This window comes from Lampris incognitus, chromosome 1 (assembly GCF_029633865.1).
Source record: "Lampris incognitus isolate fLamInc1 chromosome 1, fLamInc1.hap2, whole genome shotgun sequence".
Taxonomy (NCBI): Eukaryota; Metazoa; Chordata; class Actinopteri; order Lampriformes; family Lampridae; genus Lampris; species Lampris incognitus.
In genome coordinates, this window is record NC_079211.1 from 92255817 (window position 1) to 92374589 (window position 118773).

The window sequence follows — 118773 nt, forward strand, 5'->3', positions numbered from 1 at the left end:
TGCTGGACGTGGTGTCCCCCTGCAAGATTCTTGTACTGGAGAGTGATGTCTCCACCCCGGTTCAGTCGTTCAGCATCTTTGATCGAAGTCTGGTGATAGACATCAAAAACAACATCAATCCTCCCACTCTGTGCTCCCTCATGGAGGACCTGGGTCAAGGCTGACTCTGCCACCTGTGCAAAGGTTTTGTTGTTGCCATTCATTTTTTGGACCAGGCTCATCCCATCAATGATGGAAGTAGATGGGATTGGGATGTCTTCTGCAGGAGATACATTCTTTTCAAGCTCTCTGGCAAGTGCAGCCTTGTTTGTTTTTCGTAAGGACCCATCAGCATTTGCCAGTGCCCATGGTAGTGGGCCCAATGGGTAGGCAAGGACATCCTTCAGATTCACCTTCCTGCTTTCAGCCACCAGGATCATGTGACTGAAAAGGTTTCTATCTGCCTTCAGAACCACATCCTGTGCTTTCTTTCCATGAGCTTGCTTTGTGCTGACATTGGAGAATGTTTTCAGACTTTGCTTGGTCATCTTGTCGTGGAATTTCACAGGTGGTGGGTCTGCATCTAACCTTGTTTGCTGGAATGCTTGGTAGGCCTCTTCTCCTTTCTCAAGAGCTCTCAAGAGATCTATGGTCACATCAGGTGGAGCCATGTTGCCAGTGGAGAGGCTAACCAAATCAATCTCATCAGGGGACATAGGATTGAGCCAGTTATTCTCCATAAGGTCCATGAGAGACTGGACATCTGCTTCATCTCTCTTGATCCTTGGACTCTGTAGATCTGGATGAGACCATTTGCACCTGCCTTGACCTGTCAGGTCTCTCAGCTGTCTGAGGTACATGCTTCTATACTCAGCTGTGAGATAATATTTGGTCACAGCTCCTGGCTTCAAGCTGAATCCCTTTGTCTCTCCAGCTGTTTGGGTGTCTTTGTTCACCGTTTCTTCTATAGCTTGGTCAACAGGGATTCGGCCAAAGGGATTGGTGGAGCCCAGTTGGACTGAGAAGCCTCCTTCCATGAATTCTGTGTACACATCTGGGTGTGTGATGGGCAGCTCAGACATCTGGGCGTAGTAGTAGGGGAGGTAGCGTGCATAATTCATCCTGTCATAAGCAAAGCACCATGGGATCATTGCTCGAATGCTAGCCAAGTGTAGCATCCAGTCTCCCTCTCTGGATGCTCGGATGAGCCCCAACAAGATTTCAACCATGTCCAAATAGGACATCCAGAAGTTCGAGAGGCTGCCGTTTCCACCTCTAAGGAACTCACGGTAGACTTCAAATAGATCCATGATGCGTGTACAAGAGCTGTTCTCGAGGACCTCCTTCAAAGCATGTTGTGAGACTTCTTTCCCAAGGCTGTCAATGGTCTTCAGTGTCTCATTCAGGTGAACCATGTCATTCCTGTGAGTTTCTTCCAACCAGGACAGGAAACCATTCAAGGTCAGTCGCATGAGAGCCTCATACAGGAGCTTGTGTAGTCGCACTGCCCTGTTGTACTTGCGGCCATCCATAACACCAGCAATTGAGCCTTCTGCAATCATGCCAGACTCAAAACAGAGGTCTTTGAGACCAGCATCTTGGAAACGCTTTCCTATTATTGCCAGCAGTGTGCAGATGGTGTGGAATACCCCAAGCCTAACGATGATATCATGGAACTTGTCATGGTGTTTCCATGTGATCTCGACAGCCTTCGCATACAGGGCTTGGTCAAAGACACAGACAATCTTCCTCAGGCCTAAGCACTGCATGATGCTCAGTGACTGGTTAAGCACCTCGTTGACAATAGACATTTGTGTCGCTGGAGCATTGATGGTAGGCAGATAGCCTATATTGTCGGGGATGACCGTCATCTCTCCTCGAGTCAGGATGTTGAAGCCTGTCCAGCTGCTGACTGACTGTTCTTCTTGTTGTGACATGCGTGCTAGGACCCAAAGAAGGTTTTTCTCTCTGGCAAGCTTAGTATTGGCTGCAGTATCGGCATCTGACTTTTTGCTTTGTGGTGGCCCTACCCGTTGTCCAGCATTGTAAGTTGGTAACATTGGTGGGGGTCCATCAATGCTTCTCTTCTTTGTTTTGGGAACAGTGGGCATGGGTTGGACAGGAAGTGGGTTGACTGGCTTTTTTGCTTGCACAGCAATCCCATTGACTCTGTGAGATGTTCCCTCACCACTGACAGTTTCTTCAAGACGGTCGATATTGTCCCAGGCTAAAGTTGTGAATATGCCAGGATGGATGTTAGCTGGAAGGGCAATGCCACTCCCTGATGATGAGAGTTTCTGGAGACACAGGGCAGTGTTGATCTCTTCCATCTGTGAATAGGACACACTGTGACCAAGTCGGTTGAGGATGTTTATCAACTCTACATTTCCTGTCAACGATTTGACACTGAATGGCAGAACAATGTGCTTGGAAGGCTTGGTATTTCCACATGTCACTGCATATACTATGTCATGGCCAAATGACTGCAGAAGGCACTGCACTCTCTGGGATGCATGATCAGGATCATTTGAGCCTGTGAGTAGAGAGTACAGGAAGATAATGAGCGACTCTGGAATGGTAGGACATTCTGCTTCTGGTTTGACTTCAGGCGGACAGGTTTGAGGAATATCTTGACTTTTAATGTCTGCTCTCAATTTGATGGCTGCTTTGGCTATAACATCTTGTGCACTGACACTTTTCAGGGTCTGCAGCTCCCTTTTGAGAGACTGATTTTCTTTGGCAAGTTCCCTCATGGACAAGTTATCGGGATAGAGGAGGAATTTTCCTTTCTCATCAGGGAATATCTGAATGGCTCCAGCAAACTCACTCTCAAGGTTTCGCCTTATGTGCTTCTTGGTTGATTCCTTGACTTGGGCAATGCCTTGGGAGTTCATTGAAGCTACCAGTCTAGAAGAGAGATCAGTCATTGTCATCACTTGAGGATTGCCAAAAAGCTCCATCCTGATGAAGAGGAACAGCTCATTGTATGCCTTATTCACAGCAGCTTCATACTGGGCTGCAGCATCATCATCTTCATTGCTGGCAACCTCTCCTTTGGAAACCTCTTCTTTGGTTTAAGTCTATAGCATGACCTGTGGTAGTGCCCTTCAGCTGCTATAAGGTCTCTACTCACAATGGCAAGGATTCTGCTGTCCCTTTTCTTTGTGGCTGCACTCCTGATCTTTGCATCAGCTCGCAGTTCTCGACACTGCACCAGTACTTCTCTCGTATTCTGTCTCTTGGAATGTTTGCTCTTTTTCTGACAAAATATGCACTCTGCATCATAAGTCCTAGATGTACTTGGAGCATGGCGAGCTACTCTCTTAGATTGTTTCTCTTCAGCAGAGACACAACTTTTCTTTTCTTTTGCAAGGAGGCCATCAAGAATTTGCTTCATAGTGAAGATACTGCGACACTTTCTGTGGTAGTAGATTGCTGGAATCTGTCCCTCAGGAATGTCTTTTGCCAGTTTCAAAACTGGTGCATGATTTCGTATCTGAGCTGCCCTGAGCAGAGTTCTCCATGAGTCGACACTTTGTAGTGAAACCAGCTTATCTGTATCATCAGAACAGTGGATAATGTACTCCACCCGTGGGCGCTTTGGTATTGGGTAAAAACTTGCTTGTTCACCAGTGGCCATATTCAGTCAGTTTTCACCTGCCACATACAAACAAATACATGTAACTTAGGTGTATGAACACTACTAAAACAAAGTTTACTTTGCTTCACCAGCGTCATATTACCATTATTTATCTTACATAGCCACAAATAGATACATTACCTAGTTGCTATGCAACAGCTGTATTTTGTCCACATGAGGCCGCTAAAATCAACACAAGATGAAAGTTCCTCGTAGCCACTTTAACTAATCATATTAACATATACATTAAAAGAACATGCTAACATTATGGGAAATTAGCTTACAATCTTCTCCAGAGTGAGACAAGAAGATAGATACCAGTTTCCTCTATATGTGTTTAGTAGAAAGCTATCTGGCTGCACGTTAGCCTAGCTTAGCACAATGAATGGAAGTACACAGTACTGGTTATCCTTGGTTGTTGGCCAACTAAGAACTGTCCCAGAGTTTAAGCTAGGCTAATCAGTACCAGGGGTGTTGAAATGCTATATTTGTAAAAATCTGGGCAAATACACAATCGTGAGAGGCACAGAAACAGGTTTCTTGAAAGAAAAATGAAATAGCTGCTCATTTGGAAAGGTTATCATGTATTATTTTACCTCTGTTAGTGTACCAAATAAAATGGCACCAGTGAAGTTGTGTCACCTTGGGTGATATCGATATCTGGTCTGACCCATGGACTAACTGACTTTGGTCTAGTTAGTTTCTTAGTAATAATGCCCTTCTAATTTAAGGTTCACAATCACCTCACACAATGAAATAGTATGGGTATATTATACATTTCCTGAATCTTTACAGTCCTGTGAGTATTCCAGTTTTTGTGTTTTGTGTCCCTGATATTCCTAGATGCCACAGGGCTAAAAGAAAGTATATAGTTTAGGCGAACATTGCAGAAAGATGTGTGTTATTGACGGGTTGAAGAGCTCAAGTGACCTCTATATTTGTGAGAAATATCCACAACAGGGCTTGAATGAAAGCTAAGAAGGTCCCCTTTGAAATGATACCAAAGACATTATTATAGAACATTGAAAAATGTCCTGACCATGAGGCTAAACCAGGATATGCACCAGCGTCTAAAATGCAATTTACTTTAGGGGGTGGTTAACTTCATGAGCTGATAACTGTGATACAGCTGCCACTCAGGACTGGTTATCATACCAAAATATCATCTACAGACATGGATCCTTTCAAAAATTATAAGTAAGTTTTGCCACCTTGAGTGTACCGAAATAGGAAATTTTGGGCTCTGGCCCATGGACTATAAGCATTGTAACAATGATTAGAACATTTTAAACTGATATTTAACAATACTTAACACGATTTAAGATAATCTCTTGAGTTTTAGCTAGCTAGCAAGCAAGCACAATTTTGCCATCAAGCTAGCACAATTTTGCTACCAAGCTAGCTACTTAGCTCTATAGCTAGCTAGGTTGCAATATTCATGAGGTGTGTGTGTGTGTGTGTGTGTGTGTGTGTGTGTGTGTGTGTGTGTGTGTGTGTGTGTGTGTGTGTGTGCGTGTTAAGTATTATGTGTTTTGGGATGTGCTTTACAACTTTGTAATATTTCAGATTGACCACATTGATACCATATGCTTACCATGCAAGAGATGCTGCAAGCCAGTTAAGCTATTCCTTTATAAATGTGAGTTACATGTTCCTACACTCACTGTTGTCATCCATGGAAGTGAAAATGATGAAGTAAACATGAATATGAGCATTTTGCCTTTTTTTCTTTTGTAGGACTGAGGGCCTCCTAGAGCTCATGATCTCCCTGACCCAAAAGAGGAGATTCCTTCTGAGGTTTTCCAATTTGTTTTAAACCTTATTTGCGGTGAGAGGAAGCCATAATATCGGGAGGAAAGTCTGGCATCATCCATTTCTCAAGACATCTGCAGAGCAGTTACAGCAGGTCAATGGAAGATGAAGAAACACATCTTACTATATATGACACTACACCATCTCTTCCGATCCAAGAACATCACCATTCTGATAAATAGACTTGGCCACTGTGAGTCCTACACATATTCAATAGAACTTGAAACAGCTCTGGCAAATTCAATAGTGGAAAGAGCTTCCTTAATCAGCAACTCGGATGTTATCAAGAGACAACCTGATGGAGCAGTCTTCCATAGTGACTGGCACAATTTTGATCAGCTAGTATCAGATGTATATGGGGCAGGGTCCATTCATACCACCATAGGGATCTACCTGCAAGATCAAGGGTCTTGTGCAAATGCAGCAGCCCTTACCACATCGCAGCCTACACAAGAGTCTAATCCGAACACTCAACCTCCAAAAAAAACAATGATCATTTAAAAGCCCTGCTCAGGAGTTGCCATCTTACGACAAGCGGAAACAATCCGAACCAGCTAACTTGGAGTCATCCAATTCAAATAACTCATCCACATACCACTCAAAATCATCAGATACTGATCTAGTTTGGGTCATTGCTCGTAAAATCAACTCTGGCGATCAGCACATCCCTGGTCTGTAAGGCTGGGTGTCTGTTACTGGCTGTTCTCCAAAGTGCCTCACTACAATTGGGTATTATCCCATGATTAATGCTCCCATAACTGACTTGACAACCATTCAAGAATGCCTTGGATGCAGCCAAGCTGCGTCTTCTGAAGCTGGACAAGAGTACACCATCAGCACATTTGACCTAGGGGTTTGCATGAAAGCCTGCCCTCTAATATGGAATGAACCTGAAAAATACAAAAAGCACATCATCCTCATTGGTACATTCCATTGTTGTGGAGCTTACTTGAAAGACAGGGGCTGAAGATACTGTCAGGGGGCTGGATGGGTAGAAATGGCTTTGGAAGCAAAACTGATCACCACAGGCTCTGTGGCTGGGGTCACTGATGGAAAGAATTAGGACGGAGCTATGAACACACACAAGTCGATGCTAGAAGGTCTTGAGAGACTCCTCTATGACAAGTATCTGGAAAGTCATGAAGCACTCTCTGCTGAAGGTACCTTTTTTTTCTGGAAAAACATACTCCGAATGAATCTACTCTCACTGAAGTTCTATCATCAGCTGATATAACTCACCACATAGCTGAATATAATTCATTCAGGGAAAGAGGGAGCTGGGAGAAACTGGCCAGTTTTGGATGGAATGCATGGACTGCATCTGGCTTGTCCTATCAATGAATAGCGCAATCAAAATGAATGACTATGATGGGTACAACGCTGCCATAAACATCATGCCAGACCTCTTTTTCTGCTCAGGGCAGCAGAATTATGCTTGATTCCTCACATACTTTGGATGCTTTCTTGAACACGTTGAAGAAACATCCTGCATCCTGGTTCAGAGAAACTTTTGCGCGCTGGAGCAGTCAGTGTAGCCAGATCACATATCCCAGGCAACCGCTGCCACGTTGACAAAACAATAGAGGAGACAGCTGTGAAATGGCTTAAGTCAAACGTGGGTTCTGGAACATACTCAGCTGGAATCTGTGGAATCACCAGCAATTATGAAGCCAGCCAATGTCACATCCTGACTGCCCATGCTAAAGGAGAGTTTGTAGAGGCCATGTGGAATATGATCAGCAGCCAAGGTGAGCATTCAAAGAAGCAGCAAAGAGATCTAAGACCACGTGAAATCAATCGGTCCGAGGAGCAAGTGCAACAAACAACAGAAGCATTTCAGAGTTTCATCAACCCATTTCAGCTTGAGACTTCTCAACCCTTGACAAGTTTGACTTCAGGCGCTGCTATGACAGAAGAGGTGCGCTCTGATGTGATGAATGCTCTGAAAAATGGCCAAACTCAAAAAGAAGAGTTCATCCGTCATCGTCTTCTTAAAAGAAAGTATTTTTTTTATCCTATCAAGAAAAATAAATTCAAGACAATGTCTCCCACAACACCTAAAAGGAAGCTTATGGAATCAGACCAGAAAGTGATCCAGTATAAGGCCACAAGTGGATTTATCTTTCAGATCTTCATGAAATCACAGCTACTAAGATCACAAATCAGCATCCCTGACCTGATGTGCCATCCCGACTCTGACGCTATATTCCATCTCAACAATCGACAGCTTCTTTGCAAAAACCAACAAGACACAAGGGATGAACTACATGATCAAAGATACTGAGAATGCACAACTCCCCTCTCCTAGTCAATGTGCTCTCATTCAAGATGGGAACTCCTCATTCTACATGAATCACGTGCCCCGGATGATGAAGACTATTTGAGAGCTCACCTTCAAATGTCTACCTGCTGCAGCTGAAACAGTATTCAGCACAGACCGTCTTCATTCACCAAAATCAACGGAGAGGGATCGTAGAGTTGTGGGGAACGGTTCATAGTTAGTGGTCTGAATGTTCAGCAACCTGCAGATTGGAAAGCTTTCCTCACAAATGATGAAAACAAGAAATCATTCATTCATTTACTTCTCGAGCACTGGAGCTCTGCAGATATGATGGAAGAGATCCTCAGAAGGCCTGTCATCTTCATAGAGGCTGGTCAAGCTTTCAAATAGAACGTCATGCTGGAGTGATATCAAAAGAACTTCTCCCTGAGATCTGTTCAAACCATGAGGAAACTGATGTGAGGGTGATCATCTACATTAAGTATTTTCAAACCAAAATGCTTCACATCAAAACAGTCAGTCAGAGCAAAACACTGACATTTTCTTCATTCTCCTCTACTATGTCAAATCATTCACAGTTGACACCATCTTTGACATGGGAAATAAGCTGATCAATATCAACCAGCTGGCTGACAATTATTCACAAGAACTTGTTTCAGATCTGCTGGCCTTGTATGCGTTCACTGGTGCTGACTCCATTTCAGCATTCAAAGGCAAAGGAAAGGTGCGACCGATCAAGATTCTGAATCAGAATTCAAAGTTCATTCAGATCTTTGCTTCAGTGGGGAACTCTTGGGATCTTGATGAGCTTGTCCTCACTGGTGCCGAAGAGTTCACCTGTCGCCTCTATGGCTTTGGTCTTCGAGTAAAGCAGGTTGATGTGGCAAGAGAGGTCAAGGTCAAGAAAATATGTGGCTCAAGCTGCGACAAGGTCTCTTTATTGACCTTTCGACCTTTCCACTGTGCAAGAGGGTCCTTTTGCAGCACATAAAGAGAGTGAACTACCAAGTAGGAATCTGGAAAAGGGCTCATGAAAACCATCCAGAAGTCCCATCCCCGTTGGACCATGGGTTTCATGTAAATGATGATGGCAACCTAGAACCTCTGTGGTTTGAGGGTGACATCAACCCCCAGGCCCTCATTGATGTCTTGGAAGAAGAGGGGACAGACGAGGATGACCTTGAGGAAATGCACACTAACATGGATGATGATGAAGAAGAGGAGGAACATGGGGATGATTAAGATGTCAAATCCAATTTTGATTTTATTTTTTAAGATTTTTTTTTAATTTTCAGCTTTATTAGATAGTACAGTTGAAAGAGACATGAGTGGTGAAAGAGAGAAGGGAGGACATGCAGAATATGGACGTGGTCTGTATTCGAACCCATGCCGATGTGTTAGGGACTAGTGATGTGGTACGTGCACTACTCCAGTGAACCACCAATTATGACTTGTTTTATATTATTTTTATTTTTAAGGTGATTTTTGGCTTCTTCTGTTGTTTCTCCCTTTGGCTATATTTTGAGTAGTTTTTTTATTGATGGTTAGCTTCTACTTGAGTGTATTGCTTTGGACAAGCTGTAGGCCTATGAGACACCATTTAAAAGCATTTGTTTTCCTACAAGTACTTTAGTATTCACTTTTCATGTTCACTTCAGATAGCAGTAGTAAGCAGTACATATTGTAGCGAATTCGGGGAACAAGGAACCACAGGAACTGCCGCGGCCGGGAAGCGAACCCGTATCGCCCGCACCGCAGGAGACATCGCTAACCGCTCGACTGAAGGGTCAGACTCGCCAGCCAGCGGCCAGCGTGTCTTCTTATCCATGCACATTACAATATGAACATATTGTTAAATGCAATAGATAGCACTTACCGACATTTGGAAGGTTGGTGCCTAAAAAATTTAAGTTTTCTCTGATTTGAGGTATAGAGAAGACTTTCGGCCACAGCAAGTGTAATCTTTGAAATAGAAGATTACACTTGCTGTGGCGGCAGATGATCTCTCGACGCTGTTCTGCCGACGAGATTATAGCATATAGATTATGACTAATGACTACTGCAAACTGTTTTCGTCTCTCATGTCTTTCCTCTCTCTCTGAATGATGTCTTCTCCTTTCTCTTCTTCTGTGTGTGAATGGTGTCATGTGAGTCTCCCTTGTGGTGCACGTGCAGTCGGTTCTCCTCCCAGGTCTCCGTGGTGATTGATGGTGGTCGCCACTTCGACGCTGCATGCCATTCCCCTCATCACATTTTCTTTTTATAAATCCATATAAATTTTTTTTTTTTACATGGTGATGCTGGTCATGCGGTTTGGGTCCTGGACTGTTCCGGTGGCGTGTGGACGCTGCTTGGCATCTTGAGCATCGTATTCTTCATATATTTTATAGTTCCATTATAATTGTGTTATCCTCTTTCAATGTTGTATTGTGTAAATTGTGTAAACACAACATCATTGCACGCTGTCCGTCTTGGGAGAGAGACCCTCCTCCTCTGTTGCTCTCCCTGAGGTTTCTTCCTGTTTTTTCTCCCTGTTAAAGGGTTTTTTTAGGGAGTTGTTCCTTATCCGATGAGAGGGTCTCAGGACAGGATGTTGTGTTGCTGTTAAGCCCACTGAGGCATTTTTTTTTTAAATTTGTGATTTTGGGCTATACAAATAAAATTGATTTGATTTGATTTGATACAAAGCTCATCTTGGGCTCAAATTGCAGCTTATGAACTAGGGAAGTTTTCTATACACAGGTAAGGCAGAGATATTCACCATAAAGTGGTGAAAAATAATAATGTTGATGAGAATTTGTCAGGCGGACAGTACTTTGTTTTGTCTCTGCGGGATGGTGTGGGTGATATCTTAAAATAGACTTGCAGCAAGCCCCAGAATCTTATTGTCCTGCTTCCCCCTATGTGCCAGGATAGTCTCTGCCAAATTTCATACTTGTATGAGTATTTATGCCATTGTAATACCTTAATATTTGCATTTACATAATTTCGCCAGGAACATGTCCCAAAAATTGGGTGCTTGGCCCCCTGAGGCCAAACGGGGCCCAGTTGGGGGTGCTCGTTATCAACCTGTGATGGCCCGAGGCATAGGCTAAGAAGAAATAACAGTGGGGAAAAAGGTATAGCAGGAAAGATCCCGAGGGCTGGTCCTGGCTCCCGGCCTATGCGGCCCATGCCTGTCGCCTTTGTCCTTTCTTGTTTACTTTCGCCTATACGAAGACAGCGAACAATCCCAAAGGACGAGGCCTGTACCCATTCCTATTTAGGGGTACACTGGTGACAGGGTTCGCGCGCTTACGAAGAAAGAGGGGGAAGAAGAAACTCGCGAGCGAGCAGGGCAAAGTTTTGCGAGCAGGGCAGCAGTGGCCGGAGCTGTTCGCTCGGGGTAACGGTCATGCGCAGTGCTCGACCTGGAAGAAAAGAGGTGCCGGTACGGGTTCCCCTTATTCACGCGTTGGTGCGCGTATCGGCCAGTATCCGCCAATCATTCTTACCTTCTGAATGTCTACAGCGAATAAAGGTCCCAGGAGACAGTGCCGACGTTCACAACATACTACATGTACGTATTTAATCAAGGGGCCAACCATTGCAGTGTATAGAGTAACGTTACACAGACTTGCCACCGACAGAGAAAAGCGGGCAAGCGAGAACGGAATCGGGTGAGCGTCACGCAGTGCCCCCCGGGGTAATGCGGTGTACTTAGGGCCATCACGAGTCGCCCGGACGAGCTGCTGTGGAGAGGGCCGGAAAGAGCTCGAGAGACGTGCCGGTTCGCAAGGGCAACACGCGGAACACCAAAGAGGGAAATGTAGAAGTGCTGGTCGGGCACGCACTCCTTCGGATTCTGCTCGCGCTCAAAGCATTGTTCTCTCTTCGCAGGCTACAATTTGGCTCGCGCCAGCAGTGCGCGACTGTTTGGCTTGTGCGCGCAGCTCTTCTATAGCCGCGCGCGCGCGGATCTCATTTGCGCTCGCGGATTTTGGCTCTGATATGCCGGCATGTCTGTCTGTCTGTCTGTCTGTCTCTCTCTCTCACACACACACACGCACGCACGCACGCACACGCACACACACACTCTCAAAATCCGTTGCTCATACGCGCGCACATTCGCGCGCACAGTTCGACATGACCAGTGAACAAACATTTCTCCACCCTGACCTGAACGTATTGATGGAGCGGAGCTGTTGCTAGGCAAGACAGCAGCGGACCGCTCCTAATTAACAGACGACGATTGGTCATTAAAGTCATTAATCGATCAAAGTGACCAATAATTAACAGCCTTCCTTCTCGCAGAAATAGAAAAACGATGTTTTAACTGAACTTAAGCCAAATCAGATTCAATCAATTTCTTATCGAGAGGACGTATTTTTGGTTAATAATGATAACATTAAATAATAATTGATATTGCAGGCGGTCGCAGGTGGTTGGATATCTGATCTCATCCCGTCGTCAATAAATTCCGTTTGTCTGCTGTGGCGACATGGATCGTGCTGCCGAGACACTGCGCTGCACCATGAACAGTGTAGATGGGGGGGGGGGCGTGGAGAACTTGAGGAAAAGTAGGACAGCCATTTAAAGCTGGGATGAACCCTCTGGACTGGATCGGTTCGGCAGGAATTCTAAAAAAAAGGCATTTGGTGTCGCACGTTTCACTCGGCCTGAGTTCTCTCTCTCTCTCTCTCGCTGTGAGTGAGTCTCTCTCTCTCTCTCTCTCTCTCTCGCTGTGAGTGAGTGTCTCTCTCTCTCTCTCTCTCTCTCTCTCTCTCTCTCTCTCTCTCTCTCTCTCTCTCTCTCTCTCTCTCTCTCTCTCACCCCCTCTCTCCCAGATCAGAGCAGGTCAGGCAGGTCTTCAGTCTCTGCGGGTCGGCGCGTCTCTCCAGTCTGTCGGCCGTGCATTTGGACCGAGGCGATGCCGAACAGCAGCGGTCCGGGTAGATAAGCAGACGGAGCAGCCGGTAATAGGAAGCGAGAGTCTGCCAGTCTCGAGGCGATCTGAACGGGGGATGGTGTGTCGGTCTATCTGAGGGAGGGAAGCTGGAAGCTCGCTGTGGCTAAACTGGCTCGGGGAGAAATCTGAGGTTCCTGGATGAAGAGCGACGTGCTCGGGGGACGTTATTTGGACGCATTATTTGGAAATACTATCTGGAGCTGTTATTCGGACAAATAACCAACCGGTCACATTATCTGGAGATACTCGGATCAGTCCCGTCGCTGCGGGTCATTGATGCGCCGGAGGTCGGCTCGGCGGAGCCCGGACTGCAGAGCCCCGGCTGAGGGGTCGGAGACGGAAGGAGCAGAGAAGGTAAATGGGTCGATGAAATTTGTGTCGCCGTCATCTGGAACTAAATCCAGCTTGGGCTTCAAACGGTAATTACGGTAGCGGAGGGAAGAACGCAGCCTGCACCGTGAACATGTCAGCGTAGACATGACAGAGAAATGTCTGAGGGGGAAGGAGGAAGCCAGCGGCGGCTAACTGTTAGCCTGTTAGCATCCCATTGTCAGAGCTCGTTAGCGTGTTAGCTCGCTTGTAGCCTCGGCGAAAAGACGTCCCGGGCTGTGTCATGTAATTTCACACCCAAGTCCTTCTCCCAAGTCGCGTCTTAAGGACGCGGACCCCCGTGGTTGCGAATTCACCTGGCTCCGTTTGGTTATCGTCAGCCGATTTCACGCAGTCGCCCAATTGTCGCGCTAACGCTACTTTAGCCGGAAGCTAGCGAATCCCCCTTTCTCTGCCATTGTAAACACGGTTAGCATCTGGTTAGCTGTTGCCTTGTTAGCAGCAGCTTGTCTTTGGTGGCCATACCACAAGGAATTTCAAAATGTCCTCCCGTGACATGTTGGCCTGCCTGCAGCACACGCCAGGAGCACGGCTCGTATCGCATCATCCGCGCTCTCGAACCTTATTACAAGGCGCGCGTGCATGTGAATCGTGCACGCAGGTGGGGGCACCAGAGGTGGCGGTGGCTTGGAGCCAAGGCAGTTAACACGCTCTTTAAGCTAGACGAGGTGAGCTTTACCTGGCATATTACGGGGAACGGTGTTCAAAATACGTCTCAGGACCCAGAAATTAGGTGCCAAGGATGCCCCCCCCAAACCCCCCAACATCTCGTGCTATTTTGTATGGAAGGATTCCATTCTTGAGCATTTTTAAAAGATCTCATAATTCCCTGCAGTGTCATCAGAGAGGCTGGACTGTGATGAAATGTGAGTAGAAACAAGAGGATTTGTGTTAGTGTGAGTGTTGGTGCAGAAGGGCAGGGAGCTAAACCCAATACAACACCAGTGCTGACCAGCAGCGAGCGGCATTTTATTGAGACTTCAGTTGCCTCACCTGTAAGTCATCGGTTCCCACATAACAGCACTAGTATGATTTAATGAGCTTGGCTCATTTTACTCTTTAAAAACTCACATGACTCTCTCGCTCACTCGCTCTCTCTCGGTCAGATTGTTAACCCGTTACGTCCTAAATCTAAGGGATTTCTCCCCCATTGTAATACTAACAACAAAAACATCACATCTGGTTCACATAAACACCACATTTGTCTGACTCCGTGTCTTCTGTCTTGTTTGTACTTAGTTATGTCAAGGCCAGACAGTTTCTCCCTCAACCTCCCCCTCTCTCTCGATCTCTCGGCACTTTTGTACAGGCTACATTCCTTCACATTAACAGAATAAATTCCAGACAAGTTTCTGGTTCAGGCACCAGTTTCTGGTGTTCTCCTAAGTTATTCTTAAGTGTTACTTTAACACGTTTCGACCATTCACACACCACCAATGCTGCTAAAATCCGCTGTTGATGTATCCCAGAAATTAAAGTCTTGTGACAGAGCTACAGGAGTGTTTGAAAATGGCGGAAGAAGAAGTTTGGTTTAGTGCTTCGGCCTTCTCTCTTCATCCACTCTAAGGTTAAGGAGCTCCTTAATCTCAGAGTCTGTCCAATTTCCCATTTATGACAAACATTACCTAACCTCACATGATGAAATAACCTACTCGCCCCCCCTTTTTTTTCTCCCCAATTGTATCCAGCCAATTACCCCACTCTTCCAAGCCGTCCTGGTTGCTGCTCCACCCCCTCTGCTGATCCGAGGAGGGCTGCAAACTACCACATGTCTCCTCCAATACATGTGGAGTCGCCAGCCGCTGCTTTTCACCTGACAGTGAGGAGTTTTGCCAGGGGGACGTAGTGCATGGGAGGATCACGCTATCCCCCCCCCCCCCGAACAGGACACATACCCACACCCGGATTCCCACCCACAGACACTGCCAATTGCGTCTGTAGGGACGCCCGACCAAGCCGGAGGTAACAAGGGGATTCGAACCGGCGATCCCCGTGTCGTTAGGCAACGGAATAGACCGCTGCCTCACCCGGACGCCCTACCTACTCGTGTTTTGAGAGTGCGTCGTATGAACAAACTCCAAATCTCCCGTGCTACATGTTTTAAACGTTTCACATAGCATGGAATCATTTGGTCCCCTGGGAGCTTTGTGATAGGGTCCATACACGTCGACAAAATAGCGTCATGGGTCAATGTACTTACGTTGTGCGTGCTCATAGTGGTAAAGCCTGGCGTACACTACAGGAGGACTGGGCGGATTTTAGGCCCAATTTGCCACTCTTGAGAACTGGGGTGTGTTATCCTCTCAGATGATCCTGTAGTGTTTAAAGGTAAACAAAAAGGCCCAGTTAATATAGGCAGCAGCCCTGTCTGAGATTGAAAAATTCCAGCATCTGGGGAAAATGTTGGGATGGGCTCCAGATATCCAACCATAGCCCGCAGTTTGTTTTTACCTTTGGGAAAAGCTCAATCTACTCTGGACACCGCTCGAGTTAACAGCAACTGTGGAGGGAAGCGGGAGCGGTAATTATATAAACTAACTATAAAAGCATAGAACGAGGGATGTCAATGATTAATCGATTATTATTGGTTAATTGTCATTAATAAATTAACCGTTTAAATATATATTAACCGATAATGCAGAAGACCAGGGAAAATGTTCTGTAGATTTGCTGTAATACGCGGTTGCGCCACCAATGGAAGCCTGTTACTTTTTAATGAGATTGAATTACAGGTATCAAGGAAAGTTGAATCAGTTCATCTGGACACATTTATTGACAGATACGTTTCATCACTCATTTGACCTCTTCAGTCAAAACTGACTGCAGGCGTCCCCACCCTTATGAACAGTACAGTTGCATAACGAGTGAAACCAACAATCAGTGTCATATGCAAATATGTGCGTGACCATTAAGTAGAGTTTAAATGGCCATGTGTACTACTCACAGAGGATTAGGGAATGTTTGCAATCACAGCATTGTGAGATGGCGACAGATGTACTCTTAGCCCCCCCCCCCCCCCCGTTCAGGGATGGTCGTTCCCTCTTCACATAGATGACCTCTTTGACTCTCCGCCTGTCGCCATCTTACAGTTTTGTGATTGCAAACATTCCCAAATCCTCTGTGAAAGTACACATGGCCACTGAAACTGTAGTTAATGGTAATGCCCGTATTTACACATGAAACTGGTTGTTGATTTTGGTCGTTATGCAACTGTATTGTTTATAAGTGTGGGGCTACCTGCAGTCAGTTTAGACTGAAGAGGTCACTTAGATGAGTTTATCTCTCAATAAACGTTGTATCCAGATGAAGTGATTCAACCTCCTTTGATTTTATTACCTTGATTATTGAGCATGGGTCATGACGAATTACAGGTATGTTTGGTGACCGCCTGTAAGGGCCACACAAACTGTAAAAGAAACACGCCTCCATACCTTCCGAGGAAGAACCAAGTCGTGTTGTGCCTCGATCCGCTCGCTGAGACAGTCGTGATGATGAGCTCTGAAGCTTAACTCTGTGGAATTTCCACAGATTTGTTGTTTGGCAGCTGCCCGGTTTAGCTATCTGAGGCTCATGCTAATGCTAAACTAGCATCTTGACTAGAAGCAGTTGCTCAGTTAATGTATACTTCCAGCAAAATCAAAACAAAAGTGATGAACTTCACGTCACACTCCCTTGCTCTGAGTATAAATTCATTTTAGCAGTGGCAGTAAATGGACTGATAAAGTTGGTGCGACAGTATTTGTGCATCTGTTGCAGCTGAGCAGCTGTTTCCAGCAGCTGGATTAATGTTAGCTACAGGGAACAACACAGATCACTCTATCATTTTGATCAGGTATGCAGATTATTTAGATATTTCTTTCTTTTTCTACCCAATTGTATCCGACCAATGACCCAACTCTACTGAGCCGTCCCAGTCGCTGCTCCGCCCCCTCTGCCAATCCAGGGAGGGCTGCAGACTACCGCATGTCTCCTCCAAGACATGTGACGTCGCCAGCCGCTTCTTTTCACCTGACAGTGAGGAGTTTCACCAGGGGGACGTAGCACGTGGTAGGATCACGCTTTCCTCCCCAGTTCCCCCTCCCCCCCTGAACAGGGGCCCCGAACGACCAGAGGAGGTGCTAGTGTAGCGACCAGGAAACATACCCACATCCGGCTTCCCACCCGCAGACACGGCCAATTGTGTCCATGCCGGAGGTAACACGGGGATTTGAACCAGAGATCCCCGTTTTGGTAGGTAGACAATAGAATAGACAACCACGCCACCTGGCCGCCCCGATTATTTTAGTTTAAACCAGTCAGACTGATATCCATTGTGGGGAGATTGGGGTAACCTGTTTGTTGGACATTTATACAATAACATTATGGGTTATTTATTTTTGAAGGCTGCGGAAATTTGTTAATTAATTATTAGATATATACAACACATCTAGTGTGGTCTAATTAATGTCCTCTAATGGAGTTGGAAGTTGTGCCGCTGTTTGTTGTGTTTAATACTTTGGATTTTGTCAGGCCAGTTGTTGAATAGCGATAGACAGGAGCGCTAGAGTTTTAAATTAAGCCATTATTTATTTATTTATTTTCTCCCGTTTTTCTCCCCAATTGTATCTGGCCAATTAGCCCACTCTTCCAAGCCGTCTCAGTCTCTGCTCCACCTCCTGTGGGAGGGCTGCAGACTACCACATGCGTCCTCCGATACATGTGGAGCTGCCAGCCGCTTCTTTTATCACCTGACAGTGAGGGGTTTTGCCAGGGGAATAGCGTGCGGGAGGATCACGCTATTTCCCCCAGTTCCCCCCCCACCTCGACCGACCAGAGGAGGGGCTAGTGCACCGACCAGGACACATACCCACGTCCGGCTTCCACCCGCAGACACGGCCAATTGTGTCTGTAGGGACGCCTGACCAAGCCGGAGGTAACACAGGGATTCAAACCACCGATCCCTGTGTTGGTAGGCAACTGAATAGACCGCTATGCCACCCGGATACCCCCAAATTAAGTCTTTATTTTTGTTATGTAATTTATCATTTGAGTAACTTGGTGTTTACATGATCTTTTCTTTTAATTTCCTGATGTAGCCTACTCTTATTTTGCATCGAGCATAGGTAATGTCAGCCGTTAACATGGTTTTATTGAGGAAAACGTCCAACATATTTCATAAGTGATTGAATGAATGAATCACAATTTATTTCAAACATGTAATAAGCAGGATATAACATACAGATAATCCACTGCCAATAATGTGACGTGATCAACAAATCCACACATCAACTCAGTGAACGCATCTCCGTATGCATCAGATTATTTGGTACGTGTTGGAAAAGCAGTAGGAGGAAGTGCACACTTATTTATTCCAACCCCTCCCCACCTACTCTTAAGTTAATTCAGCTACTGTACATTACACACTCACTTCCCACTGTACTGTGTAGTTCACACTCAGTACAAGTTGAGCTGCACATTACAAACTCACCCACTGTGAACTATAAGAGAAGTAAAAGAAAAACACATGCTGATGTCATGTAGCAAGAATAATCACATCTCAGTGCTACGCACAACCCAGATATCCACTCACTGCCATAGAAAGAAAAATGAAAACTGTAATAAGAAATGTTTGGAGATAAATAAAACTTAACAGTTAACACAACTCTTCATCATCCCTATATCTCTTGATAATCAGTACTTTGTACTACTGCTTGAACTGTGTAGTGTTTGTAGTTTGTTTGAGTTCCATGCTCACTCTGTTCCACTATTTTACCCCACAGACTGAGATGCCCATGCCCTTCAAAGTTGTACCAACACATAATTTCTTGAAGTTTAGTGTCCCTCTCAAATTATATTCCCCTTCTCTATCTGAGAATATTTTTGTATATTACTGGGTAGTAGTGTGGAGGATGAAAGAAAGGAGACGAGACCACTTCTCCTTTTGACCACACAGCCGTGGGGTTGTTTATTTCCTCCAACTCAAACTAAGTCCGCAGTTCATTCTGCTAAACCTCAACCTCGTGTCTACCCACAATACCCTTTGCTAACCCCCGCCCACTGTCTTAAAGGGGCCGTCTCTAGCCTGCATGGTGAATATGTAACCTGCAAGTAGGTCTCCACACACGCCCCCCCAGAATTCACCATGACAAAAAGAAAAAAAAATTCAATGTGGCAAGGGATGAATAATGCGGCCAAAACGGCTCCTCTTGACGGGTGTAGGGGCAGGGGGCGTCCACGCCGAGGGGGCTGGGCCAGTTGAACCGGCCTGTCCAAGTCCAGGTGAGCCGGCTTGAGGCGGTCCACCGAAACCCACTCCTGCTTACCAACAACATCCACAACGAAGTTTTTAGCCCCCACTGCCAGGATACGGAAGGGGCCATCATAGGGGGGCCTCAGGGTGGTACGGTGGGCGTCATGCCAGATGAAGACGTACCCAGCCGACTGCAGGTCCTTGGGGATGTAAGACTGAGGGAGGCTGTGCTGCGAAGTTGGGACTGGAGTGAAAACGCTGGCAGCGTCCTGGAACACAGCCCATTGGCGGGCAGCAGACCAGGGTGCCGTGCCATCTGGGAGAAATTGCCCCGGGACCCGCAGTGGCTGGCCGTAAACCAGCTCGGCCGATGAGGACTGGAGGTCTTCCTTAGGAACGGTCCACAAGCCAAGCATGACCCATGGGAACCGGTCGACCCAGCTACTGTCTGTGAGGCTGGCCCGACGAGCGGCCTTCATAGAATGATGAAACCGCTCACATAAACTATTGCCCTGCGGGTTGATGCCGTGGTGCAGTGCAGCTTCACCCCTAGGCTTTCAGCGACTGCAGTCCAGAGGTCGGATGTGAACTGCGGGCCCCGGTCAGAAGTGAGGTCAGATGGCGTGCCAAACCGGGCTACCCAGGACCTGATGAACGCCCGGGCCACCTCAGCAGATGTGGTGGTTGACAACGGAATAGCCTCTGGCCACCTAGTGGTCCTGTCCACCATGGTAAAGAGATGAGTGAAACCACAGGAGGAGGGAAGGGGTCCTTCTAGGTCCACACTGACACGGTCGAAACGCCTCCCAGGCACTGGGAACAGCGCCAGGGGTGCCTTGGTGTGGCGGTGACCCTTTGAGCGCTGACACGCCACGCAGGTGCCCACCCAGTCCTTGACATCCTTCCTGAGGCCCTGCCACATGAACTTGGCCCCCACCAACTTCGTTGACGCCTTCACGCCTGGGTGTGAAAGGCCATGGATGGCGTCAAAAACCCGTTGCCACCAGCCAGTGGGCACCATGGGCCGGGGCTGACCCGTGGAGATGTCACAGAGAAGCGTGGCTCCGGTGGCGTCGAACACAACATCCTTCAACTGCACCCTGGTGTCAGCAGTCTGGTAGGCCTGCACTTCTTTGTCAGCAGCCTGGTCTGCAGCCATGGCTGCCTAGTCGAGTCCCAAGTGGATGGCCCCCAACATTGCCCGGGAGAGGCAGTCGGTGACGAAGTTGTCCTTGCCGGCGACGTGCCAGATGTCAGTGGTGAACTCGGAGATGTAAGAGAGCTGGCGCTGTTGGCGCCCAGACCACGGCTCAATGGCTTTGGCCATAGCGAATGTCAGCGGCTTGTGGTCCACAAACACAGAGAACCGGCGGCCTTCCAGCAGGAACCGGAAGCGTCGGATGGCGAGAAATAGGCCAAGAAGCTCCCGATCGGAGGTACTGTATTTCCTCTCACTGCTGCACAGCTGGCGGCTGAAAAAAAGCAAGTGGCTGCCAGGCTCCACCCACCCACTGCTCATACACTGCCCCCATGGCGTAATCTGAAGCATCTGTGGTGAGTGCTACTGAGGCAGTTGGTGATGGGTGTGCCAACAAGGTCAGCCAGCGCAGCCTTAGCGTCCTCAAACGCCCGGTTTCTCTCTTCCGACCAGTCCACTGGGCCCTTGGGGTCCTTACCCTTCAGAGCCTCATACAGGGTGCGCATGAGATGAGCCGCCTGGGGAATGAACCGGTTGTAAAAGTTCACCATGCCCAGGAACTCCTGCAGGGACTTCACCGTGTTCGGGCGTGGGAACCTGGTGATGGCATCCACCTTGTCGGGGAGGGGGGTTGCTCCGTCCTTTGCAACCCGGTGCCCGAGGAAATCAATGGTTGGCAGGCCCAACTGGCACTTTGCCGGGTTGACGATGAGCCCATGCTGGCTGAGCCATTCGAACAGCTGCCGGAGGTGGACCAGGTGCTCCGCTGCGGATGTACTGGCCACAAGAATGTCGTCCAGGTAAACAAACGGGAACGGCATATCTTGCAGCACAGAGTCCATAAGTTGCGGAAAGGTCTGTGCAGCCCACTTGAGCCCAAACGGCATCCTTAGGAACTCGAACAGGCTGAATGGCGTGATTACTGCTGTCTTCGGCACATCCTGTGGGCGGACCGGCACCTGGTGGTATCCGCGCACGAGGTCCACCTTGGAGAAGATGACCGCCCCCGCCAAGTGCACAGAGAAGTCCTGGATGTGCTTTGGCATTGTTGAGGCGGCAGTAATTACTACATGGGTGCCAGCTGCCGTTAGATTTCGTGACCTTATGCAGGGGGGAGGCCCATGGACTGTCGGAGCGTCGCATGATGCCGAGGCGCTCCATGTTGGCGAACTCATCCTTGGCGATGGCGAGCTTGGATGGGTCGAGGTGCTGTGCATGGGCGTAGACTGGGGGGCCTGTGGTGGTGATGTAGTGTTCCACTCCATGCTTGGCGACTGCTGATGAGAAGATGGGCATTGTGAGGTCCGGAAACTCAGCGAGCAGACGCTGAAATTCATCCCCGGTGGCAATCATGTTGGACTAGCTGATGGGACCCGCCTCCCCCCAGCGTACATGGGTAGGAGCAGAATGAGACGGCGTCAATAAATTGGCGGTTTTTAACAGCATCCATAGTGGGGCCGAATCCACTGGCCATCGTGTCCACTGGTGTCGCAGGCAGGATGCGCTGTTGCACGCCCGAATCAACTAGCAACTGCCGGCCAGAGATGGTGTCCTGAATAAACAGCAGCCTGCCTTCCTGGCCAACGCTCAGGGCTACTACTGAATGCTGGCCCTGGCTTTTCCCGCCCTGCTGAAAGTGCATGTTGCATGGCATTGCTTGGCTTTGGTACCAAACCTAGCATGGTAGAAGCACAGTCCCCCTGAGTCCTGCTGCCGACGAGAAACTGCTGCCGCGGTGATGCCTGCAGCCTCAACTGGCAGTGGTGGAAGAGCGTGGGCAGGCAGCAGAGCGGCCGCACACTGCTGTCGGCTGGTGAGAAAAATCCCGTCAGCCTCCGCGGTCAACTCCCGAAAGTTGCTGGTGGTGGACAACTTGGAGATGGCCAAGGCAGCACAGACGTGCAAGGGGAGCTGACGGAGGAACAGCTGGCCGAAAAGGAAGGTAGGGTCGCACGAACCCAGCATACTCATCATCTTGTCCATTAGCTCCGATGGCTTGCCGTCTCCCAGGCCTTGCAGCGAAAATAACCAGTCCGCCCGCTCCACCTCTTGCTAGCTCAAAAGCCTGCAGCAAGTGTCTCTTAATCTTACTGTACTTATCCGTGGGCGGCAGGGCTTGCAGCAGGCCCAATATCTGTGATGCCGTAGATGTTCCGAGTGCCGCCACGACGTAGTAGCACTTGGTCTCATCCACGGTGATGTTCCTAATAGTGAACTGGGCTTCGATGTGAGCGAACCATGCTGCCGCAGCTGTTTCCCAGAAGTCGGGCAGTTTGAGCGTGACGGCGTTAGCCAGTGCCGCTGCACTGGTAGCTTCGTTCGCCATGGCTCACGTCGGGGTCACCAATGTGGAGGATGAAAGAAAGGAGACGAGGCCACTTCTCCTTTTGACCACACAGCCGTGGGGTCGTTTATTTCCTCCAACTAAAACTAAGTCAGTAGTTCATTCTGCTAAACCTCAGCCTCATGTCTACCCACAGTACCCTTTGCTAACCCCCACCCGCTGTCTTAAAGGGACCGTCTCTGGCCCGCATGGTGAATACGTAACCTGCAAGTAGGTCACTACAGTAGATTGTTTCTGGCTTTGAACATCTGTGCTGTGTTAAATTCTACTAAATCCCTGAATTTCAAGACACTTGACTTTAAAAATAGCTGGTTGGTGTGTTCATGATATTCTGCATTATGAACTGTCCTTATGGCTCTTTTTTGTAGTTTACATAATGGTTGTAGGTTGGTGTTGTAGGTGTTACCCCATACCTCCACACAGTAGATCAGATATGGTAAAATAAATTAGGTGGTTGTAAATTAGATTTAAGGATAAATTGTTTTTGTCAAACTGCAGTTTGAATTTTTTCCATTTCTATTGTGGTCACCTCCAAAAGCTGCTGTACATTCTGACCAGAACAAAATATATTTGTGTCATCAGCAAACAGAACACATTTCAATATGTTTGATATCTTGCATATATAATTTAAGTACAGAATGAACAGTTGTGGACCTAAAACCGAGCCCTGTAGTACACCACAAGTAATATCCATGCATGATGAGTTATGTTCACCTGTCTTTACAAACTACTGCCTGTTACTTAAATAGCTTGTTAGACTATTGTGCACCACCCCTCTGATACCACACCTTTCACTTTATCTATTAATCTGTTGTGATCAATAGTATCAAAAGCTTTTTTTTAGAACTTTATATATTCCCACAGCAAACTTTTTTTGGTCTATGCAGTTAGTTATTTCTTAATTTATTCAATGAGTAGCAGAGATGTGGATCTGTTTGGTTGATACCCGTACTGGCTATCGGTCAGCAGATTGTGCTTCTCAATGGATTTGTGTAGTCTGGCAGCAACTAGTTTTTCTAGTATTTTGGAGAATTGTGAGAATAATGAAATCGGTCTGAAGTTTGTAAATTGGTGTCTGTCTCTGGTTTTATATAAGGGTATGACTTTTGCGATTTTCATTTTGCTTGGAACTTTACCAGCGTGAAAGGACATGTTATAGATGTGGGTTAGTGGTTTAGCAATACATTCAGTTACTTTAACTATTGTCATATCAACATCATTCCAGTCAGACTTTTTTGTTCTCAAATTGTTTACAGTGTCCATGATTTCCTTCTCTTCTACCACTCTAAGAAAAATTGAACTTGGATTTCTATCCCCATAATCACCATCATTCCCCTCTGATTGTATGTCATTGATTTTTTTTTCTGCCAGTTTTGGGCCCACCTTTACAAAGAATTTGTTAAAGTCAGTGACCACATCTTCCATGTTATTTATAGTCTTATCATTATCTGTCAAGTACCGAGGGCAGCTTGGGCTTCCAGATCTGCTTCTAATAAAACTATTCAACACATTCCATATATCTCTGGTGTTGTTTTTATTGGTCTCTAACTCTTTGTTGTAGTATTCCTTCTTGCATAGCTTTATAATGTTAGTTAGCTGGTTTTCATATTTTTTATATTTTATTTCTGCTTCAATGGTCTGTGCTTTATGAATTCTCTATAGAGCCTATTTTTTATGACAAGCATTATGTAGTCCCTTTGTGATCAATGGACCATCTTTATATTTCTGTTTACTGTTGAATTGTTTTATTGGGCAATTTTTGTCATATCAGGATTGAAATATGTTATGGATTGAATCGTAAGCTTTCTCAGTGTCTTTTTCATTGTATACTGTAGTCCAGTTATGCGTTAGTAATTCATTTTTGAAAGCATTCATGGATTCCTCTGTTCTTACTCATATATTTAATGTTGTTGGGAACTTTGTTTTCCTGAAATTGCAGTCATAGACAGTAAAAACTGGTCACTGATGTCATTTATTAAAAGCCCGCTCTCAGTGGGTCCTTCTATAATGTTTATGAATATATTGTCTATTAAGATGGCACAGAGTGGCGTGATTCTGTTAGGTCTAGTGATTTTAGGATATAAACCCAAACTATACATTGTATTACTGAACTCTTCTGTCTTATTGTGCTTATTTGGATTTAACAGGTCTATATTGAAATCCCCAGTTATGATTAACAATTGTTAACATGGCCGACTATGGATTAAAGAAATTGCTTAAAATTTGCATCCCTAATTAGAACGACTGAAAAATACTTCGGTTTGTCTCTTTCTATAACTGTCAGTGCGCTCTCTCTCTCTCTCTCTCGCTCTCTCTCTCTCTCTTTCAATACGTCTCTTGCTCAAAAACTCCTCTCCTCAACAGAAGACTCTGAATGTTTTTTATTTATAGTAGGAGGTGGAAGGGCGTACCCGGGGTATTGTGACTTGTATCCCATCACATAGCCAAGCCCATGGCAATCCATGGTTGTAATAACGCAGTTATAACCACAGAAACAGCACTGAAATTCATGGCTTTGCATATAGATTATATAGATTGTGCTAAAATGTCAAGATAAGCACCAGTGTCAACGTCTCTGACTTGGATGTGTCCAACTACATCAGTATTCAGTGAAAATAAGGGGTTTTAGTGTCGCGTAGACCTTTAAGCTATTTAAGATTCAAACTTAAACTTTCCAATCTTCTCACAAGCCAGTTTGCGCATCCCAAAAATATCAAAGATTTTTTATTTTTATGACCGGAAATCCTGTAGTGTAATGGGGAACAGAAACCCACAACAACCAATGAGAACCTAGATGACTGGGAAGCACAATTTTCTGCAGGAAGCTGTCTCCAAACTTCAGAACTCAAAATAACTACTTTTTTATTTTTTAATTTCTGTTTTGTTTTGTTTTTTTGTTTTTTTTTAAACAGTGCACACAAACACCCAATAGATCATCTGCTGGCCTGCATGTTAGTTTTGCTGTAAAGTCTTGTTGGATCACGAATTTCTACGAGTCTTTTCCTCCTTTGTTTTTTTTAATGGTGGTTGGTATCCAAAAAAAAATTTTTTTTTTAAATCAGAGGAGGAAAAGACTTGTAGAAAATCGTGATCCGACAAGACTTTACAGCAAAACTAACGTGGAGTTCAGCAGACCATCTGTTGGGTGTTTGTGTGCACTGTTTTAAGAAAAAAAAATGGTGGTTGGTATCCAGGGCAGCACGGTGGCACAGTAGTTAGCGCGGTCGCCTCACAGCAAGAAGGTCCTGGGTTCAACCCCCAGGGTAGTCCAACCTTGGTTGGTCAACCCAGATCGTCCTCTGTGTGGAGTTTGCATGTTCTCCCCGTGTCTGCGTCGGTTTCCTCCGGGGGCTCCAGTTTCCCCCCACAGTCCAAAGACATGTAGGTCAGGTGAATCGGCCATACTAAATTGTCCCTAAGTAAGAATGTGTGTGTGTGTGTGTGTGTGTGTGTGCGCGCGCCCTGTGATGGCTTGGCGGCCTATCCAGGGTGTCTCCCTGCCTGCCGCCCAATGACTGCTGGAGTAGGTTCCAGCAACCCCGCGACCCTGAGAGCAGGATAAGCGGTTCAGATAATGGATGGATGGATGGCTGGCTGGTTGGATGGATGGATGTATGGTTGGTATCCAAAGTGTTGCATTACACCTACCTGCTGATTTAAAATAAAACAGTTCTGAGTGATTGATAGCTTGTACTGTGATCTGCAGCGAGAGTGGGGTGCAGGTTGAGGAGAGCCTGGAGAGGTGGAGGTATGCACTGGTGAGAAGAGGAATGAAAGTCAGTAGGAGCAAGACAGAATGTGAATGAGAGGGAGGACAGTGGAATGGTGAGGATGCAAGGAGTAGAGGTGACGAAGGCATAAGAGTTTGAATACTTGGGGTCGACTGTCCAAAGTAACGGGAAGTGTGGAAGAGAGGTGAAGAAGAGAGTGCAGGCAGGGTGGAGTGGGTGGAGAAGAGCGTCAGGAGTGATTTGTGACAGAAGGGTACCAGCAAGAGTTAAAGGGAAGGTTTATAAGATGGTAGTGGGACCAGCTGTTATATGGTTTGGGGACAGTGGCGCTGACAAAAATACAGGAGGCGGAGTTGGAGGTAGCAGAGTTGAAGATGCTAAGATTTTCATTGGGAGTGATGAAGAAGGACAGGATTAGGAACGAGTATATTAGAGGGACAGCTCAGGTTGGACGGTTTGGAGACAAAGCAAGAGAGGCAAGATTGAGATGGTTTGGACATGTGTGGAGGAGAGATGCTGGGTATATTGGGCGAAGGATGCTGACTATGGAGCTGTCAGGGAAGAGGAGAAGAGGAAGGCCAAAGAGGAGGTTTATGGATGTGGTGAGGGAGAACAAGCAGGTGGCTGGTATGACATAGGAAGATGCAGAAGACAGGAAGAGATGGAAACGGATGATCCACTGTGGCGCCCCCTAACGGGAGCAGCCGAAAGTAGTAGTAGTGGTTCTGAGTGATTGATAGCTTGTATAACTGTTATGTGCCATCTTTGTTTAATCCTTTTGTATGTGTGAAATCTGTCTTTGTGAAATTGAGTAAACGCAAATCTGTCTTTGCGTTTACTCAATTTCCCCTCGGGGATAAATAAAAGATTCTGATTCTGATTGGAATAGAATAGAATATATCTTTATTGTCCAACAGGGTGGAAATTTGTCTTCGGCTCACCAAACGCAAGAAACGGTTCGTGTCATGGTCTGTGGCTTGCGCTCATCAATCACTTTGTAGAGTTAAGAATATTGATGGCATGTTGGATGAAGGACTTGTTAAATACATTTTTAGTTGTCAGAGGGACTCTTCGGTCTCCTCCATTCTCAACATTGGTTAGGATTTGAAGTCCTCCTGTGTGCACCCATCTTAAAGAAATGCCTTTGCTTACTCATTTACTGGTATTGATTTTTAGTGGTAATATTACAAGGTCTTGAGTTGTCTAACTGCCATTACTGATTCTCTCTGGTAATTCTGCATAATGACCATTTTCCCAAATAAACCTTAACATATATAAAACAGTAGTGGTGGCTGCCAGAGTAAAATCGGTTGGCACAGCGGCCTATTTGATTTTAAATAACTTACCTTTGTATCGGTCTTACTTTGCCAATTAACTTTTCATTTAAAGTTAATCTTGAAAACTGCGTTCATAATAAATTTGCAATGGCATCCTCCTCATTAACAGTAACAGGCTAGCTATCCAGCTAGCTAGTTAATTGATGTTCTTTTTTCACTAGCTTCTGATTGGTGTCCACCCGCAGCGGAAGGAACTTTTCATATAGTGAGAGAAGACTGGCTGCGGAGAAAGTTTGGGAGAGAGTTATGAATGAGATGAATGTAGGGAGGATATGGATGAATCTGAGAGTGAAGTGGGATTGTTGAATGTGAGAATTTAAAAAAAAATTAAAGCACCATAGGGTGTTGAGTAGTACTATGGGCGGCACGGTGGCCTAGTGGTTAGCGCTATCACCTCACAGTAAAAAGGTCCTAGGTTCAAACCCCGAGGTTGTCTAACCTGGGGGTCATCCCAGGGTGTCCTCTGTGTGGAGTTTGCATGTTCTCCCCATGTCTGCGGTGGGTTTTCTCTGGGTACTGCTGTTTCCCCCACCATCAAAAAGACATGCATGTTATGTTTAATACTCCTTTTGGGGCCCCTGACCAAGGCATGGCAAGACGAACTGGAGTTAGTCCCCAGGCTCTGCACAGCGGCTGCCCACTGCTCCTAGCTACACAGCTAGGATGGGTTAAATGCAGAGATGAATTTACCCTCTGGGATTAATAAAGTATATCAAAGGGGAAGATATGATTGGTCAATTTTACTGTCATTTGAGATTATCCTCTCTTCTTCTTCAGCAGTCCATTGAAACGATGATGACTGTGATGCAGTTTAATCTCGGCAAGCATGCCTGTGGGCCCGCATTAGAGCGACAATATCGTCCACATTTGTCACAGACGAATGTTGTTTGACATGGTCTGTTATATCTTGCATGGTGGGCCTTATCATAGGCTTGTCTCTTTTGTTCAAGAGCTGTTCTCGACTGCCTTACTATGGAGCGCCATCTCTGTCTGTCCAGGACCACTGTCTCCCAGCTGGAGTCATCTATGCCGCAGATCTTCATGTGATGCTTGAGTTCATTTTTAAAGCATAGCTTCTGGCCTCCCTGCTTCCCTTTTCCCTGGCACAGCTCCCTGTCTGGCATTCTTCTCATGTGGCCAGCCCATCTGAGCTGGGAGGCTGTTATTAGGGCTTCAACACTGACAGTACCAGCAAGTCCCAATACTTCCACGTCGGGCACCTTGTCTTCCCATCTGATTCGCAGCAGCTTTCGCAGATGACAAAGCTGTATGCTTGTGAGCTTCTTGAATTGCTTGCGATACAGGGTCATGCATTCAGTGGAGTATAGTAGAGACGGGAGAACAGCTGTGTTGTAAATCTTGATCTTTGTTGTCAGCCTGATGTCATGGCAGGACCAAAGTCGTTTGTGGAAGGCACCAAAGGCTTTTGTGGCCACTTGGATTCTTCTGTCCACTTCTAAGTCAGAGGATTTTGTATCTGTCACAGCACCGCCCAGATAGGTAAAGCACTCAGTGGTCTTTAGAGTTGCTTAATCTCATCTCATCTCATCTTCAGCCGCTTTTCCAGGGTCAGGTCACGGTGGCAGCAAGCTAAGTAGGGCACTTCAGACGTCCCTCTCCCCAGCAACGCCCTCCAGCTCCTCCTGGGGGATCCCAAGGCGTTCACAGGCCAGATTGAACATGTAGTCCCTCCAGCGCGTTCTGGGTCTACCCCGGGGTTTCCTCCCAGTTGGCCTTGCCGATTAAACCTCCAAAGTAAGGCGCCCAGGAGGCATCCTAATCAGATGCCCGAACCATCTCAACTGGCTCCATTTGATGCGAAGGAGCAGCGGCTCTACTCCAAGCTCCCTCTGGATGTCAGAGCTCCTCACCCTATCTCATAAGGCTGAGCCCAGACACCCTACGGAGGAAACTCATTTCAGCCGCTTGTATCTGTAATCTCACCCTTTCGGTCACTACCCAAAGCTCATGACCATCTCCACGCTTGATCACCCTAACCTACTGCACATCCTTCCCAGCCCGGTCCCTCTGTCTAGCCAATCGATACAAGTCCTTTTCTCCTTCCTTAGTGTCTAACCTCTCATACAACTCACCATACGCCTTTGCCTTCACCACATCTATCTTCGCTTTACGCTGCATCTCCTTGTACTCCTGTCTACTTTCTTCATCTCTGACTATCCCAATTCTTCTTTGCCAACCTCTTCCTCTGTATACTTTGCTGTACTTCCTCATTCCACTACCAAGTCTCCTTGTCTTCCGTCCTCTGTCCTGATGACATGCCAATACTTCCTAGCCGTGTCCCTCACTATTTCTGCCGTGGTTGCCCAGCCATCCGGCAACTCTTCACTACCACCCAGTGCCTGTCTTAACTCCTCCCTGAACTCCACACAAGTCTTCCTTCTTCAACTTCCACCATTTGATCCTTGGCCCTTTTTATATCTCTTATAAGTCAATATAATTTTGTTATCCTTTTTCAATGTTATATCCTTCTCGCACACAGACGTGCGAGACTTTTTTCAAAAAGAGGTTAATAATAATAAAGTTCGGTTGAGCATAACTTCATGAAAAGAAGGTTGAAAAGAGAAAACTTTACAAAAAGACTTAAAAGGGGACTTGGGAAAAACTTGGAAAACAAGGCTCGGGAAAAACGTAAAGGAGCTTGGAAAAAACCCGTGGGGAAAAAAAAAAAAAAAACCCCGAACAAAGAAGCCGACCTGGTTATTTATCCACCTTGCTCAAGGCGTTCCACAGGCAGGGTAGATTGTTTCCCACCTCCTTATTTGTATTGATTGTGAGTGTAGCGCCCACCCCCTACTCTGTGTCTATAGACGCTGTGAAAGGGAATAAACTAGGTAGGTGGGGCTACGGGTTCGTATACAAATACTATTCTGAATAAGAGTTAACTATACCCAGCAAAATTATGCTTAATGAACTCAACTTATTATTCAGAATGTAATAACTGGACCAGACAACCTCCTTATATAAACAGGTAATGTATTGAATTTAGGAATGTGAATAAAGTAAAGTTGTGACGGCAGCAATGCAAAAAGGCGCACAATTATCAATTATGTCAAATGCCACAAAAAGGGAAATGCAAATATAGAATAATGTGACTCCAGTCAATAGTTGCACAACCAATACCTTGGTGCATCCCAAGTATACCAGTGCTTTTGAGATGAGAAAATTATCTAATATATATATATATATATATATATATATATATATAATTGTAAATGTAAATAGAATAGAGTGGGGAAGAATTTGTATAGAGTGAGACCAGGATTATGATAGTAGTATTATATCTATTTAGTGGACAATATGACACTAGCTGTGAGTATACCCCCAAATAAAGCAAAACACAAAATACTTTTTGCTCAGTATCACAAATGTAACAATAGTGGTGGGCCCACACACTTTATAACACAAATACAATAACCCCAAAAGCCGGCATAAACCAATAAATGTTGCAGGCCTGGTCGTTGCTTGGGTGTGTGGTGACCTGCGGGTCGCCGGGACCTGGGTGTGGGTGTGTGTCCTGGTCGCTGCACTAGCACCTCCTCTGGTCAGTCGGGGCACCTGTTCGGTGGGGAGGGGGAACTGAGGGGAATAGCGTGATCCTCCCATGCGCTACGACCCCCTAGCAAAACTCCTCACTGTCAGGTGAAAAGAAGCAGCTGGCGACTCCACATGTGTCGGAGGAGGCATGTGGTTGTCTGCAGCCCTCCCCGGATTGGCAGAGGTGGAGCAGCGACCAGGACGGCTTGGAAGAGTGGGGTAATTGGCCAAGTACAATTGGGGAGAAAAAGGAGGGAAAATCCTTGAAAAAAACAAAACAAAAGTTAGAATTTCAACTATTGCTTGGCATAATTTACTGTTGAGTGTCACTCTTGAGCACATCATGTGCTGTCAGCACAGGACCAGCAGCTAACTCCCAGTCTTATTGTAAAGATGCAAGCAGAAGCATTGGGAGAGGTGAAAAATCTTTCAACACAGGGAAAAATTTTGTTTTCCTGCAGCTCGGTCTGATCCGGCTTTGAGAGAAGATTCAGGTTCATCAGAGAAGGATGTTGTAACGTCTGAAGCATGTGACATTCTTTAAAAATATAGGGCCCAGACACACCAAACCGACTAGCGGCGACGAAGGCCGACTGTTGTGTCACCTCACGTTGTCTGCCGTCTGTGCCAAAAAGTAGCTCTTGAACACACCATAAAGACTACAACCGACGGCCCTGATTGGCTAGCTTAGCCCTGATTGGCTAAGCTGAACAGCCAATCCGAGTGCTCTCTCTTACCGACGGGCTCTTACCAACGGAGATGAGTTGTTGAACTCATCTCCGTCTGTCTTCTCTCTGCTGTCGCACTCCTTACACATCTCTTGCCACACATCCTGTCAAATCAGCTTGTGTTAGTGTAAAAACTTCATCTCACAACAACTCCTTCTGATCTGAAAAAGCACAATGTCATTTTTACCAACATGCTACTATGATAATGTCCTGTAAAGGGATTTTGTTACTGTATGTCTGCCTGCCTCTCTGTCTGTCTCCAGGCAGCTGTCTGTCCATCTGCAGGTGTGCGTGTGAGGAGCCCGGGCTGCCACCCCTACCAATCCCCCCCACCCTGAATATGAATCCACTGAACCCAATGAAGGCTGGCTTGACCAACAACCCACACAGGTACACACACACACACATTTATATTTCTATCGTTGTGAGGTACCGTCTGTAATGGTATGCTTAATTTTGACAGTGTGAGTGACGGAAAGCATAGCCGTAAAGGGGGTTGGACGTGGGCAGAACGACGACTGTGATACGTGAATGTAGTGCTTGAGTTTTGCTAAGTAAAGGTTAACAAAACAAACATCCTAAGACTGGACATTGGATTATTAAAAAAAAAAACACACCAAAAGCATTTATTGCATGGTGTCAGAAGTGGCGGAGAGGTGATGGCAAAGCTTAATCTACTGGAGAATTTCTGCTTTGAAAAACCAGCGGAGTGGGCCGGCTGGAAGAAACGCTTCATGCGCTATCGGACAGCTACAAAGCTAGATAAAGAGGATGGAAGTGTGCAAGTAAGCACTCTTATCTATGCATTAGGTAGCGAGGCAGAAAATATATTTAGTTCGTTCACTTCTGAGGAAGGTGAGGACACGGACTATGGGGTGGTTATGGTGAAGTTTGACGCCTACTTCATACCGAAGCGTAACATCATTCACGAAAGAGCCTGTTTTTACCAGCGGATGCAGCATGCAGGGGAGAGAGTGGAGACATTAATTCGCACTCTTTATGAGCTTTCGGAACACTGTGATTTCAGAGCTAAACGTGAGGAACACATTAGGGACCGAATCGTGGTTGGAATCTAGGATAAGGAACTGTCTCGCAAACTACAACTCACCCTGAACCGCACCCTGGAGATGATGGTGCAGGAAGCGTGTCAACTGGAGGAGGTGAAAGCCCAGGTTAGCCAGTAAGGTGAGGGGGCATGCGCCATACAGGAGGTAGCGCAGTGGCACGCAAAGCACACAAAATGGCAGAAAAATAATAAAAACAGGGAGAGGGACTTCAAAGACAATGACAGTGGCAAAACGTGCGGTAGATGTTGTAAAGCACAAGAATCAAGATAAATGCCCTGCAGCCAAGTCCACATGCCACAGGTGCAAGAAAACAGGACATTGGGAAAGGATGTGCAAAAGCAAACTGGTGAGTGAAGTCATAGAGGGTGAAGGGGATGCATCTTATTTTCCAGGCTCAGTTAATAGAACACTTTCAAGCAACAAACAGTGGATTGTACAGCTGGACATAGGTAACACACCTGTCACATTCAAAATAGACACTGGGGCCGACGTGTGTGTCATGAGCGAGGGGACCTTCAAAACACTAAAACCAGAGAGAAAGTTACGCCAGGCTAAGACTGTACTGTGTGGCCCAGGCGGCTGGTTGAATGGTGTAGGCCAATTCACAGCACACATGGTGCACAAGGACAACAGCTATATGTTTGAGGTCTATGTTGTCAGAGGAGAGAGCGTGAGCAATTTACACAGCTGACCAGTAACACAGGAAATGGGCCTAGTGTACAGCGTTTATGCGGTTCACAGCACCGGAGAGTTTGACCTGCTCAAGACAGCCAGTAAAAATAGTGCTAAGGGAGGACGCACAACCCTACATAGTCCACACCGCACGAAGGGTCCCCATCCCTCTCATGAAGCCAGTCGAGGAGCTGGAAAGGATGGAGGCCAATGGCATCATTGAGAAGGTGAGCGAGCCCACAGAGTGGTGCGCCCCCATGGTGCCAGCCCCAAAGAAGTCAGGCAAGGTGCATATCTGCGTAGACCTTAAAAGACTAAACAAAGCTGTTAAGAGGGAGAGATTCATCCTGTCAACGACAGAAGAGATCACAGCTGAACTGAGCGGGCAAACTGTATTCTCGTCATTGGACGCAGCAGCAGGGTTCTGGCAAATACCGCTCGATGAAAACAGTCAGAGACTAGCAACTTGTATCACCCCTTTTGCCAGATATTGCTTTAAACGGCTCCCTTTCGGCACTAGCAGTAGTCCAGAAATATTCCAGAGGAAAATAGTAGAAACACTAGAAGGCCTGCAGGGGACGGCTGTGTACATGGATGATATCATCGTTCACGGGAGGGACACGGCAGAGCATGACCAGCGCCTACAGAGGGTCATGGAGCGGCTGGAGTCTGCTGGGCTGAAACTGAATGCCAAAAAGTGTGCACTGAGATGGAGAAAGCTTCACTTTCTGGGCCACGAGATCGATGCAGACGGTGTGCAGCCTGACGCAGCCAAAGTGTCAGCCATCAATGAGCTCGCTCCACCTAAGAATGTTCAGGAGCTCAAGAGGGTCCTAGGCATGGTGAACTACTTGGGGAAATACATCCCCAACCTGGCCACTGTGGGCCAACCGTTGTATGAACTGCCAAAGTCCAAGTCAGCGTGGACATGAGGTCCAGCGCAACAGTCAGCATTCCAACAGATCAAAGTACTCCTCACAACCTCACTTACCCTGACATAATACAATGTCCACAAGCACACGGCAGTCTCTGCAGATGCAAGCAGCTACAGGGTTGGTGGTGTGATGATGCAGCTCCACAGCGAAGACTGGAAGCCCATGGCATACTACTCCCGACATCTGAGCAACGCAGAAACCAAGTATGCTCAGATTGAGAAAGAGTGTCTGGCAAACGTCTGGGCCTGTGAAAGGTTTGGAAAATATCTGAATGGCCTAGAGGGATTCAAGTTGATCACGGATCACAAACCCCTAGTCCCACCGATGAACTCCAAGGATCTGGACAACGTACCCATCCGGTGCCAGAGGTTGCTAATGTGGCTGATGAGGTTTAACCCCGCAGCAAAGTACGCACCCGGCAAGACCCTGGTCGTGGTGGACACCCTTTCCAGGAGCCCCTTGAGAGACAACAGCCAAGACACACACACAGTTGTAGAGTGCTATGTCGCATCCATCATCGACGGCATGCCAGCTATAGAGCAGAATCATAATCATAATACTTTTTTCATCCCTGAGATGGAATATGGACAGCATCAGAGCAGCCACAGCAGCAGATGACAAGCTACAAGCAAGCCCTAATCAGGTACATACAGTCTGGATGGCCAGAACACATATGTAAAACACATTCGACTGTAAGAGAGTTTTTTCCCCATGAGAAATGAATTGTCAGTACACAACGGGTTGGTGACGAGGGGTAACAGAATAGTCATTCCGGAAACGTTGAGGGGAGACATATTAGACCGAATACATGATGGCCATCAGGGCTTGACTAAATGCAGGGATCGAGCAAACACCTTGGTATGGTGGCCCGGAATATCATCCCAAATCAAAAACAAGGTCTTGTCTTGCCCGTCATGCCAGGACCTGAGAAGAGGTCAGTTCAGAGAACCACTAATATTCACACCCCTTCCAGACAGACCTTGGATAAGAATAGGAATAGACTTGTGTGAATACAATAAACAGGGCAACCTAATTATCTCAGATTACTATTCACAGTATGTAGAAATACTGCACATGCCCACAACCACCAGTGCTCTAGTGGCCACAAAATTAAAGGCTACATTTGCCTGGTATGGAATAGCAGAGGAGGTAGTTAGTGACACACGCCACAGTTCGCTAGTGCAGAATTCAAAAAATTAGCGCACGAGCTTGACTTCCAACACATAACCTCCAGCCCACACCATCCCCAGGGTAACGAGCATGCTGAAAGGGCAGTGCAAACAGCGAAAAGGATCTTTAAACAAAAAGACCCTCTTCTGGCATTCATGAGCTATAGATCCACTCCATGCAACAGCACAAGTGCGAGCCCTGCAGAACACTTAATGGGTTGGAAGATCCAAACAACCCTTCCTACCATCGACAGCAACCTGTACCCAAGTGGCTGAGTAGGCAGCGCATCAAGGCCAAAGATGCTCTGGAAAAAGGAAAACAAGCACACTACTACAACCAACGTTACGGGGTGAGATGCCTACCTTCCTTGCAGCCAGGGGACCATGTCCTCACCAAGCTGGACAACCAAAAGTCCTGGCTTGCACCCGCAGTAGTGACCAATGAGAGTGTCACACCGAGGTCCTACCTCATTGAGACGGAGCAGGGAGCTACACTCCGCCATAACAGGCGCCACCTCCAGGCGGTGCCCACTGCAGGATCACCGGTGCCAGAGATCACACCCATACTTACCCCTGACCAGCCGCCAGACACCGTGGTAAGGCCAAAGAATGGTCTTCCTGTCCTGAGCAGGAGTAAACCCAAAGACACTGATAGACTGATAGGGACCAGGTCTGGCAGGGTCAGTAAACCAGTCAAGAGACTGGACTTGTGAACAAACAAACAAAAAAACTAAGTAGAAAAGGGGGGGGGGTATGGGGTATGGGGCAAGAAATGGACTGTTGAAATACTGTAAGTACCTTGTTATGTGTTGTAAAGAGAAAAAAAAGAGTCCCAGAGAAAACTGTAAACTAATGCCCATTTACTTACTGCATAGAAAAGTAAGCAAAGTAAAAGTAGCCCAGTAAAACTCAGTAACAGAAATGTAATGTTCTTGTTCAGGTTACTTAATGTTTTGTAGTGAGCCAGAATATGCTTCAGTGTTACTCAAATGTTGAACAGTTGCACTATGGTGAGAGGGGAAAAAGTTAAAGGGGAGATGTAATGGTATGCTTGATTCTGACAGTGTTAAGTGACGTACAGCAGAGCGGTATAGCCATAAAGGGGGTTGGACGTGGGCAGAACGACGACTGTGATATGTGAATGTAGTGCTTGAGTTATGCTAAGTTCTTCTTCTTTGACAGTCCATCGAAACGATGATGACTGTGATGCAGTTTATGCTTGGCAAGCATGCCTGTGGGCCATTAGGCATGCATTAGAGCGACAATATTGCCCACATTTGCCACAGACCAATGTTGTTTGACATGGTCTGTTATGTCTTGCATGGTGGGCCTTATCATAGGCTTCTTGTCTCTTTTGTTCAACAGCTGTTCTCGATTGGCTTACTGTGGAGCACCATCTCTGTCTGTCCAGGGCCACTGTCTCCCAGCTGGAGTCATCTATGCCACAGATCTTCATGTGGCGCTTGAGCACATCTTTGAAGCATAGCTTCTGGCCTCCCTGCTTCCTATTCCCCGGCACAACTCCCCATAGAAAACCTCTTTTGGTAGGCGGTTGTCTGGCATTCTCACGTGGCCGGCCCATCAGAGCTAGGGGGCTGTTATTAGGGCTTCAACACTGACAGTACCAGCACATCTCAATACTTCCACGTCGGGCACCTTGTCTTCCCTTGTCTTCGCAGTAGCTTTCACAGATGATGAAGCTGTATGCTGGTGAGCTTCTTGATGTGCTTGCGATATAGGGTCATGCATTCAGTGAAGTATAATAGAAATTGGAGAACAGCTGTGTTGTAGACCTTTTTCTTTGTTGTCAGCCTGATGTCATGGTGGGACCAAAGTCGTTTGTGGAAGGCACCAAAGGCTTTTTTGGCCGCTTGGATTCTTCTGTCCACTTCAAGTCAGATGAGTTTGTATCTGTCACAGCACTGCCTAGATAAGTAAAGCACTCAGTGGTCTTTAGAGTTGCTCCATGAACCAAAATACTGGGCTGACCTTCTTTTCTGATGGGGAGGCTGGTACAGAAGCTCTGTTTTGGAGACGTTGATCTTCAGTCCAACGAGGGTAGCCGCTGAAGAAAAGCGGTCTACTATTTCTTGCAGGATCATTGGCGACCAGAAGTGAGTCATCTGCATAGATAAGCTCTTGACCACAGAGTTCTCTTGTTTTAGTAGACGCCTTGAGTCTCGCAAGATTGTAGAGGTTTCCATCTGTTCTGGTCCTGATGTACAAGCCACCTCTCCAGTTGGCTGACATTGTTTCTAGGAATGCAGCGAGATATAATGTGAATAGGGTCGGTGCAAGCACACATCCCTGCTTCACTCCATGCATCGCTGACATCTCCTCCAATTGATACTTTCCCTGTCATATCGTCGTGGAAAAGTCTGATGATGCTGATCAGTTTCTTGGGGCAGCCATAAGTCTCTAGCACTTTCCACAGTGTCTCTCTATTAACAGTGTCAAATGCTTTTGAAAAGTCCACAAAAACAATGTAAAGTTGCTGGTGCTGTTTGGTCGCTTTCTTGGAGTTGTCTCAGGGTGAAGATAATGTCTGTGGTGGATCTACAAGATCTGAAACCACATTGGTTTTCAGGCAACACTTCTTCTGAAAGGGTCTTTATCCGGTTCAGTATGATCTTAGCCAGGATGTTTCCAGCACTCGACAGAAGTGAGATCCCACGGTGGTTTCCACAATTGCTTCGTTCACCCCTCTTCTTGTAGATGGTCACAATCAAAGCATCTTTGAAGTCTTGAGGAAGGCATAGGTTCTGCCAGTATGCATTATAGAGCTTTAGTAGCTCTGACTTAAGTATTGAGCCGCCATACTTCAGGATGTCTGATGGGATGCCATCTTGTCCTGGTGCCTTCCCACTTCTGGTGTCTTTAAGTGTTTTCTCTACTTCAGCCATTGTGATCGGCTCACAGAGGTCTTCTCTTATCGGCCTTCTTGTAAGCCACTGGCATGCATTTGGATCTGCTGATCCGTCTTGATTCAAGAGGGTGCAGAAGTGCTCTTTCCATCTTTTTGTCATTTTTTAAGGTCAGTACACCGCTTACTTCCATCTGCCGTTTTTTCGGGTGCTATCGTATTGCTTCTTGGGCCATAGATGGCTCTCAGCGCAGAAAAGAGTCGATGCATATCATTTTGATCTGCTAAGGCCTGCAGCACTTCTGCTTTTTTGCTCCACCAGTTGTCCTTCATCGCCTTAATCTCCTTCAGAACTTTGGCTTTAATTGCCTTGAAGGCTGATTGACTACTCAGAGTTCTCTTTCAGGTCGGCATTGTGAAGCGTTTGCTTTTCCTGTAACAGTTCATTGATTGCTTCATCTTGATCCTGGAACCAGTCAGGCGGTTTTCATTTTGGATGACCAAGCACCTCTTTTGCTGAATTATAGATGGTCTCTGTCATTTTCGTCCAACATTCTTCAACTTGACTTACGCCTGTTGTAACCTTTTCTTCATCTTGAAGAGCAGATGTGATTGCTGCAGCTAGTCTCATTTGATCTTCTATGCTTGCTAGCTTGTTGGTATCCAGTTTCTTCAGTGCTTCACAGGGTGTTTTTCGTGACTTCATCTTTAGTTTCAGTCACAACTGTGTTCGGACCAGGTAGAGATCAGTTCAGCATTCCGCTCCACGCATCACCTTTGTTGAGAGTACTTCTGTCAAGATTGCCCTGCGAGTCACGACGTAATCTAACAAATGGAAATGGTTTGATCTTGGATGCATCCAGGTGAAGTAGTTCTTTTCGGGCTGAGAGAAAAAGGTGTTTGTCATACACAGGCCATGCTCAGCACAGACATTCAACATACGGTCGCCACTGGTATTCTTTATTGCCGTTGCCAAACTTTCCGATGACACCTTCATAGGTTAAGTGGTCCTTGCCTATCCTTGCATTGAAGTCTCCTAAAATGAGAAGCTTGTCTGTGCATGGTACACTGTCCGCTACTTCAGCCAATTTCTGGTAGAAAGATTCCTTGTCTTCATCTGGATATGCCATGGTTGGAGCATACACATTGATGAGTGATAAGCGTTCTCCCCCCCACAGGGACTCAGAGACTCATAATCCTCTCAGAGATTCCTCATGGTAGAGTGGTCAATCTGGATGCAATTCTGTTGGTTATGGCAAAGGCCACTGCAGCATCACTCCTCCCATCGGCCTTTCCAGTCTAAAAGAAGGTGTAGCGGCTCTCTTGTATTTGTCCTTGGCCTTCAGTCCTTGTTTATTGGAGAGCGGCAATGTCAGTGCGACATCTCTCTAGCTCCTTAGCAATCAATGCAGTTCTTCTCTCAGGTCTTGGTGTGGTTGTCCAACATGGTCCGAACGTTCCATGTAGCAACAGTCAGTTTCACTTTCTTGTATTTGTCCTTGGCCTTCAATCCTTGTTTCTTGGAGAGCGGCAATGTCAGTGCGACATCTCTCTAGCTCCTTAGCAATCAATGCAGTTCTTCTCTCAGGTCTTGGTGTGGTTGTCCAACATGGTCCGAACGTTCCATGTAGCAACAGTCAGTTTCACTTTCTTGCATTTTCGACCACTGAAATGAAGACCCATAGGCCGTGGCGAACCAGCCAGGTAGTTTCTGAGCAAGCTTTTTTTACCCCACCTTTTCTACGGGCTTCTCCTTATGGGGTGGGCAGTGCTTTCCCAGAAAAGGGCTGCCTCCGGACACTCACACAGCTGCCTCGACCCTGTTGTTGCCTAGGATTCAACAGAGTTGTGACTATCACATGTGAGTTGCCTATGTGCAGAGGTCCCACTAGTAGCTTCTAGCTCCTTAAGCCTGCCACCATCACGTTCATTCTGTCACCATAGGACTTTGTAAACAAGCTCTCCTCACAAGTGTTTTTCCCATCGAGCTCTCCTCACATCACGCCTTGCACAGTAGTTAAGACAGTCGGTGTCATGCCCCTGCTGAACAATCTCTCTGGACCTCAGAACCCATTCCTAAGCGGTACACTATAGTGCAGCAGGCTTAGTAGATAAAGAGGTTGCCCCGTAGTGACATTTTACATGTCTAGCGATGCCATCCATTGACCAACAGGGTGGTTCCTCTGTATGCCATCTGATGTTTGTGCCATTGGTCAGATGGGGTTCATGATCCTATTGGGCTCTTCTGCCGCAAACACCATCGAGCACCCTGCTGCCAGTGCCTTCTTGGATTTGAATTCAGAGTTACCTTCTCCTAGCCTTTGCCTAAAGAGGCAAATCTACAAGGCAATAGAAACAGATGCAGATAGTACCATATACTGTCATAATGGTAGCAGCAAAGGCTGACCTTACTTGAGTTGACGCTAAGTAAAGGTTAACAAAACCAACGTCCTAAAACTGGGCATTGGATTATTTTGACAATAAACACCAAAAGAGTTTATTACACCCTTGTTGATTACATTCATTCCCTAGCCCTTAACTCTAACCTTAACCATCAGAACTACATGTCTAACCCTAACCTCATCCTAATTCTAACCTAATCGTAATTCTAACTCTAACCTAATCTTAATTCGAACCTACTTCTAATCCTAACCCAACCCTAACCTAATCCTAACTCTAATTCTAACCCTAACCTAATCCTAATTCTAATCCTAACCCTAACCTCATCCTAATTCTAACTCTACTAATCCTAATTCTAACCTAATTCTAACCCTAACTTCATCCTAATTCTAACCCTAACCTTATCCTAATTCTAACCCTAATCTAATCCTAATTCTAACCCTAAACCCAAATCTTAACCCTAAAATCAACCCTTAAGGAAGTGAGGACCGGCCAAAATGTCCTCACTTTGCTAAAATATCTACTCTGGGGGCATCCGGGTAGCGTAGCAGTCTATTCCATTGCCTACCAACATGGAGATCCCAGTTCGAATCTCGCTGTTGCCTCTGGCTTGGTTGGGTGTCCTTACAGACACAATTGGCCATGTCTGCGGGTGGGATGCCAGATGTGTGTGTGTGTCCTGGTCGCTGCACTGGCACCTCCTCTGGTCGGTCGGGGCACCTGTTCGGTGGAGGGGGGAACTGGGGGGAATTGCGTGGCGTGATCCTCCCACGCGCTACCACCCCCTCGCAAAACTCCTCACTGTCAGGTGAAAAGAAGCGGCTGGCGACTCCACATGTATTGGAGGAGGCATGTTGTAGTCTGCAGCCCTCCCTGGATCGGCAGAGGTGGAGCAGCGACCAGGACGGCTCGGAAGAGTGGGGTAATTGGCCAAGTACAATTGGGGAGAAAAGCCCCCCCCCCCACACACACACACACACACACACACACACACACACACACACACACACACACACACACACACACACACACACACAAAAACCCATCCACTCTGATGGTTAAAAACTCATATTGGTCCTCATAAAGATAGGACATATGAGTACACACACACACACACAGGTACACACACAGGTACACACACACACACACACACACACACACACACACACACACACACACACACACACACACAGGTGCTCACTTGGAAAATCAGCAATAAGTAGCCAACAGTAAGAGATCAAAGCTCAGAGTCCCAGCAACCAGACAGCAGATGGAATAAAGATTCCTGTGACCCGCAGATGATGATGGATGATAGAGAAGAATAGGAAATTGTAAACTTTTCCATGTTGTCTTTTCCTGCAGTGAAGGATCGTATTCTTATGACCCGTCCAGCTGGCAGCAGCCAACCAATCAGCCCACAGGATCACTCTCTGTGGTGACCACCGTCTGGGGGGTGACCAATCCGTCGGCGAGCCAGGTGGGACATCACCATGACCTTTTTAACCATTCCCTCTTCTCTTCACTCCCTCTCTTGCTTCATTCCTCTCTCCATGTTTTCTCTGTCCTGTCTCCTCATCTCTCCTCCCTCGTACTAAAATCTATGAAAAAGGTTCCAGTTGTTATCGTGTTTTAATAAGAAACCAAAATGTTTCAAAAATGAAAACTATTATCGTAATAAAATATTTGTGGTTTAAGATGTTTGACATGTTCATATAATATTAGATTCAAGTTACTACAACTAAATACTATTATTTATTTTTTTTAGTATTTTGACAGTATCGACAGACAGGAAACAAATCTCTTTCTCTTTCTCCAGGGTCTGGGGGGAGGAGTGATGGGACCAGGGGCCAATCCAGGTGGGGGTCCCATGCTGCAGGGCCCAGGGGGGGCAGGGATGGGCCCTGGGCCTGGAGGATACATGGGACAGCAGGGCTACCCTGAACCCAACAAAGGCTATTTGGGACAGGGCATGTACGGCCGGCCCTCAGGGGGGTATCCTGGAGGGCCACCAGGGTATGGTGGGAGGTAAGAAGATGGATGGACATGAAAACAGCAATGTTTTATGGGGAAAAAAATGCTGTTTGCACTCAATTTCCCCTCAGGGATAAATGAAGTATTCTGATTCTGAAAAGAAAAGAAATTCTATTTAATTGGCCCAGGCATTAAACATCATGTTCTCCCCCTCTCTCTCTTTCTTTCTCAGTTATCCTTCCAGTGGGGGAGGTTCTAGAGGTTCTGCTGACTTCACCCAGGCTGCTGCTGCTGCTGCTGTTGCCGCTGCCGCTGCCACAGCAACCGCTACTGCCACAGCAACTGTTGCAGCCATCCAGGAGAAGCACAATCAGGAAATGAACTATGGACAGGTGAAGGGTTCAGAGACATTCTATTTCTATTGTCGTTCTGGTTGTCTGACTAGCTATCTGTCTGGTTGAGGTCTAGCCAGGAGAATCATGGAGAGCATTTCTGGCTGTGTGATGTACTTTCAAATTATAGTTCAAGATAACCTCTCTTCTCAGTTTTAAAAGTCACATTTTTTTTTTACCATGAACTTATTGACTTTATTCTATTACACTTTCTATGTCTCAGATGGGGGGTCCATCATACAACAACCAGTTCATGGCCCATGCCGGCCCTCGGGGCCCCCCAGGCATGGGTCCAGCTGGTATGGGCCCAGGCCCTGGGCCTGCAAGGGGTCCACCCTCCATGGGCCCAATGTACGGTCCTGGAGGAGGCCCTCAGAGAATGTCCCAGCACCCAAACTATGGCCCAGGACCCCAGCAAGGCCCTCTTCGTCCCCCGCAAGGCCTGAAACGGCCCTACAACCCTGAGGTAAGGAAAACAGTGTTCCCTGTGTGCCTGTAGGGTCTAGATGGAAGAACCCCTTTCAGCAAGGCCAAGTTCAAGGAGTGGTGAAGGGTGGAGGAAGGCAGCATGGGTCCAAAGAATTTTTTTTTGGGAGCTCTTCTGTGTCTTAGAGCGCTCAGGCAGAAAGTATTTTAAAACAAAGACAGAGGCTTATAGCAACATGACTTTAAACAGCATGACTTCCCCCCGATCAGTTCAGAGCATCAGTGATATATACTATCTGACAGTACTATTACCTTAAAGAGTAGGGTCAATCAATCAATCAGTCAATCAAGTTGCGTTTTATATAGCGCTTTCCAATAAACTTCAAGGCTATTTAAATTTCTGTTCACTGGCCATTAACAGAACATATGTACAATATTTATACTAGCTGCAATAGTTATCATACTCGAGCCAATAGAAATAAAGTAAGAAAAAATCATAACAAAAAGCCACTACTTAGCCCCCCAGGGCAGACTTGGTGTTGTCCAAGTGAACCACCGATAATTCAGTCAGGTAATAATTTCATGGGCGCACCTCCATGACTTCACCACCAATAAATAAGACCTCAGAGAAAAACAGTGAATGACTGACTGAAACTGAACTTAAATAGCATAAAGAGGAACTGAAAACGGAGATTGTGTATTTATCAATCATCTATACTGGATCCTTATTTAGGGGATAAATGAATAAATGCATTCATATGGCCATAAGAAAACGCAATCCACGGTGAGTTTTGAATTGCTCAGATGGTAGGTAAAATGGTCAGTGCATGTGTGTGTGTGTGTGTGTGTGTGTGTGTGTGTGTGTGAGAGAGAGACAGACAGACAGACAGACAGACAGAGAAGCTTTTCTTGATTTCTTGACCTGGGGATTCATTCCAAGAAGACTTCAGGACAGCTGGCGTTAATGAAGAGAAACATTGGTGAGAGCAAGTATGTCTTCAAATTGTTAACATCCATTCATGTTCCTCCTCTTTTCTTCTCCCCTCTCCCCCCAGTCTTTTCCAGGTATGTCTCAGCAGTATGGGGTTCCATTGGGCTCCAGTGTAAATGTGCTATCAGGTCCTGGAGGTCCTGGTGGTCCAATCCCTGGTTCATCGGGTCCTAACCACCCAGGGCCTGGCCCGTATCCAGCTCAGAACATGCAGTACCACACAGGTAGTTTGAACTACACCTAATACATCTACAGCATTGGTTTTCAATCAGGTCCTCAGGGGACCCTGTACTGCTGATTTCCTATTTTGCCAGGTTGTTCATTATGTTGTCACGTCTAAAAATTATCAAAACCAAGAACACAGGTCTGTTCGTTAGTTCCTATGAAGAACGTTCTTCTGGAGTTAGGGTCACTAAGAGCTTCAAGAATTGGTGTCCCTCTGCAACATGATCATCATCATCATCGGCAGTCACTCCAAGCAAGCATGACTGTCCTCTCTGTTGGTTTGTCTATTTATGGGTCTTCAGATGGCTGTAGAGGCCAATCCACATACTTTGGTGTAGTGTGGACAGGAGAAAGTGGTGGTGGTTGAGCCTTTTTCTCTCTCTCCTTGCAGTGCTGTTGCTTTTTCTCTGTGGCACAGTGGAGTTCAATTTCATGACATGCAGTTCCTCCCTGCATGGATTTCTTCCAGGAGCACCTATCCAGTGCAATGTGTTCCCAGTTGCTTGATGTGATGTTGAATTTCTTCAGACTGGTCTTGATATTGTCCTTGAAACATTTCTTTTGCCCACTGGGAGCTCGCTGACCTTCCTTTAGCTGGGAATACAGGATCTGTTTGGGGAGACGTGTGTTGGACATGCATGCGGCTGACATGGCCTGTCCTCAGAGTTCATGATACTAGTCATGTTGGCTTCTTCCAGAACACTGTTATTGATGCATCTGTCCTTCCAGCTGATCCTCAGGATCTTTTGCAAAATCTTTGGTGTTATTGTTCCAGGGCTCTCGGGTGCCTGCTGTAGGTGGTCCATGACTCTTCTCCATACAGCAGGGTGGGGAGAACAACAGCTCTGTAGACCAGGAGGTTTTTTTGGGCCTTTAGGTCTCCGTCTTCAGAGACTCTTTTCCTGAGTCTTGCATAAGCACCACTGGCACAACTCAGGCGATGGTTGGTCCTCAGCTTTTGAGGAGAGAAAGCTGCCAAGGTAGGGGCAGTGATCAACGTTTTCAAGAATTTTGTTGTCCACCTTTATGGTAGGCTGGGTAGATGGCTGGTTGGGTGGAGGTTGATATAGGACCTGGGTCTTCTTAATGTTTAATGCTAGACCCAGGGCTGGCATTGTCATCTGCATGCAGACTTTGCTCTTGGCCTTGAACCTGTTAAGGTTGAAGAGCCTACCATAATTTCTGTATAGGATTGGGATCCCCATGGCAGCACTTTGCCAATGAGGTGGAGTATGGCAGCAGTAAAGATGGCAAAGGGGGGGTGCTATGATCCATCCCTGTTTGACCCCTGTTTCCACAGTGAAGGGCTCTGACTCAGAGATGCTGTTGCTGAGCACTGTGACTGGCATGCCATCATGTAGAAGCCTCAATATTCTGATGTATTTGTCAGGGCAGCTAAATGTTGATAGTATGCTCCACATAGCGTTGCGTTGTACTGAGTCAAAGGCCTTTGTCAGGTCTGTGAAAGCCATGTACAAAGGCTGCCTTTGTTTATGGCATTTTTCCTGGAGTTGGCATGCTGTAAATATTATTTCTGCTGTATCTCTGGATGAGTGGAAGCCACACTGAGATTCTTGGAATATTTCCTCAGCCAGTGGTAGCAGTCGGTTTGCGAGGATGTGAGCGAGGACTTTGCCTGTTAACAGGAGTGAGATGCCCCTGTAGTTTCCACATTCCGCCTTGTCCGCTTTCTTGAATATGGCCACTATTAGAGCATCCCTGAGCTCTGAGAGTTCTTCTTTTTCCCAGACCTTGAGGAGGAGGGCATGGATGTGGGACAAGAGCTCTGGTCCACCTTCCTTCAAGAGCTCAGCTGGGATCCCATCTGGACTGGTGGCCTTGTTGTTCGTAAGGCTCCTGACGGCATCTTGAACCTCTGTCATGGTGGGAGGTTCCCCAATGTCTTCTCTGATGGTACTTGGGAGTGTGGCTGGCAATGTCTGGTTCAGCTGTGCTGTTGCAGTTGAGGAGTTCCTGGAAGTGCTCCTTCCATCAGCTGTTAATGGACTCGTTGTCCTTCAGCAGCTCCTGCCCATCCTTTGAGCGCAGGGGGTTTAAGCCGCAGTTGCTTGGATCATAGATGGCCTTAGTAGTGCTGAAAAAGCCTCTGGTGTCACCTGAATCTGTGAGATGCTGGATTTCTAGAGCTTTTTTTGTCGACCAAGAGTTCTTAAGCTCCCTCACCTGTCTCTGGACATCCGCCTTGGCTCTGGAGTGAGCCACGCTTTCAGCCTTGCAGGTAACATCATTTTGTCAGGCATGAAAGGCTTTCCTTTTCTTGGAGATGAGCTGTTCTATCTTTGTGTTATTCCCATCAAACCAGTCCTGTTATTTTCTGGACTTGTACCCAAGGGTGGTTTTGCAGGTGTCAAGGATGGTAGATTTGAGCAGACTCCAGTGCTTCTCAATGTCATCAGGGTATTCCTGTTGGAGGTTTTCTCCAAGAGAGGCCTGATGTTGCTGCTGGGTGGCAGTTTCATTCAGGCATTCAAAGTTAAGTCTTGGCTGAATCTGTTTCTTTTGAATCCTCTTCTTCCTCTTGAGTTTGATGGACACTGTGGAGCGGATGAGATGATGATCTGTCCAGCAGTCATCTGCACCCATCGTGACCCTCGTGATGTCACTTTGGTCCCTGGTTCGTACAATGACATAGTCAAGGAGATGCCACTGTTTGGAGCGGGGGTGTCTCCAAGATGTCTTAAATTGGCTTTTCTGGGGGCATCTGGGTAGCATGGCAGTTTATTCCGTTGCCTACCAACACGGGGATCGCCGGATCGAATTCCCATGTTACCTTCGGCTTTGTCGGGCGTCTCTACAGACACAATTGGCCATGGCTGCGGGTGGGAAGCCAGATGTGGGTGTGTGTCCTGGTCATTGCACTAGCGCCTCCTCTGGTCGGCCAGGGGGCCTATTTGGGGGGGAAAGGGAACTGGGGGGAATAGCGTGATCCTCCCATGCACTACATCCCCCTGGCGAAACTCCTCACTGTCAGGTGAGAAGGAGCAGCTGGCGACTCCACAGGTATCGGGAGGAGACGTGGTAGTCTGCAGCCCTCCCCGGATCGGCAGGGAGTGGAGCAGTGACCAGGACAGCTCGGAAGAGTAGGGTAATTGGCCAGATACAGTTCGGAAGAAAGTGGGGGGCGGGGGATCCAAAAAAGAAATTTGTTTTTCTGGCGAAACAGTGTTAGTGATAGTGAGGTCGTACTGAGTGCATTTGCTAAGAAGCAGAACTCCATTGGAGTTGATGTTGCCAATGCCTTCCTTTCCTATAGTGCCCTTCCAGAGGTGTTGATCCTGGCCGACCCCTGGCATTGAAGTCTCCTAGGGGAATAATCTTATCCTCTTTAGGGATTCTTGACAGTATCTCGACTAAGCAGGCGTAGAAGGTCTCTTTTACTTTCTCTTCAGAGTCTACAGTAGGGGCATAGGCAGTCACAACTGTTGCACTCTGGTTGTTGGCAAGCACCAGATGGATGGTCATGAGATGCTCACTGATCCCCCACAGGAAGTTCAGACAGGTGGTTGATTATTTTGTCCCTGATGGCAAATCCAATGCCATGGAGCCTTGGCTCATCAGCAGCTTTTTCTTTCCAGAAAAAAGTGTAGCCACCCTTCTACTCCTTCAGTTGTCCTTCCTCTGCCTGTTGGGTTTCAGAAAGGGCAGCTATGTCAATCCAGCATCTCTTCAGTTCTCTAGCGATGATCGCGGTTCTCCTCTCTGGTCTGTCACTGGTTGAACTATCCATCAGTGTGCGCACATTCCAGGCTCCAAAGTTCATGTTTCTGTGTTTCTGACTGAATGTGGAGATCCGTCTGGATGCAGTAATCCAGTCAGGAGGTTTGAGGCAGGCTATTTTTTGCCCCCTTTTCTAGCCCCTTCCGCAGGTGAGGTGAGCAGAATGGATCCTAAAGAAGGCTGCTCAGTCATGGGTGCAGCTACCGAAGAACTCTTTCTACCTCGTTCCAAGAGCCCAGCAACTGAATCTAGCACCCACCACCTGATGTGCCGGCTCATGACTAGGGGCTCACAATCCTGCCCCCGTCGCCACTTGCAGGTCACCATAGGACTTAATCCAGGATGTTAGGGTGGATTCCCTTTATGAAGGCTGCCTATGCATGACTTTGTTTAACGTGAGAAGACTGGTGCACAGACAGCCACCACATGGTCTTTGACAGATCTGGATCAGGATCCAGTGGCATGGAGTCTTAAGGTGACTGGGGGCCCATTTCTGCTGCAGCCTTCGTTTGCCTTCTCAGCCATTGTGATGCTTCTCTAAAGTCAGCCGTCATCCTCTACCTGTTTTACCGTTTAGGTCTTGGTTGGATTGCTCTTTGTCAGGGACCTCCCCATTGACCTTACCACCATGGGTGACCCTACCAGGAGCCTAGCTCCAGACGGCATTGCTCTCGGGATCTCAGGGCCATGCAAACTTCTCCACCACGATAAGGTGACAATCCACGGAGAAGGCAATGTGATATTTCTCCCACTGACCTCAGGTCAGTTCCAGTCTCACAGCAGCAGAGGAGTGTCTAAACTTTTGAGTCATTAGAAATTAATTTGTCTCGTTCTCAGCACCTCTCAGCTCATTTTCTATTTCCAAAGGGTGTTATTATCAACGGACGCAGACCAAATAGTCTCTGGATGCAGTTGGATAGACCTACAACCAATCAGAGCAACGAAACAAGTGACGTAACGCTTAAACTTTTACCAAATCCTGTCAGAAGTATGACAAACACATCTTTCTTTTCAACAAAAACCTTCAAGTTTGTTATTCTCTTAGAGAAAATATACCCTCCTGTTTGTTCAATACTACCACGATGCGGATTCAACAGACTGTTCCACATCAGTGACAGCACACAGGGCTCTTCTGTACGTCAGCGTTATTTTTCCCCCCACCCACATTTCGGGAAGACCCACCCCTACTCTGCCTCTGATTGGCTAACCCAATCCCTAACCCTAACCTTAAAGGGCAATGCCATCTGCGTTCTTTTCCGGGTTGTTCAAATGGAAATACCCACTTAGCCATTTGCAAAAAGCAGTAACGCTGGTTAGTGCTGATGTCCTTACCTCCCCTCCCTCAACCCCATCCCGTGCGCGCGCACGCGCGCGCGCACACACACACACACACACACACACACACACACAGACAGACAGTTTGCTGACAGCATGGAGAGTGACGTAAGTGTTAAAATAAAGTACAGAAACCTACGTTAGGTCACATGGAGGAAACATTTTTAGAAGGGCTTGGGAAAATAGCATTTTGATGCTAAAACATTCATGCTTTGACCAAAATTTCAAATTTCAAATTTGAATACATAGGGAACACTACTGGGAAGTCACAGAATGATGGAAAAACCTCAAAAACACAAAAAAAATGAAACACCCCCCCCCTTTAATCAGCCTAACTAACGGAGTCAACTAGTACCAGCCAATCAGAGGTAGAGTTCCTGGAATGCAGGGGGGGGGGGATAAGGCTGTATGTCATCGTATCACACTCACCCCATATTAAATAAGTGGTTGTCGCTGGTCCGACCTGGGCCAGGTCAGTTGGAAATCTGTCTGAACGGGAGGGTGGCCAGAGGCAACTGCCATGGCAAATGCAAAACATGAGCTCGCATATTTGTCTGGTTCCCAGGCTAATTAGAACAGGATGGAGAATTTAAGGAAGTCCAAAATCCCCCTCTAGTGGTGAAAGGTGGTAATACTGACATTAAAGGGCAACAGTTAAAGTGTAAAAAAAAAAAAAGGACCGCCATGACCAGCCGAGTGTGAACAATGTTTTATAGTTCAGATGGAAGCATCGCTCTCATGTGTTTATTCTTATCAATTGGAATATGTGTATATTTAAACACATCAACTTTTTCCCTCATAGCCTTCGGTCTTTATTTCATCTCATAGGTCCTGGTGGTCCAGGCCCCACCCCCCAGCGCTCTGGCTCTTCCCCTTCCTATCAGAGCCACAAAATGGCCCTCCCGCAATACCCTCACACTGGACCCCCCAACTCACAGTACTACAAGGTGAGCCATGACAGAACTGAATAGAAAACTCTTCAGATAAGGAACTATCTGGGTTTTAGTTTTAACTATCTAGAGAGCTGAGGCTGTGATGCATTAAAGGTCTCAGGGGGGAAAAATAATTTTCATTCTTTATACTTCCTTTATCTGCACATTTGTATGCGCTTGATTAATATATGGGCTAGAAATTCACAAAAAAAGTTTTGTGTTAATAGAAATAACATTTTTCTCTTCCTGACAAATAATACTATAGTATGTCTTTGAATGTTCTCATTCATTCAGGCCATGGTTATCCAAAGGAGTTGAATCAAGTGCAACTGGACTTGGTATATATCCATTCACGGATATATACCAAGTCCAGTTGCACTTGATTCAACTCCTTTGGAAATACTACAGTATGTTTTGTAACATCATCCTGCATATGTCTATTGACACTGGACAATGAAGATTTTGCTTCCTGAACACTTTTGGGTGGATTTTGTGGATTTTGGGCTGTTGATCACAAAAATCACCTTGCAATTTTCCTATCACATACCGTTTTGTAGAAATAACTTTTTTGTGATTTCCCATCATATTTTAAGTCTACTATTGTGTTGCCCACAAAGCAAGCTGTTTTGGTCAGTCCAAGCCTGCCTGGACATGCACTCAGTGTAAGTGCTATGCAGATGTTGTCTTAGGCAGCCTGGGTATGCTGAGTCAGGTTAGATGCTGGCAGACAGGCTATAAAAGCTGCTCACATGTACAAATGCTGTTTGGACACATGTTGATGCACATGTTCTTCAGGCAGTAGCATAGTGAGTATACTTAACAATAGGATTTATTGTCTTCAGGAAGATTTAATACAGCAGCAATGTCTCGTCAGTGTTGGAACAGCTGCAGTACATCCTGTTACATCTGTGGCAAGGATATGCTTAAGGGTCAAAGACACACCATAACTGCACTTATTAAGAAAGTCTATGAGCTCTACTTCGGATGTCAAATTGGTGACCAAGAGAAACCCTGGGCTCCTCACATTTGTTGTGCAACATGTGCAGTCAACCTGAGAGCTTGGCTCAGAGGTACTCGGAAGTCAATGCCACTTGCAGTCCCAGTGATATGGCAAGAATAGAAGGATCATATGACGGACTGTTGCTTCTGTCTGACCAATGTATCTGGCTTCTCTACTGAAAATAAGAAATCTATTGAATACCCCAATCTGCCTTAGGCCATGAGACCAGTGCCACATGATGACAGTTCGTCAGTACTGAAACCACCAGAGACATGGAGCCTAGATGAAGCAGATGAAGATGCCACAACACATGAACCAGATGTGGAAAACGACACTGATCCAGAAGTTGAACCCTTTAGGAACAAGGATCAGGAACACTTTATTTGTCATTTCACTTCATGTACTTGTGTACATGAAATGAAACAAAATACCGTTTCCCCCAGCCCACAGCAGTACAACACAAAGACAAAGACACATCCAAAAACTACAAGAACACACATACCCAAGCTAACACATATCCAAACTAAACAAAAAATCACTGTCCAAGGGAACGAACGCCAGCCAGGATGACTGTTGGAACCACCGGTCTGAATGGGCTAGCAGTTAGCTTAGCCCACCCTCGGCATTTCCTCCTCGGGCACAGCTCCAGGCAGGGGCCGTGGTCCCTAGGCCCACCGGACGAAGCAGACCAAGCCCTCCCAGCCGATCCAGCGCCAGTTCTCCCAGCCAGACACCCTTGACACACCTCCCCGCACTCCACAGGACTTCAGCCAAAATACCACAGTCAACACCAGGTGTGGCCGCCGCCAAACCGCCCTCGGTGTTATCAGAGCTGCGGTCTGATAACACCGATACTGGGTGAGGCTGCCGCAAATGTGAATTCACACCGCCATCTTCCGACACCAGCACTGGGTGAGGCTGCTGCAAATGCGAATTCGCGCAACCATCTTCCCACACTGGAAGCCTGGTTATCCTCATCTGATAACACAACCAGAATTAAATGACCTGGTCAGGGACAGATTTGTCAGGAGCTAAAGCAGAACTACTTGGTTCAAGATTGCAAGGATGGGGTTTGCTGTCTGCAGGTACAAAGATTTCTATCTTTCGGCACCGTCAAGAACATTTGACAAACTTCTTTACACAAATTGACAACCTCTGTTTCTGCACTGACATTGATGGATTGTTCATGGCTTTGGGCTGTGTGCATGACTCACAACAATGGCATCTTTTTATAGATTCGTCAAAGTTCAGCCTGAAAGCTGACCTGTTACACAATGGCAATGTCCACCCTTCAGTACACATTGGCTATGCAGTACACATGAAAGAAACCTACAATAACATGGAACTGTTGTTGAAACACATACAGTACAACAACTACGACTGGAACATCTGTGGTGATCTAAAAGTATTGGCACTGCTACTAGGAATGCAGCTGGGTTATACAGGAATCAGGAACAATTTATTTATTTGCCATTTCATCTTATGTACTACGTACACAAAAGAAACGAAATTCGGTTTCCCTCAGACCACAGCAGTGCAACACAAAAGACAAAAACACATATCCTAAAACCTCCAAAAACAGCACCACCAAAAACATACAAAAACAGAGAGAACAAAGAAAAAACAGCCAACAACAGAGTTCACCCAGTGCAACACAGTCCAAAAACTCCACCAGCTAGAGAATGAACTCCAGCCAGGATGACTGTCGGAGCTGCCGGTCGGCATGGGCTAGCAGTTAGTTTAGCCTTCCCCGCCTCCACGTCCTGTCAGGCTGCCCTCGGTATTTCCTCTTCAGGCACAGCTCCAGGCAGGGCCATGGTCATTGGGCCCATCGGATGCAGCAAACCAGGCTCCCTCAGCTGATCCAACGCCCGCTCTCCCAGCCAGACACCTTCGACACACTTCCCCGCACTCCACACGACGACACAAATGCATACGCAGACAAAAACACTGCACAGTCGAAGCTAGGCGAGGCCGCCGCCAGACAGCCTTGGTGTTTCCTCTCGGGCAGGGCCATGGGCTAGCTGTTAGCTTAGCCTGCCCCACTTCCGCGTCCTGTCAGACCGCCCTCGGTGTTTTCTCTTCGGGCCCACAGGACGCAGCAGACCAAGCTCTCCCAGCCGATCCAGCACCAGCTCTCCCAGCCAAGCGAAATCGACGATCAAAGTAAAAACATCACTTGATGACACAAACTTAGACGCAGACGTGGACAAAGACACTACATAATCGGCACTGGGTGAGGCCGCTGCAAATGCAAGGCCACGCCATCTTCCTATACAAAGTACTGTTGTTTCCTTTGTGAATGGGACAGCCGTGCTAAAGAGTCACATTAGATTAAGAAGAACTGGCCGCTCTGTACGCATTTCGTTCCAAGGCAGAAAGGTGTGGCGCATAAACCACTTGTCCACCCAACAAAGATATTTCTGCTTCCTCTTCATATAAAACTCAGATTGATGAAAATATTTGTGAAAGCAATGAACAAAGAAGGTGAAGGATTTCACTGTTGGAGACGGATGTTTCCAAGAATAACTGATGCCAAGATGAAGGAAGGCATTTTTGTTGGTCCATGAATCAGACAGGTCATCAATGACAGGAAGTTAGAAGATCTGCTAGTGGGCCAGAAAATAGCATGGAAGGCATTTCAAGATGTTGTTGAGAATTTTCTTGGCAACTACAGAGCACCAAACTACATCAAGCTGCTTGACAACATGCTTAAAGCATACAGTGCAACATGTCATTGAAAATTCATTTTCTGCATCACACTTGGACTTCTTCCCTGCTGATCTTGGTGCAGTCAGTGAGGAACATGGTGAAAGGTTTCACCAGGGCATTGTGACCATGGAAAAGAGGTATCAGGGCAACTGGAATCCATCAATGGTGGCCGACTATTGTTGGACATCGACACAAGAGGCACCAGATGCTGAGTACAAACGAATGTCATCTGCAAAACATTTTAAGCTGAGTTGAACTAACACAATGTGTCAACATCATTATGTGATTAAACATGTTAAATTCAATAAAAGTTATTTCAATGTTTCTCCAAATTCCTACGTGATAAAGTGAATCTGAAATTATTTTTGTGTTCAGCTTGTCATTGTCTATTATCTCTCATGTTTTTTCAGGAAGCAAAACGTTTGAAAAAATGTGTTGTCCAGTGTGATTGAATGGTAGTGAAATGGGGAGGAGACGAGTGATCTGCCACTAAATTAAAATTAGCCAATAGCATATTGATGTCCACATCTTCTAGAAATGCCCGGCCGTCATTGGCTGTCAAATCAATCTCCCTCCCCTCACTAAATCCCACCCAACAGTTCTGTTTGATTCAGACAAACGTCAAATCCTGGCGTTTCATAGGACCTGTTGTGTTGATCCACTTGTGTGCCTGGGTGTGTTTCAGCAGGACCAGTTTAATGGTCAAGGTGGCGCCTTAAACACTCTGCCAACTGGGGGCACTGGTGGGGCCTACAACTCCTTCAGCCAGTCTACTGGGGTAAGACTTTGTGTGCGTGTGTGTGTGTGTGTGTGTGTGTGTGTGTTCTTATATCTGTCTGTGTCTCTCTGTCCTCCTGTCTATTTCTGTGTTTGTTAAAGTGTTTGTCTAATCCATGGGTAAACCGAGGGCTCCAGGAGGTTAAGTACAAAAATGCAAACAGCCTCTAGGGGGCGATAGTGATTGGCCCAAAAATGCACTATTCTCATTGACCACCAGTCAATTTCAGCATTTTATTTTACCCCCCCCCCTTTTCTTCCCAGTTGTACCCAGCCAATTACCCCACTCTCTGAGCTGTCCCGGCCGCTGCTCCACTCCCTCTGCCGATCTGGAGAGGGCTGCAGACTACCACATGTCTCCTCTGATACATGTGGAGTCGCCAGCCGCTTCTTTTCACCTGACAGTGAGGAGTTTCACCAGGGGGACATAGCGCGTGGGAGGATCACGCTATTCAACCCGGTTCCCCCTCCCCCCTGAATAGGTGCCCCAACTGATCAGAGGAGGCGCTAGTGCAGCAACCAGGACACATACCCACATAAGGCTTCCCACCCGCAGACACAGCCAATTGTGTCTGTAAGGACAGCCGACCGAGCCGGAGGTAACATGGGGATTCGAAGCGCCAATCCCCATGTTGGTAGGCAATGGAATAGACCGCTACGCCACCTGGACGCCCCTAATTTCAGCATGTTTTAATGCAGGGGGCTTCATCTCAAATTACCTGGGGGCCACTTGATGGGACGTTATATAGAGGAGGGCCTGTGCATCACCTTCACCACCTCATCACCTGTGCATAACCTTCACATCGTTTTTATTATTTCACATTTTTTCAGAGTTTTCACATGAATAGGTAACAATGTACACAGTGTAGCCTGGCCTAGGCCTACATGTTTTGCTCACTTCTGGCACTTCTTCTGCTGACACAGGTGAAGCACATTTGCTTTCAGAGATTGGGCAGTGGACACCCTGAGGACAGCCTAGAGATGTTCATTGGTCAATCTATGCTTTCATTTATTAAAGTTCATAATTGAGAACAGTTTCTACACAGATAAGTGCGGTCGAAAAGACACATGACCTGCCTGAACAGTTTGGGCAACTGTGGGAATGTTTTGGGAAGCTCTCTGAGAAACTATCCAAGCATCTCCAGCTTTCCTTGTGCCTCTCTGAACTTTGCCTTGAGCTCAGTGTTGCACCGCAAGTCTGTGAGCTCCATTTGAAATGTGCTTGAAACACTGTCCACGTCACAGGAGAATGGGTTTGCAAATAACTGGAAAGTGGTGCTGTGAGTCTTACAATCAGAAAAGCGATGCTCAAACTATTGCTGCAGATTGTTAGTGGCAGTCACTTCATCAGCACTGACTCTGGCACCATCATCGATTGACTGGCATGTTGGGAAGTGGACAAATCTTTTCTCTGTGAGCTGTGTTTCTGTAATCTGTGTCAGAGAGAAGGCTTTCACACTATCAAATGCTACTGTGACAATTTGGTCTGTTCCCTGCAGTTTTAAATTAAGAGTGTTAAGTGCCTGTGTGGTATCCACTAAGAAAGTAAATCCATGAGTCATTTGGGCTCATCAAACTGAGGAACATGAATTCTCTGATCGCTTCCCTCAATTCAAAAAACCTTTTCAGGACACTGCCCCTGCTCAACCAGCGCACTATTTTTTTTTTGGGGGGGGGCGTCCTGGTAGCGTAGCAGTCTATTCTATTGCCTGCCAATACGGGGATCGTCGGTTCGAATCCCCATGTTGCCTCTGGCTTGGTCAGGTGTCCCTACAGACACAGTTGGCCATGTCTGCGGATTGGAAGCCAGATGTGGGTGTGTGTCCTGGTCGCCGCACTAGCGCCTCCCACGTGCTATGTCCCCCTGGTGAAACTCCTCACTGTCAGGTGAAAAGAAGCAGCTGGTGACTCCACATGTATTGGAGGAGGCATGTGGTAGTCTGCAGCCTGCCCGGGATCAACAGAGGGGATGGAGCAGCGACTGGGACAGCTCGGAAGAGTGGGGTAATTGGCCAAGTACAATTGGGAGAAAAAAGGGGGGGGATCCAAAAAAATTTTTTTTTTTTTTTGCCATTTCCCACCTTTATTAGATAGTGATTGATAGTCGAGAGAGACAGGAAAGGCAGGGGAGAAAGGGGATGAAATGCAGCAAAGGGCCTGACCAGATTTGAACCCAGGTCACTATGTTAAGGACTAAGCCTTATATGGTACATGTTCTACCAAGTGAGCCACCGGGGCGCCCCAACCAGCGCACTTCTGTGAAGTACAACACATCTCCATATGTTGCATCTATTTCCTCAAGAAACACAGAACTGACGGTGTTGTAAACCTGTTGATCTGACATAGTGCATTTCATCACAACAGTCATGACACTGTCAACTTTCAAGCAAAATGCCTTCTCCGGGCAGGCAAACGATATTCGCTACCTGCAGCATGGTCTCTCAGAAACCCTCCCTACATAAATGCCTTGCCAGCCTTCACTACTGCCTCATTTACCACGTAGCTAGCTTCGACAGCTGCATCACGGTCTTGTTTGGCTTTCTGAAAAACGTTCTGCTGACAGGACAGACCCCCCCCCCTTTTTTTTTTCCCCTCCCCAATTGCATTTGGCCAATTACCCCACTCTTCCAAGCTGTCTCAGTTGTTGCGCCACCCCTTCCGCTGATCCGGGGAGGGCTGCAGACTACCACATGCCTCCTCCGATACATGTGGAGTCTCAGCCGCTTCTTTTCACCTGACAGTGAGGAGTTTCACCAGGGGGATGTAGCACATGGGAGGATCACGCTATTCCCCCCAGTTCCCCCTCCCCCCTGAACAGGTGTCCGACCGACCAGAGGAGGCACTAGTGCAGCAACCAGGACACATACCCACATCCAGCTTCCCACCCGCAGACATGGCCAATTGTGTCTGTAGGGATGTACGACCAAGCTGGAGGTAACACAGGGATTCGAACTGGCGATGTTGGTAGGCAATGGTAGGCCACGCTACCCGGACGCCCGGCTGATCGTGTTTCTGATGTCTGGAAACACGATCAATAATTTTTTGATAACTGACTTCTAGACCATGATTCCCTGTAATGGACAGCATGTTGTGATGCTGTGAGAGACAGCAGGAAAGGATTATGGGAAAGTGGAATAATTTACACTCAGACATGGAGTACTAAACATTCTGCATCATTTGTTGAAGACATTTTTTGATGAGATGTTTGTTAATTGTGCTTGAATTTCAATCCCAATGAAATCCACTTTCACTAAGGATCTGTTAAATACTTGTGAAACTGAGAAGATGTTCCCCTTTTTTTTCAGGATCAACCAAAAGGAACAGATTAATTAATATACAGTGCCTTGCAAAAGTGTTTAACCCCTTGACAGTCATCAGTAATTTCTGGATTATAAAAGATACTCGCACGTGTTCCTGAACAATATTATTGTTGTGAACCGATAAGCTCTCACAGCATGTTCCCAAAGCCAAAATAAGTTATGTGTCACTGCCTTTTTATTAATAAATTAAAAACTAAAATGTAGTGCTTGCTTAAGTATTCAGCCCCTTGTGCTCTGAAAGCTCCAAGTTTAAATAAATGACAAATTCTTCCCAAAACAAACTCAGGTTAACACAGTTGGACATAATTAGTGTGCACCTGTAAGATTGACTTTTTGACTTGTGTGTACCAATGAGCCCAAGAGCTATGCCGTCCAGAGCTTGACTCCGTAGGGTCACCCAAGGCAGATTGGTCAAGGGGGATGTTCCAGACGAAGCACGATCCAACAAACACCTCAAAGGCAGAACTGGTAGATGTGTCTAGGTCACAACAGCAGTGAAGGTGGATGAAGGCTGCAACAGAAGGTGGTCCCCAAACGTCTTGGTTCTCCATGCCATTGGACTCTGGCCACCCCCTGCCAAGGACCATGTGGTGGCTGCAGGCACACCCGCCACTCCACATAAAAAGCTGTTATGTGCAGGTGTCCTCCCATTTTGTGGCTCCAGGATCAGCCTCTATACCCCGCTGAGGACCCAGAGGGAAGACAGTTATACTCGACCCCGTGTGACTGCCGGTGATGGTTTTATTATTTTCACAGAACTTTTCATGGATGTATGGCGACAGGCAGGGGCACAAATCCATGAATACTGGGATGGCATCCCGCGCTTTCCTGTGCCCCGTTCATAGGGTTAGTGGTTGTATCATGAAGAGTTTCCGACGTAACATTTTGCCAAATTGGTTTGTGGATTGACAAGACCGTACCAGATCAGTTGAGGTCTGGGTTAACAACAGCCGCCATCAATCCTGTGCCCTCACAGGGTACCGTTGGAAACTGTAAAATCCGCTGTGGTGATCCCTGAGAAACAGGGAACAAGCCAAAAGAAGAAGAGGAGTGTGCACCTGTAAGATATTAAAATAACGGTCTGGTTTATGAGTATAACAAGCACTCTGTGTAAAGTTCATTAGCCGGGCATCAACTCCATCCGAAAATGAGGCAAGGGAGCAGAATACTGAAGTAAGAGACAAAGTGGTTAAAATGCAGAAGGAGGGAAAGGGGTACAAAACCATATCCAAGTGTTTGGATGTCCCACGGAACACTGTTGGAGCCATTGTCAGAAAGTGGAAGCTGTATCACACCACCCAGACGCTTTGTAGGACAGGCCGTCCCTCAAAGCTAAGTGTCAGAGCAAGACGTGGGCTGGTGAGGAAAGCCACAGATGATCCTGCAGTCACCTTGAAGGAGCTCCAAAGGTCAGTGGCTGAAACTGGAGTAAATGTGCATGAGTCAACCTTATCACAGCTCTCCATAAATTTGTCTGTATGGGAGGGTGGGCAAGAAAGAAGCCGTTGCTCAAAACTTTGCATATAAAAGCACACTTGAAGTTGGCTACCAAGCATGAGAGAGACCCAGTTAGGATGTGGGTAAAGGTTTTGTGGTCAGATGAGACAAAAGTTGAGCTTTTTGGCCAAAACTCAAAGCATTATGTGTGGTGCAAACCTAACACTGCTCAACTGTTCATGCCCTAAAAAACACCCTCCCTGCAGTGAAGCATGGCAGCGGCAGCAGAATGCTATGGGGTTGATTTTCATTTGCAGGCACTGGGAACCTTGTTCAAATTGAGGGAAAAATGGATGGAGATAAATACAGGGAAATACTGGATGAAAACCTGTTGCACTCTGCCATAAAACTGAAGCTTGGGAAAGCTTCACCTTCCAGCAGGACAATGATCCTAAGCACAAGGCTAAAGCAACAATGGCATGGCTCAGCAACAAAAAGGTTAGCGTTTTGGAGTGGCCCACTCAAAGTCTGGACCTCAACCTCATTGAAAATCTGTGGCACAGACTGAAAATCGCAGTCCAGAGGCGCCATCCCACCAACCTGCAAGACCTGTACAAATTCTGCCAAGAAGAATGGGCAAAAATTACTCCAGAAGAATGTGCAAAGCTTGTACATACTTCCCAAGAGAATCATGGCCGTTACTGCAGCAAAAGAATACTCTACAAAGTACTGCTATGTGGGGGTTGAATACTTCTGCAAGCACTATATTTTAGTTTTTGATTTATTTAAAAAAGTCAGTGAATGGCGTCCGGGTAGCATAGCGGTCTATTCTGTTGCCTTCTAACGCAGGGATCGCCAGTTCAAATTCCCGTGTTACCTCTGGCTTGGTTGGGCGTCCCTACAGACACAATTCTGACAGTCATCCTGGCTGGTGTTCGTTCTATTGGACAGTGATTTTTAAAAAAAAATTTTTTTTATTTGGATATATGTGTTAGTTTGGATATATGTGTTCTTGTAGTTTTTGGATGTGTTTTTGTCTTTGTGTTGCACTGCTGTGGGCTGGGGAAACTATATGTCATTTCATTTCATTTACTTGTGTACATGAAACGAAATGACAAAGTGTTCCTGATTCCTGATTTGGCTGTGTCTGTGGGTGGGGAGCTGGATATGGGTGTGTGTCCTGGTCGCTGCACTAGCGCCTCCTCTGGTCAGTCGGGGCGCCTATTCGGGGGGGGGGACTGGGGGGAGTAGCGTGATGCTCCCATGCGCTACGTCCCCCTGGTGAAACTCCTCACTGTCAGGTGAAAAGAAGCGGCTTGTGACTCCACATGTATCGGAGGAGGCATGTGGTAGTCTGCAGCCCTCCCTGGATCGGCAGAGGGGGTGAAGCAGCAACCGGGACGGCTCGGAAGAGTGGTAAATGGCCAAGTACAATTGGGGAGAAAAAGGCCACACAAAAAAAAAAAACAGTCAGTGAAACATAAGTTATGTTGGCTTTGGGAACATGCCGTCAGAGCTTATGGGTTCACAAAAATAATGTTGTTCAGGAACAGATGTGTGTGTATCTTTTATAATCCAGATATGTTTGATGACTGTCAAGGGGGTTAAATACTTTTGCAAGGCACTGTATTTTTACTTGAGCTTTGTTATTTATCATGAGCTCATGTGTTGAGTTAGATCTGGTCATGTATAGATATAATACTGATGTGGCGATGATGTGAGACTAGAAGTGTTGTGGGGTTGTGGTAATCTGGTGATATAACTCAAGCCTCCTGCAGACTGTGTGATTTGGGCCGTCTTAGATGAAAGATGACTAAACGTGGTGATATCTTTGGTCGTGGCTCCAAGACGGTGGTCCTACGTCGCACTGTGAGACGGGTTCAGAGATGGCCGTCTAACCTGGGACAAAAGTCTAGCAGTGTCAGAAATGTAGGATGACCATCTCAAAATGTGACTGCTGCTACGACCTACGTCTACTAACCAACCAATAGAAATGCATCAACGCCACGCAGAATATTTGCTGGCGCTAGGAGTCAACAAACGAGCAACAAAACAAGCTAACAAAACGAGCAACAAAACAAGCTAGCAAACGAGCAACAAAGCAAGCTAACAAAACGAGCAACAAAACAAGCTAACAAAACGAGCAACAAAGCAAGCTAACAAAACGAGCAACAAAACAAGCTAACAAAACGAGCAACAAAACAAGCTAACAAAACGAGCAACAAAACAAGCTAGCAAACGAGCAACAAAACAAGCTAGCAAACGAGCAACAAAACAAGCTAACGAAACGAGCAACAAAACAAGCTAGCAAACGAGCAACAAAAAAAGCTAACGAAACGAGCAACAAAACAAGCTAACGAAACGAGCAACAAAACAAGCTATTGAAACAAGCAACAAAACAAGCTGGCAAAACGAGCAACAAAACAAGCTAACAAAACGAGCAACAAAACAAGCTAACAAAACGAGCTAGCAAAATGAGCAACAAAACAAGCTACTGAAACGAGCAGCAAAACAAGCTTACAAAACAAGCAAACAAAACTAGCAACAAAACAAGCTACTGACACAAGCAACAAAACAAGCTAGCAAAACGAGCAACAAAATAAGCTAGCAAAACGAGCAAAAGAAAAACAAGCTAGCAAAACGAGCAACAAAACAAGCTAACAAAACGAGCAACAAAACAAGCTACTGAAACAAGCAACAAAACAAGCTAGCAAAACGAGCAACAAAATAAGCTAGCAAAACGAGCAACAAAACAAGCTAACAAAACGAGCAACAAATCAAGCTACTGAAACAAGCAACAAAACAAGCTAGCAAAACGAGCAACAAAACAAGCTAGCAAAACGAGCAACAAAACAAGCTAGCAAAACGGGCTAACAAAACGGGCCAACAAAACAAGCTAACAAAACGGGCCAACAAAACAAGCTAACAAAACGGGCCAACAAAACAAGCTAGCAAAACGAGCAACAAAATAAGCTAGCAAAACGAGCAACAAAATAAGCTAGCAACTAATGTTACTAATGATCATTATCATCATCTCCTGCTGTGTCGTCATGTCCATGTTACTAATGATCATTATCATCATCGCCTGCCGTGTCATCATGTCCACGTTACTAATGATCATTATCATCATGTCCGCGTTACTAATGATCATTATCATCATCTCCTGCTGTGTCATCATGTCCACGTTACTAATGATCGTTATCATCATCTCCTGCTGTGTCGTCATGTCCACGTTACTAATGATCGTTATCATCATCTCCTGCTGTGTCGTCATGTCCACGTTACTAATGATCATTATCATCATGTCCGCGTTACTAATGATCATTATCATCATCTCCTGCTGTGTCATCATGTCCACGTTACTAATGATCGTTATCATCATCTCCTGCTGTGTCGTCATGTCCACGTTACTAATGATCGTTATCATCATCTCCTGCTGTGTCGTCATGTCCACGTTACTAATGATCATTATCATCATCTCCTGCTGTGTCGTCATGTCCACGTTACTAATGATCATTATCATCATCTCCTGCTGTGTCGTCATGTCCACGTTACTAATGATCATTATCATCATCGCCTGCTGTGTCGTCATGTCCACGTTACTAATGATCATTATCATCATCGCCTGCTGTGTCGTCATGTCCACGTTACTAATGATCATTATCATCATCTCCTGCTGTGTCGTCATGTCCACGTTACTAATGATCATTATCATCATCTCCTGCTGTGTCGTCATGTCCACGTTACTAATGATCATTATCATCATCTCCTGCTGTGTCGTCATGTCCACGTTACTAATGATCATTATCATCATCTCCTGCTGTGTCGTCATGTCCACGTTACTAATGATCATTATCATCGTCTCCTGCTGTGTCGTCATGTCCACGTTACTAATGATCATTATCATCATCTCCTGCTGTGTCGTCATGTCCACGTTACTAATGATCATTATCATCATCTCCTGCTGTATCGTCATGTCCACGTTACTAATGATCATTATCATCATCTCCTGCTGTGTCGTCATGTCCACGTTACTAATGATCATTATCATCATGTCCTGCTGTGTCGTCATGTCCACGTTACTAATGATCATTATCATCATCTCCTGCTGTATCGTCATGTCCACGTTACTAATGATCATTATCATCATCTCCTGCTGTGTCGTCATGTCCACGTTACTAATGATCATTATCATCATGTCCTGCTGTGTCGTCATGTCCACGTTACTAATGATCATTATCATCATGTCCTGCTGTGTCGTCATGTCCACGTTACTAATGATCATTATCATCATGTCCTGCTGTGTCGTCATGTCCACGTTACTAATGATCATTATCATCATCTCCTGCTGTGTCGTCATGTCCACGTTACTAATGATCATTATCATCATCTCCTGCTGTGTCGTCATGTCCACGTTACTAATGATCATTATCATCATCTCCTGCTGTGTCGTCATGTCCACGTTACTAATGATCATTATCATCATCTCCTGCTGTGTCGTCATGTCCACGTTACTAATGATCATTATCATCATCGCCTGCTGTGTCGTCATGTCCACGTTACTAATGATCATTATCATCATCTCCTGCTGTGTCGTCATGTCCACGTTACTAATGATCATTATCATCATCTCCTGCTGTGTCGTCATGTCCACGTTACTAATGATCATTATCATCATCTCCTGCTGTGTCGTCATGTCCGCGTTACTAATGATCATTATCATCATCTCCTGCTGTGTCGTCATGTCCGCGTTACTAATGATCATTATCATCATCTCCTGCTGTGTCATCATGTCCACGTTACTAATGATCATTATCATCATCTCCTGCTGTGTCGTCATGTCCACATTACTAATGATCGTTATCATCATCTCCTGCTGTGTCGTCATGTCCACGTTACTAATGATCATTATCATCATCTCCTGCTGTGTCGTCATGTCCACGTTACTAATGATCATTATCATCATCTCCTGCTGTGTCATCATGTCCACGTTACTAATGATCATTATCATCATCTCCTGCTGTGTCGTCATGTCCACATTACTAATGATCATTATCATCATCCCCTGCTGTGTCATCATGTCCACGTTACTAATGATCATTATCATCATCTCCTGCTGTGTCGTCATGTCCACGTTACTAATGATCATTATCATCATCTCCTGCTGTGTCGTCATGTCCACGTTACTAATGATCATTATCATCATCTCCTGCTGTGTAACTATCCTGTGGAAGCACCAGTAGCCATCATCCTCTAGATATCACCACATTATCAATATGGATTTGTTCAGTCAGTAATATCCTGGTACTTGATTTTGTCAGTATCCTCGAGCCCTCCATGTAGTTATTTCTACACAACTGTGAGAATGTTGACATGTTCACACAGCTGAAACATAGATCAGATTCCACTGCTCTTTGTTCCTTCAAAATGTCTGCCTCCTTCCTCCTCTTCCAGCTGCTACTCCAGCGCAGCAACACACAAGTCCAGTAGACCTGAATGGGTAGAGCTATTTGTACTTTTTACTTTTACTTTCCCTGGTGTGATATTGCTCTCTCTCTCTCTCTCTCTCTCTGTCTCTCTCTCTCTCTCAGCCTGGTCGAGGGTTGCCAGGTTACCCCAGCTCCCCCCTCCCTGGTAATCCCACTCCGCCCATCACCCCTGGAAGCTCCATGGCACCACCTTACATGTCACCAAGCAACAGTGACGTCAAGCCGACGCCTTCTTCCTTCCTGACAGACATCAAGCCCAATATCAGTGGCCTACCTGCCCTTCCTGCAACGGGTACACACACACACACATACACAGAGACTTTTGTTTAAATGGCAGATAGTAATGTATTCGGAGCTCAGATTCGGTTGTTTGTGTTTGATGTCGTCAGTTATCAGTACACTAGTGATCCAGGAACAAATAAAACTAAAAAGTTGGCCCACATTCCGTTGCTTACCAACACGGGGATCGCTGGTTCGAATCCTCGTCTTGCATCTGGCTTGGTCGGGCGTCCCTACAGACACAATTGGCTGTGTCTGCGAGTGGGAAGCTGGATGTGGGTATGTGTCCTGGTCGCTGCACTAGCGCCTCCTCTGGTCGGTCGGGGCACCTGAGCGGGAAGGGGGGAACTGGGGGGAATAGCGTGATCCTCTCATGTGCTACGTCCCCCTGGTGAAACTCCTCACTGTCAGGTGAAAACAAGCAGCTGGCGACTCCACATGTATGGGAGGAGGCATATGGTGGTCTGCAGCCCTCCCCGGATCGGCAGAGGGGGCGGAGCAGCGACCGGGACGGCTTGGAAGAGTGGAGTATTTGGCCGGGTACAACTGGGGAGAAAAAGGGGGGAAGTTGGCCCAGAAGGCTGCAAGGTATTAACCATGTTCCCCCTCACAGCTGTTCCATCAACAAATCAGTTGTTTCCTGACCCTGGTTGTTTGTGAGGTCTCTGGAAGGGACAAGCCCATTAAAGAGGCGTGTGACTTCCTGGTTGTTAGGTAACCCTAGCGATGACCTGCGGCTGACCTTCCCGGTGCGTGATGGAGTGGTCTTAGAGCCCTTCAGATTAGAGCACAACCTGGCTGTTAGCAACCATGTCTTCCAGCTCCGAGACTCCGTCTACAAAACCCTGATGATCAGGTAGACACACACACACAGACACACACACAGACACACACACACACACACACACACACACACTTCTGTGATACATGACTTACCCACACACGTACATGAAATAACATGCATGATGTAGAAATCACAGTTACAGTACAATGTCTGTGTAAACCAGTATGTTGCTGAGGACGTGTCTCTGTGTGTGTCTCTGTGTGCGTGTGTGTGTGTGTGTGTGTGTGTGTGTGTGTGTGTGTGTGTGTGTGTGTGTGTGTGTGTGTGTGTGTGTGTGTGTGTGTGTGTGTGCGTGTGTGTGTGTGTATCAGACCAGACCTGGAGTTGCAGTTTAAATGTTACCATCATGAGGATCGTCATATGAACACTAACTGGCCGGCATCTGTCCAGGTCAAGCTCCACCGACACAAACAGCTTCCTTTCACATCATCATCATCATCATCATCATCATGATACATCAGAATATCAGCTTGTGTCTGTCGTCTGTCCATAGGTCAGTGTGAACGCCACTCCCCTCACCATAGAGCGTGGTGATAACAAGACTTCCCATAAGCCCTTGTACCTGAAGCAGGTCTGCCAGCCTGGGAGGAACACCATTCAGATCACTGTTACAGCCTGCTGCTGTGTAAGCACACACACACACACACACACACACACACACCACACACATACAGTACATACATACAGTACACATACACATTACATATATACAGTACACACACACACAGTACATACATACAGTACACATACACAGTACATACATACAGTACACACACACACAGTACATACATACAGTACACACACATACAGTACATACATACAGTGCACATATACAGTACATACATACAGTACACACACACACATACAGAACACACACACAAAGTACATACACACAGTACACACACACACATACAGTACATACATACAGCACACACACACACACAGTACATACATACAGTACACACACACACACACACACACACACACACACACACACACACACACATACAGTACATACATACAGTACACACACACACACACACACACACACACACATACAGTACATATATACAGTACACACACACACACAGTACATACATACAGTACACACACAGTACATACATACAGTACACACACACACAGTACATACATACAGTACACACACATACAGTACATACATACAGTACACACACACACAAACACACACACAGTACATACATACAGTGCACATATACAGTACATACATACAGTATACACACACGCACATACAGAACACACACACACAAAGTACATACACACAGTACACACACACATACAGTACATACATACAGTACACACACACAGTACATACATACAGTACACACACACATACAGTACATACATACAGTACACACACACACACACACACACACATAGAGTACATACATACAGTACACACACGCACACACACACACACACACAGTACATACATACAGTTCACACACACATACAGTACATACATACAGTACACACACACACATAGAGTACATACATACAGTACACACACAGTACATACATACAGTACACATACATACATACATACATACATACATACATACATACATACATACATACATACATACATACATACATACAGTACACACACACACACAGTACATACATACAGTTTTTTGCTTAAGGTTGTCCGTCGTGTCCGATGATGACAATCCTGCCTCTGTCACTTGTGAGTCTTCTTATGGCTGTAAAGCCCAATCCGTGCTCCACACTGTCTGCCACAGACAGAGCAGGTGAGGTCACTGACTGGGGGTGTAGGTGTGGTACTGGGGGTGTAGGTGTACTGACTGGGGGTGTAGGTGTGGTACTGGCTTCATGTCTCTTCAGACGTCTCCTGGTCTGTCGATAACCGCGGTCCTTCTCGAGCTTTTGCACCCCTTGTCGACAGAGCTGCCGCCAGATGGAGCGTTGCGCGGCGGTGTCCTCCAGCTGGCTCGGGTTCAGGCCGCACTTTTTTATGATGGTCTTCAGCTGGTCTTTGTACCGTTTTTCTGGCCCCCTGCCAAGCGGCGGCCAAGATGTAGCTGGCCATACAGCACTTTACGTGGTAAGCGCTCCTTTGGCATCCTGATGACGTGGCCGAGCCAGCGAAGTTGGTGCTGGGTGACAGTGGCCTCCATGCTGATACAGTTAGTCTTGTGGAGTATTTCAGTATGGGGCACTTGGTCACGTCAAGATATCCTCAGGATGCGTTGTAGGCATCTGATGTGGAAGGCCTCAAGCATCCTGAGGTGGTGGCTGTACAGGGTCCGCGCCTCACAGCTGTAGAGGAGAGTCGTGATGACAACTGCCAAGCAGACAGATAGTTTGGTGTGGAGGTTGAGGTCTTTGAAAGACTCTTCTCCTAAGTCTGCCAAAAGAGGATGACGCTTGTTTAATCTGGTTTTGTATCTCCCTGTCGATGCTGCAGTCGTCAGAGAGGAAGCTGCCAGGGTATTTGAAGGATTCCGCTGTTGCAAGTGGTTTGTCGGAGATGGTGAAGGTTGGTGAATGAGATGGAGGAGTAGATGCCCACTGGCATACTACTTCAGTCTTTGCCACGTTTATAGAGAGCCCAAGCCTACCATACGCCCTTGCGCTTGTAGTGCCTCGGGTGTGTGGGCCACAACTGCACAGTCATCTGCGTACTGTAACTCCATGATGTGCTCAGATGTCATTTTTGTGACCGCTTGGAGCCTACGGATGTTAAATAGGTTTCCATCTAGTCTGAAGTCCACAGTAACCCCACTGTCCTTCCTGATTTCCTCGTGGAGCACCAATGTCACACACAGGAGGAATATGTTGAAGAGAACTGGAGCAAGGATGCACCCCTGACGTACCCCGGTGCACACCCTGAAGGGCTCAGATTCCTGGCCTCCAATGGTCACACGTGCCATCATCCCCACATGAAATCTTTGAAGGATGTTGACAAACTTTCGCGGACAGCCAAACTTCAGGAGGACGTTCCATAGGATGTCCCTGTTGTACATACACAAAGTATACACACACACAGTATACACACACACACACACACACACACATACAGTACATACATACAGTACACACACACACAGTACCTACACACAGTACATACACAGTACACACACACACACACACACACACAGTATATACATACAGTACACACACACACACACATACAGAACATCCATACAGTACACACACACACACACACACACACACACACACACACACACATACATACAGTACACACACAGTACATACATACAGTACACACACAGTACATACATACAGTACACACACACAGTATATACATACAGTACACACACAGTACACACACACACACACACACATACAACACACACACACACATACAGTACATATACACACAGATGTGTGGTCAGATGCGTGCATGTGGACACAGTAATTAGAGGTTTTATATTCAGACGTCAGACATGGATTGCTCTCCCTCTGTCTCAGCATGTGTACTTATTAATCATTATGAGTATGTGATAATTCATCTCTGTCTGTCTCTGTCTCCAGTCTCACCTCTTCGTTCTTCAGCTGGTTCATCGTCCTTCTGTGCGTTCGGTGCTGCAAGGTCTGATGAAGAAGAGACTGCTGCCTGCTGAGCACTGCGTCACCAAGAGTAAGCCACCCACTGACCAACTAACTCACTGACCGACTGACTGACCGACTAGCTCACTGACCAACTAACTGCGTCACCAAGAGTAAGCCACCCACTGACTACCTGACCAACTGGCCGACTTACTACCTGACCGACTGACTGACCGACTAACCAACTGGCTGACTGAGCCACTAACTAACTTAAATAAACAAACCAACGGACTAACAAAGTCTGGCAAGCTAAAAACTCATGAATCGCCTACATAGCAAGCCAAGTAACAGCTAACATGCCAGCCTGAAGGTCGTCTGCATGGTGCTGAGTATGACGGCAGGTAGACTGAAGTACTCACAGTATTTATTACTGCAGTGCTTGACCTGCCGCTGGTCACATGCATATGTGAGAACATTTACTAACTAGCTGGGGAACCAGTTTACCAAAATAACAGTTTTTACACTTGGTATTAGCTTTCTGACTGCACTTATCCGCATAAAAATATAAATGCTTTGTTGAGCTTGGATACCTGCAGTAGTACTTCAGTACTTTGTACATTAAATGTGTAGTTTTAATGTTCTGATGACAGTTTAGTATTTGATGGAGAGATTTGGATTGTGTACTGTTAAAACTCCGTATGGTCATTAGCAGGTGGTCTTGCTGTGAACCAGTGTACAGGAAGATTTATAATCTGCTTAAAACCAGGTCATTTAAAAACACACTGCTTAGTGTGGTTTTATGAGTGGGAATCCTGCACGCTGCTCTGACAAAGGTTATAAGTACAGTTCAAATCAGATTTCTTTTGTAGCTTTATAAATACTACCACTACCACTACTACTACTACTACTACTACTACTACTACTACTTTCGGCTGCTCCCGTTAGGGGTCACCACAGCAGATCATTGTTTCCATCTCTTCCTGTCTTCTGCATCTTCCTCTGTCACACCAGCCACCTGCATGTCCTCCCTCCCCACATCCATAAACCTCCTCTTTGGCCTTCCTCTTCTCCTCTTCCCTGGCAGCTCCATATTCAGCATCCTTCTCCCAATATACCCAGCATCTCTCCTCCAACACATGTCCACACCATCTCAATCTTGTCTCTCTTGCTTTGTCTCCAAACCGTCCAACCTGAGCGGTCCCTCTAATATACTCGTGCCTAATCCTGTCCTTCTTCATCACTCCCAGTGAAAATCTTATCATCTTCATCTCTGCCACCTCCAGCTCCACCTCCTGTCTTTTCGTCAGTGCCACTGTCTCCAAACCATATAACATAGCTGGTCTCACCACCATCTTGTAAACCTTCCCTTTAACTCTTGCTGGTACCCTTCTGTCACAAATCACTCCTGACACTCTTCTCCACCCACTCCATCCTGCCTGCACTCTCTTCTTCACCTCTCTTCTGCACTCCCCGTTACTTTGGACAGTTGACTTCAGTTATGACTGGTTATAAATGCACTGTGGATAAAATCACATCCGCATCCAACCTGTTTACAAGTGACATGAAATACCAAGTGTCTTATCTCATGGATGAACCAGTTATCCAAACAGAGATATACATGGTCAGCTATCCAGAAGGAACCAAAACGTGTGAACTGAGCTGTACTCGCGCTCTCTCTCTCTCTCTCTCTTGCTCTTTCTTATTACTCTCCCCAGTAAAGAGGAACTTCAGCTGTGGTACCATTCCCGGGACCCCCGGGCTAAATGGAGAAGATGGTGTTGAGCAGACGGCCATCCGGGTCTCACTCAAATGTCCTATCACCTTCCGTCGTATCCAGCTTCCTGCCCGGGGTCACGACTGCAGGCACATACAGGTCAGAACTTCTGCCAACCGAAACCCCTTCATCTGCAAACAAGCTAGCATCCAGCCAATCAAAACGCTCTCCAACCTGTGATGTAGTCAAGGCTGCTAGCCCAGCACAGTGACTGGTCCGTGATGGCTGTGGTCAGTTGAAATATGCAGCAGCAGCTGTTCTTCCACTAAAACAGACTCATTTAAATCGAGACGTAATACCTGCTGTGAGACTGCCAGACCAGACAGACTGTTATGAACAGCACCATTACAATGACTATATGAGAAGACTTTACATTTTCAAAATATAATTACACCTATGACGTCCAGGTAGCGTGGCGGTCTATTCCGTTGCCTACCAACACGGGGATCACCGGATCAAATCCCCGTGTTACCTCTGGCTTGGTCAGGCGTCCCTACAGACACAATTGGCCATGTCTGTGTGTGGGAAGCCGGATGTGGGTATGTGTCCTGGTCGCTGCACTAGCGCCTCCTTTGGTCGGTTGGGCGCCTGTTCCAGAGGGAGGGGGAACTGGGGGGAGTAGCGTGATCCTCCCATGCGCTACGTCCCCCTGGTGAAACTCCTCACTGTCAGGTGAAAAGAAGCGGCTGGCGACTCCACATGTATGGGAGGAGGCATGTGGTAGTCTGCAGCCCTCCCCGGATCAGCAGAGGGGGTGGAGCAGAGACCGGGACGGGTCGGAAGAGTGGGGCAATTGGCCAAGTACAATTGGGGAGAAAAGGGGGAAAATCAAAAACAATAATAATAATAATTAGACCTAGAATTCAATCTTTCAAAGATTATTTCTCTCCAGTATACTGAGCGTTTCCTCGTCGAGTGCTAAATAAATAAACAAGTAAGTAAGTAAGTAAATGGATTTGGACTGAACTGTGTTGAGCCGTGTGAGTTCTTATCAGAAGGGCTCTAACATTGACAGCATGCTCCATCGAATCTCATGAAGTTATCTCACGGTGGGACAAGAACTCACAGGAAAAGAGAGACAAGAGTGCTTGAAATGTCACAAGTTTGAATCCAACGCCAGTGTCTGTCTGCCTGTCTGTCTGTCTGTCTGTAGTGTTTTGACTTGGAGTCGTACCTTCAGCTCAACTGTGAAAGAGGGACATGGAGATGCCCTGTGTGCAAGTAAGTCTTTACCGAGCCCCACATACACACACACACACACCCCTCCTCTACAACCACCTGTTTATCTTCCTGTGTGTGTGTGTGTGTGTGTGTGTGTGTGTGTGTGTGTGTGTGTGTGTGTGTGTGTAGTAAAACAGCGCTACTGGAGGGACTGGAGGTAGACCAGTACATGCTGGGCATCCTCATCTACGTTCAGAAGTAAGAACTGAAGTTATGGAAGTTAACATTATTGTGTAATTAACATTATTGTGTAATTAACATTATTGTGATGTAATTTATGTTGTTCGATGTTACTGACTGTAGTGTTTGCTGTTCGGATCGTTTCTTTCATTCTCTGTCATTGTAAATCTCTGTGTCTGTAGTTCGGAGTATGAGGAGATTACTATTGACCCAGTGTGCAGTTGGAAGCCAGTTCCAGTTAAACCAGACCTCCACATTAAGGAGGAGCCAGATGGCCCTGTGCTCAAACGCTGCCGCACGTTGAGCCCCAGTCACATGGTCCTGCCAAGTGTCATGGAGATGATTGCATCACTCGGCCCCGCCCCCTCAACCTCCTCTGCCAGCAACTCCTCCTCCTCCCCAATGCCGTACCCGTCCCTTCCATTAGGGGGCAGTAACAACAGCAGCAGTACGCCGGACTATCCTGGACAAGGTAGGCTGTGAATGGACAGTTTGGACTGTCAGCAAACAACTGTCGACTGTACTGGACAGGAATGTAGCGCAAGAACTCAGCAGTTCCGGGGTCAGGGTTATGTATGTATGTGTGTGTGTGTGTGTGTGTGTGTGTGTGTGTATATATATATATAAAACTTTGTTAAAATTGACTCACTGGATTATATATATATATATATATATATATATATAACTTTGTTAAAATGGACTCACTATATATATATAATCCAGTGAGTCAATTTTAACAAAGTTTTACATATATGTATGTATGTATGTATGTATGTATGTATGTATGTATGTATGTATGTATGTATGTATGTATGTATGTATGTATGTATGTATGTATAGGCAAAATAAGAAATACAAGAATTGTGTTCAGCCTTATCCCCAAAGTATGACATAGATATCAGAGTAGTTCTCCAGTAGACTGGGTTTCTTTTCCAGGAGGATTTCTGACAGTTTTTACCAAACCCTTATCAGGTTTAAAATACGGTAGTTCTTATGAAGATATGGCAGGCCGACCAGCAAACCCTGGATGAAGACCAAGACATGAACAAGAGAAACGCACAACCAACATGATTTCAAACAGCAGTGTCTACGGCATATATGGCCATCGCCATTTTTGTTACTGTTATCCCCCCCCCTTTCCTCCCTAATTGTGTCATGCCAATTACCCCACTCTTCTAAGCCATCCCTGTCGCTGCTGCACCCCCTCTGCTGATCCGCAAAGGGCTGCAGACTACCACATGCCTCCTCTGATACACGTGGAGTCACCAGCCGCTTCTTTTCCCCTGACTGAGGAGTTTCACCTGACAGTGAGGAGTTTCACCAGGGGGACGTAGAGCGTGGGAGAATCACGCTATTCCCCCCAGTTCCCCCTCCCCCCTGAACAGGCGCCCCAACCGACCAGAGGAGGCGATAGTGCAGTGACCAGGACACATACCCACATCCGGCTTCCCACCCGCAGACACAGCCAATTGTGTCTGTAGGGACGCCCGACCAAACCAGAGGTAACACAGGGACTCGAACCACCAATTCCCATGTTGGAAGGAAACGGAATAGACTGCCATGCCACCCGGACGCTCCTATGTTACTCTTCTCTGTCTTGAACAGCTTGATGACATCACCAACATTAGTCCTGCCCACAAAGGCTTGGCCGTTTCTCCAACCTGGAAGAAGCCGTTGAAGAGCAGAACTTCAGACCTGGAAATAACTAGAGAAAACATGAGAAGTGGGTGGTACGAGTGAAATTAGATGGCAAAGTTATTCAGGGGTCTGGAACCCCCACACTACTTCCTTTACCAAGGTGAAGTTGTTTGTAATGCTGTCAGCAGAGTTTGGTGAAGTATTTAGAAGTCAAATTGTTTTGCTGAATGAAGGATTGTCCCAACACCAAGCTGCAGAACTGGAGGTGGATCAGGAAACCTTCTAAAGTGGCTGCACAACACACAACTGAGACTTTCAGAAACCAAGTCATTTTCAAAGCAATACCACGCAGACCTAAAGCAACCATACCAACCATTTTTCAAGTGGCCATGTTTACGCCTGTCCAGGGTGTTTCCCCGCCGACCGCCCTGTGACTGCTGGGATAAGCTCTAACATCCCCGCGACCCTGAGCAGATAAGCAGTTTGGATAATGGGTGGATGTATACGATGAGACCCAATGGCAAATCCTACTCCATTCAGTAAAACTACAGGATGGGATGCTGGAGCCTATCCCAGCAGTCATTAGGCGGCAGGCGGGGAGACACCCTGGACAGGCCACCAGGCCATCACAGGGCTGACACATTCACACCTAGGGACAATTTAGGGGGTTTTTTTTAGACATTTTTATTTCTTCATAAATTGGTTTGGTGGGCGGTGAACATGTGTCGCTGTTCCTCACTCACTCTCTCTCTCTCTCTCTCTCTCTCTCTCTCTCTCTCTCTCTCTCTCTCTCTCTCTCTCTCTCTCTCTCTCTCTCTCTCGCTCTCTCTCTCTCTCTCTCTCTCTCTCTCTCTCCCTTCCAGCTCCATCCTATCCCAGTCAGCCTGCTGGTTTTCCAGACTTTCCCAGTGCCGGTCCGGGGACCCCTGGGGTTGGGGGGGACTTCTCCTCCCCCGGACCTCCCCCCCTCTCCTACCAGTCTGAGCTCCCCAGTGGCCTCCTCACCCCTGACAAACCCCCCTCTCACCCGCTGGCTGGACAGGTGCCTCATCAGCTTTATATTAGTGTAGTTGCTCTATACTGAAAACTTCACACCATTCTCTGAACTCTGATGACACATTATTCTTACTGGTATTTCTCTCTCTCTCCCTCTCTCCCGCTCTCCCTCTCTCTCTCTCTCTCTCTCCCTGTCTCTTTCTCCCACTCTCTCTCTCTCTTGCTCTCTCTCCCTCTGTCTCTCTCCCGCTCTCTCTCGCTCTCTCTCCTCCCCCTCTCTTTCCCTCTCTCTCCCTCTCCCCCCCCCTCTCTTTCTCCCACTCTCTCTCTCTTGCTCTCTCTCTCTCTCTCTCTTGCTCCCTCTCTCTCTTGCGCTCTCCCTCTCTCTCTCTCTCTATGTGAGCTGGAAAAAGAAGTGAAGCGTGTGTAGAAGGTCATGTTGAACTGTTGTTTAGCAGGATGGTCCAGACCAGGACAACTGTTGTTTAGCAGGATGGTCCAGACCAGGATAACTGTTGTTTAGCAGGATGGTCCAGACCAGGATAACTGTTGTTTAGCAGGATGGTCCAGACCAGGATAACTGTTGTTTAGCAGGATGGTCCAGACCAGGACAACTGTTGTTTAGCAGGATGGTCTGCTCATCTGGTCATCCCTGCCCAACTCATTCGACCCCTTCCAGTTTGCTTATAAAAACAACAGGTGCAGAGACGATGCCATCTCCAACCTCTTGCACACCACCTTAACCCACCTGGATGGGGGGAGAGGGAACTACGTACGTATGCTGTTCATTGACTACAGTTCAGCCTTTAATACTATAGTTCCCCTCAATCTGGTCACGAAGATGAGGTCGCTACGAATCAACACCCCGTTGTGTAATTGGGTGTACAACTTTCTCACTGACCGGCCCCAGGTGGTTAGGGTGGGCGGCCTAACCTCCGGAACATTGATCCTCAACACAGGTGCCCCTCAGGGTTGTGTGCTGAGCCCTCTGCTGTACAACATCTACACACATGACTGCAAAGCCACAGACAGTTCCACCTCCATCATCAAATTTGCAGATGACACAGTGGTAATAGGCCTGATTTCCAACAACAATGAACAGGCCTATCTGAACCAAGTAGATGACCTGGCACAGTGGTGCCAGTCCAACAACCTGACCATTTCTTTGGTCAGCAACACCAAAGAAATGGTGGTGGACTTCAGAAGACAGCAGGGGAAAGGATACAACCCACTAAAGATCAATGGGGAACCTGTGGAGAGGGTCTACAGCTTTAAATACCTCGGCATACACATCGCTGAGGACCTCACCTGGACTCTTCACACGCAGCACACTCTAAAGAAGTCCAGACAGAGGCTCTGCTTCCTCCGAAGGCTGAGGAAATTCAAGGTCTCACCCTCCATCCTGAAGACATTCTATCCCTCAGCTGTGGAGAGCGTCCTAACAGGTTGCATCGCCGTCTGGTATGGAAACTGTTCTGCCCATGACCGAGTTGACCTGCAGAGACCAGAACATCCCTCCCCATCCTGCAGGACACTTACACCAGAAGGGTCCTGCAGGACACTTACACCAGAAGGGTGAGGACGAGAGCCAAGAAGATCATGAGCGACACTTCTCACTCTAACAACGGACTGTTCAGGCTACTGGGGTCTGGTACACGCCTCTGTAGTCTTAGGGCCAAAACAGAGAGACTAAAGAAAAGCTTCTATCCACAGGCCATAAGAACTCTCAACATACACGACCTTTCACATACTTGAGACAGCTAGGGGTTTTTTTATTATTGTTTTTTATATATTGCTTATTTTGACTTAAAAAAAAAGGAAAAAAGGCCCTGATCTTTTGTCTTTTATCTAGGCCTATGTCTTTTTCACATAATGACAGACGGAGTACCCCTCTTCATTTCACTGCATGTTTTACTTTGTATTTCGGTGCATGTGACAAATAAAGTACTTGAACTTCAAGTTCAACTTGAACTTGATCCAGACCAGGATAACTGTTGTTTAGCAGGATGGTCCAGGCCAGGATAACTGTTGTTTAGCAGGATGGTCCAGGCCAGGATAACTGTTGTTTAGCAGGATGGTCCAGGCCAGGATAGCTGTTGTTTAGCAGGATGGTCCAGGCCAGGACAACTGTTGCTTAGCAGGATGGTCCAGGCCAGGGTAACTGTTGTTTAGCAGGATGGTCCAGACCAGGACAACTGTTGTTTAGCAGGATGGTCCAGACCAGGATAACTGTTGTTTAGCAGGATGGTCCAGGCCAGGGTAACTGTTGTTTTGCAGGATGGTCCAGACCAGGATAACTGTTGTTTAGCAGGATGGTCCAGACCAGGACAACTGTTGTTTAACAGGATGGTCCAGACCAGGACAACTGTTGTTTAGCAGGATGGTCCAGACCAGAATGAGGATGGTCCAGGCCAGGATAAGGGTAGATTTCAGTTATTACAGAGCAGTGAAAGATCTGGACACATTCACACCATATGGTGTTATAAAGTTGCTGTGTTAAACCATACAGAGTGAGCTGGTTTTCTCTGCAGAGCTCGGATAATTTATGTTGTGAGTTGTTGTTGAATGATTGTTTTTGGGATTGTTAAAAGATGCATGTGGAGTGTTTGTAATTTGAAAAATATTGTTTATATATTTAGAAAGATTTTAAGTCTGTTTTTTCATATGTTTTCTGTTAAATAAAGACTTGTTTTAAAATTCAAATTCTCTCTCTCTCCCTCTCTTCCTCCCGCTCTGTGTTGGGCTATTTTATTTTGAATTTCTGTTTTTACACATACTTGTTTAGATACTCAATCTCTCTCTCTCCCTCTCTCACTCTCCCTCTCTCTCTCTCCCTCTCTCACTCTCTCTCCCTCTCTCTTTCCCTCTCTCACTCTCTCTCCCTCTCTCACTCTCCCTCTCTCTCTCCCTCTCTCACTCTCTCTCCCTCTCTCTTTCCCTCTCTCTTTCCCTCTCTCACTCTCCCTCTCTCCCTCCCTCCCTCTCTCTCCCTCTCTCTCTCTCTCTTTCCCTCTCTCCCTTCCTCTCTTTCTCCCTCTCCCTCTCCCTCCCTCTCTCTCTCCCTCTCTCTTTCCCTCTCTCACTCCCTCCCTCTCTCTCTTCCTCCCTCTCTCTCTCCCTCTCTCTTTCCCTCTCACTCTCTCTTTCCCTCTCTCCCTCCCTCTCTCTCTCCCTCTCTCCCTCTCTCACTCCCTCCCTCTCTCTCTTCCTCCCTCTCTCTTTCCCTCTCTCACGCTCTCTCTTTCCCTCTCTCTCTCCCTCTCTCTTTCCCTCTCACTCTCTCTTTCCCTCTCTCCCTCCCTCTCTCTCTCCCTCTCTCCCTCCCTCTCTCTTTCCCTCTCTCACTCCCTCCCTCTCTCTCCCACTCTCTTTCCCTCTCTCACGCTCTCTCTCTCCCTCTCTCTTTCCCTCTCTCTCTCCCTCTCTTTCCCTCTCTCACACTCTCTCTCTCCCTCTCTCCCTCTCTCTTTCCCTCTCTCCCTCCCTCTCTCTCTCCCTCTCTCTTTCCCTCTCTCACGCTCTCTCTCTCCCTCTCTCTTTCCCTCTCTCCCTCCCTCTCTCTCCCTCTCTCTTTCCCTTTCTCTCTCCCTCCCTCTCTCTCTCCCTCTCTCTTTCGCTCTCTCACGCTCTCTCTCTCCCTCTCTCCCTCCCTCTCTCTCTCCCTCTCAGATGTCTCTCCCAGGTCGCCTGGACTCTACTTCCCATGGTGCTCCTCTCTCCCAGCAGCAGCCACAGGTCCTTCATGGGAACTCCCAGATGGGGGCCGGTAACCCGGGCAACCAGATAATGCAACGTAGCAACCAGAACCCCCGTCTCCATGGCGACAGCTCCTTTGGTCTAGGAGGGCCGGGGGGGTCGGAGGTTCCCGAGCCGTCCTTGGATGTGAGTTTATTGAGCTTTATCTCCCACCTCTGGTCCTTAAGCAGAACCCTGCCAGATGAAAACACCAACAACACCACGTCTCTGAAAATCTCCCATGATCCCTCTGTTCCTGAGAAAAACAAAAAACATCTCTTTTTCTGAGACAATGAATAAAGAAAGAACGAGCAGTAAAACTTGACTTTGTCGTTCTAGTCATGAAGAGTTTCTCATCCACAGCAACTTAACATGAGTACAGCTGGCGAATGTAGCTCTGTTTCTAGATGGCCAACATAACTGCTATTATTACCACTACTGCTACTTACTACTGCTACTGCTACTGCTGCTACTACTACTACTACTACTACTACTGCTGCTGCTACCACCACCAATACTACTTATACTATTCATACAAGTGCTACTATTACTGCTCCTGCTACTACTACTACTGCTGCTACCACCACCAATACTACTTATACTATTCATACAAGTGCTACTATTACTGCTGCTGCTACTACTACTACTACTACTGCTACCACCACCACCAATACTACTTATACTATTCATACAAGTGCTACTACTGCTACTGCTGCTACTACTACTACTACTGCTGCTACCACCACCAATACTACTTATACTATTCATACAAGTGCTACTATTATTGCTCCTGCTACTACTACTACTGCTGCTACCACCACCAATACTACTTACACTATTCATACAAGTGCTACTATTACTGCTGCTGCTACTACTACTACTACTACTGCTGCTGCTACTACTACTACCACCACCACCACCAAAACTACTTATACTGTTCATACAATTGCTACTATTACTGCTGCTACTACTGCAACTACTACTACCACCACCACCAAAACTACTTATACTATTCATACAATTGCTACTGTTACTGCTGCTACTACTACTACTACTTTCGGCTGCTCCCATTAGGAGTCGCCACAGCAGGGACTTCTGGGTAGCATGGTGGTCTATTCCGTTGCCTACCAACACAGGGATCACTGGTTTGAATCCCCGTGTTGCCTCCGGCTTGGTCGGGCGTCCCTACAGACACAATTGGCCATGTCTGCGGGTGGGAAGCTGCATGTGGGTATGTCACTGGTTGCTGCACTAGCGCCTCCTCTGGTTGGTCGGGGCACCTGTTCCAGAGGGAGGGGGAACTGGGGGAAACAGTGTGACCCTCCCACGCGCTACGTCCCCCTGGTGAAACTCCTCACTGTCAGGTGAAAAGAAGCGGCTGGCGACTCCACATGTATGGGAGGAGGCATGTGGTAGTCTGCAGCCCTCCCCGGATCAGCAGAGGGGGTGGAGCAGAGACCGGGATGGCTCGGAAGAGTGGGGTAATTGGCCAAGTACAATTGGGGAGAAAAAAAGGGGGGGTGGGAATCACAAAAAAAAGAGGGGGTCGCCACAGCGGATCATCTGTTTACATCTCTTCCTGTCCTCTGCATCTTCCTCTGTTACACCAGCCACCTGCATGCCCTCCCTCACCACATCCATAAACCTCCTCTTTGCCCTTCCTCTTTTCCTTTGCCAGTACTACTGAAATTATTATGATTTACTATTATTACTATTCTTATTATTATTATTACTACTACTGCTATATTATTGTTGTTGTTATTGTTACTATTATTATTATATATTACTATTATTAATATTATTATTACTACTATTACTACTATTATTATTACTATTATTATCATTACTACTATTATTATTGTTACTATTATATATTACTATTATTATTACTATTATTACTACTATTATTATTGTTATTGCTATTATTATATTATTATTATTACTATTATTATTATCACTATTATTATTATTACTATTCTCACTAATGTGTTGTGTTTTTGTAGCTGCTTCCAGAATTGACCAACCCAGATGAGCTTCTGTCCTACCTCGGGCCCCCGGACCACCCTAATAACAACAATGACGACCTGCTGTCCCTGTTTGAGAATAACTGAACCAACACACACACACACACACACACACACACATACACATACAAACAGCTTGCACACGCTCATCTGGAAATGTGGACACACACTTCCATGACACACACACACACACACACACACACACGTGTGGATATGCTAACATAGCTATTGAAGAAAACAGTATCCCACAGAGGGCTGGGGAGAAGAGACTTACTGTAAAATAAAACGTCTGTCTCCAACATGGACGGAGTGAACAGACCGCAGTTCTGAGGAAAAAAGACAACTTTTAAATATGAAAACCTTTGATGTCTGACTATGAAATTGATGGTAACTTCATTTTATTGTTTTTTTTTTTTTTTTATCTATAAAACATGTATTGGTTCTTCATCCTGAACTCCCTGTTGGAGTCTGCCGCTCCTGTACCCCTCCTCGCTGCCTCCGGCAGCGTTTCTCCAGCTGTGGTCCCAGACTCAGGATGGGTCCCCGTGTGATGACGACACTTGTTGATAAGTCTGAGCCCCATCAAGATGTCGAACTGGATCTGACTTGGCTTCTTGTATGACGAGTATTGTAGTGCAATTTTAAACGAGTCTGGCCTGAAGGACTGCACTGTCCCATCGAACTACACTCAGACTGGCCTGAAGGACTACACTGTCCCATCGAACTACAATCAGACTGGCCTGAAGGACTGCACTGTCCCATCGAACTACACTCAGACTGGCCTGAAGGACTACACTGTCCCATCGAACTACACTCAGACTGGCCTGAAGGACTACACTGTCCCATCAAAGGACTACACTGTCCCCCATTTAAGATCCAGCTCAGTGAATGTGAAAGGTTGATCATACTTAAAGAATAGTAACGTGTGATGTCATACTGTGTTATGTCATGCCATCTTCAGAAGGGCACACCTGTAGTCCACCTGTCCCTCTTATGTTGCTGTAGCTCAGCGTCAGCATTGTGGAAGGTCATCTCTGAAAGACATCATCAGTCTGGCGCTCAAGTGATGTGCAAGCAGGCCAAAGTCAACGTGAAAGGAATTGGCTGTAAAGTAAACCAAGTCGTGAGAAAACTAACGTTTCTCCAAACCTGCTGGCGGTCCCACCCGTCTCCATCAGTTGTGCAAACCAGCAAGTCCCTCACGGCTTCCTGGTTTTGGAGTCAGTAGTTGTCATGCCAGTCAGGGTAAGATGAACTAGAATCCAGAACCGAGTGGCGTCTGGTCCATTCTGTCTCATCACCTTGATGCTATCTGTGGGGAGTTCTGTGAATAACCAGGAGGACATACGTTAACGTGCTCTGTTTTCACTTGAGCAGCTTTCTTTCACGACTCCGGGTCAGCTCATGGAATTTGGCTCTGATTTAAAGCCCCAACCCACAATTCATTTAGTTAAATCAGCTTTAAAAGGAGTTTGACTGACATGGAAGTCCCGACGCAGCCCTGGTCAGTTTTCCATGATCTGGAGAGTGTTGGTCGTTAATTTAGCACCATGGAAAAGCTATTCCCAGATTCCCAAGTGAGGACTGAGTGTCTGATTCAAACCGAACAAAACCCTCAGAAGTCATAGCCAGTGACTGGAGCTGATCTCACATCAGTTCTCTGGTTGGCTGACAGTCCAAGCGACCTCTGACCTCACATACAGGCAGTGTTCAGGACGTGCAACATTCCCAGATGGGGCGTTTTGGGGTTGACGGTGTAATCCAAAGCTCGTTGAAATGGACTTTTCCATTTTGACACCTGTTCCTGAGGGCATCGTCTGTCTGCATCGTCTGGAAAATCGCCCCTCCATACCTTCAGCCTTGTTCCTAATCTGAAGATGAGGATGAATGGGCCAGCGTTTCAAGACCAGAACAACATTGGTGTGAATTGCATGGTGAGGCTACAAGACACCAAGTCAACACGACTGTTGGAAATTGTTAAATAGAAAAGTTACTGACAGACAAGGTCACCTACATTCCTTCAGACCAGGACCTCCCAGCGGTTTGACAAACCACGGCCACTGTGTGTAATGATTACTGACAGATTATCTTCATCGTCACACCATCATCTTGCTCATTGATATGTATGTATGTTGTAAACTGACAGACGGTATGTTAAAGTTCAGTCCAGACGGTTGTGATGTAAGTCGATGTGCCGCCAGTGAGGTGGCCTCTGGAAAAAAAACAGTCTTATCAATCTGTATGATTTAGTAATGAAGCTAACAGTAATAATAACGATGATAACCTTTTTAATTTAATAAACACAAGATGGAAAGGCAGGTGGAGCGGAGCCGCCGGCTGTCCTTCATTTTCACACCTGTCCATGTTTTCTACAGTCTAATGGAGCACAAAGGGGTAAAGGCCACCGTTTATTAATCACTCACTTGTTTGTCAAGGCTTAAGAGTAAATTATGTGATGCTAATGAGAAGCATTGTGACATCACAGAGAACAATATTCATCTGTTTTCCCCTTATTCAAATTGTATTGTTTGGGCTTCTTGAAAGTCATGACCAGTGTTGGGGAACGTTACATTTAAAAGTAACTTCTTATATTGCTACGTTACTGCTGTTACAAGTAACTGGTTAGTTACCGGGTTACGTAATTGGAAGAGTAATGCAGTGGAGAACCTTAGCGTTACCAGAGATGAAAACCCCTTTGAGATTCCTTGTCCATGTGGGACATATTGTGCAGAGGGCATGTAGCTGTCCTCTGGATGTGTTGACTGTACCGCCAGGGCCTAGCCTTGTCAGAATCATCACTCTGCAGGCTCATAACAGCAGTATCTGCTTTACAGCTCCTTATACATTTTTACGCTTGGTATATATATATATATATATATATATATATATATATATATATATATATATATATATATATATATAATGAAGATAAACACAGTAGATACCAAGAGGCAACGTTTTGGGAGCAGCAACTGAGGAGTTGCCTAAGAAATGTTGCTGCAATCACAAAAGAACATTTTCTGAGGTTGCCAGGAAACCATAAACGACTCATTGGTTCAAACAAACTGCAAAACAGGACAACTACTCCCCCTTTACACAAGTACATCAACACACCGCAGCCCACAGGAGCCACAGGACCCGAGCATGCACCTCTGCTGCTCAGGACACTAAACTATTATGCTGCCCCTCTGTTTGCAATGTACCAGCCCAGCAGCAACAACTTTCAGTATTCATCTGAATAAGGCTGCTGGTCCTCTAAGTAAAGCCTTTTTGGCACTCGTTGATACTTTTGGATTCATGTTTGTTCAAGAGTCGACTCATTGCAGTGTAACACCCTTGATTTGTCTGTGAATGTTCTCATTCGTCCAGGTCATGGTTATCCAAAGGAGTTGAATCAAGTGCAACTGGACTTGGTATATATCCGTGAAGACGTTTCGCCTCTCATCCAAGAGGCTTCCTCAGTTCGTGCCTTTCTGACTAGACGAAGCTGGTCTGACTGGCTGGTGATGAGACTCAGAATTTATCCTCTAGGAGTCGTTGATAAACATCGGGACACAAAGAGCCATGGACATCAATAGCTCTGACAACGACTCCTAGAGGATAAATTCTGAGTCTCATCAGCAGCCAGTCAGACTAGCTTGGTCTAGTCAGAAAGGCACGAACTGAGGAAGCCTCTTGGAGGAGAGGCGAAATGTCTTCACGGATAGATACCAAGTCCAGTTGCACTTGATTCAACTCCTTGATTTGGTTTTATCTGAAGGAATAGCTGTTTCTAATCTGAATGTCTTGCCAACCACATCTGCTGTGTCAGATCATTTTCTCATCAAATCTGAAGCTTTATTGGCCTGTCCAGTTAATGTCAGCACAGATGTAATTGTGGCCCTCTCTAGTCTCCTCGATTCAGTTGCACCTCTCACTACCAGAGCTAGGCGACTAAAGAGGCCTACACCCTGGTTTAACAACGAGACACGTGCTCTTAAGCGGACCTGCAGGAGACTGGAACGTAAATGGCGAAAATCCAAAATGGGAAGTTTTTTACCTATCATGGCACGAGTGTTTATTGAAATACAAGCGTGCTTTATCTACTGCAAAACATTGTATCTCTCTCACTTAATCAATATTAATAAACATAACCCCAGATTTCTCTTTGACACTGTATCTAAACTTACTAAAAAGCAGCTCACCATTCACGGCCCATGAGTTTCTAGACTTGTTCTGCTATTAGGTTGATGAGATCATGAACAAAATTAGTTCTTCATCTCCAGCTACTCCTGCAGATCCTGTCATACTAAATTCTTATCTATACAACGAGTCACTGATAGTCCCTGTTATTACAGCTTCTGAGACTCTCTTTCTTGATACTTTGACTAAGCTCATGTCACCTTCTAAACCAACTACTTGCTTACTTGACCATTTCCCAGCTAAACTTTTTAAAGACCTCTGGCCTTACCTGGGACCTACAATGCTGGACATTGTTAATTTATCACTTACTACTGGCACTGCTCCCAGCAGTTTTAGGACAGCTGTGGTCAAACCTCTACTTAAGAAACCGCACCTCGATCCAGGGTCTCGTAATCACTATCGACCAGTCTCTAATCTTTCATTCTTTTTTTAAAGTACCAGAGAGAGTTGTGTATCAACAACTTTCGACCCAAAGAGTAAAGTCGATTTTATTTGTATAGCCCAATATCACAAATTACAAATTTGCCTCAGGGGGCTTTACAGCAACACAACATCCTGTCCTTAGACTCCCTAAAAAAAACTTTAAGAGGGAGAAAAACTAGGAAGAAACCTCAGGGAGAGCACCACAGGAGGATCTCCCTCCCAAGACAGACAACGTGCAATGATGTTGTGTTTACACAATTTACACAATACGACATTGAAAGAGGATAACACAATTATAATGGAATTATAAAATTTATGAAGAATATGATGCGCAGGATGCCAAGCAGTGTCCAGACGCCACCGGAACAGCTCAGCACCTGAGCCACCTGACCAGCATCACCACGTAGACCTGACAGGAGGACAGACTACACATGCACACAAGAGAAACTCACGTCCCACCATTCACACACACAAGAGAAGAGACAAGAAAAAACAGTCACATACGTATCTGCCCTCACGGGTGCTCAGTGAGAGAACGATATAAAATTAAAACAGGATAACAAAATTATATGAATTTCTAAGATATATAAAAAGAAAATGTGATGAGGGGAATAACAAGCAGAGTCAAGGTGGTGACCACCATCACCATCGAGACCTGGGAGGAGAACAGACCGCATGTGCACACTAGCGAGACTCACATCACACCATTCACACACACAAGAAGAGAAAGGAGAAGACATCATTCAGAGAGAGAGAAAAGACGTGAGAGAAGAGAACAGTTTGCAATAGTCATAATCTATACGCTATACTCTATAATCTGGTCGGCAGAACAGTGGTTGGTAAATTCATTAAGACAGAAACTGACCCACCATGCAGTCCAGGTTGTGAAGTACTCAACTTAAAGACAACTAATTGTAGGTTAAGGCAAAAAGATGAGTTTTAAGTTTGGATTTAAAGGACTCAACAGACTCTGGTGGTCTGATGGCAGCAGGCAGGTTATTCCACAAGAACGGAGCCCGATAGGAAAAGGCCCTGCTGCCACCAGCTGACTTCTTTTTAACTTTGGGTACACACAGGAGCCCTGTATTTTGAGAGCGAAGTGCTCGGGATGAGATGTATGGTTTAAGGAGATCAGACAGGTATGATGAGGCAAGACCATTTAGGATTTTATAAATCAGCAGAAGCACCTTGAAGTCTGATCTAACATGGATAGGAAGCCAATGAAGGGAGGCAAGAATTGGTGTAATATGGTCAAATTTCCTAGTTTTAGTTAGTGTGCATCTTAACTTCTGGAGTGATTCTAAATTGCTGGTTCATCTAGAACAGAGTAAGTATCATCTTTCTCACTTAACAAGTTGCTACTAGTCTTATTCCAGCTGCTTGAGTATTAGTCCTTTTGTCTATACATCTGCTGCTGGTTCCTAGTGGGATCTTATTTTAGCTGTAGCTGTCTTATTCTATTTACTTACTTGTCTTATTTACTTATTCTAGCTGTAGCTGTTTTTTTTCTTCACCTAGTGTGTCCTTAAATATTTCTTGTTTCCTAGCTGTTTTGACTTGGTTATCCTTTTAGCTTATAGATATATTCCTTGGTAACTTGCTGTTTGCAGTTTTAATACTATTGTGTGAGGTTTGATAGAGTTTTACATAAGTGTCCAGTTTCTGGGCAATAGGCCTATTTTTAGTGTACCTCTTTGGCCAATTGGGTGTTAAGTGGCCAGGGTGTGGCCAGAACATCACAGGGATTTATAAGTCTGGCTTGATTCAGTTTCAATCTAGTGTGCATTTTAACTTCTGGAGTGATTCTGAATTGCTGGTTCATCTAGAATAAAATATCTTTCTGTCACAGTCCGGCCGAACTAGCCTGCAACATGGCGTGCATCTGCTGCTCCGTGTACTCCAGGCCAGGTTTTCCCTTCTGCCCTGTCTGCTGGTTGATGGACATGTGAGACAGCCAACAATCAGCTCCTGCTCTACCACACCTGCTGCCACTCTCATCGTCAGCCATGGCTTTTAAAGCCATGCCAGGAGCTACACTCCTTGCTAGATTGTTGCGTCGCTCGGAGGGAGATCTTGCTCATGCTTACTACTTTTGGACTCCTGATTTTTGACCCACGCCTGTTTCTGGATTGTGTTTTCGCCTATTGTCTTGGACACTTTGCCCTGCCTTGTCTCTTGTTGCCAATCTCTGCCTGTTTAGCCACATGAGTCTGCCTGATCCCTGCCTGTACCTTCGCTGTTTCCTTGCTCACCTGTGTACCGAACTCTGCCAGTTTTTGACCTTTTGGAAATCTGCCTGTACCATTGCTAGGATTTTTTAAAATATTTTTGAGTTTGTCTTTTTACTACCTCATTGGTTTCTTAATTCCATGTTTGGCTTCTAAAGTTATCTGCTCTCCTGATTTAAAACCCCTAAACCTATTTTCTGTCCCTGAGTCTGCTTTTGGGTCTGCAGTCTTTACCCGGCCACACCGGCCCTAACAGTACAATCTATCCAACATGGACCCAGCGGACTTGGAACAGGTGAGGGCTGCTGTGGAGAAACGGGACATTGCTGGGCACTCACCAACAGGAGCTCTATCAGGTGAATCAAAACCTTTTTAGATTTAATGAGAGTCGTAACACCCTCTCTGCCCAGGTGCAGCAGCTACTGACTAACGCCCCTCAGGGCCCTGCACAACCAAGCCCGCCCCCACAAGCCCCTTCTCCTTTCAGAGAACCAAGACTCCCTGTTCCTCAGCCATGTGATGGTGGTCGAGGTACCGGTCGGTCTTTTCTCTCCCAATGCTCTCTATCTCTGGAACTCCAGTCTCTCGCTTTTCCAACAGAGCGCTCCCGTGTTGCATATGTCCTCACGGGAGGGGCTCGAGAGTGGGGAAATGCCTTGTGGGATTCCAAGGCCGCGTGCTGGTCAAGCTACCAGGAGTTCACTACTGAAATGAGGAGGGTTTTCGGCCGTTCTTTTTCTGGCAGAGAAACGGCGAGAGAGATCATGGGACTTCGCCAAGGCACACGGTCAGTGTACGATTATGCCACTGAATTTCGTACACTAGCAGCTTCTTGCAACTGGAATGACGACTCCCTGTTTGATGTTTTCTGAATGGTCTATCTGATTCCGTCAAAGACGAATTGGTGTCAAGAGAACTATGTAGCACACTTGATAAGAATGACACTTACAAGGGCTGGTGTTTTTGTTGTTTTACTCCATCTGTCAAATAGACATTACAGAGGACACGTTTTCAGAGCACGGCTCACTATACGAACGGCAACACTCATCTGACGACTCTACCCGAATGCCCCAGAGTGCACCGTGGGAGCCAGCACTACGTCACACAGGCTAGAAGCAATTAACCTGCAGTGCCCTCCTGTGGCGAGAACCGGCTATCACAACAACACAGCAGACAATTCTCCTCTTTACTAGTAGTGAGTGGTCAATGAAGGTAAGCATATAAAATAAAAAATAGATGGGGGGCTACTAAATCCCAAGTACCCCACACTCTCCCCTCAAAAAGATAATGGCGTCCCGACATAACAAATCTACCAGTCCACATTGCATAACTTTTCATTGAAAAGATAGGTTATTACTAAGCAGGAGTCAATCTGGATACTGTACTGTAATCAGTCATAACATATAACACACATCTCCTATTAATGGTATATGTTTGCAGTAAATAATGTGCACTTGAATCCACTGCTTCGTCCGTCTTGAGGCCGGGGAGCTATAGTATCTGACTAAAAGCAAATAACTTTGTAATAGTAATATCCCTGGTGGTAACAGGTGTGTTCTAAAACACCAATGCTACAGTAACTCTATGTCTGGTGATCACAGGACAACTAAAATCACATAGCTATAACAATTGTAACATGTCGAAAGTTTTTTTTTTGGTTTTTTTTTTAAAAAAATAATTTTTTTTTCATTTATTTATTTATACTAACTGATCTGCTGAACTGATTTGCTTATCTACCAGACACACTAGGCTGCCCTAGTCTGTGATAAGTAAACACTGGTGTAGGTTTTCTATTTCTCAAAGGATATGCTTTTTCTCTGGCAGGCTGCACAGCTTCCCCTGGAGGAGGCTGCAAGGCATCTTCTGGAGGAGGCTGCAAGGCATCTTCTGGTGGAGGCTGCAAGGCATCTTCCGGGCTCTTGTCATCGGGCTCATCCTCTTCTTCAGCTCCAGATGTCTCGCCATTCTCTGACACTGTCCCATTGTCCTCTATTGTTGCAGGCTGCTCCGCAAAATCCTCTTCATCTTGACCGTCTCTTTCCTCCGGATAGAACTCCAAGGCGTCTGGGCTCAGCTGACTCTGGATCCGCTCACTGGCTCTGACTGTTGGTCGTCCCACGATGCATCTCCAGTTATCCTCATCATCTGAGTCACTGTCCTGTTCCTGGTTCCACTGCATTTGTCTGTCTTCTTTCTCTCCCGTCTAGGTTTCACAGGTAAGTCCTCTTCTCTTGGTTCCACCGGCAGGAAGTCCCATGGCAGAAGAAGGTTCCTATGCATTATTCTGGTTCGTCCTTTTCCATTCTCTGGCTTCAGCTCATACACAGGGCTGTCGGCGTGCTTCCTCTGTGTTACTACATGCACCTGGTCCTCCCAGAATGGTCTTAATTTCCCCGGTCCTCCTTTCTCGTTCAGGTTGCGGATGAGAACCCTGCATCCGGGATACAGCTCTGTCCCGTGGGCCTTTTTGTCGTATAGTGTTTTGTTTCTGGCCCCCTCCTTCCGTGCTGTCTCTGATGCTAGGCGATAGGCGTCATTCATGCGGGCCTTCCACTTCTCTGCATATTCTTGATGGGATAGTGCCTGGTCCTTTGCTCTAAGGCCAAACATCAGGTCAATGGGAAGTCTTGGATTTCTGCCGAACAACAGATAGTAAGGTGCAAATCCGGTCGCTTCATTTCGGGTGCAGTTGTATGCATGTATCACCTTTGGGAGTGACGCTTTCCAATCCGTTTTCGCAACCGCTGGCAGGTTTCTCAGCATCGCCAGAACCGTTCTGTTGAAACGCTCGACCTGACCATTTCCTTGCGGGTGATACGGTGTTGTGTGAGAACCCCTGACTCCTCTGTACTCCTGCAGCTTGGCGAAGAGCTTATTGTCAAACTCCTTCCCTTGGTCATGGTGCAGCGTCGCCGGGAAACCAAATCTCAGCACAAAGTCCCCGAATACCTTCTCTGCGGCGGTCTTGGCAGCTTTGTTTCTGCATGCATAGGCTTGAACAAAACGGGTAAAGTGGTCCATAACCACCAGTATATACTCGTACCCTCCCTTACACTTCTCTAAGTGTAAGAAGTCAATGGAGACCATCTCAAATGGGTGTGTGGTCACGATGTTGGTGAGAGGGGCTCTGGTTGGTTTGTTGGGGCGCTTGGTCTTCAGGCAGCTACACACCTGTGTGATGTAATGTTCCACATCTTTCTGCATGTGAGGCCAATAGAAACGGTCCCTCAACAGGTGCAACACCCTCTCCACGCCTACATGGCCCAGGTCTCTGTGCAGTTCTTTATACACCAGCTCATGGAACTTTTTCGGCAGGACTAGCTGAGTTCGGGTAGCTGTTTTCCGGCGCAGGATGCCATCATCATCAAGGCACAGCCGATGCTTCTCTCTCATGAGTGTCGCAAGACCCCTGCTCGCACACTGTGTTTTTCCCCGAGGCCACTGATTGGAGGTTATGTACTTCAGCACCTCACCAATGACAGCATCCTCCCTCTGGGCGTCTCTCACCGTCTGACTGGGTATCTCTGCCACAGGTGATGTATGTTCCTTCTCAAACTCGGCTAGTGCTGTGGCTATGGTTACCGGACACATCCAAGGCTCAGCTCTCTCCAGCTGTACTGACAGCGCCTGGGTCACACTGTTCATGACCTCGGGGTGTACTTCTTGTGAACAGGTCTGCATGTACTGCTCCATCGGCATGCGTGAGAGGCCATCTGCGTCCCCATTGGCTCGTCCAGGCCGGTACTTGATAGAGAACTGGAAATCGGCTAACTCTGCTACCCACCTGTGGGTGGTCGCATTCAGTTTGGCTGTCGTGAGCACATAGGTGAGGGGATTATTGTCTGTGTAGACAGTGAATGATGGAGCGTGGTAGAGGTAATCTCTAAATCTCTCACATATGGCCCATTTCATCGCGAGGAACTCCAACTTCCCTGAGTGGAGATGGTAGTTCTTCTCAGGAGTTGTCAGTGTCCTAGACCCGTACGCGATGACTGCCAGCCCACCCTGTGACTGTCTTTGATACAATACTGCCCCGAGGCCCTCTCGTGACGCGTCGCAGTGAAGGATAAAGGGCTGTTCAAAGTCTGGGTAGCCCAACACTGGTGGCTGGATGAGGAATTCAATCAACTGACAGAGGACCTGTTGGTGTTCAGCTGTCCACTTAACTGGGTGGGAGGAGGGCAGATGGTCTCGGGAGCCCTTCCTCCCCTTGTCCTTTCTCTTTTGTTTGAGCTTCCCCGCTGCTGTCTTCTCTGGGGTGAGGAGGTCATAGAGCGGCCTTGCGATTCGGGAGAAGTTAGGTATGTAGGGCCGTTAATACGAGATGAATCCCAGCATCTTCCTGAGCTCTCCGATGGTCGTAGGTTCTCTCTCCTTCAGTGCCTGGACCGGGGCCACATCAGCGGGGTCCATTGTGTATCCATCCTTGGTCACAAGCCTTCCCAGGAACCTTACTTGGTTTTTGAAGAGTTCACATTTTCTTGCCGTCAGCTTGATTCCATGGCTTCTGTAGTGGTGCAGTACTCTTCTCAGGTGCTGGAGGTGTTCGTCGAATGTGGTTGAGTGGACCAGGTTGTCATCTAAATACGGCTGACAAATGTCGTCCCTCAGCCCAATCAAACATTCCTCCATGGACCTCTGGAACTCTGCTGGTGCTGAGGACAGTCCGAAGGGAATTCTCACCCATTCATATAATCCCCACGGGGTGATGAATGCAGTCAGTGGGCGGCTGGACTCCTCAAGAAACCCCTCGTGATATGCCTTCCCCTGATCCAAGACAGAAAACCAGGCACTCTCCTTCAGGCTGTCGAGCATATCCTGGATGCGTGGTATTGGATGGCGGTCTGGGATGGACCTCTTGTTCAACTCACGGTAGTCACAGCAGAGGCGGAGGCTCCCATCCTTTTTCCGCACACACACGATTGGGCTTGAGTAGGGTGATTTTGACTTAGTTATCCAGCCTCTGTTCAGTAAATCCTCGAGGTATTCCTTCACTTCTTTATGAAGAGGCTTTGGGACTGATGTGTATGTCCGCTTCACCGGTGTGGTGTCACTCAGGCGGATCTTGAGCTGGAGTGATGGAATAGTCCCCACATCATGGTCATCGCGTGCGAACACACTACTCTCCTCCCGCAGTAGCTCTCTCACCTGCAGTTGTTGTTCAGGTGTCAGGTGGTTCAGAGGGACAGGCGGGTCCCATAGATCTTCCTCCTGGTGTTCCGTCTTGACATCACCTGGCCCTTTCAGCTTTGTTGTGTCTCTAATCACAGGTCTTCGTTCTGTACCTGTTGTGGAGGTCCCTGGGATGACTGGGTTCACTGTACTAGTCCCATCCACATCCAACGGCTTCACGGCGGCAGGGTAGATGGCTTTAGTTCTTTGGGTCTGCCCCAGGGGAGTCCGTGGCGGCAGTGTGATGTCATGAGCTGTGACGTTAGTCACTGGGACAGCGATGCGTGACCAGGTTCCCTTCTGTAAACATACAATGTTTTCATCCACCTTCAGGCCCTCTGGCCACTTTGGGTTCACATTAGGCTCAAAGAGGACGTTCTGGTCTGCTTGGAGGGGCCCTGCTCTAACACCACACTTAACAGTCTTTGTCTGGCCCGCCGGAATAGTCATGCTTTCTCGGCCCACTTTAACCATCCCCTCACCTTCCATATCATCTCGGCTCTTTATCAGCTTCACGAGGACTTCAGCCTTCTTGTAGTCAACCGCGAACGCAATGCTTAGTGCCTTTGTGATTACACTTGATGGCTGTCCAGCTCCAGACTCTAACAGGTGTTCAATTACATTGTAACCGATGATCGGTTCTTCTGCGGTGCCCTGGTGTGTGGTTACTAGTATTGGCACAGTGAGTTCCATTGGTGGGGTCTGAGTGGTGCTATTCGGTGCTAACTGGACAGTCACTTCCACCCATCCAGAGAAAGGAATGGTTGTCTGGTTTGCTGCTTTACCAGTAAGGGTGCCAGGGCCAAGGATCTCTTCTGTGCTTCTCACCTTGGTGTGTGGGAGATGTTTTCTCCTCCATTCTTCACTGATTAGGCAGACCTGCGACCCGGTATCCCACAATGCCTGTGTGGCTACACCATCAATGTAACAGTTTATCATGTATTTCTTTCCAATTAGGTTCAGCAGCTGTGACTGGCGTTTTGAGGAGATATGACTCACTGTGGGTGCTTGCTGTTCCCGCCCTGCCTCGTCTCGCTGTCGGGCAGACACTCTGACTTCTAGTAGCTGAATACTGTCGTCGATGAGCTTGCTGGTGACAGTACAGCTAGATGTGTCTACCTGCTCCGATTTTTCAGGCCTCTGAGCTCTACACCCTCTTGAAAGATGGCCACTCTGTCCGCATTTGAAACAGTGGTTGCACTGGTTGCCCCTTTCACTGTCTTGACAGGCTTTGCATCCGCGCTTCCTCACAGGCTGCTGCTGACGAGAAGGTCTTTGGCCAGAGGAGTGGTTCATGGCTTTTCTCATCTGTTCCATTTCTCCTTTCAGCTGTTGGATTATCTCGTAGAACGCAGACTCCTTTTGGTTCCCTGCCTGTGTCTTAAGGGCTTTCACACTCGCGGATGTTGATGGCGACGACTCCTGACCCCCGACCACTGCAGCTTCCGCTCCTAGATACTGATGTGCCTCAGCTCGCACTTCCCGCACTCTGGTTTCCTTACTGTGGGAGCTCTTCTTGAATTTCCGCTGTCTCTCTGACTCGAAACTTGCGGCCTCTATCATCTTAACAATGAGAACATCATCAGTAGTTGCTTGATCATCGAGATAGCTCTTGAGCTGATATTTTACCTGGTCATTCACTAGCCCAGTTCCCACAGCTCTTAGGAACTTCTTCTGTATCAGTTCAGGGCTGTATTGTTCATCAGAGCCAGGCTCTCTCGCTGCTGCTAAGAGTCTCTCTTTACATGCTATGGCTCGGAACAGGAAGTTCTGTGGTGACTCCTGACTGTCCTGTGTGATGTTGATTAGTCGGTGATATAGGTCCACAGAGCTATCCTCTTTGAAATGGCCTTTCAGAATGGTCCTCAGCTGAGGGAGGGTGAGTTCGGTTTTGATCTCTAACAAGTCACGGAGAGTCAGCCCAGGGCTGATGGCTCGGATTACAGCCTCTATTATCTCCAACTCGCTGTGGCCTTTTCTCACCCCCATATCAATCTGATGCGTAAGATTTATATAAGACAACTTGTCTATCTGCCCCCGTTCTCCTATTTGGCCATTTATCTTAAAGTCTCTGCGTATGGTCACTTCAGGGGGTTGGATTACTGACGGGATTGGGTTTGAAGGTTGACTAGGTCTACTGGGTTCTTTAAGACTTAGTTTTTCACTGAGGCGTGATATCTCTTCCTCAAGCGCTTTTGTGGATGCAGTAAAGCTGGACTGTAAGGCCTGATATTGTTCATGTAAGCTTGCCAATTCAGCAGCATCCTTGTTAGTACTGTCTGCACCTGCACCAGTATGTGACTCCGCCCCTCTCTGCTTCATTTCACTAGAGAGGTCCACTAGTCTGGACAGAAACTGACGTGCTACCTCTTCATCCTCCTTCTCAATTGTTTCATCCACAGTTTCACTAATAAGTCTGATCAGCGCATGCCTCTTTGTCTGGTTTTCAGTGGGGACTTTAGCAATAACACACACCTCTTTTAACTGGTCCAGCCCTAACTGCAGGAGGGTCTCACTCAGCCTGTCTTGCAGTTGCTCAAGCTCCAGTTCCATTGTTGGTCACGTGTTCTCACTCCGCTCCCCACTTCTTCTCCTGACAATGGTGGCAATGGCGCTGATCCCGGGTTTCGGCACCAATATTTGTAGCACACTTGATAAGAATGACACAAGGGCTGGTGTTTTTGTTGTTTTACTCCATCTGTCAAATAGACATTACAGAGGACACGTTTTCAGAGCACGGCTCACTATACGAACGGCAACACTCATCTGACGACTCTACCCGAATGCCCCAGAGTGCACCGCGGGAGCCAGCACTACGTCACACAGGCTAGAAGCAATTAACCTGCAGTGCCCTCCTGTGGCGAGAACCGGCTATCACAACAACACAGCAGACAATTCTCCTCTTTACTAGTAGTGAGTGGTCAATGAAGGGAAGTATATAAAATAAAAAATAGATGGGGGGCTACTAAATCCCAAGTACCCCACAACTACCTACTAACCTGTCTGGTCTAATGGACTTGGCTGGTAGGATCGATGCCCGCATCAGGCGGAGGATGCGGGAGAAGACCCAAGCCCCCCCCCCCCCCCCCCAGGCTGGGTCTGTTGCCCAATGCCCCACCCCCAGAACCCATGCAGGTGGCTCGAGTCACCCCTGAGGAACGCCGACGAGACATGAAGGCATGCTTCTATTGTGGGAAGGTGGGTCATTTTTGCCAGTCATGCACTTTAAAAGGAAGGGCCCACCAGTGAGATAGGGGAGCCTGGTGGGTACTGTCCAGAATCCCTCCCCTATCCAGCGTTCCTATCTGCCAATTGTGCTTTTTCATGGAAACCAGTCTTATGCTCTTCATGACCTCATTTGACTTGGGTGCAGACAGGAACTTGATATGCTCCGCTACTGCTAAAAACCTTGGGATTCCTCTTGTAGTTCTTGATCAACCCCTCACTGTTGAGACCCTTGATGGCAGCTGTTTGAGCTCGATCACCCACAGAACAGCCCCCGTCTCACTACGAATTTCAGGTAACCACTCTAAAGTGATATTCTTCCACGTCATAGAGAGGCCCCGTGTTCCCATTGTTCTTGGACTCCCCTGGCTGTCTATACATAATCCCAATGTTATCTGGTCAGATAACACCATCTTAGGGTGGAGCCCCTTTTGTTTGTCCTCATGCCTCAAGTCTGCCTTCAGGCCCGTCTCTCCCTCCCCAGACATTGAGGAGTTCCCTGACTTATCTAATGTGCCCCAGGAGTATTTGGACCTCAAGCCTGTGTTCAGTGAATCTCATGCTGTCTCTCTACCCCCTCATAGGCCATATGACTGCACCATAGAGCTTCTCCCTGGTACCTCTCCGCCTAAGGGCAGACTCTATTTCCTCTGTCCCTCAGAGAGAGAAGTCATGAACAAGTATATTTCAGACTCCCTAGCCGCTGGAATCATCCGGCCATCCTCGTCTCCTGCAGGTGCTGGCTTCTTTTTCGTGGGGAAGAAGGATGGATCTCTGCGGCCCTGTGTCATTACAGGGCTTTAAATGACATCACCGTCAAGAATCGGTATCCTTTACCTCTTATGTCAACTGCTTTTGAGTTGCTCCAGGGAGCCTGTTTTTTCACTAAGCTCGACCTTAGAAATGCCTACCATCTTGTAAGGATCAGGGAGGGGGATGAATGGAAAACTGCCTTCAACACACCTACAGGCCACTATGAATATCTTGTGGTCCCATTCGGTTTGACCAATGCTCCAGCTGTCTTTCAAGCCTTGGTCAATGATGTTCTGAGATTTTTTTTTGTTGAATGTTTTTGTGTATCTTGATGATATTTTAATTTTTTCTCACTCTCTTGAGGCTCACAGACTCTGTCATGCAAGTTCTCCAGCGGCTGCTGGAGAACAAACTTTTTGTCAAAGCAGAAAAATGTGAATTTCTCAAGGTCTCTTCACACCCCTCCCTCGAGGCGGGCACTCCAGCAGTTCCCGGGGTTTGCGAACTTTTACAGGCGGTTTATCAGGGACTACAGTTCCGTGGCTAGCCCGCTCACCGCACTCACCTCAACTAAGACCCCTTTCCGTTGGAATAAAGGAGCAGAGAGCGCCTTTGCTGATCTCAAGCACAGATTCACCTCCGCCCCGATACTCACCGTCCCTGACCCTTCTCGCCAGTTTGTCATTGAAGTTGATGCCTCGGAGTCGGGGGTAGGGGCCATCCTGTCTCAGAGATCAGCCATTGATAATAAACTGCACCCATGCTCTTACTTCTCTCTCCAGCAGAGAGGAATTATGACATAGGTGACCGGGAGCTGCTGGCAGTCAAACTGGCTCTGCAGGAGTGGAGGCACTGGCTGGAGGGGGCTGACCCTTCTTTTCTTGTGTGGACAGACCACACGAATCTGGAATATCTCCGGGTGGCTAAATGCTCGACAAGTCAGATGGTCACTTTTTTTTTCACGTTTTAATTTTTCTCTCTCATATTGCGCTGGACCTAGAAATGCCAAACCAGATGCCCTCTCAATGCAATTTTCCTCAGCTCAGGACCCACACCCCCCGGAGACTATCCTCCCTCCTCGGTGCCTGGTGGGAGCAGCGCTGCTGAGGATTGAGGCCCTGGTCCAGGAGGTTCGGGGTCAGGAACCCGCACCAGGTAATGATCCAGCTAACTGCCTTTTTTTGCCCCTCTCAGTTCGCCCTCAGGTGTTGAAATGGGGCCACTGCTCCAGTATCACCTGCCACCCCGGGGCAACCCGAACCATGGCTTTGATCAAGCAGTGCTTTTGGTGGCCATCCATGAAGAGGGATATCCAGACATTTGTGGCAGCCTGTGATGTCGGCACTAGGAACAACTCAGGTAACAGGCCTCCGGCAGGTCTCCTAAGGCCCCTCACCGACCCTGGTCACACATTGCCATAGACTTTTTAACGGGGCTCCCAAAGTCGGATGGCAACACATGCATATTGACTGTGGTGGATCGCTTCTCTAAAGCTGCTCATTTCAGCCCCTTACCTCAATTACCCTCTGCCAAGCAAACTGCTGAATTGTTGGTACTTCATGTTTTCCGTCTGCATGGTCTCCTCTAACATTGTATCTGATCGGGGACCACAGTTCTCTGCTCAGTTCTGGAAGGCCTTCTGCAAACTAATCAGTGCCTCTCCTAGCTTGTCTTCAGGTTTCCACCTCCAGACAAATGGACAGACTGAGCGGGCAAACCAGAAGCTGGAGGTGGCTCTCAGGTGCATGACATCCCAGGACCCTACATCTTGGAGCAAGATTCTTCCCTGGGTGGAGTATGCCCACCTCTGCTACTGGCCTCTCCCCCTTCCACTGTTGTCTGGGCTACCAACCCCCCCTCGTCCCCTCTCAAGAGGAGGAGGTTTCAGTTCCCTCAGCTCAGGCCTTTGTGCGCCGCTGCAAGAGAACCTGGTCTCGAGCCAGGACCCAGCTCTTGCGTTCATAGATGCCTTCAAGAAACGGGTGGATAGGCATCGCTCTGCAGCTCCAGTGTACAAGGTGGGCCAGAGAGTAATGCTCTCTTCACGTGATCTACCTCAAGTCCCCATGCCGCAAGCTGAATGCCAGATTCATCAGACCATTCACCAGCTCTAAGGTAATCAACCCCTGTTCTGTCCAACTTGCCTTGCCTCTGACCATGCGTCGTATTAATCCTACGTTCCATGTTTCTCAAGTTAAACCCTCCCCCTCCCAGGGTTGTTGATTGTGGCGAGGTGTTTTCGGTGAGAAGGCTCCTGAAAGCCCGGCGGCGAGGCAGGGGATTCCAGTACCTTGTCGACTGGGAGGGCTACGGCCCAGGGGAGCGCTGCTGGGTTCCTGCCAGGTTCATTGTGGACCGCTCCCTGATCTCCGACAGCACCCTGAGATCGTGGCTGGGACGCCTGGTGGCGTCCGTAGGAGAGGGGGTACTGTCACAGTCCGGCCGAACTAGCCTGCAACATGGCGTGCATGTGCTGCTCCGTGTACTCCAGGCCAGGTTTTCCCTTCTGCCCTGTCTCCTGGTTGATGGACATGTGAGACAGCCAACAATCAGCTCCTGCTCTACCACACCTGCTGCCACTCTCATCGTCAGCCATGGCTTTTAAAGCCATGCCAGGAGCTACACTCCTTGCTAGATTGTTGCGTCGCTCGGAGGGAGATCTTGCTCATGCTTACTACTTTTGGACTCCTGATTTTTGACCCACGCCTGTTTCTGGATTGTGTTTTTGCCTATTGTCTTGGACACTTTGCCCTGCCTTGTCTCTTGTTGCCAATCTCTGCCTGTTTAGCCACGTGAGTTTGCCAGATCCCTGCCTGTACCTTTGCTGTGTTTCCTTGCTCACCTGTGTACCGAACTCTGCCAGTTTTTGACCTTTTGGAAATCTGCCTGTACCATTGCTAGGATTTTTTAAAATTATTTTTTAGTTTGTCTTTTTACTACCTCATCGGTTCCTTAATTCCATGTTTGGCTTCTAAAGTTATCTGCTCTCCTGATTAAAAACACCTAAACGTATTTTCTGTCCCTGAGTCTGCTTTTGGGTCTGCAGTCTTTACCCGGCCACACCGGCCCTGACACTTTCTTGCTTAACAAGTTGCTATTAGTCTTATTCCAGCTGCTTGAGTATTGGTTCTTTTCTCTATACAGCTGCTGCTGGTTCCTAGTGGGATCTTATTCTAGCTGTATAGCGGTCTTATTCTATTTACGTATTCTAGCGGTTTTTTTTTCTTTCACCTAGTCTGCCCTTAAATATTTCTTGTTGCCTAGCTGCTTTGATTTTATCATTTTAGCTTATAAATATATTCGTTGGTAACTCCCGGTTTGCAGTTTTAATCGTATTGTGTGAGGTTTGATAGAGTTTTACATAAGTGACCAGTTTCATGGCGATAGGCCTTTTTTTTAGCGTACCTCTGGCCATTTGGGTGTTAAGTGACCAGAACATCACAGGGATTTATAAGTCTGACCTGATTCAGTTTTAATCCAGTGTGCATCTTAACTTCTGGAGTGATTCTGAATTGCTGGTTCATCTAAAACAGAGTATCATCTTTCTTGCTTAACAAGTTGCTACTAGTCTTATTCCAGCTGGTTGATTATTAGTCCCTTTGTCTATACTTCTGCTGCTGGTTCCTAGTGGGATTTTATTCTAGCTGTCTTGTCTTAGTTACTTATTGTACCTGTTTTTCACCTAGTGTGTCCTTAAATATTTCTTGTTGCCTATCTGTTTTGACTTATCCTTTTAGCTTATAAATATATTCCTTGGTAACTAGCTTTTTGCAGTTTTAATAATATTGTGTGAGGTTTTACGTAAGTGTCCAGTTTCTGGGTAATAAGCCTAATTTCAGTGCACCTCTTTGGCCAATTGGGAGCTAAGTGGCCAGGGTGTGGCCTGCACTCATGGCAGACAATTAACAACCAGTCTTATTGAAATCACTGCTGCTACTTGGAAGCGTTCTAAGCGTCAGGCAAACAAGCCCAGGTTGAACAAAGGCTTGAGTGAATAAAGACAAGCACAACTTTTTCAAACCAAGACTTGGTCAAGCACGGGCTGCTCTTTTTAGATCGGGTCAGTCATCTGTATTTTGTGTACATAGTATAGACTGTTTCCTTCGCATTCCTGTCCTTTCCTCTTCCCGGGGCTGGCATAGAAGTTGGGTCACGCCTAGGCGCTGTGACCCTACCAATCTCATCTATCCGACTCTCTCCACTCACGTTGAGCAAGTGGTGACGGGAGGGCTCTGGAATTGCCAGTCTGCGGTGCCGAAAGCTGAGTTTATCTCAGGCTATGCATCCTTGCTCTCAACTTTCTCGATCTAACTGAGACCTTGATCATGCCAGAAAACACTACCACACCCGCAGCTCTGTCTGATGTGTACTCTTTTTCTCACACTCCCAGAGCTGGGAGGCGGGGTGGTGGTACTGGCCTGCTAATCTCCCTGAAATGGAAATACTCTTTTGTTTCCATTCCATAGTTTTCTCTGCCCTCTTTTGAATTTCATGCTGTTACTCTCTCTTATCCAGTCAAACTCACCTTCGTGGTTGTGTACCGCCCACCAGGCCCCCTTGGTGAGTTTCTGGAGGAGCTTGACACACTTGTCTCGCACTTCACTCTTGATGACTCCGCACTTATCCTTCTCAGTGACTTCAAAATCCACACTAGCAAGCTAGATCCTCTTCTCTCTTTCCTCTCCTCTTTTGACCTTCACCTCTCCTCCTACCCACAAGGCCAGCAACCAGCTGGACCTTATCTTTACTAGACACTGTCCTGTTTCCAATCTCTCTGTTACTCCCCTCCAGCTCTCTGACCACTATTTCATGTCTTACTCTCTCTCCCTCTCTTCACCCCCCTCAGCCCCTTCCCCTACCCACATGGTTTCCACCCGTAGACACCTCCGCTCTCTCTGAGCTTTCTTTCTCTGTTACCTCTATCCTCCCTACACCTGAATCTTTCTCTCTCCTACCCCTTGACACTGCTACTGATCTTCTTCTCTCTACCCTCTCCTCTTCTCTGGACAATCTCTGTTCCCTCACCTCCAGGCCTTCACGGCCAACTCCACTTGCCCCTTGGCTGACCGACTCAGTACGTACTGACAGACGGAGCCCGAGAGTGGCAGAGCGCAAATGGAGAAAAGGCAAACTCCCAGAGGACCTTCTCAACTTCCAATCTCTTCTTTCTACTTTCTCCTCCTCCCTTTCTGCTGCTAAGGCCGCCTTCTATCGCTCTAAAATCCTATCCTCGGCCTCTAATCCTAAGAAACTCTTTGAAACCTTCTCTACACTTTTCCAACCCCCACCTCCTCCTCCTCCTTCCTCCCTCCTCCCTGATGACTTCGCTAACTTCTTTGACAAGAAGGTAAATGACATCAGATCCTCCTTTTCTCCCCACCCGGTTAGTGCTGCTTGCACTATCCCACCCTCTGCACTCTCCCTCACCTCCTCGCGCCCCTCTCCCCCGCAAGGTCCTCAATCCCATCACATCCAGTCGCCCCACCACATGATCTCTTGACCCAGTCCCCTCCCCTCTTCTTCAGTCTATGGCACCTGAACTCCTGCCCTATCTAACCCACCTCATCAACAACTCCCTCCAGGCAGGATGCTTTCCATCTGCCTTCAAGACTGCTAGAGTCACCCCCCTTCTCAAGAAACCATCACTTAACTCCTCTGACGTCAAAAACTACAGACCAGTTTCCCTTCTACCCTTTCTATTCAAAACTTTCGAACGTGCTGTCTTTAACCAACTTTTTTTGTACCTCCACCTGAACAACCTCCTGGACCCCAACCAGTCTGGGTTCAGGGTGGGTCACTCGACAGAGACGGCCCTCCTTGAAGTGACAGAATTGCTGCACTCTGCAAGAGCAAACTCTCTCTCCTCTGTCCTGATACTCCTGGACCTGTCAGCTGCATTCGACACAGTGAACCACCAGATCCTCCTCTCTATCCTCAAAGGGCTGGGTTTCACAGGCTCTGCACTCTCAATGTTTGCAACCTACCTGACGGGTCGCTCCTCCCAGGTGACATGGAGGGGATCTGTGTCGGAGCCTCACAGACTGACTACATGCGTTCCACAGGGTTCAGTTCTAGGTCCTCTCCTTTTCTCTTTGTACACGACATCCTTGGGTTCTATTATTCACTCGCATGGCTTCTCTTACCATTGTTATGCTGATGACACCAAGCTGATCTTGTCCTTTCCTCCCTCTGACACACAAGTAGACACGCATTGCTGCGTGCTTGACTGACATCTCGGAGTGGATGGCGACACACCACCTGAAGCTCAATCTGGACAAGACAGAGCTGATGTTCCTCCTGGTGAAAGGTTGCCCGCATCGAGACCTGACCATCACCATTGACAACACCGTGGTGACGCCAACTCGGACTGTGAGGAATCTGGGTGTGATCCTGGATGACCAACTGTCGTTTGCTGAAACCGTTGCATCGGTTGCTCACTCCTGCAAATTTCTCCTCTATAACATCAGGAGGATTCGCCCATTCCTCGCCGACGAGATGGCACAGGTACTCATCCAGGCTCTGGTCGTCTCCCGGCTGGACTACGGCAACTCCCTCCTTGCTGGCGCCCCGGCGTCGGCCATCAGACCTCTGGAGCTTGTTCAGAAAGCTGCAGCTCATCTGGTGTCCAACTGCCCTAGGTTCTCCCACACAATTCCCCTTGTCATGTCCCTACACTGACTCCCAGTAGCTGCTCACATCCAGTTTAAGACTCTGGTGCTAGCCTACAGGGCAGTGAAAGGAACAGCTCCTTCCTATCTCCAGGCCATGGTCCAGCCCTACACCCCCACCCTACCACTTCACTCTGCTGCCTTGGGACGCCTGGTTGCTCCGTCGCTCAGGAAAAAAACCCCCAACTCTTTCTTGCACTTTTACTTTAGCACTGGTTTTGCTCTTAGATGCTTGCTGAGGTGCACTTATGACCTCTGATGACTAGTAGTTCTCCTGATTTCCTACGTTAAATGATGCACTTATTGTAAGTCACTTTGGATAAAAGCGTCGGCTAAATGACTGTAATGTAATGATTCTAGCTGCAGTATTTTTAGGCATTGTCTGCCTTTATTTGACAGCGATGGTAGAGAGAGAGAGGGGGGGGGAAAGGCAGGGGGGAGAGAGGGGATGACATGCAGCAAAGGACCCGGGCTGGATTCAAACCCAGGGCGCTGCAGTAAGGACTCAGTTTTGTATGTGGTACGCACTCTACCAGGTGAGCCACCAGGGCACCCCTTAGCTGCAGTATCTGAAGACTTTTAGTACTAGCATGTGGCTGTGGCAGACCTGAAAACAGAACATTACAGTAATCAAGTCTGGATTAAAGAAATGCATGTATGAGAGTCTCTGGATCAGCCATGGACAGAAAAGACCGAATTTTAGCTATGTTACATAAATGAAAAAAGGCAGTCTTGGTGAGTTCTTTAATGTGCTTATCAAAGGAAAGGCTGGGATCATACATAACATGAAGATTTTTGGCTGCCGCACTTTGTGAAATCACAGAGTTGTTGTGTGTTACGGTTAATTGATAAAATTGGTGTCTGTGTCTAGCAGGGCCAATGATCAGCATTTCAGTTTTATCTGAATTTAAAAGCAGGACATTTAGTTGCATCAATTTTTTCACAGTAGCCAAGCAGGCCACTAAGTTAGTCATTTGAGTTTGATCATCAGCCCTTATAGGCACATACAGCTGAGTATCATCCGCATAGCAATGGGAATTTATTCCATGACTGCATGTAATTTGGCCAAGAGGTGAAATATAAAGAACCGAGCCCTGAGGTATGCCATATTTAACCTCAGAGAATTTCGATGTAATATCACTATAGCAGACACAATGTTTTATTCCAGGTAAGTGAGACTTAAGCCACAAGAGAACTAAGCCAGAGACACCAGAATTGCAATTTATTCTGTCTAATAGTATGCAGTGATCAATTGTGTCAAAGGTTGCACTGAAGTCCAGCAGTAGAAGCACAGAAGTTGAATCAGAGTCCATAGCAAGTAGAAGGTTATTCACTATGGTCAGAGCAGTTTCGGCTGAGTGACAGGCCCTGAAAGCCTATTGGAAAAAGTTAATATAGATAGTTTTCTTCTATACGGGTTAAAAGTTGTTGATACACAACTCTCTCTAGTACTTCAGAGAAGAGGACTGGTTGAGAGACCTTGGATCGAGGTGCGGTTTCTGAAGGAGAGGTTTGACCACAGCTGTCTTTAAACGGCCGGCAACAGGAAAGGCCAGAGGTCTGTAAAAGATTTTGCTGGTAAAGGGTGAAGTAGGCAAGTAGTTGGTTTAGAAGCTGACGCTAGCTTAGTCAAAGTATCAAGAAAGATAGTCTCAAAAGCTGTAATAACAGGGACTATCAGTAACTAACATTGTTTTCTTTATTAGAATATATTCATGGGGATGCCATGTTTCCTTTGACCTCCGAGAGAAACTGCCTCTGGCTGTCATCCTTTGTCCATCCATCCGATTATTATCTGAACCTCTTATCCTTACTCAGGGTCGCGGGGATGCTGGAGCTTATCCCAGCAGTCATTGGGCAGCAGGCGGGAAGACACCATGGACAGGCAACCAGGCCATCACAGGGCCCACACACACACACGCATTCACACCTAGGGACAATTTAGTACAGCCAATTCACCTGCCCGACATGTCTTTGGACTGTGGGAGGAAACCGGAGCACCTGGCGGAAACCCTCGCAGACACGAGGAGAACATGCAAACTCCACACAGAGGACGACCCGGGACGACCCCCAAGGTTGGACTACACCAGGGCTCGAACCCAGGACCTTCTTGCTTTGAGGCAACCACGCTAACCATTGCGCCACCATGTTGCCCGTCCTTTGTCCAAAATCTACAAAATGAAGTCAGTGAGTCAAATGAAATCATAACTGATATGGATGATGGAGAAAACCATGAAAATAAGACCCAGGTTGAAAAAAACTGAACTGTCCTCTGAAGCAGCATGCCACTATATGATTTGAGTCAACATTTATTGATTCTGTTTATCTTTCGTAGTTACAGACAAAGTAGACCTTTTTGAACAATGCATTTTGAAGACCTAACCATCATGTTCTTCTACTTTCCGCTTTTCCCGTTAGGGGGCGCCACAGCGGATCATCTGTTTCCATCTCTTCCTGTCCTCTGCATCTTCCTCTGTCACACCGGCCACCTGCATGTCCTCCCTCACATCCATAAACCTCCCCCTTGGCCTTCCTCTTTTCCTCTTCCCTGGCAGCTCCATATTCAGCATCCTTCTCCCAATATACCCAGCATCACTGTTCCGCACATGTCCAAAACCATGTCAATCTTGTCTCGCATGTTTTGTCGCCAAACTGTCCAACCTGAGCTGTCCCTCTAATATACTTGTTCTTAATCCTGTCCTTCTTTGTCAGTCCCAATTAAAATCTTATCATCTCCAACTCTGCCACCTCCAGCTCCGCCTCCTGTCTCTTCCATTGGTGCCACTGTCTCCAGACCATATAACATAGCTGGTCTCACAACCATCTTGTAAACCTTCCCTTTAACTCTTGCTGGTACCCTTCTGTCACACATCACTCCTGACACTCTTCTCCACCCACTCCACCCTGCCTGCACTCTCTTCTTCACCTCGTTTGCACAATCCCCATTATTCTGACTGGTTGACCCCAAGTATTTAAACTCATCCACCTTCGTCACCTCTACTCCTTGCATCCTCACCATTCCACTGTCCTCCCTCTTGTTCACACATATGTGTTCCATCTTGCTCCTATTGACTTTCATTCCTCTTCTCTCCAGTGCATACCTCCACCTCTCCAGGCTCTCCTCAACCTGCATACTACTCTCGCTACAGATCACAATGTCATCCGCGAACATCATAATCCATGGAGACTCCTGCCTGATCTCGTCTGTCAACCTGTCCATCACCATTGCAAACAAAAAAGGGCTCAGAGCCGATCCTTGATGTAATCCCACCTCCACCTTGAACCCATCTGTCATTCCAACCACACACCTCACCACTGTCACACTGCCCTCATACATATCCTGCACCACTCCTACATACTTCTCTGCAACTCCTGACTTCCTCATACAATACCACACCTCCTCTCTCAGCACCCTGTCGTATGCTTTCTCTAAATCCACAAAGACACAATGTAACCCTTTCTGGCCTTCTCTATACTTCTCCATCAACATTCTCAAAGCAAACATCACATTTGTGGTGCTCTTTCATGGCATGAAACCATACTGCTGCTGCTGATCATCACCTCTCCTCTTAACCTAGCTTCTATTACTCTTTCCCATATCTTCATGCTGTGGCTGATCAACTTTATACCTCTGTAGTTGCTGCAGTTCTGCACATCGCCCTCGTTCATGAAAATCGGTACCAGTATGCTTCTTCTCCACTCCTCAGGCATCCTCTCACTTTTTCAAGATTGTGTTAAACAATCTAGTTAAAAACCCCACTGCCATCTCTCCTAAACACCTCCATGCCTCCACAGGTATGTCATCAGGACCAACTGCCTTTCCACTCTTCATCCTCTTCATAGCTGCCCTCACCTCCTCCTTGCTAATCCACTGAACTTCCTGATTCACTATCCCCACATCATCCAACCTTCTCTCTCTCTTTTTCTTCATTCATCAGCTCCTCAAAGTACTCCTTACACCTTCTCAGCACACTCTCCTCACTTGTCAGCACATTTCCATCTCTACCCTTGATCACCCTAACCTGCTACACATCCTCAGTCCTCTGTCTAGCCAATCCCATCAAGTCCTTTTCTCCTTCCTTAGTGTCTAACCTCTCATACAACTCACCATACGCCTTTTCCTTTGTCTTTGCCACATCTCTCTTCACTCTTTGTCACATCTCCTTGTACTCCTGTCTACTTTCTTTATCTCTCTGACTATCCCACTTCTTCTTTGCCAACCTCTTCCTCTGTATAATTTGCTGTACTTCCTCATTCCACCTCCAAGTGTCCTTGTCTTCCTTCCTCTGTCCTGATGACACCCCATGTACCTTCCTAGCTGTCTCCCTCACTATTTCTGCAGTTGTTGCCCAGCCATCAGGCAACTCTTCACTACCACCCAGTGCCTGTCTTAACTCCTCCCTGAACTTCTTCAACTTCCACCATTTGATCTTCGGCTCTGCCTTCACTCTCTTCCTCTTCTTGGTCTCCAAAGTCATCCTACAGACCACCATCCGATGCTGCCTAGCTACGTTCTCCCCTGTCACCACCTTGCAGTCTCCAATCCCTTTTAGATCGCACCTTCTACATAAGATATAGTCCACCTGTGTGCACTTTCCTCCACTCTTGAACGTCAGCCTGTGTTCCTCTCTCTTCTTGAAATATGTATTCACCACAGCCATTTCCATCCTTTTCACAAAATCCACCATCTTTCCTTCCACATTTCTCTCCTTGACACTATATCTACCTCCTCATCACCTCTGTTCCCTTCACCAACATGTCAGTTGAAGTCCACCTGAACCCCCAGTCTGTCCTCCTTGGGTACCCTCTCCACCACATCATCCAACTCACTCCAGAATTCTTCTTTCTCTTCCGTGTCACACCCAACATGCAGGGCATATGCGCAGATAACATTCAGCAATACACCTTCGATTTCCAGCTTCATACTCATCACTCTTCCTGACACTCTCTTCACCTCCAGCCCACTCTTGACATACTCTTCCTTCAGGATTACCTCTACCCCATTAGAGGCAGAAGATAGGACTTTAGAGCGATAGAAGGCAGCTTTAGCAGCAGAAAGGGAGGAGGAGAAAGTGGAAAGAAGAGATTGGAAGTTGAGAAGGTCCTCTGGGGGTTTGCCTTTTCTCCATTTGCGCTCTGCCACTCTTAGGCTCTGTCTGTCGGTACGTACTGAGTCGGACAGCCAAGGGGCAGGTAAGACATGTAGTAAGATATGTAGTAAGACATGTAGGAAGACATGTAGTAAGACATAGGAAGACATGTAGTAAGAAATGTAGTAAGGCATGTATTAAGACATGTAGTAAGACATGTAGTAAGGCATGTAGGAAGGCTCAGAGTCAGACATTTAACAGTTGCTTGAGAGTTATACAGTATATATAGATGATGTGTACAAACATAACTCCTGTTAAATTGCACAAGTTTAATGATAATATTCTGATACCTGTATCAGGTGTAGGAAGGCAAGAGGGACGGTGTACCAGTGTATATGCATATGGTGTAGGAAGGCAAGAGGGACACTGTACCAGTGTATATGCATATGGTGTATGGAGGCAAGAGGGACGGTGTACCAGTGTAGTATATGGATCAGGTGTATGAAGGCAAGAGGGACGGTGTACCAGTGTATATGGATCAGGTGTAGGGAGGCAAGAGGGACGGTGTACCAGTGTATATCCATCAGGTGTAGGAAGGCAAGAGGGACGGTGTACCAGTGTATATGCATCAGGTGTAGGAAGGCAAGAGGGACACTGTACCAGTGTATATGCATATGGTGTATGGAGGCAAGAGGGATGGTGTACCAGTGTAGTATATGGATCAGGTGTATGAAGGCAAGAGGGACGGTGTACCAGTGTATATGGATCAGGTGTAGGGAGGCAAGAGGGACGGTGTACCAGTGTAGTATATGGATCAGGTGTATGAAGGCAAGAGGGACGGTGTACCAGTGTAGTATATGGATCAGGTGTATGAAGGCAAGAGGGACGGTGTACCAGTGTATATGCTTCAGGTGTAGGAAGGCAAGAGGGACGGTGTACCAGTGTATATGCATCAGGTGTAGGAAGGCAAGAGGGACGGTGTACCAGTGTATATGCATCAGGTGTAGGAAGGCAAGAGGGACGGTGTACCAGTGTATATGTATCAGGTGTAGGGAGGCAAGAGGGACGGTGTACCAGTGTATATGCATCAGATGTAGAGAGGCAAGAGGGACGGTGTACCAGTGTATATGCATCAGATGTATAGAGGCAAGAGGGACGGTGTGCCAGTGTATATGCATCAGGTGTAGGGAGGCAAGAGGGACGGTGTACCAGTGTATATGCATCAGGTGTAGGGAGGCAAGAGGGACACTGTACCAGTGTATATGCATATGGTGTATGGAGGCAAGAGGGACGGTGTACCAGTGTAGTATATGGATCAGGTGTATGAAGGCAAGAGGGACGGTGTACCAGTGTAGTATATGGATCAGGTGTAGAGAGGCAAAAGGGACGGTGTACCAGCGTATATCCATCAGGTGTAAGAAGGCAAGAGGGACGGTGTACCAGTGTATATGCATCAGGTGTAGGAAGGCAAGAGGGACGGTGTACCAGTGTATATGCACCAGGTGTAGGAAGGCAAGAGGTACACTGTACCAGTGTATATGCATATGGTGTATGGAGGTAAGAGGGACAGTGTACCAGTGTAGTATATGGATCAGGTGTATGAAGGCAAGAGGGACGGTGTACCAGTGTAGTATATGGATCAGGTGTAGAGAGGCAAAAGGGACGGTGTACCAGCGTATATCCATCAGGTGTAAGAAGGCAAGAGGGACGGTGTACCAGTGTATATGCATCAGGTGTAGGAAGGCAAGAGGGACGGTGTACCAGTGTATATGCACCAGGTGTAGGAAGGCAAGAGGTACACTGTACCAGTGTATATGCATATGGTGTATGGAGGTAAGAGGGACAGTGTACCAGTGTAGTATATGGATCAGGTGTATGAAGGCAAGAGGGACAGTGTACCAGTGTAGTATATGGATCAGGTGTATGAAGGCAAAAGGGACGGTGTACCAGTGTATATGTATCAGGTGTAGGGAGGCAAGAGGGGCAGTGTACCAGTGTAGTATATGCATCAGGTGTAGGGAGGCAAGAGGGGCAGTGTACCAGTGTATATGGGAATGTGTGGAAGGGAAATCTTTCTGGTCAGATACTATTAATGCGATTTATCAACTTTTATCAAAAAGATTGCCATTCTTTAAAAGTCTAAGCTTTGTATTATGGGCATATATCCTATCAGCCATCACTTTAGCTTGTAATGTGGATTAAAGCAAGGGCTTCCAACATTCATTCATTATCCGAAGTGCTTATCCTGCTCTCAGGGTCGCAGGGATGCTGGAGCCTATCCTGAAGTAATACTTGGGGTAGTATTGGTCGAGGATCAATGACCACACCGGGTTATAGAACTCAGGTTTAATCATGGCTCAGTATGCAGACGTAATAAACATACATGGTAGTGGTGTAACCATAATAACAGTCCGGGTAGTACATAACACCTAGTGTAGTTCCAGTATATATACATGGCGTTACATCACTACATCCCCCCTGTTTAGTTTTCAATTTTTAAAGTATCAAAATACAAACATATTCAGAGCCCTCCTTTTGTGTGTGATTGTCTCTACTCATAGTCCTTGTAGTGAGCTGGTTTGGAAACAGCTCTTCCATATCTTGTGCGTACTGTCTTGTGTGTTTCACAGGTTTGGCTGGAAGAAGTTCCAGCTGCATGAGTGTCCCATTGAGGTTCTGTGAAGCGGGTTCTTGCGCTCCTCAGTGCATGGGGGTGGTGAATTTCCCGCAGGTGGCTCCTGCCACATCTGAGTTTGTTCCCATTTGATGTTTGCACAATGTAGCTCCTTGGCTCATCGCACTTTTGTACGACGGTGGCTGGATACCAAGTCCCTTTTTCCTTGTTTAGGACAGATACGTGCTGTCCGGGACCGAGTGGAGGTAGTTCTCTGCCGCTGCTGCGGTCATGATGTTCCTTCATGTTTGCTGTTCTCTGCTCCAGGTGGAGTCGGTTTTCCTCCTTGCCTGGGTCCCCTCGACTCGGCAGCAGGGTGGTGACTGGCCTTCCGAAGATCAGTTCTGCTGGTGATGGTAGTTTACTGTCGATGGGTGTTGCTCTGACCTGTAGTAAGGCAACTTGTATGTTACCTCCTTGTCTCATGGTTTTCTTCACAATGGATTTGATGTGTCGCACATGCCTCTCAATGAATCCATTGCTTTTTGGATAGTGGGGTGAGCTTGTCACGTGCCTGATTCCCCAGTCAGCCGTGAATTTCTGGAACGCGTGCCCTGTGTACTGGGGTCCATTATCTGTAAGTATCTCGTCAGGCCTTCCAAAAAGAGACATGTACATTTCCATTTTTTGTGCAACTGCCCGGCTGGACACAGGCATGGGCATTTCATCCACTAGAGGGAACTTAGAATATCTGTCCACAATCAGTAAATACTGATGTCCATCGATCTCGAATAGATCAGAAGCTAGGGATTGCCATGGTTTTGACGGTGTGTTGTGTGGGTTGAGAGGTTGCTTTGGATTTGCATCCTGATGTTCCACGCATATGCTACATGACCTGCAGACTCTTTCGATGTCATCGTTCATTCTGATCCAGTAGACACTTTCTCTCGCCAGTCGCCGTGTCTTTTCGATGCCCTGGTGTCCTACATGCAGCTGTTTGAGTATAGAATCAGTCATGGAGTCTGGGATGAGCACCTGTCTGCCTTTGAATATGACTCCTGCTTCAACTGCGAGCTCATCTCTGAATGACCAGTACTCACGTAGTTGTCTTGGTAGAGCTTTGATGTTGTCTGGCCATCCCTGGTGGATCAGCTCTTTCAGTGCATTGAGTCTGGGGTCGCTGGTGGTTTCCGTGCGGAGTGCGTCCTGTTTCTCGTGAGAGAAGTTTATTATTGCAACAGTGAGCATCTCTGGATCCTCGACTTCTGCCTCTATTCCGTCAATGCGCTCGTCCAGCTCGATGTTGCTGTTGTTCTCAGGGTTGGGTAGTCGGCTGAGTGTGTCTGCCAGGACCATCTGGTTTCCTGGTCGATACGTGACCTCGTAGTTGTATCCTTGTGTTTTTATAAGCATTCGCTGAAGCTGTGGCGGGGCGGCATGCAGTGGCTTTGTGCATATGGTAAACGAGGGGTTTGTGGTCTGTAACCACAATGAATGACTTCCCATACAGGTAGGTATGGTATCGCTGCATTCCATAGACTATGGCCAGCATTTCTCGCTCTATGTTGCTGTACCTGGATTGGCAGTCGTCCAGTGTCTTTGAGCCAAAAGCTATGGGTCTTTTGTTCTGCACTAATGCCACGCCCAGTCCTTTCTGTGATGCATCGACCTCAAGTGTCAGAGGTGTGCTTGGATCATAGTACTTCAGGCAGTCATGTTCGTTGATAACTGATTTCAGGTCCTCAAAGCTCTTTTGGTGGTCAGTGTCCCATGTCCAAGGCACGTCACTTTTCAGCAGCACCCTCAGTGTGTGTGCTTTGTCTGCGAACTTTGGGATGTAGGGTGACAGGTAGGTCAGCATCCCCAAGAATCTGCTCAGTTCATCTTTGTTCTGGGGTGTCGGCATTTTCTGGATGTCCCTGATTTTGGCTGGGTCAGGTTTGATACCTTTGTCTGTGTACAGGTTGCCAAAGAATGAGATGCTTGTCTGTTTGATTGTGCACTTGTCACTGTTGAACACAATACCTGTCTTGGCTGCTCTCTCCATCAGGTTGGTCAGGTTCCTGTCATGCTCCTCTTCACTTGCTCCGTAGACTGCGATATCATCGGCTATGCTGATGACACCGTCGAGCCCCTCCAGGATTTGGTCCATCTTTGCCTGGAAGAGATCTTGAGAGACACTGAGACCAAATGGCAAACGTTTCCAGCAGTATCTACCAAATGGAGTTCGGAATGTGGTTAGCAGTTGTGACTCTTCCTCTAGGTGTATTGACCAATATCCAGCTTTTGCGTCAAGTTTGCTGAATATTTTTGCATTTGCAAACTTCGGGTTCAGTTCCTCCACAGTAGGAATCTTGTGTGGGCATCTCCTAAGGCTGGCATTAAGCTTTTGAGGGTCTAAGCATATGCGAAGGGAACCATCTTTCTTTGTGCTGTATGCCAGACTCGAGCACCAGTCTGTGTGCTGTTCTACTTTTCTTAACACATCTTGTTCGACTAGGTTATTCAGTTCATCTTTCAGTTTGTCTTTGATGTGAATGCTGCACTTACGTGGTGGGTCTATGAATGGTTCAGCATCCTTTTTCAGGAAGCGCTTGGCCTTTCCACTGAAGTTGCCAATTTTGTCAAACTGGACTGGGTATGCTCTCTTTAGGTCTGCACTGTTAGATATGGTCATTTTGGGTTTTGTCTGTCTTGTGTTAACTTTTTTCTGGTTTGCATGTCCTTTCTCGGTCACTGCATCTACATTGACAGTCACTAGGTTTAACAGTTCACATGTTGGCAGCCCAGCTATGGCTGGCCCTGGTACGTCTACAACATAGAACTTTGCATTGATCCATTTGGATTCTTTGTACTGGCATGGAATGTCAATGGTGCCTAGGCAGCGGATGGCGTGACCACTGTATGCAGATAGCCTCCTGTTGGTTTTTTTCAGTCGTTTCTGGGTGCATGCATTTTCACCGTACATCTGCTTGAAGGTACGCAATGGGAGTGTGTTGCCTGACGCACCTGTGTCTATCTTCAGACGTAGTGTGTATCCACGACCAGGTAGGTCAGGTGGTGTCACCTTCAGGACTGTGTATGCCTCCTCTCTGGCCGGCTTGCTGTCTATGCTATGCATGCACTTTTCACTGATAGTTATGGAGTGGAACTGTTTCTGGTAAGTCCTTTTGTTCTCACTGTCTGTTTCACTGCTACTCTCTACAGCATGTATGCGAGTCCTGCTCTGTTGCTTTTTGTCTATATAGGTTTTGCGCTTGTGCTGTTTGTCTTGTGGTGTGTGGGACTTACTTCCCCCGCTCCTGCTCTGGCTGGAGTGTTCCTGGCGCTCTCGTTTGGCCTTCCTGCAGCACCGCTCCCAGTGACCTTTTGCACCACACACATTGCATTCATCATCATATGCAGGACATCGACGTGGTTTGTGGCTTCTCCCACAGTTACGACATATGCGGTCCCTGTCCACAGCGTGGATTCTCTCATTGTGTGACAGGCTAAGTTTGTCTAACTGTTCATTGCCTGCTGTCAGGGCTTCATATTTTCGTCCCTCGGCCAGAACCTCTGCTAAGGAATATCCTTTTGGTTTGCTGTATAGATCATTCCTCAGGGCATCATGGGGAGTGCTCGCAATAATAAGCTCAATCATACGCTCGTTAAGCTCTTCGTCTGAAAACTGACATTTCTGTGCTAGTGTTCTGGCTCTGGTCGCAAAATCATCAATATTCTCATCTGGTTTCTGTCTGTGTTGCATCAGTTGCAGTCTATGGATTCCGAAATTTATGTTCAACTTTAGCTGTTTTTCAAAGAAGTCCCATAGTTTGGCAGGCTTTTTCTTTTCATCATCGGTGAGACCACTGGCGTTCAGTCTTTTTAATCCTTCATCTCCGATTCCACGACATATTTTCCTAGCTTGTTTATCTGCGCCATTTATTTCTTCATCTTCTAAATACAGAGTCATTTTCTGTTTATACAGTGAAATTGCCTCACCCAGGTCCGGGTCGGGTCGGACCAATTCATCGTCGGTAGATGCGATGCCATGACGTCTCCTGTTGCTAGCTAGCTAGTTAGCTTTGCGGCTAGCTCAGCTCCGGCGCACTCTTGCTTGAATGATGACAGAAATTATCCACGTGTAGAGCCGAAGGAACGGAGAAGACCGTAGGTTCACACTTTAGCCGTCTAGGCAACTTTCTTTAATCCACGGTAAATCAGAGAGACAACCAAACCACAGCTCGACTGAGCGGAGGTGGCAAGAATAACCAGAAAACTGGCTGGACAACCATAACTTAACCCTGCGTTAACCTGCCAGGGCAACCATGACTTAACCCTTAGTTCCTGGGTTGAATTCTGTCCCCAATACGTGTCCACCACATGAGCCCCCCCAGAATTCGCCCTAGTAATCGAAGTCAGGCAGGCGCGGGGGGACGACAGGCCGTCCGCGGCGGCTCCGGATAACAGGGGCCAGAGTGTCTCTGGGAGGCATTGACGCGGGCCTGTGGAGGTCGGCCTGAGGAGCAGAAGAGGCAGCTCGGGCCTCCACGGGGGGAGGAGGCGGAGCCGGGGGACGACCGCGACGAGGAGGTTGGGCTAACTCCAACGGCTGCGTCAAGTCCAGGTGTGCGGGTTTAACTCGGTCCACTGAAACATGCTCGGCCGTGCCCCCAAAATCCACCACCAGGTGCTTAGTTCCCCGTTCCAGGACGCGGAAGGGGCCGTCATAAGGGGGTTGCAGAGGGGGGCGGTGTGCGTCGTGACGGATGAACACGTAGTCCGCTGACTGCAGACCTGGGGGCACCTGGGACACCGGAGCGCCGTGTTGGGCGGTAGGGACGGGTGTGAAAGCTCGTTGGTCCACAGCTGACCAGGGACGCGTTGCATTGGGCATGAAATCGCCTGGGACTCGCAGCGGCGTGCCGTACACCAGCTCCGCAGAGGAGGCTTGTAGGTCTTCCTTCGGGGCGGTCCGCAGGCCCAGCATGACCCATGGGAGCTTGTCGACCCAGTTGCAGTCCTTGAGAGTAGCCCGAAGCGCAGCCTTCATGGACCGGTGGAAGCGCTCACATAGGCCGTTCACCTGAGGGTGGTAGGCGGTAGTGCTATGAAGCTTGACGCCCAGAGCCTCACCCACAGCATTCCATAGCTCTGAGGTAAACTGTGGCCCGCGGTCAGATGAAAGGTCGGAAGGCGTACCGAAACGTGAGACCCACGACCCAATAAAAGCCCGGGCCACATCAGCAGACGTCGTGGATGCCAGGGGAACAGCTTCAGGCCAGCGCGTAGTCCTGTCCACCACAGTGAAGAGGTAGGTGAACCCATGGGAGGGGGGTAGGGGACCAACCAGGTCGACGTGGACATGGTCAAATCGTCTCTCCGGCACCTCGAAGCGTTCCAGGGGTGCCTTAATGTGGCGGTGTATCTTAGCCCGCTGACAGGCAACACACGAGTCGGCCCACGCTTTCACGTCTCTCTTAAGTCCCTCCCACACAAACTTAGCAGAGGTCAGGCGCACGGATGGCTTACCGCCTGGATGAGAGAGGCCGTGCACAGCTTCAAATACGGGGCGTCTCCAGCTGTGCGGGACGATGGGCCTGGGCTGTCCTGTGGAGACGTCACACAGGAGGGTGACACCTGTGTCGCTGAAAGGAACGTCCTGCAGGCGGAGCCCCGTGTCGGAGGCCCGGAGACGGAGGATGCTCGGGTCCGTGGCCTGGTCAGCAGCCATCTGTGCATAGTCAAGGCCTAGGTGTGTAATATTTGCTAGTAATATTTGATTTGCTAATGTCCCTTACGGCTTTCCGTAGCGCCACAACAAAGTCACGTGATGTACGTAACAACGTCAGTCGGAATCCGGTCGGTGAATAAACACCCAGCACGAGAGAAGTCGTCCTTGCTTTATTAATGTTATAAGTTAACATAGCCAGAGGGCACAGATCATTACATGGTGTCAGAGTAGCGGAGTTTAAATACCCAATATGGATTCGTACGGCGTTCCAGCTCCACGGATGGACTGGGAATCGGCGAACTTACCTGAAGCATGGAGACGATTTCGACAAACAACGGAGCTAATGTTCACGGGCCCCCTGCGCGGGAAGAATGAAGAGGAGAAATGCAGCTACCTCCTGCTCTGGATAGGGGAAAAA

General features: G+C 47.0%; 1 protein-coding gene across 4 annotated transcripts; it reads left to right on the forward strand.

Moving 5' to 3' along the window:
• Nucleotides 1-12537: 12537 nt before the first annotated feature.
• zmiz2 (zinc finger, MIZ-type containing 2) lies at nucleotides 12538-82705 on the forward strand. 4 transcript variants are annotated; one of them, XM_056283324.1, is made up of 22 exons: nucleotides 12538-13014; nucleotides 32436-32562; nucleotides 42641-42755; nucleotides 43095-43303; nucleotides 43482-43641; nucleotides 43865-44107; nucleotides 45123-45282; nucleotides 51185-51303; nucleotides 55686-55778; nucleotides 66126-66315; nucleotides 66714-66890; nucleotides 67017-67158; nucleotides 67458-67536; nucleotides 67640-67771; nucleotides 70702-70807; nucleotides 72432-72589; nucleotides 73644-73711; nucleotides 73841-73909; nucleotides 74074-74363; nucleotides 76393-76571; nucleotides 80195-80407; nucleotides 82264-82705. In XM_056283324.1, exons 2-22 carry the CDS (start codon nucleotides 32513-32515, stop codon nucleotides 82369-82371), a joined length of 3060 nt encoding a protein of 1019 aa, XP_056139299.1. In that variant the 5' UTR covers nucleotides 12538-13014; nucleotides 32436-32512; the 3' UTR covers nucleotides 82372-82705. The 4 variants fall into 4 exon arrangements, with proteins under 4 accessions (XP_056139299.1, XP_056139307.1, XP_056139315.1 ...); XM_056283332.1 differs by having other exon boundaries at nucleotides 55689-55778; XM_056283340.1 differs by lacking the exon at nucleotides 66714-66890.
• Nucleotides 82706-118773: the final 36068 nt, after the last annotated feature.

Coding starts and splice junctions, on each gene's coding strand:
- zmiz2 (XM_056283324.1), top strand. CDS start 32,513: ATGAATCCACTGAACCCAATGAAGGCTGGCTTGACCAACAACCCACAC. Junction 67,537..67,639: donor ACTGGCCGGCATCTGTCCAG/GTCAAGCTCCAC, acceptor GTCTGTCCATAG/GTCAGTGTGAACGCCACTCC. Junction 72,590..73,643: donor ACGACTGCAGGCACATACAG/GTCAGAACTTCT, acceptor GTCTGTCTGTAG/TGTTTTGACTTGGAGTCGTA.